This window comes from Gymnogyps californianus, chromosome 4, assembly GCF_018139145.2.
Source record: "Gymnogyps californianus isolate 813 chromosome 4, ASM1813914v2, whole genome shotgun sequence".
Classification (NCBI taxonomy): Eukaryota; Metazoa; Chordata; class Aves; order Accipitriformes; family Cathartidae; genus Gymnogyps; species Gymnogyps californianus.
In genome coordinates, this window is record NC_059474.1 from 59,322,546 (window position 1) to 59,464,172 (window position 141,627).

General features: G+C 40.8%; 7 protein-coding genes across 9 annotated transcripts; 4 read left to right on the forward strand and 3 right to left on the reverse strand.

Moving 5' to 3' along the window:
* Nucleotides 1-1,139: 1,139 nt before the first annotated feature.
* On the forward strand, nucleotides 1,140-56,713 carry MCUB (mitochondrial calcium uniporter dominant negative subunit beta). 2 transcript variants are annotated; one of them, XM_050895798.1, is made up of 9 exons: nucleotides 34,600-34,670; nucleotides 35,525-35,603; nucleotides 47,410-47,485; nucleotides 47,760-47,930; nucleotides 52,502-52,606; nucleotides 52,815-52,975; nucleotides 53,834-54,037; nucleotides 55,432-55,548; nucleotides 56,511-56,713. In XM_050895798.1, exons 2-9 carry the CDS (start codon nucleotides 35,580-35,582, stop codon nucleotides 56,586-56,588), a joined length of 936 nt encoding a protein of 311 aa, XP_050751755.1. In that variant the 5' UTR covers nucleotides 34,600-34,670; nucleotides 35,525-35,579; the 3' UTR covers nucleotides 56,589-56,713. The 2 variants fall into 2 exon arrangements, with proteins under 2 accessions (XP_050751754.1, XP_050751755.1); XM_050895797.1 differs by lacking the exons at nucleotides 34,600-34,670; nucleotides 35,525-35,603 and adding an exon at nucleotides 1,140-1,526.
* Nucleotides 56,714-57,105: 392 nt separating this feature from the next.
* On the reverse strand, nucleotides 57,106-67,738 carry CASP6 (caspase 6). 2 transcript variants are annotated; one of them, XM_050895799.1, is made up of 8 exons: nucleotides 67,693-67,738; nucleotides 65,726-65,767; nucleotides 64,945-64,987; nucleotides 62,733-62,879; nucleotides 62,216-62,292; nucleotides 61,602-61,777; nucleotides 59,210-59,366; nucleotides 57,106-58,585 (listed from the first exon to the last, which is right to left on the reverse strand). In XM_050895799.1, exons 1-8 carry the CDS (start codon nucleotides 67,721-67,723, stop codon nucleotides 58,347-58,349), a joined length of 912 nt encoding a protein of 303 aa, XP_050751756.1. In that variant the 5' UTR covers nucleotides 67,724-67,738; the 3' UTR covers nucleotides 57,106-58,346. The 2 variants fall into 2 exon arrangements, with proteins under 2 accessions (XP_050751756.1, XP_050751758.1); XM_050895801.1 differs by lacking the exon at nucleotides 62,733-62,879.
* A 3,270-nt stretch (nucleotides 67,739-71,008) lies between these two features.
* PLA2G12A (phospholipase A2 group XIIA) lies at nucleotides 71,009-76,432 on the reverse strand. Its single transcript, XM_050895649.1, has 4 exons — nucleotides 76,225-76,432; nucleotides 74,940-75,016; nucleotides 73,610-73,775; nucleotides 71,009-72,558 (listed from the first exon to the last, which is right to left on the reverse strand). Exons 1-4 carry the CDS (start codon nucleotides 76,430-76,432, stop codon nucleotides 72,440-72,442), a joined length of 570 nt encoding a protein of 189 aa, XP_050751606.1. The 3' UTR covers nucleotides 71,009-72,439.
* A 3,520-nt stretch (nucleotides 76,433-79,952) lies between these two features.
* Nucleotides 79,953-94,825, reverse strand: CFI (complement factor I). Its single transcript, XM_050896246.1, has 12 exons — nucleotides 94,715-94,825; nucleotides 92,792-93,110; nucleotides 91,347-91,491; nucleotides 89,821-89,999; nucleotides 88,694-88,804; nucleotides 86,995-87,111; nucleotides 85,780-85,818; nucleotides 85,180-85,283; nucleotides 84,433-84,548; nucleotides 83,402-83,676; nucleotides 82,164-82,265; nucleotides 79,953-80,170 (listed from the first exon to the last, which is right to left on the reverse strand). Exons 1-12 carry the CDS (start codon nucleotides 94,772-94,774, stop codon nucleotides 79,953-79,955), a joined length of 1,785 nt encoding a protein of 594 aa, XP_050752203.1. The 5' UTR covers nucleotides 94,775-94,825.
* Nucleotides 94,826-96,465: 1,640 nt separating this feature from the next.
* Nucleotides 96,466-101,975, forward strand: GAR1 (GAR1 ribonucleoprotein). Its single transcript, XM_050895953.1, has 7 exons — nucleotides 96,466-96,590; nucleotides 96,778-96,950; nucleotides 97,031-97,185; nucleotides 98,663-98,722; nucleotides 99,130-99,262; nucleotides 100,211-100,321; nucleotides 100,672-101,975. Exons 2-7 carry the CDS (start codon nucleotides 96,791-96,793, stop codon nucleotides 100,683-100,685), a joined length of 633 nt encoding a protein of 210 aa, XP_050751910.1. The 5' UTR covers nucleotides 96,466-96,590; nucleotides 96,778-96,790; the 3' UTR covers nucleotides 100,686-101,975.
* A 5,990-nt stretch (nucleotides 101,976-107,965) lies between these two features.
* On the forward strand, nucleotides 107,966-121,117 carry RRH (retinal pigment epithelium-derived rhodopsin homolog). The gene is made up of 7 exons (XM_050896587.1): nucleotides 107,966-108,071; nucleotides 114,061-114,251; nucleotides 115,882-115,981; nucleotides 116,703-116,856; nucleotides 117,220-117,388; nucleotides 119,914-120,092; nucleotides 121,012-121,117. The coding sequence occupies exons 1-7, from the start codon at nucleotides 107,966-107,968 to the stop codon at nucleotides 121,115-121,117; spliced, it is 1,005 nt and encodes a 334-aa protein (XP_050752544.1).
* Nucleotides 121,118-122,611: 1,494 nt separating this feature from the next.
* LRIT3 (leucine rich repeat, Ig-like and transmembrane domains 3) lies at nucleotides 122,612-135,709 on the forward strand. Its single transcript, XM_050896612.1, has 4 exons — nucleotides 122,612-122,727; nucleotides 123,965-124,443; nucleotides 133,255-133,560; nucleotides 134,646-135,709. Exons 1-4 carry the CDS (start codon nucleotides 122,612-122,614, stop codon nucleotides 135,707-135,709), a joined length of 1,965 nt encoding a protein of 654 aa, XP_050752569.1.
* The last annotated feature ends 5,918 nt before the right edge of the window (nucleotides 135,710-141,627 follow it).

The window sequence follows — 141,627 nt, forward strand, 5'->3', positions numbered from 1 at the left end:
TTTATTTCACCTTCAGCAACTTCATAGATCTTAGTATAATTTACTTAATAAGGTACATAAGTCCAGAAATTAACTCTTACTTTGGCTAAAGGAAAATTACTCCAATAAAATTTGGGGAATTTTTGCTATGATAAATATTAATTGTGATTGTCACAAGTTACCACCTTTGGGAGTCTCTGCCTGTTAACAGTGCAGCTTCTCTTCTGCTGCTGTTGCCTGGGACCATACTTGCTTTAATAGATTGCAGTGACCCTGAAAGGGGAATGAATGGCTCCATGATCTTAGCTGCATAAGGTTTCCCTTCCAGAGCTTGGAAGATGGACACAGGTGGGGTCTTATTTAGTCGCCCAGAGCCATCAAGCATGCAATCAGTTGTGGAGTTTTTCCATGATAGTGACACCCTTAGATTTGCAGCAGCCCAATTTCTATGATCCTTTTGTCATCATCGGGTTGGTTTTGTGCAGCATTGCTTTGGAGGAACATCATAAAGGGCAGAGAAAGCAGGGGAATATAACACTTTCCTGTAGGTTTCCCTGATGCAGTGCCATGGGTCTGATGCGCTTCAGTGGTTTGTACTGAACATGAAAACTTGTCTTTGTGGGCATAGAGATTCTGTGGGATAAGGTGATGTCAAACAAATGACTGACTAGAGAAGGGTTAAGCCTTGCTAATTGCTCTGCTGCTGTAAACAGAACTTTCTTGTAAAATAACGAACTCCAAGAGTGTTTTTCTTTTGTGCTTTGCTGTTCAATTCTGTGCTACGAGAATGTGTATTCCACTGAAACACTGGGGGTAGCGGTAGTCCAGTTCCTCAAAAAAGGCAATACTCAGCTACAGAAAAGGCAGGTGTTCAGGTAAGACGTTTATGATTACCTCAATCTCATTTATAAATATAGTTATTGAAATCCGTTTTCAATTGCAAGAAGAAGAAAGATGCAGAAGAGGGGGGACAGCACCTCTATACAAAGGGCGGTGGGTTGCGCCCAGCTGAGCCAGGGCGAGGGCCAGGCGGAGCCGCCGCCTCGCCTGCAGCTCACCGTTGCTGCCACGGTAACGGCTCCCAGCCGGGCTGCGGGGCGCCTGGCCCGGCACCGGCCGGCCGGCCGGCCGGACACCCGCGCATCCGCTGCTCGGCCCCGCCTGGGCCGGGCATCGCCCCGTCAAGCGGGACGGAGGGAGCTGCGCAGCCCAACCCAACCCAGCCCCTCCTCGGCGGCTGACGGGAAGGAGAAGAGGAAGAACATACAAAACCATCCCGACCGCCGGAGGAGACGCTCTGCGCTTCGGCTCGCCCACGCCCGGCGTGGCAGCCAGCGCCGCCTGCCCCGAGCCGGGCCGCGGCGGAGCGCGACCGGAGGCAGCCCGGTCCCCGCCGGAGGAGGAGGAGGTCCAGGACGATGCTGGCGGGGCTGGGGCGGGCGGTGCGGAGCGGCTGGCCGCCGGGCAAGCGGCAGCCCCCGGTGCTGCTGGGCGGCCGGGCAGCACGGGGCAGGCGGGATGGCTGCCCGCCACCCTCAGCGCCTCAGGTAAGACGGGGAGCGGGGAAGCGGGCGAGGTTCACCACGGGACGGCGGCGGGCAGAGGCGGAACTCCCCCTCGCGGCTGCTGGCGCCTCGCCTGCCTTCCCCCCGGCGGCGAGGCGCCCCGGCCGCCGGCGGGGCCGCCCTGAGGCGTGTCGGGGCTCGGCACGGCGGAGGGGGCGCAGAAGGACAAAACTTGGGGGAAGTTCGGCACGGGCGCGGTGTTACCCTGGCCGGGCTGGAGCCGGAGGGGCTCCGGGGATCCGCCGCGGGGCTGTCCCGCTGCTGCCTCGCTTCCCCGGGGCCTGGGGAGGGGGGAGGCTGCGGGACGGGCCCCCGGGGCGCCGCTGCCTGGCGAGAGGCGCGGTGACTCACGGGCGGGGCGGCCGTCGGCGGGGAGGAGCCGATGTAACGGCCGCGGGTGGCGGTTTGGGGACAGCCGTAGCGTGCAGCGTAGCCGCCCGGCGGGCCGGGCCGGGCTGCGGGGGCTAGGGGCTCGCTGCCGGGGGCCTCTGTACGCCTCCGTCCTCACAACTTCGTGAGTAATTTTTCAGGCGTTGTGTTGATTTTCCGACTCCGAGCTGGTTGGAGCGTAATAGGTGAATCGCGGGCTGCTGGTGTAAAGTGCGAGAAATAAAATGGCAGCGCAAAAAAAAGTTTTCTTTACAGGCTTTTGTGGAACTGCCTTGTACATATAAACATAATGAACTCCATCTGCTTCTGAGCTTCTCTTGGCTTTAAGAAGTCTCAGAGATCCTATGAGTAGGAAGGATGAAGGAAAACATAAAAGCACAATGACTTTAAAAATCTAAACATTTAAAAGATCTGCTGGGACGTGGGACAGTGCGGTTATAGAGACCTGAGCGACTGCCTGCTGGGAGAGGAGACAGTGTAGTCCTTGATTGTTGTTTTTAAAATAGAGATGCTATGTATGCTTGCGAACATTGCTGTGATGAAACACGACAAAACCCCGTCCCTGCGTCCGGGGCCCATCATAGCAAGGAAGTCACTGGGGTGTGTGGTGACATCCACAGAAGGAAGCCCAGGGCGCTCTGGGCTTCTTAGTGAGCAGCTTCCACAACTGGGGTCTTGAAACCTGTGGTAGCAGTTGGAATTGAGGAGTTGTGCAGAATGAACTCTGTACTTTTCGCTAAGAATTTTTGCACAAACTATTCAAAAACCCTTTTACAAATTCCATGATATTAGTTTGCACCATCTCTGTTAATGTGAATGTCCCTTCTTTGCTATGTCATGCGTGTATATGAGGATATTTAAGAAGGGAATTTAAAAAAATAGACTTAGCCTCCTTAATCTTTTAAGGTTCAAACGCAGTGTGCTAAAAACATCTTGCACCTCACTGAGAGCATTTACACTGTCATTCAGTACACACTGATATTACATATTCAGTTTGCCACCTCTTAACTTCTCCAGGGTGCTGCTTTGCAGACGAGCTTCGTGCTTTTCTGAGGCTCTAAAATGAGACTGAAAGCTGATAAAGCTTCAAGAAGAGACACCAAAAAGGAGAGGAGGAGGAGGAGGAAAAGCTCTTGCTTTGGCAGTGGTGCCATTATAAGAAAGAGCAGAAAAATGATCAGCCCTGTCACTTCGTGGGATGGAACATGATAGTGACGTGACTCAGGAATTAAATTCTACACTGAATAGGTTGAGGAGATGGATGTTGTAATGTTGAGGAAAATTCTAATTGGGAAAAGTGTTTAATGCAAGATTTTGTTTAAGTGGAAATTTTTGGAATAATATACTTTTTATATATGCAATCCATAGTTCTAGTTTTTCTACAGAGTTGCTAGCATGATAGGTAATGAAGCATGTTTACTGATTTTCCCCTTCCTGTTTTCATCTTTGGTGAAAATAAAAAATGTCACAATTGTTATTGCCGTTGTTTGGCTCTTTAGATTTTGATGTAATGCAGAAGGTCAGATTATGTACATCTTGCCCAGTGCAAATGCTGTTGTGATTGATTTTTTTTTTTTCCACCGGTATTTTCTGTTCTGTCCTTTTTTCGTTATCATTGCTATTGTGTGTTGCTAGCTCTGCTGTTTGCCATTGCTATTTGGGTGAACAAATATTTTGCCTCTAGCTCTGGGAGGAAAGGTTGGAGTGCTTGTGCAGGGCCGAGGAAAGCAGGGCTTGGTCGCTTGTTGCCTTTGCGCTTAGTGCGCGGTGTGGTGCCATCGCGGGCCACGTTCTCCAGCTTGTTTCATGCTGTGTTTGGTGAAGGGAATCAGTTTGCCCAAATACCGTTTGGGGCATTGACTGTAGGTTTCCGTTTGTAAAGCTGGAGGTGATACTTCAGTGGCCGCGCAGGGTTGTAGTACATGTACTTAGTCATCACATACTGCGCGATATTAAAGTATTATTGTGTTGACGGGCAGGTGTGTAAGTACACAGTGTATTTGTGTGCTGTGTTTTCAGCTAACAAATACACTGCTGTGCCGACAAACGAGCCATTATTGCAATGGCTAATTTGCTGTCATTTTTGTGTAAAAGCAGGGATTACTCTCCTAAAGAGCTGTATCCTTAATTGTTAGCTTCTCAGCTCTGCTTTTAGACAAAATCCACAACTCTTCTGATGGCTGTGATTAGCTGCTTTGCCTTCCGAGTGATGCTTACACAAATTCCTCTTCGTTTTGTAAAGTTGAGTTTTTTGTTATATGTGTTTTTTTGTATTAATTTTTTTTTTTTAAGTGGTTAGTGCTTAGGCAGACACTTAGTTTGAAAAACTAAGTGAAGCATGTTATATTGTGTTCTTTGGACAGGCTTTCTTATTATACATAATTTTGTTCCTGAAAGGGTGCAGTTCGTTTAGCTAGAGTCCCAGATTTGTAATGCTGCAGTTATTTTGCATGTGGTGAAACGTAAAGGTTGCCAGCTCTTTTGCTTCCTCTTCACTTGCACGTTTTAACTCCCACAGCTCTTACTGAGGGAAATGCCCTGCTTGCACTGCTCTCCAGGAGAAAAAGCTCCCCTCACCATATCACAGTGGAAAACAGATGTGTTAACACAGAATCAAAGCTTAAAATTGCTGGGGTTTTTTGTGTACTCATAAACCTTCTAAGCCAGGAAACATTGAAAGGACTGGATTTAATATTTTTTTTTTCTTTTTAGATGATCCTAGTTAGTTTCTCTATAGTGCTGAATTTGACTGGTCTAAAATTGTGTTGCTTTTTGTGGCCGTTTGTATATGTGAGATTCCCAGTTTGGTCCATACTATGGAGATCTGTACCAGCATGCCTACATCACTTGGGATGGGCAGCAACTGTGGAAAATGAAGCCTGGGTTATGCAGTTTCTCTTAGCTTAAAACCAGGTTTCTTTGCAGTTGCAGAGCCCCGTGCTAGCTAAAACTGTTTCTATCCTGTATGAAGATGCTGGAATGGTGACATTTCTCCTGCAAAAGGCAGGGCTTGCTTTGAAAAAGTATGAGTGAGGGAACTGAAAGGGGAAAACTTTAGTTTTTTCAAAATGTGAGTTTATTTAACATCATTAATTCAGAATGCATTCAACTTTTTTGTGCAAAGTTCTCTTAAAATTGTGCCTCTGGAATACATTGACGAGGGGAAAGATTGTGCGTAAGCTGGCAAGATCAAATTGCAAAGGCTTCTGTGAAAAACATTACAGATTTGTTTTCTTCCTTGGTTAGGATATTACATACGGTTGTTGCTGAGGGAATTTTCTTCCTAGTTGCAAATTGCAGCCAGTAGGAGAGGCATTGGTTTTGTTTATCTGCAGAAAGCAGAGTAGGGAAGGTTTTATTTTTGTTTGTTTGGGTTTTTTTGTCAGTTCGCGGTGTCATCCGTATCTGTCAAAAATGTTTCTTTTAATGCTTTCAGCTAATAAGTTGTTGAATGCCCAGTTCCTCAGACTGGCTTGAACTTTTTTCCTGTCCTTCCTGTTAGTTTTTATAATTATTCTTCTTACTCCCAAATTACCATTATGCTCCCAGCGTTACACCTATCCAGTTTTATACAGTCTTATAAGCAAGGATCTAAATATGTCCTAGTAGCCATAGGATAACTGGAAAAGTGTTTTTTTCATTTGAGTTTTTTATTTTGCCCCTTTCTCTTTTGCACATACCGTGCTGTCAGGATTTCTAAGGTACTCTGTCAAAGCAGCAACCCCAGGACATCCCAGGCAGCTACAGAGAAGTGAATTATAATTGAGTGTCATGTGCAGCTGAATATTTCACATAAATGTGGTTTAAGTCCCTGCTTTGTATTTTCAGCCTACTCAGGTCCTTTGGAAATTGAGATCTAATTGAAGCCAAGAACTGGGAGTAATTTGTGGCCGCTGGGCCTGTTTTTCCCTGTCTTTCGTTCCCTTTCAAAGCCTTGCACAACAAAAGTTAGCTTGTTGATCCAAGTCTTGTTTTCTAAACAGAAACCTTGTGCTTATACTGGTGTATGTCAATAGAAACATACAGCCCACTAAACTGTTTATGGAAGTACTGTTCACTCTTACAAATACTAATTTCTAAATGCCTTAAAAAAGCCATTTAGAAGATCTCTGGCGCTTGCTGTAGGAAATGTGCCTGTCTCAGCAAGTTCGTTTATTTGCCTTTGATACTGTGTCTGTGCCAGAATGACAGGATGGCATTGGGAATGGCTGCTAGCCATTTGCTGTTGTCTCTTCTCATCTGGCAGCTGGCTACGTTTTCTCTGATAAATACGCTTTTGGGGAGAGATGTAATATATAGCACAGAAATTCATCATCCTTTGTACTTTTACACATGTTCTCATATACTGCTCTTCTGTGTCTTCTCTATTTGGTAACTCAGATTCTGTAGTAACTCAGTGGGGTGTGAGATACGCTTGTATGTGCATGTATAATTACCTGCAAAACACTCATTTTCTTAGAGGTTTAGGAAATTTCTGATAACCAGCCTCACTCAGTGTTTGAAACTGGCATTAACAGTGTGACTTACCAAAATTGTTGGTGGTTTTTTCCAACAGGGCAGATGACAGAAAAGCAGCAAATTGGGATATGTAGATCAAATCAGCTCTCCTTGCATAGACTATTAGGATGCTTTTTTGCATACTCTGAGTAAGTGTCAGTAGATGCGTGTCTTTGGTGTTTGTGTGAATATGGTGATTGCTAAGAAAGGAAATGAAAATCAGCTCCTGCAAGGCTGGAAAGAGTGCAGTCGTGCTCTTCAGGATCACAGGCTTAAAGAAGTTGGAGCTTTTGTGTGCTAAGTAGAGGCTGTGTGGTACTGCAGAAAATGTAAAGAAACCCTAAAAGTGAAATGCTGGTCTAACATTACTGTCTGTAGCAGAACCTATATAATATTTTAGTAAACTTCCCGAATAGCTTTCTCGTATGTGATATAGGAGTAATAGGCTGTGCTTCCTGAAGGTTGGGAAGTACATTACTCCAAATATATGCAACAGGCTTATCATAAAGGAAAATAAAAAATTACATGACTTCCTGTCGATAACTGTAGCAACATTGTTTATTTATTTTATATATTTTTTAAATTTAAAATGGGGATAGGAATAGTCATACCATGAATTGATGCCTGTATTGGATGCTCTATGGTTAATAAAGTAGATGACAGAAAATGATGCTGTGATTTCATTTGAAGTAGATGCTGTGGTCATACAAACAGTGCTGTAAGTGTGAGTAATTTTTTTGTTGCTCTGCTCATGAGATGAAGAACATCTAAGTCTGGCACTGTTCCTTCTAGCACACTGGGCAAGGCCTTTACTCTCAGGTTTTGTGTACCTGTAAAAAGACTAATACTAAACCTCTAGAGGATGTCTGAGAAAATTGCTTTGCAAGCGTCCTAAATACTCTGAAGATTTACCACAAATCACTGAAGTGCTGAGTACTTAATGCTGTTTACAAACCTAGTGCATGTTTTAAGAATATGAGTCTCTTCTGATGATGTGGGGTTTTTTTTTTTCTTTTTACATTTTTGTGTTTTAAAATCATGTTTTAAAGCTTACAGGGCAAAAATGTAGACCCTATTCTAGAGCTTATAATATCTTAATTTCTGAAGGGGTGGGAGAGGAAGGAAAGGGCAATACAGATTTTTTTTGTTGGTTGGTTTTTGGTTTTTTGTTTTCTTGTGGTGAGGACTTCACCTTCTGAAGTCCTTACACAGTAAGATTTTTGGCATCGGAGAGGAAGCAAACAGTACACCTGTTCTCAACATCTAGTTAAACATTAAATTCTTGATTTTTCCCCCCTTCCCCTTGAGGGGAAATGAGCTGCAGGAAGATGAATGGAATAGCTGGGCTTGAGCTAGGCTTGCTTTCTCTAGGATCATCTTCACCCTGACGGCATACTTGCAAGTCAGCAGCAAAGGTGAATTTCTCATTGGATTGCTCATTGGCGGGGGGATTCCTACAGCCAGGTGAGAAGGCAGTAAGTTCTTCTGAGCCCAGAGGTGTTTCACAGTCAATTCTGGCCCTTGTTATAATATGATGTTAATTAAGTGTCTGTTAACTGATGTTAACATCAGCTCTTGCTCTGGATTGGTTTCTGTTCTCTGTTGCTGTTTTCCAGAAAGATGAAAGGGAGAGACAGGTTCTTTGTGTTGCTGCCTTGTCCTCTGTCTTGCTGTCAAGATATTGAGTAATAACTTGGTGATTAGGTTTGCGTGGGGAAGAGGTGGCTTTTTATAAGGTCACTTCTGCCACTCTTATGACTGCTCACTGTGTCGTTTCTGGTATCCCAAGCTAATCTGAGGAGCCCAATGAATGATTAAATTAAGCTGTTTGTTCTGTGAACTTGTGTAGGGAGGCTAGGAGGAGGACAGTTTTCAGGCCTGCAAGTTATTTGCTGCGACTTTTTCCATCCTCAGCTGACGCATGAGTCCTGGATCATCCTGAAATTACATCCAATGCAGGTATTCTTACGTGCTGTCCCCAGTGTACTTTGTGTTTGCCAGTCAGGCTGCTCTTTAATTCCTGTGATATGTGGAGAGTGGCTTGGTCTATAAAAGTACTGCTGTACACCCATTTGTAACTGATACAACGTATGAGGAATCCATGGCGTGATCATGGTGAGGATAGATGGCTTATGGGGAATGCTTGACCCAAAGTCTGTGGCCCCCAAGTCTTGGGAAAGTGCGGATCTAGATTCTGAAGGTCAGGTCCATCACTAGTAAAATAAATCTCTCATGTTAGAATGACTCTATTTACTGTAACACAACAGCTGAAGAAGGGAATAGAAGTTAAAAATGAACATTGGTCGGCTGCCTGCCTACTGAACATGGTGACTTCTGTAGTCCATAAACTAATTTTCCTTCATCCAAGGGGAGCTGGCTGGGGTAAGCAGCCTACTACTCTGTGCGGAACTGTCAGATGTCAGCAGTCGGTGCGTGGATGAACAAAAACCTTTGTGCTTGTGTGATGATGACTAGCAAGCACAACCTTCCCTTACTGGTGAGGAAACATTCAGTAGTCCCTCAGACTGAAATGGAAAAAAGATGTTTACTGTAAAAATGGGATATTTATACCTTTTAAAAGCTGCATTTATCATGATGAGCACAGGCAGTGCATCTTCAAAAGGACAGAAAAGTTGAGGACATGATACACAGGCAAGATATAATTTACTTTTTTTTTTTTACTTCAGATAAACAATTTTGAAGCAATTATCTTCACATTTACCGTCTGGTCATTTTAGATCAAAATTACTTCAGTCTTCACATTCTAGTCAGATGGAGAGAAATGAATTGTCGTCTTTTAAGAAATGTTTTGTTTATCTGCAAAGTAGGCAGCAATTTCGTCTTCCCAGTATCTCCCCATTGGTACTTAAAAGTATAGTAAGACACCATGAAGTTGATTTAGAGCTCACAAAAGCATCTTTAAATGTCTTGTATGTTTGCCAGAGTGGAGGAAAAATTACATTGCTCTTCTTCCTGGCAAATCAAACTTCGTGTATCACGAGGACATCACTTTGGTCGGAGTGCCATGATGGGGAAAAGATGAGTGCTCTCCATGTGCAGTGCAGTCGCCTGTTTTACCTGAGCTGTTCACAGAACAACATTCCTATGGTTTTGTTTGAGGTTTCTTTTTTCTAGGGCCTGACCTGACCTTCTCTGTGCCTTCTCATGCAAACTATTCGTTATTTATATTCTGTACTTGCTTTTTGAACCAGCCTCTCTCTGCCTGTGACAGCACAGCTGTGAACATATTCCATCGTGCTATCTGTGGAAGAAAGACTTTTTTTATAAAACATATCCCTCACCTTTACGTGTTTGTTCTAAATAGAAGTATAAAGGTGCCAGGCCCTTGAGATGCAGCAGCACCTACACTGCTAGGGACCTCTGTGGCCCCAGCTGCTCTTCATCCGGCCCCTCTAGGCTGGAGTCCCTCATATGAGACATGGTCGCAACAGGGTTCCTGATCCAAGGAGCAAACCTAACACAAACGTGGGTTTGCAGTTGGGGTTTTGCCTCTGAGGGTTGCAGTGGCAGGGGCGGAGGGAGGGTTGGTGTGGCGGTGGGCTAATTGCCAGGCTGAGCTAGATAGAAGCTGGGTGCTGAAGTGATGATTCAGCTGGGAGTGTGGCAGAGATTTTTGGCTAGCCTGGGGTATTTGGTTGAATCGGTGTGTTAGCAAATCATCAAGTTTGAAGTTAATTGCAATAAATTAAGATGGATTAAACTGTCTAAAAGTGTTTGAGAAGATGGGAAACCGACTGCATAACCACAAGCTTCCCAGCTCCTTTTCTGCAGGTACTGTCTGTCCCTGCCTTCTCTTAGACAAGGAAAGAAGCTGAAAGAACTGTTTGCAAACAGTAAAATGGAAAAAATTACAAAAATATAAGCCCAGTGGAAGAAATACATCTGTAATAAAATAAATACTATGTGAGAAGTTGAAGTTAATGGTCTTGCTGTCCTGAATGCTGTACTCAAGGCTAGCAATTCTGAATCAGCTGAGTGTTAGAAGTCAAGGATCTTGATCAGTGGCTCAGGTAAACACTTGATGCTGTTAACGTAGATAAAATAGTTGAAACTTAAAGGCAGTCATCTTTCACAACTATATCATAAGAGCTGTGTATCTGATTTGTATATCTTACGTGTTTTAAGTAAAACGGATACCTGTGAAATAGCAAGGTTAGGAGTTTATCTTAGCTTCTCAGTGGATCAGCTTCAATTTACCAGCCCTTTCCCCCCCGCCCCCTTTCCTGCAGCTTTTCAGAATTTTAAAATTCTGGATAAAACTACCAGGAAGTTGGTTGTTAACAACTCACCAGCTTCTTAAAAGACGACAACAGTTTTTAAAGTTTACACTGAGCTCATGAATTGACAGAACTGAGGGAGATTAATTCCCCAGCTCTGTAAATAACACTGTTTTTTCAGAGCACTACTTATGCTAATATTTTTAACTAAAGGCAGGAAGTCTCTTAAATTTGTGGAGGGAGGGAATGGAGACACAGCAATCGGTGATCTTGAGCAATCTGTTTTCTTCTGCTGCCAGAGGCGAGAGGGTGAGCGTGTCTCTTCTGCCTTCCTCTGTTTTGATTTGACTGCTGGATGGCCCCGAACTATGTTTAAACAGGAAAACTGAATCAAGTCCTTGGAGCTCTTTTGTGAGGAGCCCTACACTGTATCTATGTTAGATGGGACTTTGCTTTTAGTTTACACCTTCCCTTTTAATCTTACATGCTGCTAGTGATATCCTGGATTCTTATTAGCGCCTTCTCAAAGGCTGCTTTTAAATGAGTCCTGAACTATTCAGGCATCATGTTACCTGTGTTTGTGGCACACCTTTTGGCAGTTTGCTTGTTGGCTTGGAAAAGTTTTTGAAGCCATAATGTGTTCCCTATAATATCCCAAAGGGTAAGCCTTGCTGAAGGTGCAACACAAGGAGACAGCGAAGGTTCAGAATGGGGAGGTTCCTGGGGATTTTGGCCTTGGTTGACTTGGGAGGTGACCTGCTGCAGGATGAGTTGCAACTCATTTAAACCAAGAAAAGTCTGACAAAAATCTTGAGACAAGATTCCTGCCAGAATGTATTCCTAGGCATTGGCACCACAGCGGTATCTTTTATCTTGCAGTCAGTTCTGACTGGTACAGCTTCTCAGCTAGCTGCAATAGCTTTCAGTCAAAAGCAGTTTCTTGTAAGGCAGGTAACACTATTTTTTGCAGAGCTGGAGCTAGTCCCAATTTAATGTGCAGGCACTGAAATTTCTGCACTTGAGTTTTCTTCCACTTTTTTCTCATTTTAATCTGATGGTTGTGAGAGCATTCTCCAGTATTCTGTATTGTAATAATTTTAAATAACATTATTTATCTGAAGCCATAAAGTTTGACATCCTATAGGATATGAAACTATAGTTCATATTTAGGTCTTTGTGCTTTAGTCAGAAGCCAAAGGTGTGTACTCAGTGTTTGTAGCCTTTCTGGTGTAATAAAATCAGGCATGCTTAGAAGATTGCAGTTTGAAGGTTGAAGTTTCAGGCTTAGTCTTGCAGTGCCCTGTGACTGTAAGCACACTGGAAACGTGACTGAGCTGGAGTAATTTAAAGAGACATCAAATAGCCCAGGCCCTAAAACTGAATTATAGCTGTTAAACCATGCGTGTTCCTTGGACTACCGACGCCAAGCTGTTCCTCATGGCAGTGGAAGTGTAACATGAGTATATTTTGCCATAGATCAGACCCTGATATGATTTCAGTCTCAGCAAACCATCATAGTGGTGCCATTCTTCAGCATTTCATAATGCTGTACATACTGTAGCTTGTTTCTTTGTGAGTTGGTTACCTTTCCTTCTCCAATGGCTGTGTTACTTTTCTCATGAACAGGGATGTAACTGTCTTTGGAGATTCCCCTGAGCCAGCAGATGAAAGCTGTAATCTCATTGGCGTTCAAATATAAATACAGTTTTGGGGTGTTGGGAAGTAAGATCTTATAACCATGCACTCTACCACTAACAATTATAGCACATCTTGTCTTATTTGGCATTAACTATCAGTAGTTAATAGTTTTCTTGACATATTACAAAAGCTTTTTGCAAGTTACGAATGCAATAACTAATGCAAGAAGTAACTGCATAAAGTTACATGATAAGGTAGATGCTATCAAAAGTTATTAACACGCTTAAACAAAAATGCTGATGTTGATTGTTCATATGCTGCTAAAAATTTTTAATGTTGTATAATATTTAGAATTCAAACCTTTAGATACTGCTATTGGCCTTTGTGGTGTTCCTAATAGTTTCTAGATTTTGGATGAGGCTCTGCAATGGTGGGTCAGCCTGTTGTGTAATCCCATGACTCAAGGACTTGAGCTTCAAGAAAAATACACAACACCTCGTGGCAGCAGTCAGACCAGCGAGATCCACTAGAAAAAGTCAGCAGCAATGTGCTGGTTCACAGGTCAGTGCATGCTCCTATGGCATAGGCTAATCTTATCTGCAAGAGAAAAATAATGTAGCTCCATGACACAAATTTGAAATACTCCATATGCACAAGCAATACAAAGTTCTGGGAGTGGCAGTCATAAAAAATAGTCAGCCAGCAGCTATTCCTAGGCTTGGAGCTGACTGGGGAATCATCTTCTCTGCTGCTTTTTTATTTCATTTGTAGCCAAACTCAAAACTGGGATGGCAGGTCACACATTATATTTAAATCAGGTGGTTGCTGGTGTCAGAGGGGCTCCCTTGCTGCTGTTAGAAATTCACTGGTGTGCGTCATTTAAAATGGAAAAAAACCCTCAGTTTATATCTCTTAGGGTTGCTGACACCACACGGAGCCCAGCCCAATGCAGTTGGCCCTCCGTCTGTCTCTAGCTGCTGCTCCAGGTGCCTCACTACTCTTTCACTCGAGAGGTCACGGTACAGTGCAGCCCAAAGCCCTGCAGAGTGGTGGGGGTCACGCTGCTGTAGTGCTGCTTTCTCAGCCAGTATTGGGTTGTGGTGTGGTTTTCAGCGTTCTTGGGGGATCCACCTCAGGGGGAAGCTGTAGTTGGAGGAACTTGTTTTGTTTTGTTCCCTGCTTTCATGCTCTGTCCCTGTCCCCCCTACTGATGAAAGCAGAAAAATCCGATGTCTGAGTTCAGGAAAATACAGTTGAACCCCAACAGCACATATTCAGAGGGAGGGAAATGTTGAACAACAACGTTTATTTAAAGGCAATGGTGAAAGCACAGAATTGTTGGACTCTTGTGTTTAGCCCAAATTATCAATATTTAGTGGGTAGTTTGTCTACATTGTTAGTGGTTCATTGTAGCATGCACTGCCTGGTGTAACATGCACTCTGTGGTATTTATATACCCTCATTGGTGCAGAACTATTCAGGCTATCCCTTTTCGTTTAATAGTGTTAATTAATACCTCTGTTTAAATTTGCGTAGTTTGCGTGTTGCTTCAGAGACTTCAGCTGCAACAGGTAGATATGGCAGATGGTAGGTTTTTAACTGAACTTCAATCATGTTATTCTGAGAGTGAAAGAAAATAAAGATATGGGAGAAACAACCTACAGAGACTGATCAGTCTATATACTCTGTGTAGCCACAAAACAAGTGAGGAAGGAGGTTTTTCAGTACGTTTATTAAGCCATATCAAATCCTCACTCTTGGAACTGGCACACTGAAAAAGCATATTGCAGCAAAATATGGTGGTGTCGAAGAGATTGTGACTGTATTTTCCCTTGTGCTTTCTTCAGGATGAAGCGTTGCAAACATGATTGAGTCTCTATTGCGCACTTGTTAATTGGGTATTTTTTCTCATTTGCTAGACTTTTAGTAAGCCATCACTGAAAAAATTCAGACACTATTTTGCACTCCAGGAAAACTCTTATTGAGTCCTGAAGGTGTTTGTTATAAGCTACTGCAGCTTCTCCAAACTGCAGTTTTCTCAAGAAGATGCAAGTTTTATAATGTGAGAAAGATTTACAAGAATTCTTTTACTGTGTGTTTGTCGGGAACTCAGCTCAACTCCCACTGTCTTTCTTCCTCACAACAAAGCAACAGACAGTCTGAGAGCATGGCCGATCCCATTTTCTCCATTTCAGTAAGGAGGATGGTGAGTTGATAGTCCTGGGTATCTGCATTTCATATTGCAGATGGTCTTGGATGCAGATTGGGCTCTGTGGGCATGATTATGCTTGTCACTGCGGCTCATTCTGAGTGGGCTGCTATATCCAGAAAACACTGTCCATATGGAGAGACTAGCTGGGATCCTGGAAGCAGCACGTAGCTGCTCAGTGTGTTGGTGCACCTGGACCAGAAAGCCCTTCTATATTTTGTGGTGTGCATCTAGTGTGCACCTTCTCACCAGGTCGGGAAGAGAGCAGTGGTGCCAGAGCTTGTTTCAGGCTCTTGCTTCAGGATGCAGCTTTTTATCTGTGTTAAATTCACAAGGTAACACAAAACAAAAAAATTCCTTAACCAAAGTACATTATAGGGTACAGAAGACTTTTTCCCTCTGTGTTTTTAGCAATTAATGTCCTCTGTGTCCACTTCAGTCACTTGACAGCAAGCAGTCCTTGAATATTTTGTGTGTGTGTGTGTATTTTTTTTTTTATATCATAAATTCTCAGAAATGTTAGGCACTTATTTTCTAAACAAAATATTATGGTTCTGTGTGCTTGCCTTGCACTGGGATTTGAGCCTTTGAGATGGATTTGAATAGTGGTTTTTTTTCAAGCTCTTTCATAGTCAAGAGGATAATACATTCTTTTATAAAAACTGAGATTCCTATCCTGTAGACAAGCAATTATAGAAGATCTGAAAAAAAAATAGCACAAGGATTTGGAGCGTGTGCACATCTGCAAGTAGCTGATGGATATGTTTTGCTGTCTGGGATTGGACTTTTTTAATTTGTTGTTTTAACTTGGTCAGCAATATTGACCTAAGTTAAAGATTGACTTGACTGAATGTAAAGGGTGTTGTTTCAGAAGGGAATGGGTTTCAGCATCAAATTGATTTTTCCAAACAAAGGAAGTCTGATTATTGCCTTGATAATGTTTCAGGTATTTTCTGTCAAAGTATTTTTTGATCTCATTCAAAATGATTCAAAGGAACCGACTCACAGACGGACTGTAAGCCAAAGCACCTTTATTTTCGCTAGTGGGGAGAGCATAGGGTCCATCCTACAAAATTGCATCTCTGCTGAGGTAAAATTTCAGTCAGCTTATATAGCAATTTTATCAAACATTCCCTAGATAACAAGGTTTATCTCCAGTTATCTAATTAGTAACAATTAGTAAAAACCCGCCTAAGTTTATACTCATTGGCTAGTGATGAACATTTCATTCATTACTGGTCAGTTGTATTTAAATTAACTCCACTTGCGATGTAGATTAGCACGCATGCTCCTTACGGGGGGGGGGGGGGGGGGGGGCGGCAAGTTTGTTGGGTCTTGAATTGAGTCAGTGGTCGTGCTTCCCTCTGCCGCTTTTACCTTTCCTCTAGTTACGAAGGACTTCTCCAGGTTTGGCTCATTTTGTAATTCAGTCAGCAGAGCCAGGGGGTACAATACCGATACTGAGGAACATCTTGCCCTTTTAGCACGTATTGTTTCAGTATGCAGATTTGCTAATCTTTGGTATGTAGGCCTCCTTGTCCTTGGTATGCAGTTTGTCACAGCTTTTGCCTTTCTTTGTCTGTTCTCACCAGTTTCTGATATTCTTCAAGGATGCAGGTGTAGAAATGGCATAACTTCTGCATACTTGGTTAATCTATATCTAAATTCTTTTGCAACTCTGGTCTGGTATCGCTATCCCTCCTTTTCTTTTAAGGATAAGAATTCACACTATTTGCTAACTCATACTTATGCTTAAGAGCGGCCTAGTTATGTCAAGCAAACCTTCAAGCCATACTAAACTCCATTCCTTAATTCAAAAAACTAAAAATACTTTCAATTTTAGTGTTCAGCCTCTCCTACATAACGAAAGAATCAGTTAATCTGTACTAGCATGATTTAACACAAAATAGCTTGAGCAGACATTGTTTTGCTAGTAGAATTTACAAACTCTGCTCGAATTAAGAAAGATGTACCAGTCAAAGCACTGCTTTTGCTGGTGTAGCTCCATCTGCAGTAGGAATTCTGCCTTTTGAAACCTGTAACAGACGGATTTTTCCAGCCAAAGTCCTAGAGTTGGTGAAAGCCAAGGAACTGGTGTTAATCCTAGTTTAAGATCTTTGAAGGAAAAAGAATCAGTGTAATTATTTACCTGTTTTGAGTATATGAGATGTTTCTATACTGAGAGGTCCTGTTGGTATAACTGTACTACAGATCTTTTTTGTGGACACTTTGACAAACAGGAGACATAATACTTATAACACAGTTTTTGAGTTTAACTTACAGCAGTTACTAGTCAGCTGTTTTCTGTTTACTTTGAAAGTTCTAAGCTTAAAATACTTAGAATAGCATGCTATCATAATATTAATATACTTACACATTTAATTTAGGATAGGTTATTTTAAATAATAAGAAATATGAAAGAATATGAGGGGTGATGCTCTGATAAACATACAGGGAAGTCTCAATATCTAGCTATGTAATTGCCACTAGATTTTGCTATTGATTGATCATTTTCTATATTGCGGCCAATAGCTTTGATAATTAATGGGGAAGAAAAGTTGAGTGGATTTTTTTTTTTTTTATTAGATACTTCAGAGCCAGTAGTAGTAGCTAAAGGACTCCCACAGATACTTATCCTGTGTCTCTGTCGAGATGTTTCCTGATGATAGCTATATCAATAAGCTCTTTCTAATGTTGACAATGCCTTAGCAGAGCTAATGTGAAAACATTTTAAAAATATATAACTCCATCTTTAAGATCTTAATTATAGTGAGGCAAGAGCTAAATCCAGTGTTGAGCCAGCTGGACACTAATCACATCTATCCAGTGATGCTGTGAATCAAGGTGAGCAGCTTGTCAAGAATAACATGTCAAATTGTCTTTTTCTTTGCTAAAGCAGAGGTTAAGCATGCTGATAGGTACTCAGTGGAAGCCAGAGGTGCTGTCTCTCAAAGAAGCGAGATGCTGTCAGCCGGTTAATTGGTGATATCTTGCCTCTAAGGGAGGCAGCGACTCTCAGTTTCTGTTCAGTGTAGAGCTCTGTGGGAGTCAGGAGCTGGGAGCTTATGACTCTCAACACATTGGGATGCCGGCCCTGTGCCAGCCTGCCAGCATGGTCTTCAGCATTAGCCATAGTGCATCTTTTTGCACCAGCACCATGGGATGCTGATCTCTCCTTTGTAGAAAGGACAGAGGCCAAACTGGAAGCTGTTTTTTCTCGCCCACTGCCAAATACAACATAATCATCTGTTTTGTTGCTACTAATGCTGAAGGAAATTTAACTTATGCTAATAAAATGGCTGCAGAGTGAGTCCTGCATTCTTAGTGGAATACAGAAGTGAAACAGCTGGTGTAATAATGAAATCTGCTGCTTGCTATGAATCTGAAGGTATATTTGGGAGTGCAGTCCTGGCATTACTCTTCTAATGATGCTGGTGACAGTTGAGCTGGAGTTAGGGAAATAAGTGATGTTTTAAATTCTCATTAAAAAACATTTCTTCTGCTGAAAATGGTCTAACCTAGAGGGTTTTGCTGCAAATCAGAGATATGAAGGAAAGCTGCTTTGTCCTATCTTTGCAGTGGCACCTAAAAGACATAAAAAGAAATTGCAATGTTGCTTAGGCCCACAGGTGTGTCCAGAACTGCACTTCAGATTGGCCCTTTGGATTTGATGCCTTTGTAGCATTTTAATGAATATGAATGTACTTGGTTTTCTTAGCAAATAGATTTACAGAATGGGACCCTGTAACTCCAGCTCTTGGGATTTTTAGGTAGTGCCTGTTCTTTTCTGCGGTCTGCTCCAGTGATCCCCTTTCAGTTTTGAATGCTGACAGGAGCAGGGCTTTCGTGGATTCAGTTGACCCTTTTTCCTAGGGAGATCCGAACATGCTGGATACTGTAAGTATAATTTTAACAGGCTCAAGACATAAGGAAAGAGGAAAAGAAGAGGGAGAAGGGATAGTTGTAACTCCAGCCACTCCCTCCTTCAAAGTCCCCAGGGAAGGAGATGCCTAGGTGCTGTAGTCCTTGTTGTGTGGAGCTGTGGGCACTCACTCTGTCTGGAACAGACAGTGGCCAGGACTCATGTTGCATCCTCAGAGGTGTGCAATAAATTGGGGCTGCTCTATGCTTGCTACTGACCTTTCGCTGTAGCTGCTGGGGCCTGGAATTGGCTGATGACTTTTTCCATATCTGCCTTTGCCTGCCCTGGTCTATACCCAGCTGGAGAACAGTTGATCCATAGCTGTGAAATGCCACCCCTCTGTCTCCTCCAAATAATTTTAGAGACTAAGAATCGTTCTCCCCCTCTGCTAATAGTTGGGAAAAGAGCAAGTTTTTCTAATTTGTGAAGCTGAAGCTCATAAAGCAACAAGTGTAGAACAAACATTCCGACGATTCCTTATCTGAATGGGTAAGAGCAGTGACTGAAGTTCATTTCAGGTTAAATGCTGTCGTAATCTATTAGTAGGATCCATTCACATCCCGGAGAAGGAGTACACTTTTGTTGCTAAATATGATACGCTATCAGCTTCAGACCATAGGGGAGGTTGAAAGCATGATGCTGAAATCAAGTTAAGGAGAATCAAGCTGAGAAGTATGTTGGCATGATTCTAGTAGTTAAATATTTACCAGAAGCAGACTGCTCTTAGAGTCTCATTTTTCTTCAGCCATCGGTATAATAAGGTAATAAACCATGCATAGATCATAGTTCTCTGGGGAAATGGCTTCAAAGGGTCCTGCTTCTTGAGCAAGGACAATTAATGTCTGGTTCCTTTGAAAAAGGAAACTAGAATATATTGAGTATTTGTTGAGAGTTACTGGAAAACAACGTTTCTGCTTGAGCTGTAGAGTTACTGTAGCACAGCGTGAGGGAGTATTCTGCCTCTGAGTTCACTTCTGCGAGTATCAGGACAGGTGCTGGCTGTAATACGGTGGCTGTTAAAGTGGACATGAATTTAGTGGTTTGATGGGGTTGGATTTTGCTATTTATCAGCTGCAAGTTCAGTAGCAATCTTATCTCTCTTTAGCCTGCTGTTTGTAAAGGAAGGAGTTTTCAAGCCCCTGCAGTCCCGATGGTCATTTGTGTTAGTGTTGTATCAATGGGTGCAGCGATTATGCAAGGCCTCTCTCCTTATCGTAAATCACTTTTGCAGACATGGTCATGAGTTTGCTGGCTTGATTTGGTGTTGTCCTCCTTCACAGCCCCCTTCATGCTCACCCTGTTTTCTCCCTCTGGACTGAAATACCCAATGTTCCTGCAGAGGTCCAGAATCTGTGTTACATGGAAGGGGAAGAGCAGTGGCAGTATGGCAATGCCTGCTGTGTCTTAACACAGCTGCTAACATCACCCTGCAGCTGCTGCTACTGAATAGAGAGATCGTGCTGACATGTACCTTATGTTTTGCACGTGCAGAATGCAAGATGAAGTTCTGAAGTGGCTGGTGTATTTTTTTCCAGGCCTTGCTGTCTCACTGGTGCTGAAAAAATAGAGCCATTTGATAAAAGAGATGAATAACTATAAATTCCTCCTGTGTCCCAATGAAATCCAATGGCATAGATGTTGAGAGAGAATCTGAAAGGCATCTGAAGGGCAACGCAAAAGTGACAGGCTTTAGACGGATGGACATAGTACTTATTTTGTAATTTTTGTTGTAATAAAGTAAACTTGAAGTCGCTTGATATTCCATTTTACTAGGCACTATCTCAGTGCTAGACAAAAAATTGCTAGACAAAAGGAAAAGAGCAAATGTAATACCTTTGTCGTGCTCCTCCCCATCTCCCTGGGAGGAAACCCACTGAATTTTGGCACTCCTGAAAAAAGGTTGTAATGATGAAGAAACCATGTGAATATGCTAGGGTGGTAGGAAAGACCAGTGTAATTTTGTGTTGCGTGTGTGGGAAGAATGGTTTCAGGGGATGAGAATAAGAGTGCTAGTACGACAGTACCTGAAATATTATATTAGACTTCAGTGTTCCTATTGCTGTAAAGATATTGATCATTGGAGGGAACTCAAAAGCAGTGTAAATGGGTAGAAGCTGTAGAAATTCATTTATGAGGAAAAAGTTAAGAATTAAATATGCTTAACTTGCCTAAGCAGTGACTACAGGGGTTCATAAATCTAATAAGCATGAGAGGTTCAAGCACAGAAAAAAACCTGAACTATGTGTATAGTCGGGGATAAGGTTGAGATGGAAACTTTGAGTATTCTATGTGTGAAACGGTCTGAGCTATTAAATACCCTCCTTCAGGAGAGGACAGGAATTCATTACTTGACATACACAGAGCTACACTAGACAGAAATCTAATAAATATGTAGTAAGAAAATTCCTGTCCTTTTAGGGTGATTAGATGTATGTATTGAGTCTGGTTTCATCCTGTGACATTAGTCATGTTAGCTGCCAGCGTTGTTTGAATCTAGTGTGAAGGACATGCAACACAACAAGAGTTAACTATGCTGTCTTGAGTCCTACAGACAAATGTCGATTTATAAACCTGACAAACTCCTCACTCTCTTTTCAGCCTTGAACACCAGGTTGAGGGGAGGAGAGTGTCACAGTCCTTTTGGATCTCTCAAATTTGCAGGACAATGTACTCTGTAAATTAAACTTTATTTAATGAGCTCATTAGGAAAGAAAACAAACATGTCAAACAAGCTCAATCCCCTTTGTACAGACTAGTCTAACATGTGAATTCACTAATTCATCACTTCATTCATGAGGGTTCTGACTCCCAAGTTCTCTGATTCGTAACTTGTGCACTTGCGAGCAAAGCAGTTACCTCGCTGATGGTGAGAGTGCTCATCCTTCCTCCTCCCACATGGTGCGGGTGTCCCTGTGTCACACTGGGAAGCACGAAAGCCTCAGCAATCTGGCTGCTGCTGGATCTGCTTCAAAAGCTTTTTGGGTAAGCTGAGGAAGTTGCGTCTATACCATTTCCATAGGGTAGTGGATTCTGAAAAAAATGCCAGACAATCGAAATGCAAGGATGATGGCTGCAGGAGACAGTAAGCTGCAGGTGATAACAGCTGACTAATGACCTTTAGCCCTTCGTGCCCATTGTGTCCTGGCGATGCATTGCTCTCGCTTTGAACTAATGGTGTTGCTCCCAGCATACATCAGGCCTTGGGATGGGCTGCGTGTTAGCCAAAATCTGAGCAGGAGCTGAGTGAACAGGCACAGAGAGACTTTCTCAGACCTGCCTCGCCATCTGATGGTCAGGCTGAAGCTAAGTGGTAACAACTCCTCCTCCTTTGCCAGGGACTTGTTCTTAGACCTTTGCTGCTCATCCTTGGGATTCTCCTTTGAGAATGTAGCGGTTGCATTTTCCGCTACTCACGGTCACTGAAGTATGCAGGCATGACCGAAGTCTACCTGAAGTGGGCCAGAGTCTGAAGTAGAGTTGGCTGCTGTACAGCCGCTGTGTGCTGCACTTATTGCTTCCACTTGTTGAAGCTATTTTCTATGTTTAGCAAAATAGCTGAAGGCTATGAAATTGGATCTCCTAAAACCAAGTTGCTGAGTGTCTTTAATACATGTGATCTTTGCAGTGATAGTTGTGAGACAAAGCAGAATAAGACCGTGACAAGGATGTCAAGCTGCCGTACTTTGTGAAACCCACGTTAAATGCAGTTGTATTTTGCTCTTTCAAAGAGGAGACATGTAAAATGTGCTGTGGAAGGGAATGAAAACATTCTTGCCCTGTTCTCATTCCTCCCTGGGCATGCCTAAAGGATCTGCCCGCCCACATCTGGGTGGGGGGACGTTGAGCTAGCTGGGCTCTTGTCTAGACCATGAAGGCCTTTCGTAGGGCCTGAGGTCAGTTTCAGTGTGGTTCTTTCTTCTTGGCACCTGATCTGCTATGCCCCCAAAATACAGGCAGCAGATGGGACAGCACCCCAAAAAAACCAAGGTCCTTTGATCAAAAAATAGTTAAATCAACAAAAATATGCACTTGTAAAAAAGTAGGATTTAGACATTATAGATTTAAAATTAAAAAGTTGTAGGTGGACAGTTTAAAATGTAATGTTTATCTTGGTAGGGTTTTTTTCTGCTGAGTCCTAGAAGAGGGAAGCACACAGTACTCTTTCATATGTGATGCAGAGACAATACTTTGATACACAGTTTTTGTTCTTTGCTCCACCATAAGCTTTGTGTGTTGCCTTTGGCAAGTCACTTAAACTGTGGTGTTTTTTCAGTGTGGATAAAGAAGTAATTGTACTTCCCTGCCTGCAGCAGTTGTCTGAGGATCAGAGACAGAGGTGCTCATTTATAGTGTGAAGAAGAGATTTACGATCAAATTAGCTGTAAGTGCTCTAAAAGATAAGAACATGTTTCCTGCCTCCAACCTTCCCCTCTTTTCCAAAGCAATTTTTTCAAAAAAATCCTTTGGCAGGCTCATTGCTTTGTTGTTGAGCAGCAAATACTGACAGCTGTTACGTTCTGGGTTGAGGTGCTCTTTACTATCTGTGCCTGAACACCAAGCAGTTGAAAATAAAACACTGGAAAGGATTAAGATGCCAAGCGTTCATTCTGTTTCGTATTTAGGATGCCAACTGTGATTACCACGTAGTGGTAGTTGAAGTGGAGGCATCCTTCAGAGAACGTGAAGTGAGGAGCTGCAAAGGGCTGTCTCGGGGCACCCTGTTCTCCTTTCTTGGCAGGTGTTAGTCAGCTCCTGACTGTCACAGGCTGAAAGTGCAGGACTTATCAGAGCAGCTTCTTCTCAGGCATTGGCTGTAGTGAGACAGGAGTATGACTTTCTTTCCGCAATAGGGGCTAAACAGAAATGTGGACTAAAGCTAACAGTTTGGTGTAAAGAAGCAGCACCCCACGGAGACCTAGGAATCTTGCAGCCCTATAAAAATTTTTGCTGTTGTTGCCAGTTTAAATTTCAGAAAGCTCTTGTTCTTTCCTAGATTTGCGCTGTTTTGTTATTGTTTAAATGCAGCTGTACCGTGAAGGGTACTCATGAAGCACATTTTTAATTTAGTCAGATAGTTAACAACTACTTTATAAAATCCCAATGAATTACACAGTGCAAAGTAAATACAGGTTTTCAGCACTTTGATTCATATATAGGTATGTTATTGGCTACTGCAGCCTGGCTAAATCTTCACGCTCCAAGCCGATGGATATTGTCAGTAGTTGTGCCAGTTCAATCATCTGTGAAATATTCACAGATTTACAGTCAGCTTTGAAGTGAAGCTGTCAAAACAACCCGCCTGATAATATAAAGAAATAGCAAAAGAAGCAGGCAGCTTCTGGGCCGAAGTGTTTCACTTCAGAAATTTCAGCACCGTTTGCGTTTTGTATCATTTCTGAGAAACGCATAAATAAAAATTCTTGCTCATTTGTGGTGGGTTTTTTTAAGGATTTTGAAATGTCCAAACTTGTCATCTGGCTATTGTTTTTAGTGGGTTTTGACTATTTTTCCTTGCAAAGGAAGAAAGAAAGAGGAAATAGATGAATGACTTACTACATGTGTTGTAAAAAAATACACAGTAAGAGGAAATAGATGAATGACTTACTGCACGTGTTGTAAAAAAATTCACAGTGATGGATGGATTTATACAGCTTAACTGCCTGACCACATTGTCTGCAGGCAAATGGTTGAATCTTATTGTTTTAAAGTTTTCAAAAAGAGACTGTCATATTAATAGTAGTGTTGGTTAAGTACCAGCAAGTAGAAATGCAGCAGTTGAGGTCAGCTATTTCCCGTCTGATTTCTTAAACATAGGTCTACTTTTCAGATGAAGGAAATGAAAGGAAATGGTGCTATTGTACTCTGCCTGGCTCCATGTGGAAGGTCTTCCTTTCATGCTCTAAGGATAATAGGAATGGCATGTGGAAATGGTCTCATCTGGGATCCAAGTGAGGGTATATTATGAAAGCAAGTGCAGACTGAAAAAGAGGGCAACTTAGAGAAATACGCCAAAGCTGCAAACAGAACATCACCCTTCTGTGCAGGAGGGACAAAGATATTGTGTCTTTGTCTGCCACTATGCAGTATCCGCCTCAAAAATAGCTGCTGACTGCTTTTCTTGTTCCATTGCAGTAGTTTTAATTTCCTTTGTCTGCTCTTTCCATGCTGTTCTTTTTTTCCATAGCTTCAAATGAAAACCATAAAGATGAGATAAGTGTCCTGGTTTTGGCTGGGATAGAATTAATTTTCTTCCTAGGAGCTGGTACAGTGCTGTGTTTTGAATTTAGTGTGAGAATACTGTTGATAACTCACTGATGTTTTAGTTGTTGCTAAGTAGCGCTTATCTTAAGCCAGGGATTTTTCAGTTTCCCATGCTCTGCCAGCAGGCAGGTGTGCAAGAAGCTGGGAGGGAGCATAGCCGGGGCAGCTGACCCGAACTAGCCAAAGGGGTATTCCATACCATGGAACGTTATGCTCAGCATATAACCTGGGGGGAGTTGGCCAGGAGGGGCGGCTCGCTGCTCTGGCATCGGTCAGCAGGTGGTGAGCAACTGCATTGTGCATCACTTGTCTTTTCTTGGGTGTTATTTCTCTTTTTTTTTGTTATATTCCTTTTCATTACTATTATTATTATATTTTTATTATTATTGTTACTATTATATTTTATTTTACTTTAGTTATTAAACTGTTCATATCTCAACCCACGAGTTTTACTTTTTTTTTCCTCCTCCTCCCCACCCCACTAGGAGGGGGGAGGGGGAAGTGGCTGCGTGGTGCTTAGCTGCTGGCTGGGGTTAAACCACAACAAGAAGCAAGGGGCAGATACGCTGGGAAGAAAGCCCAGCTCCTGAGGAAGCAGATGTGTCAGGTGAGAAAGCAACACATAGTTGGCATTCCCTGCAGCATGCAGATTGTGGTCGGCTCTGCTGCTCTGGGATATTGCTGAAGTTTCTGTATTTGTGCATGTCCCAGCCCTCTGAATCCATGTCTGCAAACCTTCATTTGGGCTGGTTTGATATTTGGCCTGAGTGTTCGGGGAACTGGTAGCTGTTCAGCTGGTGACCTACCCAAAGTCACCAGGCAGGGTTATTGTCATTGAGAACATCTTTTACAGGGTACATGCAATTCCAGTGGCAGAGGAAGATTTCAGGCAGAGAAGGGTGAAGCAGAGCTCGGAGCACAAACTCCGTACCTTGCCATTCCCTGGCTTTCTTGCACTGTCTGCATGAGCTGTGTGGCCATCTCAGTCCCTCATTAGGTGAGCTCCTGTTCCACAGCTTTGCTGTTACACTGCTAGTTACCACTAAATTGCTCTATGCATCAGTGCTTCAGATAAAAGTCAATGCTTTCAATATAATATATTTAGAATACAGCATAGTTACCACTACAGCAAAATTCAGCTGTTCTTGTGACTCTCCTTTTAGGAGACAGATTGGGGTTTTTTGGGTGGTTTTTTTTGTTCAGAGGACAACGGACTTCCTCCTTGGTTTTTTTTGTTTGTTTATTTTGGTATTTTTCTGATCCAGTTGAAGATACCCAGGTTCCTGTAGGCAACTTCTTCAAGATTAATTTAGGCTAAGACACTCCTTCCTTGGTTATTTTTTTCCTGCCTGTTCTTTTGTGCTCAGATTACAGGCTGAGTCTACTTGAAATCTCTCCTGCCTCTCCTCGCCCTACTCTATCCTTTCACTCTCTCTTTCTGAGTCTCTCTCTCGGTCTGTCTGCTGGTTTTCAGTTGGCTGAGTTTCCTGTTCTGGTTGATCAGCTGGTTGTAGTGATGAAGCTGGGACAAGCCATTTTGCTGTGACGTGCACTCCGTATCTCCTTAAGATGATCGTGAAATTGTCCTGATGTTTCTGAATGCTCAGCCAAGGAAATATGTTTGTGAGCATCTCCAGGCTAGCTGAGGCAGTTGCAGGAGTATTGGAGATTGAGAGCAGTGCTCCCAACAGATTCCTTGAAGCCTGCCTTTTCCTCCTCCTTCCTGCCCTGCAGAGCTTCAGCAGAAAGGTTGTTTATCCTTATTATGGAGGGTCTGCCCACCCTGGATTGCTCTTAATAGTTGAACGTTAAGTCTAGAAACAAAGAAACTAAACCCTTAATTTGCAGTTTATTTTTGTTGTCATCTCAGGCACTCTTAGAGAAAACGCAGACTGTACCTAATACCTGTAAAATTGAGGTGGTAATAGCAAAATATAGGTGAGATCTTAGGGATTATTAAAATACAAATTGAGAGTCAGAGGGAAGTGTCATCACAGGAATGGTGGCACTGGCACAGGATGCAAGATTAAGGTACGTAAGGAGTTGTAGAGAGAAAAGCAGCAAGTCTGTGGTGTTATAGCTTGGTGGTGTGATGTCGATCATGCCTGCCCTGCTGAGGTCCCCTCTGATAGAATTAAACAGTACAGAAAATACAAACGTCATTGCTGTTAAACAGCTTTACAGCTAACGTACATTGATTTTGTACCTTGAGGCCTGCAACATGCTGTGAAAGCTTGAGCCTTTTTATAGCCCCAGCAACCCCCTTCCCTCCTCTGTCTACTAGGTTTTGCAGAATGTTTTGTTAAACCTACAAGTGTTTTGGATTCACTCTTTGGAATATGAGGAAGTGGGATCTTTCTTATTAAAATTAGTATGGGAGAGGTTGTTGATTATCACACTTTCTCTGAAGTATCTGCTTTGTTTTGGGTTGAATTGCTCTGGAACACCAGGAAATTGTTGCCTTGTGGGAACTCTCTATTCTGTGTAAGTTTGAGGTATGTGCAAAACTGATGCCGAGTTAAAGATCCCCTAACAGCCTTTCTTGATGTTTATATTTAGGTAGCCTGTAGTGATGTGATTATAGGTTGCATAGGACAAGCTGTCATAGTTAGACAGCTCATAGACCTAATGAGCCTGTTTTTCAGCAGATGTCTGACAAATATTTCCCTGGTCATCCTTGTCCTTGCTCACAGGACTTGCCATGTTGGGCTGGGAATGGGAAGTGTCGGTGGGTCCCTGGCTGGTAATGCAAGGGCTGTCTGCATGCCTGCCTCTGGGAGTGGGTAAGCCATTGCCTTTTCCTCCCTGGGGGTGTTAATTTGCATCTCTCTCTTCCATCCAGCCTCCAGTTTTTCCATGCAACATGCAAGAACATCATAACCTTGAGACCTCTACCATCTCTCAAGACTGAATTGAAATTAGCTAGCAGGTTCAGGAGCTCTAAGAGTAAGGACAACTCTCTTACAGAAGCGTTGCTTCCTTATGACCCTGCGCAATGAGTGGAAAAAGTGAATAATTCATCTTAAGAAATACTACTGGAGGGGGTTCAAAATTCTGTGGTCTCAGGTGGTGGGTGGCTGGGACAGGAGGAAGAGCAATGTCTCAGCATGTGTGCATGCTTCAAAGGCTCTTTTCTGGCTAGGCACAGGCAGTTCTGTGCCCTTAAAACCATGGGTTCGAGCCTATCTTCCAGTGTCTCTTTACATGGAGGTACAATTGTGTTGTTGATTTTATGAAATGAAGAAAACTTCATTAGCCAGAGGTTTTTTTGTTTGTTTTTAATCTCATAAACAGCGAGGAGGACAATCTTTTGCTCAGTGCAGCAGCGTGCTGGAGAAACAGAACAGATGGCAAATGGAAATCTTTGTAATTCTATGTTTAGATTATTTTCTTCCTTTTGTCAATTTACTTGTTACTATTTTGACGACTTTGGTCAGGTGGATTTGGGTGAGTGCTGGGGTACGTGATGGATCTCTCCCCATATGCAGCTGTTCAGCATGCTGGTAAGAGTGTAAGAGACTTCCTTTGAAGAAAAAAAATTATCTTTAGACTACTAAAGCCCTTTGGGAGCTCCATGAAAGTGGTCTCAATGCCTGTGTTTGTATTCCTGGTTGGTATGAATAAATACTGTGCTAGTTTTTGAGAACTGGGTGCCATGTGTCCAGGAGTTACAGAAAGTGTAATGAAAATACGGTGTAATGTGCAATTTATCAACACCAAAGAAAAAGCTATATGGTTCAATACGTTGTGGAGGTAACACGAACGATAGAAAAGTGAGGATCTTCTGCAGGTGTGGCAGGCGCTGGAAGACCACCTTGGAAACCTGGGAGGCTGAGTGGGGGGAGAGCTGCTTACCATCACTACCAAAATAGATGTTCAGCTGGATAAAAACACATCCCCAGACTCCTAAGCTCTTAGCTTGCTTACAAGTCCTCTCTTGATAGTGCTCAATTTTATTCTCATCTAAAAAACTCCCACACAAAGCTACTGGAAATTCAGGAAGTCTTGCTTGGGAGTCAGCTGCTCTTTCTGGCTGGCGAGGATCGGCAGCCCTGTGCAGCCGGCTCTGCCCTGGTTGCCTCATTCTTAGTGGGCCTGAAACAACACACAGGATTGTCTCCTTGCTGTGGGCTTCAGGATGTGATTCCAGATAGTGAGGATGGAATGCAAACTTCAAGGTTCTGCAAATAATGAGCACTGGCAGCAAAATAGAAATAGATCAAGTTGGATCAACCCAAAAAAATATTGCTGTTCCTTACCAGAAGAGAATTTTGAAATGAACTGGGGAGTTCGCTGACCACAATCCACCTGGTTTTCAGGCTTTTCTAATTTAGGCCAAGGACAGGAAGGATATATATATATGACATAGCTAGTTGAAGGTCATGATGGTACCTCTGATGTCACTTTCCCATAGCTCAGGGCTTGGGGTGCTTATCTTGGCTGTAGGCAGAATAGGAGTATGAGTCTCTACAGAGTGACCTGTCATTTACCTTTGCCAGTTAACATGAAAGTCTGGATAATAAGTATTCCTTGATTTGTTGCTTTAATCTTCTAGAGATAACACTTAGCTTTTGACATTGCCTCCCTTTCCTTGGGAAAAAAAATTGAGTCCCTAAGCTCTTAAAGACAGTAGATGATTTTCTTAGAAACTTCTGACTCCATTTCACCTACATGTGAATGCTCTGCTCTTACTTGTAGGACATTAATTATGAAACAAAAGTGAGGATTTTTTTAAAAATGATGATGCTAGAGACTTTTTACTGATTGCCTTGGAAATTGCCTGTGGTTGACAGCTTGGGATTTCAAAACAGAAAGGAAAGGAATTCAGCTACTCACCATTTGACAAAGGCTGGGTTCTGACTGGTATGCAATTTTGTAAGGAAATAGGTAGTCACGCGTAATGTAACGGAGGTACGAGATGCCAGGCTAGCCTGACCATAAGAAGAAAAAAAATAAGCAGTTTCTTCTGATTGCAGGGAATCCTTAAGCACTCATTATGCTTGTGCTGTATGAAACTTTTTGCTGTTGTCTCTATTGCAGTTCATCTTTAATTTATATTCTTGAATTCACTTGAAAACTGTCTTTCTCCTTTTTGTACAAGGAGCCTCTCTGGCACTGTGAAAGGTACAGTAATCCATTTTAAATCGTAAAGTTTGACAAACCAGAGGTAGGAACAAGTAAGACCTACCTGAGCTACCAACATACCGATTAGTAATACCTACTAAAATGTACTTGTCTTTAATTCATATATAAGGTGTCAATAAAGTGAGAGCACAAAATTAACTGTGAATGCAGTGATGCCACATGTTTGGGGTGGCTATTTAAGAGCTCTTACTTGCTGATGTTTGAATATCCTAAGCATCTAGAGCAAAATACAATTATTGGTAGAATGTACAGATTACCTAAACAATATGGTTTACCAGTTGCTTTGCTGATTAGTGAAGAGGTCAGCGGTGGGTAACTCTGAGTGCTTGCTGAAGTTGATTCCTTTTCATCCCTTATAACACGTAAAGGCTGGTAGAAGTTAAGGTAAGCGTCATTATTTCTATCTTAAGATACCTCTATTTCCAGATATGAGGAATTGAGGTGCAGTAACAAGTGCAAGGTTTTCCAGTAAGCTGGAAGGCATTGGAAACTTTCTTCTGTATCTTGCTTTCACCCAGTGATGTCATTTGAATATGTTTAAAAAAAAAAAAAATACAGGACAGAAAAAATAAGGTCCTCCATCTGGAAACAAAGAGTGTAAATGACAGAGTACGTTCTGTAAAGCAGCTGTTCTGAAAGGGGCATGGAGGTTATGATGGCTGGATTTGAATCCCATCGTGAGGTTGTAGTCAAAAGATTTTTGGGCAGATGAGTATGGGGAGGGAACCGTGAGGTAGGAGTATTATTCTCCCGTATAATGTTAGTGTGTCTGGAATTCTGAATGCTGGAAAATGGAAAGTTTGAGTTTTCTTTAAAGAAGCTACAAGAATTGTTTCCAGAGTGGAAAAAATATTCTACAACAAAAAACTGAAGACTTTCAATCTAAGTAGCTTCTTGTAGTTTACAGCTACCTACAAAGGAGAGACATTTCTGAGGCTAGACAGCTGTTAATCTAAGCAGGTTAAACTCTACGGAGATTATGGGGCTCAACCCATTAAAGAGAAACATAGCGCCTGGGTTTTTTTGACTATGCTAGTTTATAATTGTCATCTCTGATTTATGGAGAATCTACAACATCCCTCTATTAAAATCTCTTGAATTGAGGCAAAGATGCTTGGGGGGGGGGCGGGGAGGAAGGGGAGGGGAAGGTGTTTCAGCTTAGGCTGAGCTTTGTGGAGAAATTGCCATGCAGTGTTGTGCAGCACATCAGATAGGATCAACCTCACTGGTCCATTCCATCCTTAATATCTCGGGGCATGTTTTCTGATCTGTACTGTAGCTGTTTTGATTGCCTAGCTATATTTAATAACTGACCAGGATAGCAAAAAAAACCCAAACCAAAAACAAACAAAAAACCTAAGGTTCTTCCTCTTCTCCTTTGCGTATGATCCAATTACCAATATAAAGGTTCAGTAAACAGTGACGTATGGAAATACTCTGTGTCAAAATATATACAGGGCTAAACAAACAAAGAATTCAGAGAGTTTGTCTTGTTTGACAGCCAGCACTAACAAAACTTCTCCCTGGAATCTAGGCTTGTGTTTAGATGGCAGAGTTGTATTTTCTGGTGAGAACAGTAGGTTATTTACTTGTGCAGAAGACCTGGACCCTGCAACATAACATCCCAGTGCGTGCTGCAGAGACCAGGGAATTGAGCAGTAGTTCTGCTGCTTGGGTGCTGCTTGGCTCCTTTCTAATGTGCAGTGTTACTCACGCGTTTCTCTGTTCTGCCTCCCCCAAACTAGTACGTTTTTGTGGAAATAAGTGTCCCTGCCTTTCTGTGCTTTGTTTGGTTGCTTGTGAGATCCCTGAGCTGAAATGGTGTTGAGGCAGTTTAAATAAGGTTACAGTCTTGGCTGCATGTGTATTGGAAATATATAAACAGTACTAATGTATTGTGACACTTCTTATGCAATTCTTTTTCCAATAAAAATGTGGGAAGGTAAAAACTAACAACAATCAGAGTTCTTGCTATCCTCATGTGTTGTTTAGCTGATCAAATCAGATATTTGATTATATTCAGTTTTTATTACTGCAAAGACATGGTTTGATTTTTTTTTTTTTTTTTTGTGTGTGGTTGTTTACATGAACTTTAATTTACGTATATATAGGATGTCGTATTTGGGCACTACCTGAACAAATTAATTTGTGTACCCGTTGGCTGTTGAGCTTTCAACCTTAACTAAAAAAGTAAGTTTTATTCATGGCATTCTAAATGTGGGGAGGGAAAAAAAAAAATTAATTCAGATATTGTTAGTGGTGCTCTGTCACTCTCAGCCATGCTGAGGGGTACCAGTGGATCTGTATGCCATTTCTCCTCTGCTCTCTGGTTTCTCCTCTAAATTCACCAACATTTTGTTTGTGATAGGCATTTATGACTAGACCTTTCATTGTTTTGCATCCTGCAGTTCCCCCCAGCTAGCCGTTAGCTATGTATTGAGTACTTTATCTGCTTTATCCTTTTGAAAAAGTAAATCTTGAACATCAATATTTGTAGTTTGAGTAATATTATTACCAAAAACCTGAACGTGGCTGATTACTTCTCATAAAAACCCAGGAATGTTGTCATGTCTGTTTTCCATATGCTTTCTCACATACGCAGAAAACAATTAGACTTTCCTGCAAAGCTGAATATACGGAGTATTATCAGTGGAGGGTATCCATTAATGGAGATGTAAATCTGGACAACTGTAATGATCTGTAGTACAAAATCAGATTGATTTTGTTTTCTGGAGAAAGCTCTTAAAATATCTTAGAGGAACACTGAGGTTAGTATTTTTTCCATGTACACACATTTTGAGAGTAAAGAAAAGGTTTTAGAAGAGGACATCACTACAACTTTAAGGAGGATATTGCACTGTTATGTCTCACCAATATAAAAACATGATGCACAAATGTATGCTTTCAACTGAATCTCTTCATCCCATGAGCTCTACATGCTCTAATGAAACATAAACATTGTAGGTGATGAATGTATTACAAATACCTGTAAGTGACCATATGGAAATCTCCAGTTCTGACGGCTACAACTCACTCTGTGCTAGATCAACACCCACGAGACAGGTGTCCTTAAATCTCATCCTCACGTGGAAGTGGATGTGCATTATAGGTTATGGCAAGTTATGGTCTGCTGAAAGTCTTACAGCTATATTTCAACTGTAAAGCTGAAGTTTAGAGACTGAAAAACCCAACATTTTATGATGTGCACACAGATTTGGGGCGCTCAGTTGGAAGGCAGATGTGACTGAGGTTAAAGTCTGTGGTAACTTTTGGGTGCTTGATGCCAGGCTTAAACACGTCAAGTGTGAAACACTTTGAGGTTAGTCCCTGTCTGAAAATGTGGACGTGAATGACTTTGCCAAGTCTGCACGGTCAGTCAGAACCAGAATTACCACCTGGTCTAACTTCCAGCTCACCCGCTTACATTGCCAGCAGGAAGAAAATTGCTGCACTGTAAAATGGCAGAGAATACGTCAGCGTGGTTCTTTCGCTCTTATGGATGTTAAAATTGGTACCTTTACTGAGATAAGAAAGGTACACTCCTATAATAGACTCCTGGAACAGTCTGTGCTGTCCCTGGCTGAGGGCAGATTGGATTGGGAAGAGCTTGCAATAGGACTGCAGGAAAAACGACTGAAAAGTGCATCAAAGATGAAGAGGAGGTACCTGCGTATACATTAAGCAGTTTATAAAGCCATTTTCCTACAGAACAGTGGTTTCTCACTGTAGATTGCACATCTTTTCCAGGCTTCTGAAAACACCTTTGTTATAACTTGATTGTTCCAAGAAAGGCACTAAATAACATGTCTTTGAATATGGTGCCCACAGTGCTCTTACCTTGCCAGCATTCAGGCTTCGTGAGTGAGCACAGGCTCTGAACAGCAATATTTGCAATGCTCCAGTGCTTGCTCTGGAGGTAAAGCTACTGAAGACCTTTATGGAAGATGACAGTCTTTCCACATTGTTAGAGATAAACAGGCGGAAAGTATTTTTTTGTTTGGTTGGGGATGCTTTTGTCTGTATGCACAGAATAACATGTTAAAACTATTCTACATACAAATTAATTGTTGTTAGAAGGGTACTGGGTAAACACACTGAGGTGGAACAGCTCGCCCTTGCTCCTTAACAGCATTGCTCCTCCCCGTTGTTTTGGTGGTACGGAGTGGCAGGCTTGCTGCCAGGAATGAGCAGATGTTAGATGTCAGTTTTGAGTAACCTCTCTGTAATCATATTTAATTTAAAATTAACATCTCTAATGCACTAATGTTTTATGCATCCTAGTAGAGGGAATGTAGGCTATTGGATCTTTGAGCACTTGTTAACTGTTTCTGACTGTGAGTGGCTGGTAGCTGTGTAATTAAATAATCTTAAATCTTAGTGGAAACTGACTTCGGTATATAGACATGCAGCATGATTATGTGTCTTGTTGCTATAGGAAACCACACTACCGAAGCAAAACAAAAATCCAGATCATCCATAACTCTGCATGATAGTCCTAACCTGAAGTGGGATGTTGATGATGGGGGTTTTCCCCTCTTTTTCTGTTGGCAGAGTTAGTAAGGCTTTGAATTGCCTGTGATTAACTGAGAAAATTCACCTGGAAAATATTAGGTCACTTGGAAATTCAAAAGTGCTAATCAATGAGATATATAACATGGAGCTGCCTTGCTAATCAGTTTACAAAGATAGAAGTGCAGTGAAGACACTTTAGATTCCTTCAGAGCAAGGAGTTTTTGCAGCTGCTGATACAACATGTACTCTACATCTTCTTCAGATCAAAGTTGATAAAAGGGAGAAACAGGATCCATAATTTTTAAGGGCTAAGTGTAATTTTTAATTTAATTTTATATACTTTTTCACTTTACAATTAATAGCTTTCCAGTAAATTGTTTAGTTGGTGTCCCTCTGTGTTAGTGTTTTAAGGATGAATTTCTTTGCTGTTTCCAAGAGAAATTGGATGCAACATGTTAGAATACCTGTTGGCTTCCCCCCGACCTGTTTTTTTTTTCTGCACAAACTGCATATACATAATGCTTTAGAAAATAAGACAAACTTGATATTCTTTGATTCTTAATATCAAAACATAGTGGTAGAATATTTTCCTGGTAGGAAATCTCTTTGCATATGCACATTTACATAACAGAGGGAAGGAGTAACTTTAATTTGCCAGTGATGCTGTGTTAAAATTCCAAGATTAAGAACTAAACAGTTTTCAGGTCCTTTGAATGTGAGAAGTTTGTATGTTCCACTGCTTGCTCTGAGTAGTAAAGCATTAACAATGAGTATGTCAAACCCATAATAATTGTAGTAAGTTATTTGAAATTGGACTTTACATAGAATTCCTGTATGAATTTGGGTGCATGTTGGGGGTGGAGTGAATAGAGTGACCACAGACCATTCATTTTCTAGGTCAGTGTTGTGGCTTGTTCTGGAGTGCAGGCTATAAACACAGCAACCTGACATAGAGCACTCTGCAGGATTTATTTACCTTATTTTAGAGTTTTCTTTTAGTAATGCTTTCCCCAAATGATATGCTTCCATTCAATTAGGAGCAATTCTGGGGACAAAACTGGGCTTTAACTGCGAACTTCACTTGATTAATGAACAAGGTGAGAGGATTTATTGGAGATAGCTTAGAGAAAACTTGCCAGCATTAAACAGGCTTTTGTCGGTGTTGCAGGCTAGAGGTTCTGCTGTCCGCAGGAGTCTCGTTCATCAGTGGCAGCTTCATTTAAATGTATCCCAAAGTACGGACCTGGGTAAGAGGTTCTGCCTTATAATCATTGCATTATAGCAATCTGCTTGTGTTGGAAGACCAGATGACTACATCCAATATATATTGATGTTACTATGGGCCTGAGGAGAAAAAGAGCAGCAGCTTTTGACTATTCGTTGCTTGTTCTGCGTGGCATTAAATTCTTGTTTGCTTTAGCATTAAAAGGGGTTCCTAAAAATACTCGGTAACCCCTGCATTTAGAGAATGCAGGTTCTTGCCCTGTCTGTTGCATCAGTCTTTCGAATACATGTCCTGAGTGAATTAATAGAGGAAGAGGAAGTAGAACAACTCCTAATTGGCTGGAGTTCAAAGGCTTTGGGCTGAAAAGTGAGCAGCTAACATGCAGATTTACTAACCCTTCCGGGAGGCACAGCAGGTGCATCAGAACACAGGTGCTGGACCATCCGGGGCATACAGAGCCTTTCATCATCTTCTACTGATTTTAAATGCTTTTGTCATGATGATAAGCTTTAGAAAAAGCCACTGAAACCTCTACAGCAAATCTTTAGTTTTTCTGTTTGCTTTGCCTGCTCTATAGAAAGGTATACATGTACAGGCCTGTTGTACAGAGTAAAGACTGAAGGGCAGAGTGATAGCTCAGTGTATTGCAGCCAATATTGGTTGTTATTTTCCAAATATCATTGCTGTCTGTGTGCTTTGTACTTTTACTCCTACAGGAAGAAGGTGAAAATCAGACTATGCTGGATTCGGTAAGGAATGTTGCAAATGAGTTCACTGAGTCACTATTTCAGCTAAGGTGTGTTTTTAAAACACTAATGTCAACAGCTGAAACGTGGAAGTGGGCAGCATCAGCAAAGCCACAGCCATTTGATGTTTTTAGATTAAAATAGCTTCTCAAACAGCAATGGGAGAAAATAGACTTCCAAAAGAAAAATAGAAAATAAAGAAAAAATGTTTTTTTCTCGACATCTGACAACACTCTGGGGTGTCTCTGTGGGTGGTAGCAATGTTTGAGACCTCTGTCCACAAGTATTTGAGAGTGATAGATACATAGACAAAAGTCATAAAGTGCCAGGACATACATGCTCATCAGGACCTTTGCTGAACTCTTGGGTTAACGAGGCCTCTGCACGCTCAACAGCACGGCTGTGTTTCATGCCAGAACAGCGGTTGGATTTTCTAGGCGTCTCTGCTTATAGCTACCCTTTTAGCTGGAACACTGTTGAAGCTGCTTCTCCCAGCAAAGCTCTTTTCCAAGAAAAGAAATAGATGGTTGTAAGCTTGCCTACTTAGATGAATTTCATGGTTTTAATTTTATTTAAAAATATTTATGTAGACCTCTGATAACGGACTTTGAACAAAATTGTCTTCTCAAGTAAAGTGTTGCTGTTGCTACGACAGTGTTGCTAAACCCAGCTTGTTGCAACTGTTCTGTGAAGCGTGCATAAAGGCTGAAAGGTCTTAAATTTGTACCGATACGTTTGTAGTGGCCCCTTTGATCTTGTTGCTTAGAAATGTTTACTTTCTTTGCTTTTTGTAAAAATTTATTTTACATTTTCCTGCTGCCAGGATCTATTAAATGGCAGCTCTACAGTTTCTGACAAAACCTGTTGAAGTTTCTATTAAATTGTGATCTTAAGTTTGCTGTTTGTTACTGGCTATGGATGTTCTTATAGTATCTGCCCTAGAAATTTTTTTAATGTTATTCATCAGAAGCTATGGAAAGGGAAAGGATTAGCCTTCTCTGTCTACTTGGCTGTTTATGCCTTTGTTTTCTTTGGTTACTTTCTAACAAGGCTAAAAATGTATTTTGCAAGTAATTTGAGCATCCACAGGAATGCAACAGCATATAAAGCTGGAATATAAACTAAATACTAAGTTCCTTTGGGGAATTACTTTATAACTATCTGTTATAAGGGATCTAAATCATTGTATCTGCATACTAATACCAACCGCTAACAGAGAAAGGCTTTTGATTTGATCTAATCTGTCAGTTCTTCTGTTCCTTGTTTTTTCTTTTTTTTTTTTTTTTTTTTTAAGCAATCAAAAGAAATTTGTGTTTTCCCTTTGGAAAAGTACCTGTTTACAGCTGCCTGCACAAAACACTGGTTCCTAAGTGTTTGGGCTGGTCTAACTGCAGACCTTTTTAAAAAAAAAAAAAAAAACACACACAAAAAACCAATGAAGGAACAGAGATATGGAGATGTTTATAAAAACATCTTTTTATGGTCTGCTATGTTAAAATAATTATATAGACAAATCATTCCTAGAAATATCGTGGCAGGATGTCCTGGTTTCAGCTGGGATAGAGTTAATTTTCTTCCTAGGAGCTGGTACAGTGCTGTGTTTTGGATTTAGTGTGAGAATAATGTTGATAACTCACTGATGTTTTAGTTGTTGCTAAGTAGCGCTTATCTTAAGCCAGGGATTTTTCAGTTTCCCATGCTCTGCCAGCAAGCAGGTGTGCAAGAAGCTGGGAGGGAGCATAGCCAGGACAGCTGACCTGAACTAGCCAAAGGGATATTCCATACCGTAGAACATCATGCCCAGTATATAAACAGGGGGGAGTTGGCTGGGAGGGGCGGCTCGCTGCTCTGGCATCGGTCAGCAGGTGGTGAGCAATTGCATTGTGCATCACTTGTCTTTTCTTGGGTGTTATTTCTCTTTTTTTTGTTATATTCCTTTTCATTACAATTATTATATTAGTAGTAGTAGTAGTAGTATATTTTATTTTACTTTAGTTATTAAACTGTTCTTATCTCAACCCACAAGCTTTACCTTTTTTTTTTTTTTTTTTTTTCCCCCTCCTCCCCATCCCACTAGGAGGGGGGAGGGGGAAGTGGCTGCGTGGTGCTTAGTTGCTGGCTGGGGTTAAACCATGACACAGGAAAAAAAGGAGAAACCTCTCTAATAGTGCAACATTCAGATACTCACACCTTGATTTGCTCTAAATTATACTGGGACTAAGCCAGACATGGACATAAGACTAGGTGCCTACTCTCTATTACTGTCCTCTGTTGCCTTAGATTTGATCCCTAACATTTTCCTGCCCCTCCAAATAGTAATTAATTATTTAATTAAAAAGTCTGTTTGCTCAGTATGGGTGGGCAAATGGAATGAATCCTCCATGTCTGGCTGAAGTCAAGTGCAGTTTTTCTTGGTCTGCATTTTCTTGCTGGGACAGCGTCCTCTGTGCCAAGGTGACCGGGGGAGTGTTTGAGAGCAAACGAAAGGGGAAGGGCTCTGCCCACAGCTCTGCCAGTCTCAAAGGTGGGCCTACACAGCTGGCCGGAGGCTGGTGCAGGTGGCTCTGGATCTATAGCTAACAGTCTGCATTGCCAAGAAACATTCTGCTTTTGGGATGATGGTGTTTGGGTAGCAGAAATTCCTGGCTGTGGAGAAATGCTCTTTGAGAGCGAGCAAAATTTCACTACTACTACATAGGAATAGTGCAGTTAAGTTTTTAGGGACAGGAAAAAAAAAAAGGTGGGACAGTGGAACAGGGGCGATGGCTGCTTTGATTTTGCAGGGTATCGGGGTTCCTCATTGCTTGTGGTCAGACCCTAGGGAGGTCTGAGAGGGGACAAGGTGGGAAACGCACCTAGCGGGATAGAGATGGAAATGATTTGCTGGAGAGGTGGCTAAGTGGGGAATAGAAGGGATGCTGTGGAGAAGAGCCAGCTTTCGCTGCCCGGCACATTTCAGCAGCTGCACAGCTGGTTCCCTTTCCAAGGTCTGTTTGATGGAGTGGATCTGCAGTGTTGTTACCTGCTAAAAAACTTGCTGAAAAGCCAGGTGAGAGCCATCGCTGGGAATTTCTCCACTGCTGATAATTCTGACTGACCTTTTTGCACGCATCTGTCAGATACTAATTCTAAGCCCTGAGTCAATCAAATTTCACAAGCACTCTCTTCTTTATTAGCCAAGCTGTAAATGCCTTAAGGCATTTGAAATCTGCACAGCTGAGTAAAGAAAAGCCTGGGAAAATGATACTCATAAAAATTAACAGAAGTGCATCCTTGTAGGTGTATAAAAAACCTGCTTTTACTGTGTTGGGGGAGTAGGGTTATTTATATTGTAAATAGAAGTGTCCATTCTAAATGAAAATGTTGACAAGCCGTTCTGTTTTCTGAGTTACAACATCTTTTTCCTGTGTGCTACAACCTGCCCAGTGCTTTGAATCTGAAAAGGTCTGTAAGAGAAAAGCAAGAGTTGGCTCTAACTTTGGTAAACCTGTAAGTGCACTCATCTGACTTTGCATCCTTATCTCTCTTATCTCATTTTAGCTGAAATTTAAACAAGCTTTTTCTTGGCTGGCAATTTGAAGAATTAGTGTTATTCCTAGAGATGAGTTTGAGCGGGTTTTTTGAGAGAGATATGAAAGCAGCTGCGTGCATAAAGATAAGCTCTTTCTAAGACCTTTGTAGGAAAAGATGCAGCAAGCCCATTTTCTTATCTAATGAGATATACTATAAGTGTATTTTTGAATGCAAAGTGACTCTTGTTACCCTTAAAGTAAAATTTTGCAACATTTCCCAGGTCAGGATGCCTGTCCCAGAAGGCACAGCACAAGAGCAAAGATCCGTTCTGTGGGACAAGTTAAAAATCCTGTCTGTGTTGACAAATTAATCTTCTGACCAAGACTGTTGCTGGGTAACAGATGGCACAGCTCTCGAGTGTAGGCTTGCTTTTGCTTTTGCTAAAGCACAAATACATTTTCACGCTATAATCCCTCCCTCTCAAAGTCTTACCCCTCTTTGATTTGCAAACTTCTTTCAAGGTGTTGCATCCCATCTTCCGTTCTGAAAATAAAGTATGTTGGGAAGAACAGCAACTTTCAGACAACTAGACTTTATTGAAACCGGATGAAGATGCAAGATTTCCAATACTGTAAAACCTCAGACTCAGAGGAGATTTTAGATCTGCTTCCCTTTGTAGGAAGGGAAGGAGAAGAAGGTTTGATAAAATAATAAGACACAATTCTTGGTGTTCCACCTAACAATGCACTTGGCCTGCATAATTGTCTTGTTTTTAGGCCTGTCTATGCTTGCTTGGAAGTCTACTTGCTTTGAAAAGCAAGGATTATCTGTACTTTCAGAGTAGTCCCCAGAAGACACGGCAGGCAGAAGATGTCAGCTGGTGTTCATCCTTCTCGTCTCCTCAGCACTTGCTGGTGTTGCCTCTCTGCAGTGAGGGCTCACTGTTACTGAAATCATGCTTTTGGATAGAGGAGGGCGAGGCTTAATTTCACCCTATTTTAAATGTCAGTGTTTTCAGCATCTATTTTTATGGCTTGTAAAACTGATACGGATGCAAATCCAGGTGCTTCCCTAGATACCCGGAGCTCCGCATCCTCAGCTGCCCAGTGGAGAGTCAGATAACCTCGGTGACATACAATGTGAGAAGAGGGACTTTGCCCCCTGTGATCATCCATGACTTGCAGGGGCTGCATAACGGCTTCTCTCCCCTACCTGCACGTGCCGAGTCGGGGGGGGGGAGGAAGAGTTTGGGCAGAGAGTGGGTGAGAGAGCACAAAGGAATAGTGGGCAGAAGTCAAGCAGAGGATGCGCACTTGCTCAGTGGAGCCTGGGTGGAAGGTCTCCCTGGTGAAGCCCTGCTGCAGTGGTGGATTTGACCAGCTGGGCCTTCATAAAAGAGGTTCTTGGTGGCCAGTCGCCTCGATGAGCTTCTCATCACAGCTGTCACTTTGGGCATTGGTAGTGTTTGTCTGGCTGCTTAAATTTAGTGGCAACTGTTCTTGGAACCTGAGCAGAGGCAGGAAATGAAAGATCATCAGGGATGATAAAGGCACAAAGAACAACAGGCACATGAAACCAAACTTTTGATTGCTTGGGTTTTTTGTTTTTGTTTTTTTTTTTTTAAACAGTGCTATAAGGCAAGTGAGTTTTGAAGGAAAGCCACATGAATGCTGTATTGCTCCTGCTTCTTCAAGATCACCGGAACATGCATACTCATGTTGAAACTACTGCATTGCTGGAAGAGACCTCTTGGTTACTTTTTTAAACTTTGATTTGTACTGAGGAAGGGGTTAAAAATACTGTGGATTTTGAATAAGCTGCAGGGTTGAAATATAAATGTTGCAGTGCAGTTCTTGTAGTGCCCTATGGAGCAGCTGGGAGAAGGTATTCACTGCATGGTCCGTATTGAGACAGGAAGGCTATGTCTCAGGAAAATAAGAAAATCTGTCGTCTTTTTTTTTTTTTTTTTTTTTTCCTTTAGGAAAGAGAAATTATCCTGAATGCTCCCAAGTGTCAGAAGTATCTTCCCTGGCTGAAACTGTTACTAGGTATAGGGGTATTATAGCAGAATGAGTGATGTGTCTGTTGCAGGGGTTTTGTTTGTTTAAAGTTGGGCTCTAGAAGATGTTGCTAAATCTGAGCGATGTGCCTTGAAGCTGCTGTTTGTATTGAGGCTGTTGTTGCATGATCATCTAAATCGGTTCTAGGACTAGTGGAGAAACAATGAAAATCTTTTCAGTGTAAGCAAAGACAAATTACTGAAAAGTTACTGAGAGAGAATGTGTTTCTATAGCTCAAATGGGCACTTGTAAGATGATTGTAGGTGGTTGTTAGGGCTCCTGATGTCCTATTTTCCTACTCATGTGGGATTGCTTATAAAAACAGCACAGAAATTTAACAGCAGATATCTCCAAAATGGCCTTGGTGACTCATTTTAAAAAGGGAAATACCTTATGTGTAGTTATTGTAAACTTGGTCTGAATACTGATTCATTTTTGGTAATCTTGGTTGTGCAAGATCTGCAAACTCAGTAGACTGTGACAGCACCTGTTTTTTTTTCCTCCTTTCCCTTGGTTTTAAACCTTCTGAAATGTTTGTAGATAGTTTATTCTGACATTGCATATTGTTACTCCATAATTTATTAATTGCTTGGTTTGTTTCCCTTGGAGAATCAGCCAGGAGCTGACATCATTCATATGCAGAGAACTTCTAGGTGTGTTTATTAGAGCTAGAAAAACATATAAGTCAATATGGAAAATATTAATAGCTATTTATACGTAAGTACGTGCTGTCACTGAACAGTGGCTAACACATACCTGCCCTCATTTTCCTCCTGCTCCAGGCAAGCAAGCAGCATCTAGAGAGGTGACTTGTCTTGCCCTCTCCTTCACAGGCTGGGCAAGGTCAGTGCGTGGGGAGAACAATGCATATTGGGGATGTTGGCTCATCTAGTGACACTTAGAAAGAGAGGCCCTAAAATTCATTTTTAGGCATTGCAACTGCCAGTTTCCCCCATGATTTTTCTCCCTTCTGTTCCCTTCCCCCAGTCATTCTCCAGCAGCTGTGTGGAGGGAGCTGTACCAGGTGTTGGACAAGGACTCTGGGAGATAACTGAGCTCTCCTCTTCTGCCGAGGGAAAGACTGTAACACTATATTACTATTGAAAAGCACACTGCAAGATACGTTTTAATTAGAGTGTGTTTTGCTGCAGTGTAATTAAGAGTAAAAAGCTTACGCTTAGTGGAGTAGTGCTTTTTATTATTGTGCTTTTCTATTTCAGATTCTTACCATTGCCTTAGAGAGAAGGAAATGAGAATATGGGAGACCACAGCATTCATAGTAATAGTCTGCAGTAATAATTCTTTGTGAAGGCTGCTTATGAGTTTGACTTGAGGCATTCTCGACAGCATCTCATGCTAGAGGAATATAATACTTCAGTTGTAGTGTTGCATGGCACTTCAAGAAGAGGGCAGATGGAGTTGAGCTGACTATGTTTTTTGGTTGAGATGAATAGCTTTCTACTAATAAATGCAAATTAATGGCGACTTGAATGTTCAAGGAGCATTATTTTTGCTGTTGAAATAACAAACCAAAACTACCAAATCTTCTGAGATGTATATAAGCAAATACAAACAGTTTCAAATATGTGATTGTTGGCTAGCTGCATTTTGATTCAGATTTTTTACAACATTTTGGTATGGCAAGTCAAAATGAAATAAATCAACTAAGTGTCAAAGACAGTAGTTCCGTGCTCTCAGAAAGTCTCCTAATGACATCTTTTTGTCGAATTGCTTTTTCAAGGTCACTTTTTCCTGAGAAAAATAGTTTTATTTCTTGCTCTCTCCCTTCCCACCCACATTACAATTTTCCACACAACAGAAGTTATGGTTCCTGATCAGGTTTCTATTTGCATATGCAGTGCTGAGGAAGATCAGAGCCTTTGATGTCACCTCATATACTGATGATGATACCATTTTCTTACACATAACTGGTCACACATAAATTTGAGCTTAAGTTTGCGGGAACAGTCACTCAACATCATAAGAGATTGCTTATTTGGAACAGCTAACTGCTGTCCAGAAACTGCAATGTAGGTAGGTTCGGTCATTTGCCACTCTCAAAAGTGAGAAATGCAGTATTGCTATTCCTAACTCTCCCACTCCTCATGTCTGGCTGCTTAGTTTTCCAGCTCAGTTATGCTGCTGCATTAGCCCCTAAAGCTGTGCTGTAAACGAGATCATTGAAATTTCCACTCTGACTTCAACAGCGGCAACTTCTCTGCTGTTAGAGACCTGAGGTACCTTTAACAGAGGAAGTACTTCTTTAAACTGGATATATATTTTCTGTTTTACATGAACTGGTATTTTTTAACAGAATATATTGGATTATTTTTATCACAATTAACACTGTACCTTAAATTCTCCTGAGTTTTCACTCCCAGAGTCCATGCCTTGAACTGAGTCAAGAGATGTAGTGCACTGTGGCTGACTGCTGCTCCCAGGTGTTCTGCGTGAGGAAGCAAATATAGCTGAGGGAAATAGGGTGTTTCACAGCTCAGTGCTGTTCACAAGCCTTTGGCCTGATTCCTGAACATAGTTGTGATTGCATTAGAGGTGTTTTAGCCAGATGCGTGTCGTGCCATATGTGTGTTCGAGTTGCAGAAAGATGTAGAATAGCTTTCTTTAGCCTTTGTGTGGTTAGATGAATTAGCCGAGGTGCGTGTACTGGCACATAAAAGAGTTAGTAGTATGCTGTGTTCCTTACAGTATCTCAAAGTTAAAGTTGTGATGCAGTTAATTCAGGTTACATTCCTCCTATTCCAGCTCTCACTGATGTTACTGTGAGGGCAGTCTTGTTGGTTTGGTCCCGTAGTTCAAGTTTTCCTTTTAGCTGCGGTGGTTGCTGACTTAATTTCTTTTCCAGTGGTAGGGTAGGGGTCATTCCAAGCACCTCAAAAGGAGCACAGTGATTTGGCTGTAGGGCACGAGCTAATGGTTTAATAACTTCATTGAAACTGGAGATTTAAATCTGGAAACACAGGGAGAAAGGGAGAAAGTTAACTCAGCCCTTCATGCTTCCCAATTAATCAACCTAGAGCTTGTATAGAAAGAGTTCATTGTTTGGAACTAGGTTCAGCTCCATGGCTCAGTGGCTTTTGCTTTTCTTATACTTCACATATTCTTTGCAGGTGATTTTAATGGGTAGGCTGCATTAACAGACAATCTAAAAAAAGAAAAAAGCTTCAGTATATAGAGATTCTTTCAATGGATCATGAATGGTAATGTCAAAGTCCTAAAGAATAATAGAATGAAATACCTTAAAGATCTTATTTCAATAAATGTAATTTAATATAATAAATATTTTTAACTTAATATATCTAAATATTTTAATATGTATTAATTGTTGAATGCATTGTTTCCTCCATAAGTAAAGTAGATACCCAAATTCACAACAAAAGAAATAAAGTAACCTTCAAATACAGGCTGGGTGCAGTTCAGTGCCTGGGGTGTGTTGGATGATAGATATCTAGATATTGATTGCAAAGTTACATACCAAGTGTCTGTAAAAAATTACTTCCTTAAATATATCCCTCTGAAGAAACAATACAGTTGTTATATTCAAGGCTATTGAGTATTACCATGTACTGTTCTAATCGATGTGTTTCAGGGTCTTTTGTGGAAAAACAGATCACGTGTTGAATGTTGTCTCCCTTCTGCTAGGCTGTATGTTACTGAAAGTTTTGCGGATGTAGGTGCCCCCTGTAGATGGGGTGAGAAGTGGTGAGCTGGGCTGTCTGTCCTGCTCTGCTCCAGGGAAAGTCTCTTGCTTTGCTGGAGAAACAGACAAGTTACCGCATGTGTCCTAGCTCTGGGTGGCTGTTCAGCATTCCTGCACTCCTAGCATCTACCTTTTTTTAAACAATACTCTTGTGTTTAAGGTGTTTTGTCATTTAGTCTAGGTTTCTGACTGCCTTTGATGCCTGAAGATTACAATACACAAATTTCTTAGTGTTGGAAACTCCCAGAATTATTTATTTTATTTTCTTTGAATCCTGAAAAGTGCTTGTTCCAGATAGAAAGCTAGGGCAAGGTCAGCATCTTTGAAACACACAGATTCATTTTACAGATGAATTCTTTATTTAACCTAATAGCATATTCCTATCCAAACGGTCAGGCTTGTGATTCTTTAAAAACAAGTAAATCACATGAACGTGGTGAGCAGTGCTTGGCATATTGAATGGGCAGAGGCCTCTTGCATTTGTAGCTTTCCTTTCCTGCCTTGTCGAAGATTAGCTTGCAGACTCTGAAATGTTTTAGCCATCAGAAAGATGAGCTATAAAGCTCACCAGAGGGAGAATAGGTCCTTGTCATCTCTCCCCACATCGTTTTCCACTTCCCCCAACTATCATATTTCAAACCCCAGGCCTTGGTCCAGCCCACGCACAATTTTTGTAAGCAGCTTAGTCAGGAATGTGATTTCCCTTCCTACTTCTGTCTGTTACCCTTAGTTTATAGCAGTAATGCCTGTTTTTTGGGAGTCACTGCAATAAAATTGTTCCTCTCCTTGTGCAGGGGGACTAGCTGTAGAAGCAGAGGAGTTTTGTGTCGGAGTAGTTGCATCTTCCACAGTGTGGCTGGACGGCTTTAAGTACACGGGTCTAATCAGAGCAGTTTGTCTTCTGTTTTGACATGGCCCTGTTGAAGTGTCTTGATGGTTCTCACCAATGTCTCTGGAAGGGACGGGCTTGGGAGCGCAACCATGCAGGTTCAAAAACCTGCTGTCATCCCTGTCCCAGGGTGTAGGGGAGACTTACTGCATCTGGGTGTGCCTCCTTCGATGTGGTACCAGAGGCTGGTGGTGCTGTTAGTTGCAGCAGCATCTCAGCTGGAGTTGAAACAGCCATTCATATTTAAAAAATAAAAAATCTTCCATACTTTGGCAAGCTGCATTGTTGTTGTCTTTTAACACTATGAATGTCAACAGTTAACTTCTGGTATATGGTATATAATTATGAAGCAAAGGGGAGTGACCTCAAGTCACTTATATTTTATTTGAGATTATTAAGAGTGCCATTCTGTTTATGATTCAGCAGTAAAAGACTTCACTGAAACTATGCCCACTGTTTTAAGTTACACTGTGGACTCTGAACTGCTGCAGAACACTTTTGCCTTCAGGCACTACAATGTAGACATTTTTCAAGCAGCTGTTTTTTGGGGGAGAGGAGAGGGCTTATTGTAAGAGTTGCATGAAGCACTTCAGAAACACTGCAATTTTTTTTCCTTTCTTTCCTTCCCCTTCCCCTTTTTCCTTGAGTTATTTAAACCACGCTAGACAAAAAGTTTAGCTATGGGCAATACCTTAACACCTTTGGCAACGTTTGTGCTTTCTGTAAGGATGGTTCTGTATTTTACATAGAAATTGCTAAGCGAGGGGTTTTTCTTCAGACAGACACTTCTGCTGTCAGATCACACAGAAGCAGATCATAGTGACAGGCTGGGTACTGCCTTTGACCAGGTAAATTTTGCATCCTAACCTTTCTAAAGCAAGCTCCCTGTGTCCGTGCTGCAGGTGCGGCTGTGGAGGCACACCGGAGCTTGGAGGGGCTGGGAAGGAGCACCTTACAGCACGCTGGTGCCACCTGATGGTAAGCTTTCCCAGCAGGTTTCCCCGTGTCCCATCAATGTCAACAAGCTTTTAATTTATTTTGTGGGAGTAGGGTGAGATGACGTTAGCTGCATGTTTTCTCTCTCTCTCTCTCCCTCCCCCCCCCCGCCCCGAAATAGAAGTACTATATTCATTAAGGAAATCTAGAATGTTTTGTGTGGTTTTCTTTATTCATCCTGTGTTTTAAAAACAGCTTTTAAATTAAACTACAAATTACGATATGACTTTTTCACTTAGTTTTCTTTCCCCCCCAGAAGTAACTATTAATTACAGACATGGTCTTCCCGTGATAACTCTTACACTGCCCACAAGAAGCGAACGCTGTCAGTTCACTATTAAGCCAACGGTGACCACCGTAGGGGCATTCCTGCAGGATGTGCAGAGAGAAGACAAAGGAATTGAGAGGGCGGAAGTCTTTGCAACAGGTATCTTACATTTCTGTCATTCCTCAAAATGAATACATTCCTTTTCAAATGGACTGTACTTCTTTCCTGAAGCACGAGTTCAGTCCTCCATCAGGTTTAGCATTGTTGCTGTTGGGGTAGCTCTTGAATGCTTTTGGGGTTTATTGGTGTTTCAAATTTAATATCTGAGTCCTCTTGGAAAGGCTGATTAAAAATGCAGAATTGGACATATTACTGTAACCTTCCTTATACCCTAGTAGTGTCCTCTATTATCTTTTTCAGGTAGCTTTTCTTTGTGATGCTGTCTTTAAATAAATGTCTCTCTTCTGGTTTCCTTGATTTCTTTTTCTTTCCTTGTCCTCCATGATCATTCTTAAAAACAACCAGTCAGGCTCTTGAATGTGATGTCTGCCAGTTGTTCAGTGTTACCCGGAGCTGGAAGAATCTGTCTGCCTTATTACAAACTTGAACTCATATGGAAAACTTACTAAGAGCTAAGCAACCAGATAATGTGTGCAATGATAAAGGGCAGCTTTTTGCGACTTTGGGGAGGTTTCATTCATTGGCTGGAGTACAGTACTTCGGGGCCCCTGGATTGAAAGGAAAAAGCTATACTGATATGTTAGCATTGATGTGGTCTTTCATCCTTGTAGCATACTGTTTATTCCATTGTCCCAAGTCTTCAGGTAATTTTCTCAAGCTCTGCTCACCATTTTCATGTGTTTTATCTCTTTGGTCTGCCTGTTGATAAAAGCTAACATCCAGTTAGTTAAACTGGTTTTCAATTTTATTTGCAAGACAACTTGATTTGTATTTTGGCAGTGCTTTGTAGTTTTTCCACAGCAATTCTGAAGAGTCTTGCAACCCCTGTCCTTGTCCTAGAGAAGGACTCAATCTCAAAGTAGAACTGAGATGTAGCTTTCTTGTCTGAGTCTGGTAGAATAGGTACTTGAATTTGGCTAACTAAAAGCATCTATTTCTTCCCTTCCCCTCTCACCTCCCTAAAAAGAAAGAAATAAGGAAAAGAAAAAAAAGGATAGCTACATCCCTATAGAAAGATTTATTTTCCATCAGGTAACACATAAACAGAAGAAAGGATGGGGTCAAGGAAAGTTGGTCCAAAGTTTCATAGCTGGGTGCATTCATAACATTCCCTTTCTTCCTGGTTGATATTGAAGAGGGCTGCAGGGACTTTTAAAGGAACTGAAAATAGATTGATGCTCATAGAAGATCAGGAAGCCACAGATCTAGGAGAAGCTGCTTTAGTGGCCTTTGAGAGCACATTTAGTAAAACAGGAAAATACCCCATAGAGCAATATATTTATATCCTCTAGAGCAATGGAGATGTGATCTGTGTGGATCTCAGTGTGTGCATGAGTTTCGTGTACAGAGGAACTTTGGCATTGGTTTGGGGTTTTTTTTAATGCTGTGGCTGCTAGGCAGCAAAGGTACAAAATTATCTTTTTCAAGAGAATTTTCTAAGAGACTCTTGTATCTTCAGAAGCTACTGTAACAAATGGTCATTGTTAGCAGCTGACCTTCCCCGTAACATGGAAGTTTTCACTAAAAAGGATTTCTTACTGGGGTGAGGCAGGGCTTGCCAAGAACGTGCGCCAGCAAATAGTTAACCTCTGAGTTACTCACGGTAACCTCAGAGGTTACTCTGCTATCCTGCAGAGACGTCCATGACAGAAGTACTTGTGATTCACTGCTGAATCACATTCTTCTGTGGTGTGTCAGCAAAAGCTAACTACTCATTCTGCTTCAGTGCAAACATCGGTCACTTGTGAAGCATAAGGTAACTTCTAAGAAACCTACAGTTCTGGCATTTTTGGCATGGACGGGCAGCAGGTTCCAAAGTGGAAAGGAATTTGGGCCGTTTTCACTTCCTCTCATTTGTTTAACCCCCCCGCCACCCCCGACCCGACTTTGGGATAGCAACATTGTCCACTTTAATAAAAACAATGACTGTTAAAACAGTTCTCTGCGCTGTATTTTTCCAGTGCTGGGCAACTGTAGTATTAGAGAACAGCTTAGATGTTTAATTTATTAGGAAACTGATACGGTAAAGAAAAACTATTGGTCAAGTACTGAGAGTTGAATTTAAACATTTATTATTAAAGAAAAATTATGAAGCCTTGATTTAGTGCAGATACTTCTTTTGTGTCATTTAGCCATTAAATGAAACTGAAGCTTAATTGAAAGTATTAGTGCTGTGTATGATGACTCACTTTCATTTTCTGTGGATTCAGTTTTGGTCCTGCAAAACTTCTGTAGACAAAAAATGGCCCTTTGTCCACATTTGAACACTTGTGCTTAGGTACAGGAAGGAAAGTAGCCTTTTGCTGAAAGTCTGTGGGGAATTTTCTAAAATAAAACACCTCCCTTCTCCCCAAACTTTTCTGCTTTTCAGTTAATAAAAGGTTGGACAGGTTAATAAATCGGTGTTGTATCACATCCAGAACAAAGAGCCTGTCTGGCACTTCTTTTGAAAAGCATTTTTTGCTTAAATGTCACCTTAATAATTTACATGCAAATGAGCTTTGATGTTCTATTACACTGTAAAAAAAAAGAAAAAAAGAAATGAGTGGATGGGCACATTAAAATTTCAGATTTTGGATTGAAAGTGATAGCCTTCCAGGTTTGCTTTGCTACCCACACAGAGTGGATCGGGGAGCCAGCTGGTGCGTTAGCTCGCAGAGTTCAGTAGTTTCAGCCTCAGCAGATGGGGCCCGAGGACAGAGTTCCAGTAAATAAATAATTGCAGGTGTGGGGTTGTCTACAGTGCCTTTCTGTAGTGGCCATATGGGGACAGATGGAGGAGCTGGGGCAGTAGCACTGTGACAAATATTTACATACAAAAATCTTCATATTTTGTAGCCTGATCATTATTCATCTCCAGAGTAAAGCTGCTGTTTTCTGCCACTGCCCACCCCTTGGCAGGGGCAGGGGCAGGGGAAGATGCTCTTTTTATGTATAGGAAATGAAGACCAGGTCAAACAGGTACCGTGGAGCAGCCGCTCTGTGGCTGTTGAACCCCTCATGCCACAGCCATGTGTCCAGCAGCAATGGTGTTTGGCTCCGGGGGTTTTTGGGCCATCTGAACCCCCTGCGGGGGCTGTTTTTACGGGGTGGCTCTGGGATCTGCTGGACTTGGGCCAGTGAGAGCTCCGGGGATCCACTGTTATATATTATTGCTAATGACTCCAGGAGCTCCTTTTTGGTGTCTTCAGCTCCCTGCGAGATGTGATGTGTTCCTTTGCCTCCTAGCTGCAGTGAGGTACGGTGGACGGTGAAATGAGGAGGAGATATGAAAGCTGGCAGGCAGGAAGAGTAGTAATATACTAAAGAAAAGAGGTTATTTACAAACTTCAGGCCCCTTCAAACAGGGGAAACAAAAAGCAGAGATGGGACAAAACAGATCTTTTACATTTCAGCAGAGGTTTTAGATTACGTCTGCCCTTGTGTATTGAATGTAAAATAGGAAAGGATCCATTTCTTATTTGGATGCAGCTATTTTTCCTGTTATCAAGAAATCAGAAATGTTGCCAGAGTACTAATCTTGCAAGGTCTGCTGTGTTGAGAATGCCCTGGGAAGGGCTGCAGTGTGTCCGTGCTGTTGGATGAGGGCCTTTTCATATATTGAAGTTGTGGTCCATCTACCAGTGGCAAATCTCTTCTAAGCGCTAGGCAGACACAAATACTGCCTTTTGGGTGAAAGGGCCTTTGGCAAAGAAAAATGGTAGAGGGGGAATGAAAAGAAGGAACAAATGTAAAAGCAGGATAAAATCTTCAACCAGCTTTCCTGATGTGTCACAGTTGCCCCCTTGTCTCTGATTTTAAGTCATTGAAAATAGGTATGACTTTTTTTTTTTTTTTCCTCAGCTTGTTCTCTGCGTTGCTGATGGGGTAGCATTCGTGTAAATTTTTGCATAAAAAAGAAAAGTAGAAAAGGGTTCTCCAGAGCTTTTTAGACTAATGCCTCTGTGACTCCTGGTCTGCCTTGTACGGGACAGCGTAGCTATCTACTTCTTAACTCCCAGCCACAACTAATAGTGAAACAGAGCAATTTCAAGTACCATTAATAAAAATCTGAACACAGCTACTGACAAGAATTGCTCCTTTTGACTAGAAGAGCCTGTTTAAGGAAAGACATAAAGCTATAACTGAAGATGAGGTCTTTTAATTTCCCAAAACCTTTTGTCCTAGTGAAGATGCAAACTTGTGTGTGGATGGAGAAACAAAAATGCAGATCTTTATGTTGCAATTTGTTGCTGTTTTGTGCAAGACTTCTTTTTCTTCTGCCCTCCCCTTCCCAATGGGTCGATTCTAGTCATAATCATAACACAAGAAAATGCAGGTCTGCTCATAGTAATGACAAGTCCAAATGACACTGCTAGAGAAGGCATTCAGGCACACACTCTGTGTTGATGTGTTCCTCCTTACTGTTTAGTATCAGTTACTAGATTTACTAAAAGTACAGTTCCCTTCCAAACATTATTAAGAACTCTAGCACTTTTCCAAAGGGATATTGGCTAATGTTTAAGATTCCTTATGATAAATGATTTAGAACTTAAATCTTTCTTCTGCAGATGGTAGCAAGGTCTCTGATGCAACCTTAATGGAGGTCTTATTGATGAATGACTTTAAACTTGTTATCAACAACACAGCATACAGTGTGTCACCTCCTGTAAAAGGTAAGAGCAATGCTTAATAACTGATTATCTCACTCCACCTAGTGAAAGGCATGGGAAATCTCAGAAAACTGGCACCTGTCTGGAGAAAGGAATTTATCTTTGTTTTTTTTACCATTGTATGGTCCTGCTTTTTGGGGTTGGAGGTGGGGAGAGAATGAAGAAGGATGGGTTCTTGAAATGTTTTATATGACAAACATTTTCTTTTCAGATAAGCTGAGTAGTGAGCATGCTACTGAAATGGAAGATATCAAATCCTTGGTTCACAGACTGTTTGTGGCTCTACATTTAGAAGATCACCAGATCAGGAAAGAGAGAGAATTGCTACAGAAACTGGATCATCTGAAAGAAGAGCTGCTGCCTCTTGAACAGGTTGGAAAGTGGGGTTCCTCTTTTTTTTTTTTTTTTTTTTTTTTTTTTAAACTCAAAAACATTTCCTTTCATCAAGAGTAAGTCCTGTGATAGAAGAAAATCGGCATGAATGGCTAGGGTGTGTCTGTTTTGTTTGCTATGTAAACAAGGGTCAATTCAAATATAATTCAAATTATTTTCAGTTCAGTTCTTTTCCCTCCTGCTATGCACATTCCCTGGGTAGAAACCACAACACCTGGAGAAAGCTGTCATGAGCAAGCCTCAGCATGGCTAGTATTGGGATTGAAAGTCCACTTAGTCACTTGTTGCTGTATGAGTTGTGAATACCCATTACAGAAAAAACAATAGTGAGGTAGAAGTCATCTGTGGCTTAGGCTAGGGTTTTCTGTATCATCAAGGCAGCAAGGCAAATTGTTTGGATTAACGGTTGCTAGAATCCAAGAAGGGAAGGTATGAATGTTGATCTAGGGTAGGCTAAGCTAACCCAGCATGAGGGGAGGAAGCCAGAAAGAGCCTGACAAAGTGGACAGACTTTTCCTTGGCTTCAGACATGCTTTGTGAGGACCAGCCTCAGCGTTAACCAGAGCTGCCTTGAATGATAAATGGAAATCCAGTAGACATAAATCCCTAGTAGTGGGAAGGGGAGATTAAAAGCAGGATTTCTTGGTGCACAACAGCCAGGAGATCTGGTTGCCCTTGGATTTCAGTCCTTTTCTTTCTCAGCAAAGTCGGTAAGAGGAGTCAGTAAAACATCCTGAAAAAGTATCTAGCCCAGCAGGAGAAAACATAGTTGAGGAGCTGCTCATCAGAGGAGCACTCCTGTTTGCTTGAACAGGTTTCTATATTTCTCTTCCTTAGATGAAGGCCAGAATCACGGACAGTGTAGATGCAAAGACCTCCAGGCTTCTATGGGTTGGCTTAGCTCTGATGTCAACACAAGGGGGAGCATTGGCGTGGCTCACGTGGTGGGTCTATTCATGGGACATCATGGAGCCGGTCACATATTTCATCACTTACGGGAGTGCCATGGCTTTCTATGCCTACTTTGTTCTTACTAAACAGGTAAGTCCTCGTTTTGTAAATGTCTGGAGTATTGTAAAGGAGGAAAACTGTCTCTGAAATCACAATGTTTGGACTCTGATGAAAATATCATTCAGTAAGTAGCCTTGCCATCAGACAGGGACTTGCTTGATCCCTGATGGGGCTGGATACGAATGTTACATTATGCAAAATCAAGCCAGGTACTGTTACACATGAACTGCAGACCAGCTACTGAGCATAACTACTATCTGTAAGATTTCATAACCTAGGAAATGAAAAGTGATGAAAGAAGTCTCTTCTTTTATTTTAAATTTTTGTAGATCACTTTGAGTAGTAAATGGCACCTTACTCATTGCTGTAAAGGGAGAGCAACTAGTAGTGGTGTGCCAGTTTGTGAATGCTGCCTTACGGAAGCAAGCTTTTATTTGCTGGAGTTTATGTATGAACAGTGCAGGGTACCAAAGTGTTTGGAACTCTGGCAATTGCGTTATTGAAATATACTTAATTTAGTGCCTGAAAAAATGTTACTGCTTTGTTCTTCATAATCTGACTGCTTTTCCTTGACTTTGAATGAATGGAGGTAAATCTAGGACAGCTGAAATGGAGCAGGAGACAGGCATTGTTTAGAAGAAAAAAAGCTTGCTGAGCAACAAAAAAACAGATCTTAGCTGAGCTGCACAATACAGACTTGTCCTGAAATCCTGTAAGACTTTGAGAAATGTTTCGTTTTCCTGTTTTAGCTCTGTACTTTACTCCCAAAGTGGACATCTTGATGTTGAACTTTCTGTGATGCAAAAGTCTTTTTGTTATGGAGGAATGTGGAAGAGTAACCAACGCTTACTTCCATAATACCAATGGACCTATAGACCTCGTGAGACATCGGGTTCCTTTAGTGAAAAGGGGAGACGTGCCTGTTTTTATGAAGAGCTGGCTCTGAATGCGAGTTTTACTCCTCCTCACTGATTTTTAAGAAGGGCTAAGGCATTCCTACTTTTTGTATAGCAGTAGATAAAGAGATTACTACTTGGCTTTTTTGAACAGCTGCGGTGCCATTGCCTGAAACTTTCAAATAACTCTTTAGGAAATAGTACCTGAACTTTCTCTGACTCCTTGGAAGTAGTGTCCATTGACTCAGGTGGCTCCAGTCATGAAGATCACACTATGTCTTGATTATAATTGAAAATTCCTTTAGATGCGATAGAAATTATTCCTACCGTGTCTAAAAGGCACTTACGACCTATAAGGGCATTAACATCATATGTAGCCTCTTAACAGAACATATGTGTGTGTTGAACTAGATAAATCTCCCTGAAACAGGCTGAATTTCTATTGAAAACTCATTTGTACAGATAATCTTCTGACCTCTACCCAGTTTTCTTGCTAACCCCAAATATGTGCCCTGCTTTCTTCACCAGGACTACATTTACCCTGATGCTAAAGACAGGCAGTTCCTCCACTACTTCTATCGGAAATCCAAAAAACAGCATTTTAATGTGGAACGATATAACAAGCTCAAAGAAGACCTAGCAGAGGTATTTAAATACAGTCCTTAAATAATGATGTAGCCTCTGGCTTAAGACTTTTTAGTAAACTCTCAGCTAACAGAAAACTGACGTCAAGGTTGCTACTTACATTCAAAAGAGTGTATTGCTTATCAGCCAGTTTCAGCTGTTGAAATAACCATACAATGTTTGCCATTGACGTATAAACTACTTCAGTAAGTCATCAGAAAGGAAGACCTTCATGAATTTAATTTAAAACAAATAAGTCACTTTATCAGCCCTACACATCCATTTTTTGCATACTCTAATCATTTTTGGCCATTTTAATAGAATACCTGCATTGTTTTTGGAGACAGTATGTTTGCTGCACTGCTGTGGTAACACAATCTCCTCCCTTCCTTGGAAGGAGACTGTCTTGCAGAGTTCAGAATTTGACATCTTAATTCTATTCCTTAGGTAAAAGGCTTAGATTTACAGAATATGAGCGACGGGATGGAAAAAGTGGTGTGTGGACCTAGGAGAAACTTTGTGGTCTTCATGAAAAAGTGTAGCAGATCTCTCACTCCTCGATTCTTACTCCCCCATCCCATCTCGCCAGCCCTGTGTTCAATGTCTCATAAAAGAAAATTGAAACTATGCCTAATTTTAGTTCAAGACCCATGGTTCAGGGTATCATTTCATGAGCCACATTTGACATAAGACTAGAGTTTGATGCTTTTTCAGTAGCCTGTGAATATGAATTTTGTAATTGTAATTTCAGGAGAATAATACCTGGGGGGAGTGGGTGGATGGGCAGGGCACATGCTTCTCTCTAGAGAGAAGCTGGCTGAATGACCTGAGCAGGTCTGTAAATGTTCAGCGTCCTCCATTTGCTTAGTTTGGTTTCTTGCGTAAGACCAATGCCTTCTGAGAAAGGAAGGATGATGGATGTGTAAAAGAGGAGAAAGCGGAGGGCTGCAGAAGGATGAACTCTCTCTTTCTTGCACTGGCAGGCAGAAGAATCCCTGAGGCGTCTGCGCCAACCTCTGCACCTGAGGCTCCCAATCCAGGAAATCAATGACAAGGACTGACTTTGGTTTTGTATATATTAGAATTGCCCTTTCAAAGCTGATACGAACATTTAGTTACTCTATAGAAACTGGATATTTTTGACCGCTATAGTTTTGAAAGTTGCAATAAATATCTATAAAAATGATTTGGTCACTTGACGGTTTGGGTTTGGTTTTTTTTTTTTTTTTTTAAACCCTATGAAGAAGCTGCTGATATATTTGTCAAATCTTATTAGTTAAATTGGAGGCATTCTGCCTGCTGGTAAAATGACAGGGATGTTTTATAGAACAAGGGCTGTCTTTTTAGTACCATTTACTATAGCACAGCAGTAGCTCATAGAATAATTAACTTCTGCATTGAGTATTAAGGATTTTTTTCCTGAAATTACTGTTTCATTTTCCCTAGCTCTGTGCATTGACTCTTTTGGTGTAACACCATTGGTGGAGGTTAGACTTGCATCACAAGTAAGCTTTTTTTTAGTAAATATTGCTGGAAAAGTAATATATCAAACTCATTTACTGTAAAATCATTTATGTTTCACTGTTGCATTTTATTGAAAGAATTTATCAAAACATTCAAACATACATGATTTATACAAACCTTAAAAGTAGCCATAGTAAGATTTAACATCTGTGACTCGGAACATAGTATATGGAAAGATTTAACTAAAGCACAGCCAGTAAATCAATTATTTTCTACCCAGGAAAGTGGATTAAGACACTTCTCTCAGCTTGAGTTCTCCATTGTCCCCCAGAGTTACGCATATGTACCAATAATGTAAAAAATAATAAAAGAAATACTCGCTTTTAGTCAGTATCATGGAAATTACTGACGCTGCAGTAGTAACAATCCTATGGTGAAACGTCCTACAGTGATAAATGCACTATCACTTTTATGTACACAATGACAGAGTATGGCTGATCTCTGAGGCCAAGGGGAGGAAGAGTCTGATCCAATGCCAAGGCCTGAAGTATGAAGGTTTGCATATGTTGTATTTTGCAGAGCTGCCTAGACATGTCCAGCAGTTGTAAGTGAGCCTGGAACCTTGATATGATTTGCTTTAGCTTTAGAGATGTGTACAAGGCGAGCTTACCCAAAGTCACGCTAAGCAAGCTGTACACGGTCTCTTTTCACTACTGCTTTTCTCCTGAGGATGCAAAGCACCAGCAAGCTGTAATTGTGCCCCAAATGTAAATGATGTGCAAGCAAAAAGAAGCCCTTTGTCTATATTAATACTACAATTGTACTCAAGGAATCAAGTTCCTTTCTAGTGTTGAGAGAAGATAAAAAAATGTCTAAAAAGCTCAATAAATCCACAAAAATTGTAAGGTGGATACTGCTGTCCACAGATTTTAAAAGATGCTCTACAAACATATTCCCTGTAAACTGCGCTCTTGGAGCAAGACAAGCTAATCAAATGCAACATTTGAAATGTTTTGGAAATAGTAAAATGTGGCATAGTTAGACAGAAATCAAGAAAAAAAACTTTCAAGGAAAAAAGTAACCTAGAGTACCAATTTCAATAAAATCTGAGCACCTCTTAATAGTTCTGCACCAGTCAACTTTTCCCAAATTCCCTGAGATGAACAGAGCTGTAACACTAGCTTTAAAATTGCTTTAAGATTTTAGAAGCTAGTATGTATACAAACTATAACGTTTGATGCCAGTGTTTTTTGCAAACAATCTTGCAGAGTATTAGTCTTCTGAACTAAGATGGTGTGTTTTTCACTTCTGCAGTGAGTACTAGTTAATGATTGCCATTGTTAAATAACAATCATCTACTTTGATTTTGGATGAAAATACAATTTTTTAGTTAACATTGAGGCAAAACAAGGAATCTGTTTTTTTCCTATAGCATTAATGTCTCTGCACATATCCACTCTGCGATGAGATACTTTCCTGTTAACGACAGTAAGAAGTTCTGTGAACTCCAAGGAAGAGCCGTGCTTCCTAAGTGCCTCACACAAATCTTGAATGTACCAGGAGCCATTTACAGTTTCACGATGAGAAAAGTAACCTATTGTAGAACAGGAACATAAAATTATATCCAAATGTAAGTAGTGATGCCACTTGGAAAACAGTCATGAGAGTTACTGCTCGCTAGCTGCATCCGTAAGGGATTACTAATAGGTGTAAATCTTACTTCGCCAATTATGTAATTTCACTGGAAATTGTAGATGGAAAATGGCTTTGAGATCACTTATAGTGCTCAGCCAAGAGGAGCATGGTTCAGGGACTGGTAGCTTACAGGATTGTATCTGTCTGCACATTACAAGAGAGCAGATGGGACTGAGGACAAGATACATGGAGGACTGGAGAAGACAGCCACGTAGTGCAGGGAAATTTATAAGCCACCAGAATCCTACAGTCCTGGAAAAGAGGGGAATGCTTGCTGTCAGCAGATAGCTCAGCAGCAAGATTGATGGGAATGTTTCTGCTTGGCAAATTAACTGCAACCTTGATAGTTTATTTTTGCCTTTTCCTTAACATGTGAGGCTCTTTCCCAGATGAGATGTCACTTATCAGACACGTAAAGCAGATGACCTGGAACTGTACTCATTATTTTGACTGCAAAATGAAGAAGTGTTCAAGCTTGTTACAGTGACATACCAGACATCAGATGTAAAATATTAGAACTTACCTTGCGCCACAGAGTAGCACATGATAAAGTCTGCACCGGCAGGCAGGGAATATACACCAGCTGCATCCACTTCAGTGTCATTGACAATGGATTCATCGCTACCATCTGTTGAATCCTGAGCAATAACTGGATCATCATGTTTATCACCTCGACATGCCTGTTGGTAGGAAGTGTTGTTATGCTTTCACCTCTGCCAAGCTTGCCTATGTTAATATGATACTTCTGACACGAACCAGAGGGGACTGCTGTGGAACATCCATCCATGAGTCTGGATTCATAAAGACCCATTTACTTCTCTGTCAGTTAAAATATTGGTGAAAAAGTCCAGTGAAAGCTCCAAGATGATCTCAGAATCGCTGAGATTGGAAGGGACCTCTTGAGATCACCTAGTCCAACCCCTCTAGCTCATGCGGGGTTAGCTAGAGCAGGTTGTCCAGGACTATGTCCAGTCAACTTTCGAGTATCTTCACAGATGGAGACTCCACAATCTCTCTGGGTGACCTCTTCCAGTGTTTGACCACCCTCACAGTAAAAAAGTGTTTTCCTGTGTTGAGATGGAATTTCATGTGTTTTAATTTGTGCCAGTTGCCTCTTGTCCTGTCACTGGGCACCACTGAAAAGAGCCTATCTCCCTCTTCTTTATTCCCTCCCACCAGGTGTTTGTAACATTGGTAAGATTCCCCTGAGCAATCTCCTCCAAGCTGAACAGTCCCAGCTCTCTCAGCCTCTCCTCATGAGAGAGATGCTTCAGTCCCTTAATCATCTTTGTGGCCCTTTGCAGGACTCACTCCAGTAAGTCCGTATTTTTCTTGTGTTGGGGAACCCAGAACTGGACACAGTACTTCAGATGCAGCCTCACCACTGCTGAGTAGAGAGGAAGAATCACCTCCCTTGGACCTGTTGGCAAGGCAGCGTTGAATACATGCTCTGAAGCACAGCCATCATTATATGCTGTCACACTTCTGCTCTTAGTTCAGTCTCAAATGTACTAGTTGAGGGAGGGGCTTTTTGTGAGAAGCCAGTAAGTGAGCCCAGTATTGTCAGTGTTGCAGAAAGGCTATACATGGAGGATAAGAAGGTAAGAACACACTCAAAAGATACAAAGTAGGTAAGGAGCATTACTTAAGAACTATCACTAAAGAGAGAAACATGAAAATCTTCTTTCATTTACAGTGATGGAAGTTCCATCCCTGCTGTTTCCTCTGATTTCCAAAGGTAAATGCTATGCCAATTGTGCTGTAAAAGAACTCAGTTGATGAACTGAACTAAGTTACTTTGCTTTTTGATGAGTATATATTATAAATGTTTCTAAGTATTACTTATAACTTAAAATTGAAATATGTAAATATTTTTCCATCTTTGGCACCTGGTTAAAAAAAAAAATCAAAGCTGAATGAGTCCTAATGAAAGATGAATTAACAATGTGTTGATTCTTGCAGTGGCCTTGTGCCTAAGGAAGCTTTCATTTGGAAAAAAAGGTAATTCTTACAATTACTCTATAAACTACTACAATTACAGTCTGCTGAAGGCCAGGTTCGCATGTGAGTTTGCTAATTGTAATCTGGATAAAGATGGGATAAAGCCCCGTATAACCTGTTTTGACCCCATAACTGACTCTGCTTTGAACAGCAGGCTGGATCAGAGACCTCCTGAGGTCCCTTCCAACTTGCATTATCCTGTGAACCAAGGAGTGAAACAGGAGGTTACATATGGGCTTTATTTGACTGCTTAGCGCAAACAGTATTTCTCAGACAATAAAGCCTTAAATTGATTCTTTACATTCTACAGTGATGCCAAGTATTGGTCATGGACAGAAAAGAAACAAAAAAAAAAATAAAAACAAAAAACACATCATCACCACCACCACCAAAACCAACCAACCAAAAAAACCCCAAAAAACAACTTCTGTAAGGATCAAGTAAAGGGACTTGCCTGGAAGGAAACAGTGAGGGTAAGGAGGTTTGATAGCCTTCTACAGCTTAGCCTAGGGCTGTGAGGTGTGAACAGTAGGAACTGAGCTGAGGCTGTACACAACTTTCTCAAAAAAATGATACTGTCTTCTCTGCCATTAAATATACACTGACAGTCAATCTGACATGGCCTTAATTTGGGTGGCTCTTCATAAAGTTACTTCTTATTAAATACAGTAAATTATACTTCTTATTAATATATGATATAAAATCATAATATTAACACTTGTGTACATAAAGGTTTTTTAAAAAAGAGAAGAATCCTTGTCTTAAATGCCTTTAAGGAACAGTTTTCCATACCTTCTTTCCTAAAGATGCAAAAACTTTCCCTTGTGGAAAGACTGTACCAGGAAAACTGACTTCTGTATTACAAGAGGACAGGTCAGTGTTAACTCCACTGAATTCAGAAACGGACATCTTACCTGAATGATAAATATCTTCGGTTTTCCTACCAGACTCTGGCACTTGTCTCCTCTGAACATGTCTGTGATTGTCTCAATTTTGATTTGGGCATCATATGCATAAACATGATCATTCTCACCATGACTCAGGAACACACAAACAAAGCAGTCAGCATTACTGTGGTCATCCTTAGAGGCTGAAATAGTCAAGTGGTGTTTAGATGACTAAACAGTGATCTTCAGGTTTAAAAAAATATTGTACATTTGTATCATATATTTAATCTCTGATCAGTCCTTTTTCAAATGAACCCTATTTTCAGATAGTGTAATACTGCAGAGATTTGAAGGTGCAATGATTCAACATAGCTGAAGGTAAGGGCCACTAAAAGTAAAAAGGAGAATGTTACTAACTTCTCCCAGGTGCAGGTACTTTCTTTCAGCTCTTAGCGACTTCATTAGTTCTCTCCACAGAAGCTTCACTTACAGTGCAATAAAATAATCTGAAGTCTAACCCTTAAGTCCTTCTAATGTTAACTTCTTTGTGCACAAAAATTATTTTAAGTTAGATGGACAGAGAGAATGGAAGAAAAATATCTGGAAATTCTGCTACAAATAGACATAATATAGTCTCCTACCTTCATAAATTTTCTGCAGCACATCTTCTGCTTTCAGATCATCAAAATGTCTGACTTCAAATCCAAGGTCTGTCAAACTATTGTTAAAACACATCAGTATTAGTAAAAATCTTGCTCAAATTATACGTCAGTTGCTACCAACTCAGTTGTTTTCCCTGTGAGAGAATGAATATTCATGTTTATGCATTATTTATGAAAAAAAACCTACTGAAGTTGATTTTGAACTCAAACTGGTGTCAAGTGCAGGTGTGATACCTGAAGTTACTTCAAGGAGTTTGTCCTAAGAGAGCTCTGGACTCGCTGAAATCATAGGACTTGTGCCAGCAGTTTCTGTGACTTAAAGGAACATGCCTTCAAGCTTTTGTATTATGGCTTTCTTTGCTAAGGTTGCATAGGTGCTTATGTCTGCAAAATCTTTTGTTCTATACTTAAATGCAAGATTTAGGTAACTGCTTATTTGACCATGATTTCTGAAGTTTAGCTTTTTAAGCTTTAGTAGAGAAACCAGGTTTCTTACCTGCATTTCAGATTGTTTCTGTCTGCAAGAGTCCCACGTCTGTCTGGCAGCCTTAAATGCCAAAAAAAGTGCTCGTGATTGAAGATTAACGCAATTCCTCTTCTTTGATGGTTCATTTTGTATTGCACTGCAGGATCAAGTGTTTGCCTGTTGCCAGAGATGGAAAACATTCTTGATAAATGAGTTAATGGCTAATTGAATTCCCTTCCTGTATTCCTGCTAGCTGAGATTTCTTAATTGACTAGAGACTTGGAGGATCCAATTTCAGAAGACAAGACCTCAAAACATCCAGTATTTTAGGAAGAGCCTAAATTGCTAGGTCTTTTTGAAAAGCTTGGGCATGTTAAGCAATTCAGTAAAAACAAGTGTTGGGTGTGTACTAGGCTGTATCAGGTAGGTTGAACAGTTTCTCTACAATGTATTTGTATTTTCTCTTGTCAGGAGACTGTCTCATTAGTAACACAGTAAGGCATATAACAGTGCACTTTAGAATTGGCTCCAATTCTCCATGTTATGTGTTTAACTAAATATTATTCTAACATAATTGGATAGTGCATATGTACTTATTTGGAATTGTAGCTCTTTGAGATTGGCTTCAAGTTCTTCTAACTAAATTGAGTGCTGCATCATAAGCAATAGACTATAAACTGGTGATGAGGTGGTATTCATAGTGTATCTTGCAAAAGGAGAACAAATTTGTATTATTTACCCTAACAAAATGACAAGCTATGACAATACAACTGTTCATCTAAGTTTTTAGCAACCAGCCAACAAAATCCTAAAGCTCAAGGACAGTGTTGTTCTGAAGGACAGAACAAATGACCAACCTAGCTTCTCAGTAGAGGACTTTAAACTATCATGGCAACAAACGTACGGAGCACCTGTGTGTCTGAAGTAGCATTGAGCAATTTTATTGTTTTATGAGCAAAACACAACGTAGAAGTCTGTGATAGCATGTTATGGACTGTACACTTGAACCCAAAAGGTCATTTCCAAGTGTTGACATGGCTGTATTTTGAGAGACAAAGCAGACAATCTTACTGCTTTTATGGACAAAGGTATCTGTGCAGAAAACAGAAACTAAAATGCTTCTGGCAGTAGCCCTGGCAATAGACAAGGCCAGTGTTACAGGTGCACAGAATGACAGTCCAGGTCATGCTGTCCTAAGACTGGCTGTAGTCAGAGCTGTCATTTTTGGCATGTTACTGTTTTTGTTGTGCTATGGAAAGTTCAGGTTTGGTGCAATTGGTGGGAGAAGTTGCTTAGAATATTTGCCTGCAGACGTTACTTAAAGATTGCAGTTTCATCAGCAAAATGCTTTTGTTTCACTACAAAGTGGCCAAAGTTATCCATAAACTATTTCTGCTTCTCCACTTTATTATGAGCAGCGCCTTAATAAAACATCTTATTGTAACGTCTGCATAAGAATTCATACAGGGAACAAGAATTCTGGATGACTGTTCAAAGTCTGGGGGTTTCTACAATGTTGGCTGGATAACTAATAAGAAAAGTTAAGCGGGGTGCTTTGTCACGCTCTCCTCAATTTGAGTACTTATCATGATAAAATGCAAAGATGATAAACTTTAGCCCTGTAATTATGAATGATATTTCACCTGTACCAGTACCAGAGTTTATGTGGATTTTGGCAATTTATCTTCCTTAGGATTCGGCTAGATGTAGGGCTAGTAGGGATTTTGGACAGTTAGGTCCCTGGATCCTGTGAATGACCGTTAAAGGATGGTTCCCTAAATAGTGCTTCCTCAGCTGTATTCACTGAGTGGGTGAGGCGGAGGAAGTTATCAGGCAGGTAGTGTACCTTTTCCAGGGCTAGATGATGTTGTAAGGTAGAGTATGAAAAATTCCTGGAATCACTATCCCATGGTCGCTTTACCCTCCTTCTAGAGGTATATGTTCCTGTGCTACACTCTGTCACTTAGTCTGCTCAACTGTTCCTTAGATTGTGGTGGTATTTTTGCCACAGTCTCTGCACGTTGCCTAACATAAAAGGAGTCCACTCCTAAGAGTCCCTTCTGCGTGCCTTCCTGATAAGAAGGGTGGTTCTACATCTGGTGTAGCTAAAACTAGAAACGTGTTCTGTAAGTGGGTGAAGTTGAGCTGAATAATCCAGTCACATTCTTAACAAAAATCAGAAAACCCTGCACTGACCTCAGTGCCATGGGCCATCTCTCTGTCATTGTCATCAGAACTTTACCTTATATCCAGTGCATCTACTTCTGTGATGTTCTGATTTCCATCTGTTAGAGAGATCAAAAAGTGATTTAGCCACTAAATCATTCATTAAAAAGAAACAATCTGAGCTTGTGCATCCAGCCTTAAAGTTCAGCTGTTAACGTGAACCAAAAGCTCATTCACACATCGGGTAAGTAGGCATGCAGTTAAACAGCTTCATTTAGCGCTTGTCTGCACCCACAGCTTTTGGAGGCTGTTCTTAAAGTTCTGACTCCAAGTCTGAATTTTAGGTGGTCAAGACATGCATATTTTGTATCTGTCTGTGTATCTGTATCTATATAGACATATTCAGAGATCATGATTTTATATAACTAGCTGGATGTATTTATTTAAAGAGTCTCTAACTCAATAGTTATGATTTTACATAATCTAAAAATACACTTACGTTTCTTTTATTTCAGTAATGCTGCTAATGCAAAGCTGAGCATTCTCTTAGAGGTTGGATGCAGCATGTAAGTCATAGTAGGTAGTGTAACAGTATGTATAGCTAATGACAACTGAGAAGATGCAAGATTTATATATTTTCTTCTGCTAAACTATATAGACATAAGTATCTCCAGTAACAGAATGCACATAAAGGTAACATTGTGGGAACAACAGGAAACATGCACATCTTGGGAGCATGCAGAACTAAAGACTTACTCCTTTCACTTAAACGTCTCAATGGGCTATAAAATCACAGCTCCTACTACTACTACTGGAGACTAACTACCACATTATGAAAACTATATACTATACTGTACCTGTGGTGATTGATGTAGGTCTGCTATCCAACTGGACATGGCCTGCAATTATAAGGGAAGGCATGTCATGTATACATATATTTTACAAACTACTTTGTATATATGATACTACCTTTTCACATCTGTTTTTCACATCTGATTAAAGCCTTTTGCAAAACAAACTAACATAGTTATGTATTGATAGAGGAGAAAAGTTCATAAAGACATTAGAATAAACTTGCAGAAATCTAGACTTGGCTACAGAAGCTTTTATGTTGAACACCATAGCACAGGTGAGTAGGGGGGTGGCTCAAAGAAGTCACATGGTTCTAAGTGTTACTATTTACATGTAAACTTCCCACTGACAAATATCAATCATGCTTTCAGGTGTAGAGTCTTACAATTATCACTAGTAAACTGAACACACCAAAAACTATTTCAGTTTGCTTGAAACATAACATGTAGGTCAGACTAATGACAGAAGTGCTGAAAAATGAGTGTAGATAGAACATAGCAACACCGCCTGTGACTCTGTTGATCATAGGAAGCCAGATACCTTTAAGAGTGCATCTGTATGTTTACATTCACACTGTATTTTTGCTTCTGTACCTGAGATCTGGCTGATGCTTTTGCCTCAACTGAAGGGGAGATGGGGGGGGTAATCCACCCCCCCAAAAACCAACAGATCATAAAAATTTTATAGTCATCAAACTTCTAGCCAGAAAAATGCTGTCTTGTAGACACAGGAAGAACAGAATTCCTGGGCTAAAGGAAACTAGGGAAAGATCGTTTTCCTGTTCTTTTAATCCTGTCTAGTTGGTTCCCAGTCTTTAGCTTTTCATTGCCATTGTCATATTGCAGCTTCCTTCAAGTAAACACTGCTTAAATTATGACTAATGAAAAGCCTTCTGCTTGTCTTACACAGGCTTGTTCTAAAAACTGATTGCTCTCAATGGGACTACTTACTTGTCTTAAATGTCGTGAAGATGGATTGTTTCAAAGGAATCAGAAATCAGGTGTGCACTGGATTACACTGGGATCTGATAGCATCTTTCCCTGGATACGTTTTAATGTCAGTAAGTCTACCATTTGGGCCAAAGGACATGGCATTTAGAAAATACCAGTAACCAAATGGTACAAAAAAATGTGTATGTAAGCCTAACAGCATCTTCGGGAACCAAACCCACAGTTTTGCTGCTCCTCTCTTCTCTTGTCTTCCTGTTCCGCATCACCGTTCTTCCTGGGCACCTGAACCCCAGCTATTCACGGTGTTTTCCCCTCTTTTTATGATGCCAGCTGTTTTTCTTCTGTGTTGACAAAGCAACCCCGTTTTCCCGCTCTCACCCCTCCGCAGCCGCCGCCCTGCCGGGCTGTCCTGGGGCGGCGGGGGCCAGGCCGTCGGGCTCGCCGTCGTTAAACCCCCGCTTTCGTTTCCTGCAGCTGTGGCGGGGGAGGGGGGCCCGGACTTTCCCCTCAGTGCGGTGCGCTGGGTTTTACCCGCAAATCTACTTCCGCGATGGCTGTCTCCGCCGTCGTGCCGTCCTTCTCCCCGCCTGCCACCTTTCCCCGCTCCCCTTCCCTCTCTGAAAGGAAGCAAAGGCCACGCTCCCCACGAACGTCGGCAGCGACCTCGGGGCAGCGCTCCCCCAGGCACGGCCCCCGCTCTGTCGCTTCGGGTCAGCCGGCGGGGGAGGCCCCTCTCCCCACAACCCCTCGCAAAGACGCCCCCTCCCGCTCTGCCGCCGCGGGGGGCGCTCGGCACCGTGTCTGCCCGGGCGCCACAAGCCGCGTCGAGACCCCTGTCGCCAGGGCGTGGGGGCGGCCTGCGGACCGCCGAGACCGTTAACGGCCCCGCACGTTAACGGCGGGCGCGGGCGCCGCGCCGTTGGCTCCGGCAGGCGCCGACCAACCAACGCCCCCACCCACTGCGCAGGCAGCCGCCATTACCCGCCGCCCCCCGCGGTTCCCCCCGCCGCCCACCTACTCACCTGCCGGCCGCCGCCGCTCCAAGCCTGACATGACCGCGAACAAAGGCACCCCGACGCCGCGCCGTGCGTGCGCGCCTTGCCTTCCCTTCCCGGAGCCGGCCCGCCTCCACGGCCCGGCCCAGGCACCCTCTTGGGGGCAGGGCGTTTATCGTCCTTTCCTTCGGCGGCGGCTGCCGGTTCTGTAAGAAACGGGGAGGGAGATCGGGGGAAGTGCTGCGTGGCCGTGAGGGCCGCGGGGGTCCCGGTGGTCGGGGCGGGAGGCAGCGGCAGCAGCACCAGGCGGAGAGGCGGCCGCCTCCGGCCGGGGGGACAGCCTCCCTGCGGGGGCTTCAGGCCTTCCCGGGGCTGCGGGGAGACCGCCGCACCCTGAAGGTAAATCCGTAATGCCAGTGGCTTGGTGTAGTCTCTCCTGCTCGGGAGATTGCAAGGGCCGGCTGCCTAGGTCGAAACTCAGCCGGGAAAATTGAAGCGTGATGTATTAAAGTGTCTTAAGTTTGTCATGCGTTATCTGTATTCCTGTGATGCGTACTTTAGTCACCATGTTGCATTAACTGCACTGTTATATACAAAGGCATCATCCTGAAATACGGTGAGAAACTACTATGTTTACTAAACTGAGATTTTTCGAAACTGTACTAGAAGTCCCTTTAAAGGCACGTACTGTTTCCTTTGCTGTAAGACTATGGTTACTCAAAATGCATTTTCATTTGGGCGCCCACATATAAACCCTTGAGAGGTTTGGATGTAGTTTTGCGGCTTTGCTCTATTCTTGCATCAGTTCTCTCTGATGATCTTAGAACTGTGAGGAGAGCACCAATGTATTGAAGACAGTGCCAAGGTATCTTAACAAATGCTGATATTCTCAACCTTTTCATTATATGGCACTTACTTACTGCTGTCTGATTGACTGCATAAGAGTTTCTAAACCAAAGCCAATGACAAAAAACATCCTTCTGTGTAAGAGCTTTGCAGATCTGTACCGTGAATGGATCTGAATTTCCTATCCAGCCTATTTCTAGGTAGGCTCTAGAATAAACTCAGGTGTGAATATGCTCTTGGAGATTGCTGCTACAAGCACAAAAGGAGGTAGAGTGGGATTTTAGGTATTTTTACCCAGTCTGTCTGGCCTGTTTTTACACAGGCTTCTTGCATGACTAAATCTTTTAGATGTCTCCCTTTTAGTTCAAGGAGCTATGGGTATTTCCAATTACCTTTGCTTGTTTTCCCCTTGTTTGGACTTGTTACCCTCAGACTGCCAGTAGGCAGCTAGATCAAGATAAAACCATTGTTTAAATTGTCTTTGTGTATCCTTTAGTTAGAACATGATACTATTATAAGAGTTTAGCATTTGCCACAGTGAAACATTTAAACTTTTACCAAGCAGATTCATTTTTTTGCAAACTGCAAATCCCAGATCTCTCAGCTCACACTAGAGCTGCCCCTAAACCCACTGGCAGCAAGAATCCTGTGTGAAGTAGCAGCTGTAGAACCTGAATCTGGGACTCTTAACAGCTTTCTGTTTTGCAGCTTGAACTCATATCAGCCATGTTCCTCAGTCCAACAGTTCGCTTAGATCCTAGTAAGACCACCAAACATCTTTCCACTTTGTTTTGCTGGAGGCTAAGAGCATACTCAGTCAGCCACTGTGTTCAGATGAGTCACCAGTAACTTGATCACAATGTATGAACCCTAAAGTAGCATTTGACTGGTTTGCACTTCCAGCTGATTTTAATATATTAAAGTTTTTGTTGTACATGCATGTACATGTTTTGAAACACTTTCAGATTGTTGCAGTAGCTCCACCATAAGTGGGTAATTTTGGAAAAAGCATTATGGATGTATCAGAACTGCAGTTCGAAGAAGGAAGTTTGGTTGTGGACACACTGCTGTTATTCATATCATCCAGAAAAGCAAAATAGCCTGAGGAAGGCAACTGTATTAACTTTAATTGTATTAACTTTAACCTGTAAAAAAAAAAAAATCACTGCAATATTTAAATAGTATTACTGATTACATAAAAGCATGCAGTATTGAGTCAAATGCCAAGAGCTGCTCTGTATAGTATTGTTGTGGTTTAACCTGCCAGGCAGCTAAACACCACACAGCCATTCACTCACTTCCCCCCCGGTGGGATGGGGAGAGAATCAGAAAAAAGGTAAAACTCATGGGTTGAGGTAAAGACAGTTTAATAGGACAGAAGAGGAAGGGAAAATAGTAATAATGATAAAAGAATACAGAAAACAAGTGATGCACAATGCAGTTGCTCACCACACGCTGACCGATGCCCAGCCAGTCCCCGAGCAGTGGGCCACCATCCCCTGGCCAACTCCCCCCAGTTTTATTGTTCAGCATGACGCTCTATGCTATGGAATATCCCTTTGGCCAGTTTGGGTCAGCTGTCCTGGCTGTGTCCCCTCCCAGCTCCTTGTGCACCCCCAGCCTACTCGCTGGCAGGGCAGCATGAGAAGCTGAAAAGTTCTTGACTTACTGTAAGCACTGCTCAGCAACAACTAAAACATCAGCGTGTTATCAACATCACTCTCACACTAAATCCAAAACACAGCACTGTACCAGGTACTAGGAAGAAAATTAACTCTATCCTAGCCAAAACCAGGACAAGTATTATATTTTTTACATATATATATATAAAAAATATGTAAGTTGTTAAATGGTATGATTAATCCTGGGGGCGATAGCTAGCCTTCATTTTGGGGCTGTGGCCTGTAAAATGCATTTTGTATAGTTTGCAGGTAACTATAATCAAGGATTTCTGCTACAGGAAAAGCTTATGCAAAGTAAAGACTCCCTGGAAGAAGTCAAATGCTTCCTCTGGTTTGCAAGCAGAACTATCAAAGTGCTACCCAGCACTGTTAAAGCTCTTTTTGAAGGAAACTCTGGAAGGCTTTCATGGTATAATTACAGGTCAATACAGAAGGGAACAAAAAGCAGCTCTTTCGAACAGTGAAAATTTTCTGTGTTCATTTAAGCATCTAGTTTAAGCTCGTTTCTACCCAACTCAACAGCCATCTAGCTGAATTATAGTGTTTTGGACTCATTGTGGTACTTTTTTTATTTTAAACGAGCAATGCCATTACCATTCCCTGATTTGGTGCTAAAAGACTTAGAGGGTTCCAACCATGGAATTCCAGGGTAATTCAGAGTTGTTTCAATTCTATGGCAGAAAACAAACTTCACCAAATTTAGAGGAACTACAAGTTCTTCAAGCACGGTTTTGTAAAACTCTATAGTAATACTTTTCTTGCAGTGCTACTTCATATCCACAAATACAAAAAGAAACCATGAAGCATGGCCAAAGAACTTTAGCAGGAACTTTATTCTATGAGGCACTTAAATTCACTGTCATGTACAGTAAGCTCTAGTGAAAAACAAACAAAAATAAGACAAACAACTGGTAAAGAAAAAACATATAAAAGTACTTCCAGAGGAGAAATTACATTATAGTCCATGAATCTCGTAAATTTTAGGCTTTTAGCATGGTTTCCACTCCCTGTTCACAGATGCAGTATTTTAATTTTCAGTCCTCTCCTCCTGTGGATTTCTAAGGCAGAATCAGGGCAGCAGGAGAGCAAATCAAAATCTTTATGACAGAGGACCTAATGCAAAAATAAACTAAGGACTGACAACTGGAGATGAGCAATGAAAGATCAGTACAGAGAACAAACCCCAAATAATTCAGACATCAGGTGATTTCAGCTAGAGAAGTCAGAGAGGGAACAGATGACAGAAGTACAGGTTCAAACATCTGCCAGCCTCACAGAGGGCATTTTAAATAAAAAGGTTTGTTTGACATACTGACCCTAACTGTGGAACTTTCTTTTAGTTTTCATCAGAATGGACTAAATGAAAGCAAAGATGAATACAGTAACCAAGTTGTGCCACAAGACAAATATAAATCAACTTCTTTGAACAATATATCCTTTCTATGCATATAATACACAACACAAAATGTTTTATTTGAAAAATAAACATTTGATTCATTTTTAAAATAACATAGCAACTACATTCCACCATATTGTCAAATCAAAAGTATATCCCTAGGTTGCAAACTGTTCATTTTAGTGGTCAAGCCTTGAAAGGATCAACATATTTGATCTGAAACGTGCTGCAGAAGTAAGGTTGATACACAGTCAGGTAGAAATATGTAGTGCAGATGTATACCCTTGCTAAGGGCTTGGGGTTTTTTGTTTGGTTTTGTTTTTTTTAAAAAACAAACGCATGGGACAGCAAAAATCAGAGAGAACTGAAGGCAGTTGTACCACAAGCATGAAAGTACAGGCTATTTAAGATACCATATTAACACACACAAAATGCTCCTTCCTGTTGGTCTATCAGATGCATCAACTACTAGTAAACGTAAAATTTGACCTACATTAAAAATCATCTGATAATTCAATACAACTCTTCTGTGCCTCTGATTTCCCCATTATGGGGTTTTCTTAAAAACTTTAAAATGGCAGTAGTGTTTTACGATAGCATACCCTGAGTGGACATACACCAAAGGAAACTAATTTCAGTTTCCAGGCTTCTGGCTTCAAGGGGAAGAGAAGGAAGACTTGTTTCTTTTTTACATTAGGAAGAATATCATAGTGACTTTCAAACCAGTATATTCATGTCAGTGTTTAATATATTACTGTCTGAAAAGCATAAAGCTTTGTAACCAAACACTTGCTTCATTCCAGCTGAGTCTTTGACTTTATTCTACACCATGAGATCTCAGTATCTTCTTTCAGAGATCTGTCTTATCCTCATAACGACACATACATGCAGCTCTCTGGCTATCCAGGTATGGTTTACATCCTAAATGTATAACCGCATCAAACAACAGCTGAACAGTTGATTCACAAGCTGCAAGCAAAAAGGAGTTCAGTTAAAAGTACTCTTTGAATGGAATATGAAACTAACAGAAATTACTCTGGCAAACTGAGAATGATTCTAAGAAAGCACCAATCTTCTCTGGGCGTAGCAAATAGATTGTCAAATGAAGACTGAACCAATACAGAATCATTTAAGTTGTGAATAAAGATTTTTCATATGCCAGACAAAACAAACAAAAAAATTCATTGCATATGGAATGTTATCAGTGTTAGAAACATCACTTAGTCTTGGAAAGATGAAAAAGCTGTTTTACCCCCTCACTTTTTGCATCCCAATTTATGCAGAGGTTGCTATCCTTAACAGCAGCTCAACAGAATTGAACAAATATTCACCAGTTCTGACACGAAACACTAACATGATGACTTATTTGCAGTTAAATGAATTTGAGAAGTTCAAACACAGGCTTGTTCTAAAAACTTACCGCTCTCGGTGGGACTACTTACTGTAAAAGTGACATTGTTCAAGTTAAAAAGTGTTGTTATGTCACGTATTCATCCGATGCAGGCCAACAGCCAGGAGGAGTATCGTATGGTGTGTTACTAAAAACCCTAAAATTTATTCACTAAGGGATAGCATTAACTACTTCCACTATGACAATATATTATTCTAAAATCTTATTTCATAAACGGAAACAATTCAGTATTTTCCTATAGTTTACTAGCAATCACACGTAGTACACATTTAGAAATCATTCAGCAGAACAGTGAATATTCAGCTATGCTACAGTAAATGCAAGAATTATACATCCATTTCGATCAAGTTGTATTCCCATATTCATACTTCTAAATGGGAAGCATTATTTTTTTCCCCTCAAAGTTAGTTTTAACCCTGATCATTTTCCCATGCTGTGTCATTGCTCTGCTGTACAAGTATCTGGGCTGCATGACAGAGGGACAGAAGAAGGCACCTTTCAGCAATAGCATCAGCTTATGAAAGCGTGGCACTACTGCGCTGCACAAAGATTCTTTCCCAAATAAGCTTGGTTAAACTTGAAAAAAAAGAAAGGCTTTTTCACACTTACCCTGGACACTCTCTGAGATTCCAAGCGTTTTCTGCACATCTCTGCAAATTTTGGAGAGGCAGGACTGAAACTGCTCATCACAATCATTTTTTGTATTGCCACAAGTATCGTAGCATCTGTCGTGGTGATTGCAGCACTTTGTCATCGAAGGGATACCGATGTCAAACTGTGAAGAAAATCCCCCCCACACACTCCATTGGTATTCTAGTTAAGAAAGATATAGCCTATGAATAGACTGTAACCATTAGAAATTAAAAACTAATGCAGTCAATCCAGCTGTCATTCACTTATCTCTGTATTTTGCTGTTCACCTCTAGTAAGCTGTGGTGGTTTGGCCCTGGCCAGTAGCCAAGCAGTGACACAGTTGCTTGCTCAGCCCCTGCCCCCCTCCATGGAATGGAGGAGAGAATAGAAAGAGCAAAAGCAAGAAAACTTGTGGGTTGAGATAAAGACAGTTTAATAGATGAATGAAAGAGGAAAAAAATGCCCCAAAATAAGCAGCGCAAAAGCAATCATTCACCACATCCCACAAGCAGATGGATGCCTAGCCAGTCTCTCAGCAGCAGCCACCTTGGAAGCCAAACACACACACTACCACCTCCCCCCCCCTGCCCTTCTTCCACTACTCCAGTTTTTATGGCTGAGCATGACTCTGTATCATACAGAATATCCCTCTGGCCAATTTGGGTCCGCTGCCCCGGCTCTGTCCCCTCCCAACCTCTTGCCCAGCCCCAGCCTACGCTCTGGGGTGGTAGATGGGCAGAGTGGGGAAAAAAGAGAAAGTCCCAAAGCTGTGCAGTCACTGTTCAGCAACAGCCAAAACCATCAACACGGTTTTAGCCCAAAATCCCAAACACAGCACCATGCAGCCTGCTATGAAGAAAGTTAACTCCATCCCAGCCAGACCCAGTACATAAGCTAACCCATATTTTCTTTCTAGCACTAAAGAAAATGGACTAGCATCAGTAAGGACAGCAAGAGTCAGAGCCAAACCTTCCACTCTCACAGGGCTACAGTTGGGGTTATTCAACACTTTCAAGATCGTGAGAACAAAACACTAAGCCAAACATTAACAAATTAGAAATGAATCATCAACATTCCATTTTATCCCTATTTTAGGTCAATGATGAAAATGTTTATGCTGTGTTCATTTATAATGCTAACATTTTCCATACATTGTTACCAAAGCATGTGTTGGAGCTGATAAAAGCAGGAACATTGTATGTGGATGCTGTCTCATCCTTAGAATGGGAGAGGGAAAAAACACCCACGTTCAGGAAAGCTCATGTATGAAAGACACACAAAGAAGCTCCAAAATGGAAATATTTACCTGAACTCCAAATAGAGGGGATCCACAACCATTTGGTGGTGCCGGTTTATATCCATAGCGAGGAAAGGGCTTTGATCCTGAAAAAGGTAATTTATCATGCCTCAAATAGATTTTTTGCACAGAATTTTAGTACTATTAAAACACACCAGAGGCATTTGTTGGGCTTGAGACAGTATCAGTTATATTTTTAACTTAAACATATATTCAGGCACCTGAATATCAACAATTCTTACCAAATTACAACTTAGGGGTACCAAGCATTTTTTTAAAAAAGGGGGACAAGACACCTGAGCAAGTGTTAATGTTAGCTTCCCAAGTTAAAAAAAAAAACAACCATCTTGAGTTACTAAAATTGATGTGTCAGTTAAGTGTGCAATATGTAGGATTACCTTAAAGAACAGAGTACTTTAGAGTAAGTTCATTAATACTTCTATGCTTTATATGCAACCAACAGTAGTGCTCTGGTTTTTTTAGCTTAACATTTAATGAACTGGAATGAAGCACCTTTTTTTAATTTACAACTGTAACATTAATAAAATTTAAATTAGTAGAGACTGCTAAAGTCATGTCTCCCTGAACACTTACTAGTGCAGCAAGACAGGGAATTCTGCATCCCAAGTTAAGGAAGATTGTGGAGTTAATTTGAAAAATGACCCTCCATCTTGTTTCGGTATTGGAAACAAACTGAGGCCACAATTGAAAATAACGGAGAAGAAAAAACATATTTGAAAAGTGCATATTCTAGTACAGAGAGGAAATGTCACAGTGTCCTCACCACTCTTGTGGAGCCAGTCAGGGTGCCACCACCAAACTCATTTCCTGACTTAACAAATAATCCAGCCCAGTAAGCTGAGGGTAAATCGATTCAGCCGAGAGAGACCGAGAGGGTCTACATGAACCTCCCGTTTTGGGGCGCTCCTGAAGCGCCGGTGAAAAGCCTGGCAAGAAACCCCCTTTCTGGAGCATCGCCTGCCTGGCACCCCTCTGCGGCAGCCGGCGACGACAGGGGAGCCGCCTCCAGGCAGGTTATATATATACATATATATGTACACGTGTAAGAATTTGTTACTGAGGTTTCCTCTGCGGCTGCGCCCCGCTTCCTTGGGAGCGGCGGCCGGGACCGGCGGGAGCGCTACCGCCGGCCGGCCGCCCGCCCTCACAGCCCCGGCCGGCCTGACCGGGCCGAGCCGCCTGAAGCGAGCCGGCCGGCGGGAGGGCAAGGGTCGCCGCGGACCGGCGGGGTCTCGGCCGCGCCGCCAGCCCCTCGCCCCGCCGCCCGCCTCACCGTCGCTGCACTTGTACTGGCAGAGGCCGTCCTCGCCGCCCAGGAGGTCGAGGGCCGCGTTGAGGTACACGTCGATCTTGTGCACCCCGTTGCGGATGGTCTTCAGCGTCATCCGCCAGTCGGGGGTCTGCGGCGCCTCCTGGCACCGCGCCGGCCGCGGGCCCAGCCAGGGGCAGGCCAGCAGCAGCAGCAGCAGGGCGCGGGCCATGCCGAGCGGCGCCCCGGCGGGCGCCCGCTAAGCCTCCGCCGCCGGCCCGGCCCGGCCCGCCGCCGCCATCGTCGCCACGGGCGCCGCCCCTGCCCGCCCGGCGGGGAGGGGCCTTCTGCCGCCGGGCCTGAGGCAGCGAGGGGCCCCGCCTCCGCGCCCCCCCCCTCCGCCGCGCGGCGCTGAGGGAGCGGGGGTCCTGCCCGCCTTCTGCGGCCTTCGCCGGGGCCGGGCAGTCTTGTGGGAAAGTACGGCCGTAGCCGGGCTGCGAGTCACTCACGGCCAAAACGCCTTTTCCTGGGCTACTGCCGGCAGAGAGAGGGACTGGGGTGGGGCAGAGGGAGAAAAATCGGTGATGGCTCTGAGGGGGGGAAAGGGGGAAAGTCGGGCAGGGCCTTTCACCCCCACCTACAGGTGGCAAGGGGAGGCATTGCAAAACGCGGCCTAGCACCCACCCCGTTACAACACGGGCTGTTCCAACAGGAGAAACGCCGCCATCTGCAGCAGGTCACGGTGCCCCGTGTCCCGTGGGGGGACCTTTTCCAAACCTGTCCAGATACAAACCGGGAGAGCTGCTGGCTGCCCGTTTGTATGGCACGGTCGCGCTGGCTGAGCCACCCTCCTACCCTGGGGGGTACCGGTGCTATCAGATACTATGAAACCCCAGGACTTTTTTATTTGGAAAACCTTTATTTGATGACTGTGTTAGAAGTGATGAACTTGGCGTTGCTAAATGTGAAAGAGACAGCAATAGCGTTTTGGAGGGAAGACAGAAAGGCTGATTTTCTAGCCAGCCATTGAGATACTGCAGCCGTGGGGCTGAATGGGAGAAAGGGCAGGTTTAGTGCCAGCCGCGTCGGGCTTCGGTTAGCGTGGTGGCTCAGAGCAAATGCTGCCTATGGGAGGAGCGTGCCCAAAACCACGTACTCCTCTCTTCAGTGCAGTCTGAGGGAGAACTTGTATTAATACAGCCAGAAGAACACGAGCTGTTGGAAAGCACGCTTGTTTAGAAGCCAAAAAAATGCAGTAGGGAATACATACTTGAAGTGTTAAAATTTTAACCTAATTTTATGATGATGTTCAATGTGAAGGAAACTGATCCAGTGCCCTTTACACATGTCAGTGATTCAGTTTCAGGTAACATCATCAAATGTGGAAGACGGGGTTGTGAAAGAGGGCAAAATGAAAGTATATCTATTAAACGTTAAAAGCAAATCAAAGTCTTGATTTGCTGAAAAGAAAAATTAGACCAAAATGAACTCACTTGCTAAACGTCCTGTTTGGTTTTGTGGGGGTTTTTTATAAAATTTTTATTAATTTTATGTTTAAATTCTAGATGCTTCACAGATGAGGTAAAGTAGAACCATGTGGAAATTGTTTTACTTTTTGTAATGAAAGCTCTGTTTTAAGACGTGTGGAATCCCTCAGAACATAGTAATATGTTCAGGACAAAGTTAACTTTAAAGAAGAAGAGGAAATGGAAAGAAAACCGAGAGACTTCCAGATCAACAGGCAGAGCATGGTAAATATTCTACTGGGTTTTTTTTCTTTTCAGCCTCAGCATTTAATATTATTTGTAGTTAACTGAAGAAATAGGTGGAAAAAGTTCTTTACAGAAGTTAAGTCAAACAAAAGAGGGAGCTCTTCCTACACCTGTCCAGCTTTTCCCTATGATTACTTTACAAAGACCTTGATTCAGCAAAATAATGCCTGTGTAGGAATATACTTAAATGCTTTCCTAAATGGCAAGCCTTGTTGGGGGGGCAGTTCATACCCTTACTTTAGTTATTGGTGATTGACAGTGTCTTTACATAACAAATTCATGCTGATGTGGGTTTTTTACAAGACCGGAAGATGAAGGAAAGTCAACGAAAATGTAAAAATGTTGTCTGAAGCAGATGCTGGTCAATTATAGAAAAAACACCACCACAACAACTGTGTTGTGTGAAGATATGCCATTTATTCAACAGGATAATTAATTGAGAGAAATAAAGTAAAATAGATATGAAAAACATTTGTAAATTAGAATACAGGGAAGTATGTTCTAAAACTATTGAGCAGTTTGATAGAACTGACCGAGATGGTCCTGAAGCTGTCTGACAGTTTTGTGTCGAGGGCACCAATCCACAAACCAAATTCTAGTAGTTTTAAAAAATTCTGTGCACGCTTTCTGTGCATAACCCTTGCCGAATGTGAGACTATGATGTATAGACTGACATTTTCTAATAGCAGGCACCATTACTGCTGTCTAAAAATGTGTAGCTTACGCAGTGGTCCTTTGGGCTGTGCTTCCTGATTATCATGTGGGCAGAACTTCCTCACAAGGACTGGTGAAAGCAGAAGGATTTTCTGCTTAATCGTTCCAGTTTTGTTGATGGCCCCTTGTCTTTGTCCAGTTGTGGGTCAGTTAAGGCAGTAGCAAAACTCCCCCTGACTGCACATTGCAGGCTCAGGCCCTGGATGTTCCTTCTTGGCATTATTGTTTCCCGCTTCTGTATGTTGGTGTAGGAAGCTTGTGCTAATTTGAGAATCTGGTGGGGGGGGTTACAACTGAGAGTATTAATTTTTAACTTTAGATCTGTAACTTGGTTTTGTAGAATTAACTCTATATGTATAATACATAGCCTTTTTATTTTCATATATTTATATTGTTATATAAATTGTGTGTATATGTGTGTATATATACACGGTAAAACACTACATGATGTTAAGAGTTTGTTGGATACCAGAAATATATATATACATACAGAAAGAACTTAAGATAGCAAAGATGCTTTTTATTTAAGTTGAAGATTCAAGTTTTAAAATTCCTTCGTTGTTTGTGACCAGCTGCAGTTAAATTAATAAAACTTAGAGCTACAAAAATCGCCCCAAGCTAGATGATCAGATGAGGTATATTAACTAGATAAAAATTGTCTGAGTTTGTAGCTGAAAAAATAACCAGAGTTATTATTTGGGTAATTGTTGCATTACAACAAATCTCATGATCATAGTCAATCCGTCAGTTAATAGATGGCCTGAAGTCTACTGTCGCAGTAAGCCTAAAGAATCAACTGCCAAGCAGGGCAGCATCCTGAGGGTTGCTAGTGACCTAGACCTTGAGATGACAGAAGTTCTTTAAAGTACTCTGGTTGCTGTCCTTTCTGTGAAGTTCACATATTGCCAGTGCAGTCATTTTCCAACCACTGCTTTCAGTATGGTTGTCCATTTTAAATAAATAAACAACCGCAATTGAAATGCGATGTGAAATGTGGAAAAAACCCAAAGTAACAACAAGAAAAAGATATTTTAATTTCCCTGCTTTTATTAGAGACTTTTGCTGCGGACTCATGTGACTGTAAAATTCTCTTCCTACAGGCTTCTGGAAAACTGTGGTATTCATAGAGTGTTAAGAATTTTCAAAATACATTCTTTAAAGATTTGTACTAATCGTTGCTAAGTTACATGGCTGCTGATTGTAAAAAAAGGACTAGTGTTCATTTTTGCATGGCTGATAAGAAGGAAGTATTTAATTTTCCGAGCTTCAGATGTTATACCGTGAAATGAGACTCCTTGTCACATGATGGCTAATCCAATCATAATAGCTGGCGACTTTTGTATACACGCCAGGGTGACCAGCGTCCCCGCAGTTCTCACCCCAACTCACAATACCCCAGACATACGCCACATTTTCTGCATCAAAACAGACCAAGGGTCCTCCTGAATCACCTTTGCAACTGTCTATGGAGCCATCATAAGTACCTGAAGCAAAAGAGGAAATAAAGAGGAAGAATAAGTTCATATACAAGCTAGCACACAAAACAGAGCTCAGGAGGTTTTTCAGGTCCATGTCGCTTCCTGACAGATGTTTGCCTAACGGTCACCAGTAAAGGAGGTTCCTAACCTCTTCAGTCTATTACTTCTCATTTCTTTTTAAGTGCAGGGTCTCTCTTTACATTTGTGGCTGGCCCAAATTCTCCTTATTTGCTTTGATGTCAGTGATGTGAGTCTCGTTTTACCCTGTGCAACAGAGAAGAATTCAGCCATATTGCCTATTATATCATTAGAAGTAGCTCGTAAAAAGTGAACAAAAGCAAGAGGAAAAAGGTAAAAAGATTTGTAGGCTGATTCCTTTGGAAATGAAGCTGTTGTAATATGTGTATGCCAACGTGTCTGCCTTTGGTGTCCTCTCTACCTGATAATTCGTTGGCCAGTTTCATCTATACAGAGCTGTACAGAGAGGCAGAGGCCTCAAAATTATTTGCTCTACCAGCTTTATGAAAATAGGTGGGCAGGTACAAGAAGGAGAGCACGTGAATGCTAGGATGGGAAGGAGAGCAACTGTCTGTAAGTGCCCTCACTGCAAGGTTTCGGTCACAGTGTGGACCTTTTGCAACACTAGATAGCGGCCCTGAGGCACAAGTGTGTAGGATCCAATGCTCTTTATAAGTTTCAGTGCTCACGGAACTACTTGTTTGCAATTCAGCAAGTATAGGGCTCGTGAAAAAATGAATTAAGTGAAGGATGTGATATAAACCGACACACTGCTACAGAGCTAGAATATGATTTATGCTTTGTCCTGTATACTCAGTAAAAGTTTATTAATTTCTGACACCCTTACTATACATTTCTGCTTGGTCGATTGACCTAGTATGAAGGAACCCATACTAAGCATGAGTCTCCAAGTTTTAAAAAATGTAACCTCTTTCTTTAATCTCTACATTACTGAGAAAGAGTTCTGTGAACTTTTCAGAGTTGGAATTACTAATCCTATAAAACAAGATTCTATTGCCTTTACTCAGTTTAATTAATATTTGCTTGTATAACTAACTCCTGTGGATACTAGCCCTTAATTCCAAAGTTTGTATTTGCATCAGGGAGGGGAACCTAACCCCAGATACCCCTTTTCTGATGTTGTCCCATGTGATACTGTCTTTGTTCCTTCCTGGTAAAGTATGATCACTTGAAATACATTGAAGACCAAGGAGATAAGTTACAGAACTTGCACAGTAGACAAACCCAGTATCTTATAGATGTCATGCTGAATTTATCACAAATGATTTGGCTTTTATGTCTGGTTTTTACTTTTCTCATTAAGTAGTTTGTTTAAATATTGCCTTTACTTTTTGATTTAAAGAACAGTTGAAACTATCTGCTCTGTAAGTTGAATACTCATTGCTCTTTTAGTCACGTATTTGGCAATACCTTTTGTTACTTGAGAAGCAAAAAATGTGTATTCAGAATCCTTATTTTAGTACTAGGAGTTACAACCAGTTTCCTGGCCAGACTAACCTTAGTTTGAAAAGTTAATCATATTTTTCCTGGGGTGCAGCATGGTAGTAGCAAATGCCTAAGCAGATGAATAGTCACATTCTAGTCAACGGGACTACTAATGTGCTCTAAGACAGGCATTTGCTTAAATATGTTGCTGAATCAGGATCAAATATAGTAAAGGTAGGAAGTTCAGTGGGCTGTAAAGTACTTGTGTATTTAGAAAACATAACTCAAATTGCATGCCGAAATTTGCCCACATAATCATGGACACTTGGCATACTGTCATCTTAACTCTGTTTATAAATAGATATATAATTGTGGATGCATCTAGGCTCCAATGGCTAGCATTTTGCTAATATTGATACTGTGGCAATCGGTTTATTGTCTTTCCCAAGTCTAAAAGATTCCCAGCCAGTATGTCTGACTTTATAAACAGTGGGTTTGATGGTAGAGAAATTATAGTAAGAAAATTGATGCTTGCCTGCACATTCCATTTGTTTAAAAAATCGTCCTGGATACAATTTAGAACAATTCTGAAATAAATTAACATTGCCCCACTTGAGGATATGTTGTTTGGTATAACCTAGAAAAGAAAAGAATAAACTTTTCTGAATTAAAAATGGTAAGTACATATTAGACACTTTTAATATCATAAATTGAAAGTTATATATTTGCTTATCTACAGAATATGATCTTCAATATTATAAACCAGATACCTTAAGCTGCCACTAAGACCCCATATGAATTCCAGTACATTGGCTATATATTTCAAAATAAAAGCAGAGTGGTTTAATTGCACTGTTAAATACAGTGCTTTCATTTTGTGACATTTTCATCCTTTCCCTTTCTTTGTCTTCCTCATTTTTTTTCTGTGTTTTCCATATCAAGGTTTTCAGACATGGGGAAACTGGTATATTGTTTTCTATGAAATGGAGATGTGGCTCTGATCATCCTTGTTACCTTTTTTCCAATTCTACTCTTGTCTTTTTGGGATGAGTGGACCAGATATTGAAGATACAGGTGAACTATGTATTCATAAGGTTAAGGAGATTCTCTGTTTTGTTCTCTGTCCATTTGCTAGTAATTCCCAACTTAGCGTTTGCTTTATGGACTGCTGCTGAGTATGGACAGGAGAAGGCTCACAACCAGTATGCAGTAGCTCCAATGCCAGGCTGTAATCACTGTGATACAAAACAAATGCTTCCCAGATCTTTGAAAGTGTGATTACATTTGGCTTATCTGTCTCTGCGCAACCTTCTCTGGGCTAAACTCAAACACAGCTGAGACAAGATGTGCCGAGTTTCATAACTGTTGGCTGCAGCTCACATCCTCTTGGGTAGGGGACAGAGGATGGGCTGCGACAGTGGGCCACTGTGAGCTACTAACCGCCACTTGTTAAATATCGTTACCAGGTCTCCACAGCTAATATAAATCTTAGATTGGCAAAGGGAACACTTCTTATTGTCAGGGTAGTTTTCAACCAGGGGTGTCTTCCAGATCAATTTACTAAGCGGCTGAAACAGCAGAGGAAGCAGTACAGAAAAGAGAACCAACAGTGATAGCCGAATGCCGAGCCACAGCCTACGTTTTCTGTACTCAGCCTCTTCCGAGTGCTTTGTGCACAACTACTCTTCAGCCTTTTCAAAATGAAAGCTCACCACAAATAGAAAATGAGTGATACAAGTAATACATTCTTGTAGTAAGCACTAAAGCAAATACCTTTCTCTAGTCCCCATCCAGAAACCTTGCATCTGTCACCAGCCTTGAACATATACTCTGACCAAGGGATACAGGCAGGTGTGCTGTACTGCAGGGAGCATTCTCCTTTCCCAAAACCTCTCAGCTCCAGCAGAGCAATGTCATTTTCGTAAGTTGACACATTATAATTTTCATGGATTATCAGTTGTTTTAGACCGAAAGTATCTGTCTCTTTGTCGTACAGTATTGTATCCAACAGTCCAATCCAGACACGGTACAGATGAACTCGATTTGCCCTGGAAAAAAACAGTGAAATAAAACATGTTTTGGTACTTAACACAAGCACTGTACGTTTCAACTAGTTGTAAACTTTTGCATTTTATCAAAGTTCCTCTAGAATAAAAATTAATATTATATACATATAGTATTTATAGTTTCTTTCTGGACTTGATGTCCAGGTTTTTCTGAAGTGTGGCAAATGCAAGGCAGATGACACTTACTGCTGAGTACTGCAACTAATACAGAAAAAAATATTAAAGGCCAGCCTCTGTGTTTAGTGCTGTGACAAAGAGAAAGCAGGCGTTTATGCCTCTCTGATTTCAAGTGAGTGAGCAGATGTGGATGGGATGCTGAGACTGGCAAATCTTCCCTGTCTGCTCTTGCATGTTCTGTGGAATACATGACCCCGGGACATTCTCACGGAACAGATCCTGGACTTCCCCAAGCTAGAGATGGGGAAGAGAGGAGATCCCTTCTATCTCCCTTTCAGGCAAAGTGGTTACAGTGAACCTTACCTGCCTGCCTGGATCTGACTGAAGAATGCCGTGTCTCTTCAAACTCATCATTACTTTTTCATCTTTCTATTCACTGCCAAAATACTCTACTTGCTCTGAATCTTCCCCATTGTTAATGTGGGTGAGTCAGTGTTTTAAATTGTTTTATTCAGTAGGCAAATAGGAATTAGCAAACAGGTAGCTAAGAAAGGCAATAATATCCAAATCAATCTTGCTGCCTTTCAAGAAGAAAATAATTTCCCAGTTTGTTGTTTTTACCTGACACAGTGTGCAGCAGTCAGAATCCAACAGCCACCAATGTAAACCCCTCCACAGTACACTGTTGCACCTTCATTGCCAGTTTCTTTAATTGCCACTTGCCAAGGGAATTCACCCTATTCAAACAACAAACACCCAAATAATGTGAAATCATAATTTGTACTATTTTTAGTGCATAAAGGGAAACGCACTTCTTGGTATCACCTCATCTCCTTGACTATATCTGATTGTAAATAAAAAATCTGCTATGCAGAAATTGTGAATTGGGCTCCATCTGCTGTAAAGGATATATATTCTAAAATGCAGTAATTTTGTTCCATCTTCTGACTTTGTGCGGTTCCTCTTTCCCTCCAGCTTTTTGTCATGAAACCCCTTGTAGCCAGAGAAACAGATGTAGAATCTGACCTGGTATGATTGAGTATAGCATTTTTGACTGTATTCTGTTTCAAAGGCACAAATTTAAATTTCATTTTGTCAGAATTGTTATTTCTAGCTATAGTACTAAGTATTTTGCTGAATCATTTTCAATGTGTACTTGTACTGTAATGCTTAATTTTGCAACTCCATATTTTACTTTATAAATCGTGCTTCTCTTTACTTCCATTCAGTGCAATGCCACTACTACTGCAAAACATGAAATTAGTGTTGTAGCTGATTTTGTTATTTCCGTACATTTTAACAGAAGGACAATAACGCCCATTTAAATTGATGCTGAATGAAGTCATATCTGGTAACGTTTTTTTTTACCTTTCTTGCCGTCTCTCCACCGACGATTCTTTTCCGTCGAGTTAATGTGTGATTTGTAAGACCACAGTGTACTTGGGGAAGAAGTGTCTTTATCATTTTTCTTTCTTTAACAAAAAGGAAAAATGCGTCTCAGAATTCAGGTATCCATTCTCTCTATTGGGAGACAGGTTTATCTTTATCTTGAAAATTTGAGTGCTGTGAATATGCCAGTAGCTGAAGTAGCAGGAAAGCAAAGACCAAAAATTTTGGCATCTGTTTTTGCTTTGAAAATTGCTTGTGTCTTAGCCTCACATTACTTCTGTTCGTTTTCCACTGCTGCATGCATTCAGGCAAATAATCTTAAAGCAGTTCCCCTAGATTTGCTGAGAGTTTACCTCCACCAGTGCCAAAACATGCAGATGTGGGTCCTCAGCCAGGACGAGTTATTACGGCATTCTTGGAATTAGTGGAAAGTGAGACAAATAGTAAGCCCCAGAGTGTACATTACTAAATCACAAAGTCCAAATATCTGAGTGTTCTGGATCTGGCCAGCTGGCTGGTAGTTAGAAAGCCACTAATAAGTGGGTATGCTGCTGTTTTTGGAGGGCTAGTTAGACTTACCTTGATCCATACTGTGATTTTCAGCACCTTTGTCTCTTCCTGTAGTAGAATAACAAAATACTAAAAATATTGGCAACCATTTAAATTTGTTCTATTACTTGAATATATGTTTGTGTGCCAAAATCATGGTACACATTTTAAATGCATAAGGGTAACGCTCTCTCAGCCTGGTGCCTGCTGTTTCCTTTCCTACTAGACACTCTTTCGCTGCCTCAGCCTACAAATGACCTACATCCAGCAGATACTCATTTGTAACTACATGACATCTACTCGGCTTTCCATGCCTAGGGAGCCCTTCTGCAGAGAAACCCTGAGAAATGGCCTTTTTTTGTTTTTTGATCTCTAAAGTGACATTGCATTCTCCTCCACCAGGAAACAAGGAAACAACAGAAATTCCTCCTCCTGCCCCATCAACCTTTTGGAGCTTTCTAAAGCCCAAAGGAGCATTAGGTAATGGGATTTTTTTTTTTTTTTTTTTTTCCCAATTTAGATGATGGTGTTGTGTACTGTGTGCCTCCTTTAACAGGGTAAGGGAGGGTATTCAACATGAGAGGTAAATTAAATGCTTCCTGAATCTGGTTTGTCAGCTTTTATTCAAACAAAATGCCCATTGAATTCAGTTCCTAAATGGAGGGTGAGGGTTGGGTCTGTTCTCATGTTACTGACAGTAATGTTTACATTTGGAGTTCAGTTTACCTTTACCAATTACCATTTACCAATAGTGTTTACTTTTTGGCTGTAGACTTTGTCTCTTATCAGAGCAAAGAAAAACATTCTAATTTCAAAACAAAACAAAATCTTTTCAACAGTGAGGGGAACAGCACAGAAGAATTATTATATTGACAAACTAGTTGAATTCCTCATCTGTGAGGAAAATATTCCTGCCCGCCCTGTCTACACGTGCTTCACAAATAGGGGATACCAGTTTGATAGATGGCCACGTAAGCAAAAGACATAATCTGCCTTAAGCCTCCTAAAACATAATGTTTCTTCCTTCCTTTAGTTTTCTTGCTATTCTTTTTTAGAATGAAAGGGAGGAAAATTATGTAACCTTTTCTTCCTACTATGCATAACGTAACATTGGGAAGACTAATTCTTGCATGCATTTGGGTTTTGCTAATCTGTTAAATAATTTAATAATATGCATTGTGTAGTCTCTAGTTATAATTGAGAAGAATGAAAGGAAAGAAACAAAAACATCTTTCAGAAGGAAACCTGCACAGAGAACTCGAGCTTCATCCTCTCCTGTGAGGCAGTCAATTTCTTTGTTACAGACATTCTTATTGGGAATACAGATATTTGACCGACAGTGGAAACTGTTGTCTCTGCACTCTGTAACACAGGAGAATTACAAATGTAAATCACAGGATCATATGATTCAGCAACCTCGCATAGTTAGAGAGCTTTTTAAAATATAAACACAATATAATATCCATGTTCTGGGGGACTTGGCTGTTCATAAATAGATCACAAAAGCAGGCTCTGTAAGTGTAAAATGAAATGAATACTTGGCTCTCCTCATTTTACAATCTTGAAGTTTTAAGAATTAAAAAATGTGGATCTCTGGTAACAGTTCAGTACTGTACTTCTAGACTTGGTATCACTCCTTACCAGTTTCATCCACAACACATGCCCACACTCAACCTCAAGCAAAGGACCTCCAGTTTTGCCAGCATTACTAATCATCTCAAATGAGGAATTTATGATGCTTGGGTCAAATTCCTCCCCCCCCCCCAAAATCAGAGTTCAAGCTGGCTTTTGGTTGAATGAGCTAAATGCCTAAATGCAGGGTTAGGAATCAAGAGTCCTATTTTGAAGATACTGGATTTAATAACTTACTACTTCTAAAATTCTTGATTATATGAAGTGTTATTATAAACCTGAGAACCCCCTTCCTTTTAATTCTTGTGACCACTTTGTATGTTATCAAAAGCAAAGCAGTGCTTGAATTGATGGCAGGGGTTTTTGAGCTACTTTATAATCTTATGTCAATCTACTATTTAAGGATATATGTCTTTAATAGAAAATAAGATAGTTCTCTAGAAGTATCCAGATATCCCACTATGATCCAAAGACCACTGAACTCAGTTGAAATGCTTCTTTTGATTCCAGGAAGCATTGTTTTCAGCCCATACAGCTGAAACAGCACTATTTTGGTCAAGTGGAATCTCAATAAATGTCCTCTAAATATATGAAGCCACAGGTATTTATTATTTTTTTCTAAAATGCCTGTGACTGTGTTTCCACGATTATCAGATTAAATTTACTGACAATTGTAGAACTACAAAATTAAGGTTATTTAGGGATAGTGATGGGATTTGTAACCCACATTACCGTTTGGCACCTGAAACCCAACTTCAGAAAGTATTCTCCTGCATTCAGGTCATGCTAGATGCATTCCTTGTTTCTAATCAAGATTGTTACAGCTGCAATTGCAGATGCTGAAAGAATGACTGCTCATGAACAAGCAATGTGACAGGAACTGTTCACAGATATTCTATGGATAATCTTGCATTGGTAATAAAGAGAGATCTTACTTTGATTTAAAGATAGATCATTGGAAAAACAGTGTCTTTGTTTAATAACTATTGATTTTTGCCAACTAAAAATACATTTTCATTCTAACATGGCTCATTTTTTTGTATCAATGTTTAACAGCCTCCTAAATAATCCTACTGTATTTCCTCATCCTCTGAGGAAATCCAGATTCTCAGAGATCACTTGCCTGCTTCAAAAAATTGTAATATGCCTAGGTTTTTTGCACTTGCATATACATAAACTATGGTTTGATTGCTTTAATCTAGTGACTTATTGAAAAAGAGACTTTGGCTGTTACATCACTGTAAAAATTCTTTGGGGGTGGTTTTCTGCTGAAATGATTTTGAAACAGCTGAGAAAGAAAGGAAATTATTACCTCTACAGCACAGTTCATCACTTAGGTCTCCACAGTCATTGATTCCATCACAGGTTTTACTCAGAGGAATGCATTTCTTGTTGACACAATGAAACTCATCATCTGAACAAGCTGTGCAAGCATGATGAAAATGAAGTTAGTGTGGAAATGTCTGTAGGTTCACAGCTGCCCACAGAAATACTCTGCTTGCGCATTTTATTCTATCAGCAGTTTGGCCTATTGACAGTAGGCATTCTGGAGCCCAGTAATGTAAATAGGAATCTTTTTTATTGTTTTCATCGCCTTCTCATCAGGCTTTCAATGTGACCACTTATTTTCGTCCTCCAACTTGCAGTAGCCTGGCAAAAAGGAACTTCATTTCTTCTAGACAAGGACTAAACCAGAAATGATCAGTTCAAACCCACTGTAAATGATTCAAGTGATTAAGATGATGGATGTTCCCCCTCTAGAAGGAGGTCATCAAAAGTCTGTGAATTCCTACTTTTGTGGCATAAGAAAAACCTGAGACGATTCATAGCTCTCCTAACCAGCAGCATCTCAGGCTGCTGCTTATCAGTGCCAAAGAAAGCCCACTACAGAGAATAGAAAGCTGTTAGAAGTCAAAACAAGGACTTGATTCCCCTTACATCAGTGAGAAACTGAGGAGTCCCAAAACTCCCCAGAAGACACAAGCAGTTCCGCTATAGTCATGCTTGTCTGGCTACAGTGCTACTGAGTGTCCTAATTGATCTCCCTCATTGACAAAGCAGTGAGTAGGAGGTTGTCACCTGTCTCCTCACCAGTTAACCCGGGAGAGACAAGACTTGTGGGATACAATACAGCTTGGTACCCTTGGAAGGGATGGGCGAACAAACAGAACCATGGGTGAAACATATTTACTTTTGGGAAATATCTGTAAAAATACTTGAGAAGCAACAGTGATTTTCCAAACTCATAAACTCAAGACTGTCTTGACTCAAGACTGCCTCAATTGTCTTAAAGTCTGCAAAAGGATTATTTAAAAAAACCAAAAGGTTTCAGTGGAGGTTTGCTGTGGCTGAGAGTTCAGCAAACTAGGTCCTAATTATTTAAAATAAACTTAAAATGTAAGAACCCCAAATAGATATAAAACTAAAAAACCTACTAACCTCTGAGATTTTCATGGCACTGGAGGCTAACAAATCCCTCATTACTATCTCTTGATTTCATCTCTATGTGACATTCAGCAAGACTTGTCTCTAGGCCCCTGCAAGTTATTTGCAGACAATGCAATGAATTTGAGGCAGATTTTGTGATGCTGGAACTGGCTTGGTAATATTCAGCACCTCTGTGAAGATACAAATAATAATAACAAATTATATCATTTCACAATGGATTGTCCACTGCTTTTATTGTTTAGAATTTATATGATTTTCCTGAGTGCTAAAGCGTTTCGGTCATGGCTAAGAAAAAGAGCAGACTTCCCATAGAATCGTCTAGGGATAAGTAAGAGATGTTTACTTTCGAAGAAAAAGTAAAACAAAGTGCTAATTTTTGCACGTTGCTGCATAAAACTGTTCGTAAATCCATATGTAGCTCTATGACAGTCACTGTGTATCATGATGGATAGAAAAGTCTCCTTACATAGCAAAACTTGTAAGCTCGGATCTCCATCTCCGTGTGGTCGCAGGTGAGCCATAATTTGGAAACCATCCTGCATGGGGTCAGGTATCCTTGATGTCATCAAAACCAATGCATATTGAGGAGGCTCAGGCCACTGCAAGGCTGGGATTAATAAATTTTATCTCCCTTGGTTTTACCTGAGCGGTATCCTCCTAACAGTGGATGTGTCCCCTACCTTAAAGAAATATGGATCGAGTAAATAAGTAACTAGAGAGGCTTACAATGGGACTCCAGGGCTGAATGCTCTGTCCCAGGACAAACTCTTCTCTGCTATCTAAAGAGATACTGATCAGGACTAGGAAATACTTGCTTCTCACCCAGAGGGGACAATCTAGGGCACTGCAATAGCATTTTTAGTCTTCAGGTAGCGTTGGGGAGGCAGCTGTACCTGACTAAGTTAAATTAGTTGTATATGTATAAAATTATTATGTACAGGATATAGAGTTGACTCTTTATGAGGAGCTGAATGTCCAACTCAGGTCATCAGTGGGGTTGCAGGAAAAAGAACAAGCTCTGTGTGGCTTCAGCCATCCCTGGGGCGAAAGCAAGCAATGGCAGCGGAGGCAGGGGGTGAAGAAAAAAAACATGTTCTGGTTCTTGTTAGTCTGGCTGGTGCGAGTGGCAAAACAGAGCTGTACCCTGTTGTCGGCTATCGTAAGAAACTTTTCTCTGCATGCAGGTTATTGCTCAGAGCTACTTGGGGATGGTCCATCTATGCACTTCCCCTTACACAGACCTGAGAGAAAAACTCTGCATTGGTCTTCAGCTTTATTTTAAAAGTAAAACAATTATGGTTTGTATAGTTGTAATCTGTAATAGAACACAGAGATCTATGTTTTGGCTTTCACTCTCAGGTGTCAGAGTTAAGAAGCTTTATCAGAATATCGTAGCCAATACATTGTTCATGAGTTTTCTGTCTTAACTGTTGGCTGACTGAGACTGACACTTACGTAAGCATCACTACTTTTTCAGATCTCTTGCAGTTATCCAGAGATAAATCCCCCAAACTTACGATTCAAAGCCAAGGTGCTTGCAAGCCACGTTTGCTTCATTCATAGTCCACTCACGATCACATACAAAAATGTCGTTCTGTTGATTCACAGGTTTTACTCGAAGCAAACTTGAATCTCCATGGCCCACAGAGATTGAAAATGTTACTTAAAAAAAAAAGAGAAACAAAAAAATTTCCCCAAATAAAATCATATTATATAGATGTATCTAGTGGAAAGACAGCACAGAAACAAATCAGGACTAATTTTGTATTGACAGCCAAAGTTCATATGGAAAGAACAGTAGATTGGGAATCAGAAGCTTCAGGTATTATTCCTGATTTTTCTGAGGATTGTCTTTGTGGCTTTGAGCCTGCCACTTTTTCAAAATATACCAGTTTCAGGACAAATGAGGGTAGCTCCTACCACGTAAGAGTACTTGGAGGTCTACCGAGGAAAGGTTGCATCTTAGTTTAATGACTTTCATTAGAGGACTTTTGATAACCAACCAGTTACACTTCAAGTGAGATGGCCAGATCCTGCTTCTACTACCTGTGTAGCAAAACTTCCGCTGTTTACAGTGGAGTTAAAGCCCTCAGCTCCACTTAGTGAAGCCGTATAGAGAGCGCACCAGGAATACACGGAGGCTCTCTGAATAGTGGAATAGGCAGAACTGAACTTTGCCACCCTGAGGGCGATGGGCTGAGCTGCTGCTTCTGGTACTGGGACAGAGACTGGGCAGGAGAGCCCTGGGCCCTGCTTGCTGCTCCTGCTGCGTTCGGTGGAGGTGGGCCTGGAGCACAGGTAGGAACAGCAGCTGCTACTGCTAAAAGAGGCCACCCGCCTAGTTGGCAGGAGGCATTTCTCCCGGCACTCAGGCGGAGGTTGAGCTGACAAAGCAGCTTGGCGCAGCCTAAAAAGCAGGTGAGAACACACAGCTGCTTGTCAGTGCACAAACCGTCACTGGTTTGCAGGGCAATAGCTTTCTGTTTTGATGAAATCCACAGCGTGAAGATGATTGAGGTGAACATGGCTTACCTTCTCTCCATGCACTCCCACACACACCTCAGCAGCTTGACTCCATTCCTTGGGCTCTCGCTCCTGTGAGCTCTGTCCCTCTCCAAAAGATACCCTCTCTGCTAATGTTCTCAGCAGGCCCTCTCCCGCTGTGCCTCCCACCATAGTCAACACCCTGCTTGGAAACCTTTGAGCTCTTTCCTATGTCTATTTCTTCCCTTTCTACGTGATGATTTGAGCAACCTAGTAGCAGCAGGGTGACCTGGGCCTGTCAATCACTTTATTTTTATGAAAATCAACAGATACTGCCCGTTTTCAATGACTTCTCATTTTATGTTTCATGTTCTTACTAGTGCAAGGAAATGAACAGACTTTCTGAGCTGTGAATGGTAAGCATCTCCTTGGCCACAAATGACTGACTGATACATTTTGGAAAAAGAGGTGTTAATACCTTCAGACATGCATTTTCCCTTGTGCAGAAACTTTGCTTCGGGACGTTGACACTCATAGCTCTTTAGGTGACAGTAAGTATGGAAGTACTTTCCATTGGTAGAACAAACTGAAGAGCCATTCTTTGGGCACTGGTAGGGAAGCTTACAAAGGCATTTTCCCTCCACGCATCGTTCCCATGGGTGACAAAAAACTTTCTGACAGGACTTGTGTGTGTGTTGTTTGCTTAAGCATTCTCTTATGAGGTATGTGTCTTGCTCAGCTGGCTGGGCAGGCTTAACCTGCTGAAACTGGTTTTCTTCAGCATTAGATGCTGCATTCTGCAAGGCACAAAATAAAAAAAAAAAAAGGGAGTAAGACTAGGAACTGCACCAAGAGTTCTGCAGATCCCTTTACTGATCTCAACAAAGTGTTCATTCATAAGCCTTTTCCTATCTTGCGAGCACCAATGTGCTAAATATCATTTATAGTGTTTATTTCCTTGTCTTTGGCCACCTCATCTTTCTCAGTTTTTCTGAACTTTTTTTTTCTTTTTGGATCATTCACCTGGTGTGATCTTCACTCTTACTGGTCTCCCACAAACTTTATACTCTTTACTCTTCAAACATCAGCTGAAGTGCACAGCAGATTATAAACATTTTTAAGCCAATGGTTTATAACACACCACAGCAGTGGGATTGTAAGCAAATCAAAACGTAAGGAGACTTAAACACCAGAAAAATAAAAATAGCAACTTGGTTTTTTCTGAGACTTTTATTGGCTTGGTTGGCTTTGAGTTTAAATATCACCTGTAAATATTTATGAATTACTTAGAAGCAAATAAAGAAATCTAAAATTATTTGTTTCACCGTGTGACTGCTAAAGTAACAAGTATTTTAAAGAAATTTGAAAATTAAGTGCCCTTCCTTATGAGCTCTTTTCCTGTATCTTGCACAGCAGTGGATTTGCAGTGTGGTTGCTGGTCATGACTGGACTGCAAGTACAGATTCTGACCCTCCGTCCGACTGCCTCCAGGTGAGTGACTCTGCACCTGCGTTTGTGCAGCTCTCTGGTGACTTCGTTGCTGGCCGAGTGGTTTTGCTTACTAACATCTATGGGTAGGAAGAATGTCGAAACACGAAAAATATATATGGATGGCCTTTGCATAAAAATGGGAGAGAAAAGTTGGTCCTCAAACGTGATTTATCAGCTTTGACTGTGTCAACTGAATCAACAGAGCTGAAGTTTAAAGTTCTCATGAAGAAATCCTGGCCATAGTACAGTCAGTGGCGATGTTGTTGGGGCAGAATTTAATCCAACAAACCACCTTTTAACGGTTGTATAATCTTATTAAATTCCTCCTGCTGTTCTCAGGTCAGTAGAATCCAAACTGAGCCAGATCCGGCTTGGCATAACTCCCATACAGTACTAGGCGTTTCTCCTGAATAGGAACAAAAGGTGCTGATTTTTATCTAAGGGTTTCTCTAAAAGACTCGGGGGCATGCTGAACGCTCAGCCCAGATGGGCTTTCTGGCACACTTCTGCCAGAAGAGATTCCGCAGCAAGCCTTCAGGCAGTACGATATACTGTGTTGCCACGTTAGAAGACTGTAATCTCATTTCTCAAAAAAAAAGGGGGGAGGGGGGGGCAGGGAAAATTGCAGCACCTTTCTGTGGTCAACCACGCTTGCAAATTGGGTTTAGGATAGGATCACGATTAAAATCTTTTCCAGAAGCCTGTTAGCATAAACTCCAGATAGAATCAATACATGAAAGAGAAATAGCAAGCTTCAAACATTCAAGCTGGGCTAAAACAAATGTATGAAACACAAATACTATGAAAGGAAACTTTAAAAAGTTAACTTTTTGCTTTTACAACAATAAACTGCTTTTTAACTGTTTTTTTTTAAATAAATTACTGCTACCACAATAAAATAAATTCTTACCTTTGATCCACAAAAACAAAAAAGAGACAAGAAAACCAAGAAAACTGGGACCACTGGCATGATGAGATTTTATCTGTCTTTGTAGACAAATTCCTCTGGCTGGGATTCTTTTGAATGTCTGTTGTTAGATTTGTGTTTAATTTTTAACCATTAGTAAAATATTTTAAAGTGTTTAGAAATAAAGTACAGGAGCCTCAACTATTAACTGATAAATTTGATCTCTCCAAAAGGATCCCGCCTCAACTTGACTGGTTTTACGCTAAGTACAAGATGAGATAACAAAAGCAAAGCCCTTAAAGTAAATGATTAAAAGGAAGTACTTATTAAGGATAGGCATTTCCTTTCTTTTGCCAGAGGAGACTGATCGAATCATCACGCTGGTTCTCCTGATTGTAGGCATTCATCTTTGCCAGATTATTGTAAAAGATAAATGAGGTTTTATCTAAGAGATATGTATGTCTTCATATATATGGAGAGAGAGAAACACTCACATCCATGTAACGTCCCTTATATACTCAGCTGGATTACCAGCTCATGTTACACGATTCGTATAGAGAAGCTTCAAGTATTTGACAAATGCCTGAAGGACTCTTCTGAGAGTCGGTTTCCAGGAACACGCTAACGAAAGCCAGCAGAACCAAACCCCGCACCACGGCGCGGTCCGAGGGGCGGCAGCAGAACTGCTCTCCCGCACTCGGGCAGGGGGGTCGCAGGGAGAGGCACTCGCCCTCCCCGGGCCGGGGAGCCAGTCAGCGCGCAGTCACGCCGGCTGCGGGAGCTCAGAGCACCGCACCCCTGCGCTCGGACCGAAACCAAGGCTCTGGTCACGGGCGCAGACGCGTGTCCATCGGGAGCCGACCGGAGCGTGGGACGAGAACAGCCGAAGCGGTGGCCGACAGCTACAACGACGCTGTCACCTCAGCTGCTACAACCTGCGCGCCCGCAGGTGCGGGGCCCAAGGGCCTCCGGGCCGGCAGGGTACACGCTACCGGTGCGGGGTACACGCTACCGGCGCAGAGGCGGCAGCGGGGCGCGCCGCCAGCTGAGACGCACGCCGTGCCGGGGGGCGGGGAAGCCCGCCCAGCTGGGAGGCGGCTCTCAGCGCCGCGGCTCCCTCCGGCAGCCCGCTGTTTTACACGGGGAACCCGTACTTGCGAGCGGCGCGGGTTGCCGGGCGGGCCAGCCGTCTGCCCCGGCGACAGCGGCGGCTGCCGCCGCTCGCTTAGGACGCCAAGGAGCTGCGGCGTCCCGGGACGATGACTTGCTTTGGGCTCCTTTTGCGACGGTGCCGGTCGGAGGTGCCGTTTCATTTACGGCAGGCAGCCTCGTTTCCGGCGGCGTGGGCGGTTTCCCGGTGGCGGTGCGCGCTGCTGACGCAAGCGGCCGGCGGCGGCAGCAGAGGGGACCGCGCGCACGTGGAGGTACGCCATGTGCGGGGAGGTCGGGCTCGAGACGCGCGTGCGGGGGCACGCGGGAAGGGGGACAGAGCCGTTAGCGGCCGTTGGCCATTCCTCAGCGCCCGGGCGCGGGCTGCGGGCGGGGCCGCCGCCGCTCTTCCTGCCCCGCAGCCCTACGGGCCGGTGGCAGCCCTGAGGGAGGGCCGCGCCGGCTGCGGGCGGGGGCCCGGGGGCGCGGGGGTGGGCGCCCTTCGCGGGGATGCCCGTGCCCAGACTGCAGGCGGTGCCCCGTGGGCCCTGTGAGGTGCCTGGGAAAGGCGCTGTGGATGTGCGCCGAGTGTGTTCTCGCTTTGTGCCGCTCCTTCGCAGGGCTGGGGCTGGAGAGTTGCACAGTCTTCTCCTGGGGCTGGAGAGTGTCACGTCCAACCCTCATACATAGGAGTGAAAAACATGCCGTCACTGCTAGTCGCTTTTTACAGGTAGGCGTTGCAGTGGATGACGTCTTAGGTGTAAACTTGATTTTTCGTGTGCCTACATGTTTTTAGCGAGGACTGAAACGGATAACCATTAAATTAACAGACAAGGCTGTCGGGAGACTTTAATTTGTATAGCAAATCAAATGTGAAATATCTTTTACATCTTAACTGATTTCTGTCTACAATTTAGGAGGCAGTAGAGAATGTCTTTTCGTGGAAGAGGAGGTGGCTTCAGTCGTGGAGGAGGTGGCGGTGACAGAGGTGGCTTTAATCGTGGTGGGCGAGGTGGCTTTGGACGGGGAGGTGGACGAGGAGGCTTCAACAGAGGCGGATATGACCAGGGGCCTCCAGAAAGGGTAGTTTGTAAGTTACATGAAGAGATTATATTTATTTAATTTAGAACAACTGCTCCAGATCTTTAGCTTGTTTGTTCTTTATTTCAGTATTGGGAGAGTTCATGCATCCATGTGAAGATGACATTGTTTGTAAATGTAAAACAGAAGAAAACAAGGTGCCTTATTTCAATGCCCCAGTGTATTTGGATAATAAGGAACAGATTGGCAAAGTGGATGAAATCTTCGGACAGCTGAGAGATTTTGTATCCTTCAGAAAAATGTGTGACGTACCATATTTGTTTTTTAAAGACTGATTGATTATTAAATGGAATTTCTCTAGGATTTTAGAATGGTTCAAGGCTTGGCTACCAGTTAGACGTGAACAGTCACAAGTCTAGCTGCAACTGTTGGTGTCAGTAGGTGCTTCATTCACATTAAGTGCTTATCTTAAAGCTTTTCCAGTATGACAGAGTACCTTATGTCAGGCAGAGGTGTTCAGTCAGTACCAGTACTGGCAGATGTCTTTTGGATCCATGGTGGTTTGAGATGTTACTTTTTCTAGCTATCTGAGCAAATTTTCTGCTATAGGTTACTCACCTGTAACAGAGTTGGATCAAGGGAGCGGGGGTTTTTTTTGTGCATTAGGGGACGTTGCTCATGCTCCAGCTTATTACTTAATTACAAAGGTGAGTTTGTGCTAGGATGTCCTATTGCTCGTTGTCCAGGTTATTACTTAAACTGCCAATAAAAGTGGGCTTGTGCTAGGACGTCCTCTTGCAAAGCAAGCTCGTTGAGACAGAGGCACTGGGTCCATTCTGTTGTCACTGCCAGATTGACAGAATCCATGACAAAAGTGGGACAACGGGGGGAGTAATCCTGTAACATGGCAGAAAGACTTAGCCTGTGTTGGTTGGTTGAGCATCGGTAGCTAGCTGCATGCATTTTCCTCTCCCACATTAAATGTAAAGTAAAATGTGCAGGTTTAAATCACTCTCACGATCTGAATGTATTAACTTGCAGATTTACTTTTTGTATCAGAATTATTTGAATTTCAGAAACTTATTTTCTTCCTACAATAACATAGTAAGAAAAGATGTTAGTGGATTTTGCAGCTCCTTGCTTCCCCATTTAATCATGAGTTTTAATTAAGCAGAGTTGGCCAGCAGCTCTTTTTGATCTTGCCTACTGGAGAGCCAAAGGATTCGTGCAAGACTGCATGTGGGGTTACGGAGAGTGTCTGCCACCTCACTGTAGGATGAGGCTGGGCACGTGGTTGGTCCAGCAGTCCCTGCTGGCTCTTATCTTTCCACAGCCAGGCAGTTGTACCACCCAGAAGCAGCAGCACTAGCAGAGCCCCTGCAGCACGTAAATTGTTCTAGATAAGCCTTGAGGTCACCCTGGGGCTAAAGGGGTCGTCACTTGCCATACAAATTTGTTTCTTTACAGTTATGTTTTTATGTACTCTTTCCACTGGTATGTTCTTCCTTATGCCTTAATACATGGAAGGAAAAAATGATTTTACCACAAAATACCATATTTGTAACTATGAAAAAACCCTGAGAAAAATTGGAAATAGTTTCTCCTGATCTCTTAATTGTAATTTTTCATTTGTGGTGATGATGTTTAGCTTCATTTATAAAATACTAATTTAGAAAATGTCTGAATGTGCTTTTCATATAATAGTCAAAATCGCAATTTCTAATGTTTTATTCCTGCTATGTTCCTTAAAGAAACTAACAGTATTTTTCAGTGAAACTGTCTGAGAACATGAAAGCCTCTTCATTTAAAAAATTGCAAAAGGTTAGCCAATCTCTATAACAGAATTTTGCTGTATGTCATCAGTTAATCTACTCTGTCATCAGATAATAATTGCTTTATTAAGGTTTTAATCAGTTTACAAGCTAGTTGTCCTTTGTAAACATAAGTGTTCATTTCCTCTTCCTTTCCACTTTTCTATCTGCCACATTCTTCCTTCTCCCTGCCCCGCAAAAAAAGATGTAACAAATGAAACTCATGCAAACATCATCTATATTTTAATAACTTTATAACCGTGATTTATTTCTTGCATGCTTTCTTTATTTGGCTATTTGCAGAGGACAATTTGACATAAAGGGTTAAGACCAAATTGTGGATATTTGTAAAGGGAGATATTAATGTGCTCTTTAGCCTTGGTATTTTCAAAGCCTAATGGAACTCTCTTCCTACAGTTTTACATTGATCCAGCAAAGCTGCTACCCCTTCAGAGATTTTTGCCAAGGCCACCTGGAGAAAAAGGTGCTCCCAGAGGAGGTGGTAGAGGAGGACGTGGTGGTGGACGTGGAGGAGGACGAGGCGGTAGAGGTAAGATCCCAAGAATGGAAGCTGCAGAATGTTGGGGTTTTTTGGTGTGGGGTGGGTTGTTTGGTTTTTTTTGGTTTGGGGGTTTTTTTTGGTTGGCTGTTTGGGATTTTTTTTTTTTTGTAAAGCTGCAGTTGAGTACTTGAATATCAACAGTTGTATTGCAAAGAAAAATGTTATGCATATTTCTGTTTGATGACTCAATGGAAGAGACAGTGATATCTTTCCAATGGCAAGACCTAGGCTTCTGTAGCTAGCTAAATAACAGCTTCAAAGCATAGGGAGGAGAGTGTGCTGATTTATAACAAAGACAGAAAGCGTGACTACTAAGCAAGCTTGTGGTAAAAGGTTGTAGATAATACACACTCAAAACTGGCAGTGAAAGCTGTATTTTTAGTATGTTCTAAGAGTCTAGTTTGGAGAAAATACTTGAAATGCAGTGTTTGAGAGAGGGGTGAATGACCTGGTAGAACTCATCCTTCTTTGCTTTTTGAACATCATCTGTGATGTACTACTCAATTAAAGTTGAAGTTAATTTTTTCTTACATCCCAGTTTCTTTCCTCTTCTCCCTACCCTGCCGCTTTGCAGCGAGGCACAAGTGTTTCAAAGTTTTTTGTTTTGTTTGTTTTAATGTTCTGTTGAGTTGTGATTAATTAATTAATTAATAGTTGTAATTATTTTTTTGCTCTCATGAAAGAAGTGTATCGTGGAGTTTTGTTAGTGTCTTTAGTATTTTGAACATTGTATACCAGATATTAAACAATACCTCAAATGCTGCAGATGGTCCCTAGAAGAGACAAGCTACTAGTAATTGACCTAGTAGCTGTCCAGCAATTGACAGTTTCTGGTTTGTTGTTCTTTTTCTTTCAGAAGCTGTCAATGAAATAAGTTGTTACGCATAACAAAGACTTTATATGCTCTTCAGAGTGTAATTTCTTTCCTATGTTTAGGAGGATTCAGAGGAGGAAGAGGTGGAGGAGGAGGAGGAGGATTCAGAGGAGGAAGAGGTGGAGGAGGAGGAGGATTCAGAGGAGGAAGAGGTGGTGGAGGAGGCTTTCGGGGTGAGTGTGCAGTTTTTACATTTCAGTAATAAGAATGGCTCCTGGTTTCTAAAGCTTTTTAAAAAATACAACACTTTAATATTAATATCTTATAGTTGTTTATAGTTTTATGCAAAAAGTTTCTGTGCATCACAGTAGCTAGCTTAAACTGAAGCACAGTATTCTGCATTTTTTGGTGCTTGTGTAAGACCATGCTGGTTTTTTGCATTCAGAAAGGACTGTGAGAACAGATAACGATGATAAATTATTTTATTCTGTCAACTCATTTATTGTTATGCATATAATTTATTTGCTTTAAATGCATCTAAGATGTGAATTGTTTGGTGTATTTTTCTTCCCTCTTAAAATAGGAAGAGGATATTAAAAATGGAGCCACGAGTATCTCCCCACTGTCTTACCATATCACCTGCAGAAGTGAAGAACAAGGAAAAATTTTTGTAAAGGACCCTGAAAAAGTTCTTTTTATAAAGAACTTGAAGCTGTAAAATGACAATTATTTTTACACTTAATGACTGTTGATCAACACATGAGGAGAGCATAGCCCCAAGCGAAGAACTGAAGACTGCTCAGAATATACTTGAACTGTTTTAACTAAGGCAGGATTCAATGTTATTCTTAAACTGTTTGTTTCTGACAAGTGACGTAGTCAATGCTTGACTTCATGTTGGAGTTTGGAGTAAACAATCAATTGAACTGTTTTTTCAAAAAACCCTACGGTTCGCTACATGCACATTCGTCAGTATGAACCTGTTACCTATGTGTGACTGATCCCTAGTTTTCGTCCTTTTTTTATATTGAATCTTGTGGGTTGCTCTAAAGTGGATTGCTCTAAAGTGGACATGCTGTTTAAACAACCTTTGTGAACCTTTTTATACAAACTAAACTTCAAAATTTTGTGTTGATAGAATTTTTTTATACATAATAATGTATAAAAGGAAAGGAAGATAGCAAAGGGTATTTTGTGGATTTTTCTGTATCAATCTCAGTGAAAGCCAAAGGCATTAAGACATGTTCTTCTTAGAAGCTGCTATCTAATGAATAAGACAAGGTTAATACTATTCTTAAGTCACCTAATTGTATCTAATTACACTGATACTAAAATTGCTAAGTGTTTTTAACTGCCCCCACCTCCCCCTTAGCCTGTTTCTCTTGAGGTTTTGATGTCCTGGCACCACGCCTCTGGTGCTCTGAGCTTGCGTTGGGCTAAGATTAGATAGCCCATCACAGGGCTCCTCTGCACACAGTGCTTTCAGTTAAGTATTGCTTAAAAAAGGCATGAAAAAATCTGCACGAGTCTTTGGTCTCTTTAATTGGATGCATTATGAGGATTGTTGAAAAGCTAGTAAATGTCTCTTCTTAAGGACAGAGGAGAACAGGGTGCCTCTCTACTCTTTAACTTTGGGAATAGAATAGAAAAGTAGAATCTCCCTGGATTTCATCTGGAGACAGGAGTCTGTTCACAGACTCTCATACCAAGCCCTTTTGAAGAGGGATCTGTAGAGTAATCTACATGAAAGTATTTTGAACATCCTGTTCAATGTGGAAAGAAGTACATATCAGAATTGGTTGTACTGTTATACTTTCTAATTAATGAATGCAGTAACAGGCAAATGAGTTATATTAGCCTTCTGATTAATAAAAAGAAACAGGTAATTTGTCAGCACCAGGATTGGACAGTTACTGGTCATTTTAACAAACATGATTGTTAGTTTGAATAATCTCTGGAACAAAACTTGAAACAAGGTAGCAAAACAAATGTTCAAGAATTAAGTCTGAACAGATGCTGCATAGGATAATAGATAAAAGTGTTCTTCAGCTTAAAAAAACCAACCACAGAACATTGGAATTTCTCCTAGATCTGCTTTTCTAAGAAACTGAGTCTATTGTTCAACCGCAGCACAATCAGATATTGAGGGATGCTGATTATTTTCCTGCTATTGCTACAGACTTAACTTTAACCAAGTCGGTTAAATCCAGACCTCTGAAAATGTTTGGACTTTTGTTGCTGTGTATTGCTAGGCCTAAGTGACTTAGGGCTCTGACTTGAGGCATTGTAGAGTTGCCCTTTATCTAGACAAAATCCTATGCAAGTCGTCACATCTCCGGCATACCGCATTGCAGTTGAACGATACTAACCTGCAGTGAAACTGGAATTGTCATTGCTTTTGTCATATTTGTAATTGCATCCTCTGCTGTGCTGTATTTCTTCACTGATGCTTCAGTAGCTAGTTGTGGGTAGCTGACTTAGATCTTTCCTTGTTCTTCTGGCTTTGGAAGACTAACATAACACAGTCCTCACTCTTATACCCAAATTCATGCTCTGCTTTGCTATTCTCACTGCATGCTGTAGGGACATACTTTTCCCCAGGATATCAGAAGACTGTACTGCCATCACCTTTAAGTTGCATGGTGTGACGGCTGATGTTTCAATTGCATGAAGTACCATCTTGCAGCCCAGGACAAGAAGCGTATGCTTTGCATCTCACAGCAGATGGAGCAGTGAGTCAGCCTGAAGCTGTTGCAAGGCCAAAGCAAAGACTTTTACATCTGTGTGTGGAGGGGTTAAAGAACAATATCCACTGCAACTCTAGAGGGAAGACTGGCCTCTTGAGTATAGGGAACTGGATTGCAGTTACAGCTGAGAAATGCACAAGGAGCATTATGGCATGCCCTACAGATAAAAAAAATCTTGGATGGGATTAACACAAATATCCAGAGAAAACTTACAATCTTAGATCTTCGTGGAGGTTGTAGGATGTTCAGATGCTGATGGAAGAATGTCCTTAGTGATTGGGTGTGAAATGAGCTGCCATATGAGGAAGCAGTGTCTGGACCTGTCTGCCATGTGGTTGTTGAGGTTTAACCCCAGCTGCAACTAAGCCCCACACAGCTGCTCACTCACTCCCCCCCAGTGGGATGGGGGAGAGAATCAGAAGGGTAAAAGTGAGAAAACTCATGGGTTGAGATAAAGGCAGTTTAATAGGTAAAGCAAAAGCTGCGTACACAAGCAAAGCAAAATGAGGAATTCATTCACCGCTTCCCATCGGCAGGCAGGTGTTCAGCTGTCTCCAGGAAAGCAGGGCTCCATCATGCGTAACCGTTACTTGGGAAGACACACGCCATCACTCCAAATGTCCCCCCCTTCCTTCTTCTTCCCCCAGCTTTATATGCTGAGCATGACGTCTTATGGTATGGAATATCCCTTTGGTCAGTTGGGGTCAGCTGTCCCAGCTGTGTCCCCTCCCAGCTTCTTGTGCACCCCCAGCCTCCTTGCTGGTGGGGTGGTGTGAGAAGCAGAAAAGGCCTTGCCTCTGTGTAAGCACTGCTCAGCAGTAACTAAAACATCCCTGTGTTATCAGCACTGTTTTCAGCACAAATCCAAAACATAGTCCCATGCTGGCTAGTGTGAAGAAAATTAACTCTACTCCAGCCAAAACCAGTACAGTGGTGATGCCTATTTTTTTTCTTTTTTTCCTTCCCCATTCTGGGGAAGGATCGTGTTTGTGGCAAGGCCCATCCAGTCCTTGTTCTGCCTTGCCTTCTCTGTGCCATGGCATGACCCTACCCTCCTAATGCAAGTAGTTGGTAACTGTAATAGATGAAAATTCAGTGTCTTAAAAAAATTAAGATGACATGTCTCGTCTGCAGTGTAGTGCTGCAATGAACTAAAATACAGGTTCTCTAATTTTATATGACACCTTCCTCTCTGTCTTGAACTTCTTATTCAAATCCTAGCTGTGATTCTGTCACTGTGCTCCTGATCCTAGTAAGTGAATTGTTCGAGTTTTATATATGTGCTTACAGATATCCTAGGCTTTTTCTGCAGAGAATGGAAAGGTGGGCTCACCAGCACCCTGACAGAAATAGGTATGTTGGCAGAAATGGGAAGTTTCGAGTAGCTGTAGTGTCTGGGGAAGAAAAGTCACAGTGCAGTCTGAAGTGAGGGGGGTGGGGGGAAGGTGTTAGTAGCACCGTAGGCTCTCGATGACAGTTTGGTGTTCCCTGGATTTCCCCTCACTGGCAGCCTTTGGGGCAAATGGCTGGGCCACCTGAAGAATTTCTCACCTGCCACCTGCTCCAGCAGCCCAAAGGGGGTTGCTGTCCTGCGATGTTCCTCTGAAGCTCAGGAAGAAGGTAGGCTTCAGTGCATCCCACAGTGCTTGGCTTCCCACGCAGGACACAGCCGTAGTGGTGTCGCCTACCTGTCTCCTTGTCCATGTGTCAGTGTCTGCATGTGCTCACTGTTGGCAGAGGCAGAGCATTCAACGACCAAGTCCTGTTTTCAAAATGTGGTCACAAGTGAATGTGTTAGCCACTGCAATGTTTGACCCAGGCATAGGGTCTGACTTACAGCTGATTTTGAAAATGACAGCTGGTAAATCACTAGGATCAGATTGCTTAAAGGTATTTAGAATACCTTGAGCCTTTTGTCCTTGCCACACTAGAATTCTGGTTTTATATTTTTTCTGTGGGATCTAAATCCTTGCTAAACAGAGGGTAATACATGGAGATGTATTGTAAAGCTTAAGTTGTTACCCATTGAGAATGGCTTTAGTGCCGCTGCATTCCTTCTTGGAGGGATGTTTTTTCTCCTTGTGTTTTCTGTCGTTGCTGGGGTAGGATGGTTTAATATAGTTCATAGATTTGCTATGTTACTTTGACAGAGAAATTTGATGAAGTGCAGAAAGTAATTGGGGTATTTTAATGTATGTCTGCAGCACTGGCTGTTGTAGAACAGAAAGGATTCTCTCTAGCACTGACACAAAGTAATGGACGTTTGCCTGAAGCAATGCTGGATACTCATACATACTGGTGCAAAGTTATTTGCAGTTGTGCAAAGCATTGTCTGGGCAAGAAACTGTTCTGTTGTCTTTAAAAAAAGCATAGCTACTGCATGAAGTATGGCAAGTAAAAAGCTTTGTGGAGTCATAGATTTTTCAGGGCGTTTTCTTCAGTCAGCTGAAAATCTCTTTAGAGTCAAACTTTTCTAATCAATAGTTTAAATCTAGTAAAAGTCTCTGTGAGGGAAGAAAAAAAGTAACTTACTAATTTGTTTTCCATTGGGTTTGAACCATTTGCATCCGTGAAAATAAGACTAAAGGGAAGTTCTGCCTTATAGAGCCCTCTAGTGGTGATGTGCTTAATAAACGGGAGAGTTTAGGTTTTTTAGTGTGGTTACCACTGAAAATAGGAAAGAGATTTTGTTTTGGGTTTGGTTTTTAATTTTTTTTTTTCTCATGCAAACGTTAAGTTTCTCTACTGTCATCATTTGTGGATTGAAATACACTTTACACATAACTGAAAGCAACTTGCTAAACCCTGTAATGAGTTTTGCGTTGCCCCATATCTATACAGATACCTACAAATTGAAGAATCGACTTAAATAGAAATTGCATTTTGTTGCTACTGATTTGGGACAAGTGGGAAGGAAAAACATCACTTGAGGTTATAAAGTGCTTCTCTGACACTAGTAATACTATCTGTTATTGGAGGATAAAACCAGCCTGCGGTTTTGGATTTTTTTTTGTTTGTTTTCCTTTTCTTCTTAAGCCAGTATTAAAAAGCAATGTGGTAAGCCATATTTTATTGGGATTAGGAACTGTGGTTCCAACTTTCTGGATTATTTGTATACTTTAATATTTAATTCCTTGCTTTATCTTTTTGGCTTTGTTTTATGAACTGCAGTGTTCTAGAAAAAATTACTTTTAGGTTAATGATAAGTAATGTCTGCCTTTAATTTTGACTTTTTTCTCTCAATTCCTGTTGCTGTAAAATTAGCCAAATTTAAGAGAAGAGGAGACGGAAGCAATGTGATGGTACATAGGATGGACTGCACGTATTAGAAACTTGTGTTTTAACCAACAAGTACATATAAAATCTGTATGGTCTCATTAACTGCTACTCTAAATCTGGAATCCTATCTGAATAGAAATAGTAATGCTTTGCTTTTCTGAGACGTTCAGCGTTGCAAGCTCTGACTTCTGTGGAAGCTGCAAGATCTGAGATGCTTTTGAAAATCTTGCCAAAGTTTCAGGGGAGGAAAGCAAAGATACCAAATTATCACTATACTTTTATCTTTCGAGGCAGGACTGTGGGGCACTAGGGAAGTGGCTTCATTGCCAAACAGATCATCTGTTCTTTCACAACCATCCCACCCTGTTCCTGCCTAATCCTCTTCTGACTGGAAAAATACTGTAATAATACAAGTACCCTGAGAACTGTAAGAGTGAGTGTAGATCTTTGGCATTAAAGAAAATGTTTGCTGGAAGAACTGTGACACATGATCGTCTGTAGTAATGATGACTAAATGTTGTGACTGCACAAGTTTTATATCAAAATTTTCTTACCTTTAGATTTAAATGGGTGAAAGATGCAGGATGTCTGTTTTGGAAAGCTGAGGAGTGGTAGGGAATGCTCTATGAGTGTTTCATGCGTTAGAGAAGGGAGAGCTCTTCAGGTATAATTCCTTTCTGTGGGATGGCTATATTCCTCAATACTGCCTGTGTCACTACACCCTTATTGCTGCTCAGAAGACACAGCTCTAGCCTGGGAGCTTGCTTGAGCTGCCTGTGAACCACATACAACTGAAGAACCACTGGTTGCTCATCCTTGTCGCTTTTATACCCAGTATGAGTACAAAACTGGACGCAAAAACCGTGTGAAGGGGAACTGGTGGGAAACACCTTCTTTGATTGCGTATAGTGATACTGCATTTAAGCTCTTTGGGCAAGGGTTTATTGCAGCTAATATTTATGCAGGATTTTGTATAAGGTCTTTACTTTGGTGTGCTGCTACCTCATCACAGAAGAGAAGAAAACATGGGCTTCTGGGGCTCAAGGCTTTGGAAAATGCCTAATAATTTTCTGCCCAGTAACATGCTTTGGAAAATTTGCCCAAAGTAAGCTTACGTGTGTGTGTTTGGCAGAGGGAGGGTGTCAGACTTGTAAGGCATATTCAACCACCTTTTTCTGCAGACCAGGCTATTTTAGAAATGTAGCAATTGAGTTTTCTGAAAGTCATGCTTCACATTAGAAAATACTGGAGTGTGTTCTTTTGTCTGTGTCAGCCAGCTTGAGAGTTTAAATCAAACTAAGAATCTTGAAGAAGTAGGTCTTTAAGGATTTGAAGGGATGGACTTTAGAGTAAGCGTATCCTGCTTTTTAAAGAAATTGACATTTGTGTCTTTATGTTGTGCTGCAGTTTTGTGTGTTAGCTTTGATGATGAGAATTAATTCCAAGTCAGGCTGATGACCAACTGACCTGAGCCAACTTTTGTTGAGGTTTCCGAAGCATTGCACAAGAGGTTTGAAGGAAAAAGTTTGAGGGCATGTGACAGTTAATCTCTTTAGCAGTAAGAATGAAGTTTAAGCATACTGTTGGAAATGTACTCAGTTCTGTGCTGCTCTTTGTTTTAATTAACAATCTCCTGCATAGATTGGGAGTGTAAACTTCTTTGTACTTTAGTCCAATTAAATCATGCTTGGAGGCTGTCAGTGGTGGGGGGGAACTCCCTCCTACCCCCCTTTTTTAAATTGTTCAGTGAGTCTGTTGAATAATGAAAGAATTTGTCTGACAGGGGTTTGTAGTGTTTCGTCGTCTTGATGAATTATTGCAGAGGATAGACAACAGTCTCTTTTGTCCAAAATGCATTGGAATGATTCATCCAATTCCTCAGAAAGTGACAATGAAGCTCATTCAGCCTTTACACAGACTGAGCACAACATAGTTGCAGCTTACTTAATAACAGCAGGTATGGGCATTGGCAAATTGTTGCGTAACTTTTTAAAATAGAACTGTAGATCTGAATGCTCATTTTGTATAGTAACAGCGATGGTATTTCATTTTGTATTACACAAATGTCTGATGGCTTTTCTCCACAGTTTACTGACAAGTTGGCAATCAGCAGGCTGACTGAAATGCGCAGAAACATCTGAAGTGTGCAGAAACATCTAAGTTTTCTGCTCTATATTTGAAGGCAGTGTTATGTCTTGAAAAATATATTTTGTTGATATGTAATTATAGAAGAGAGTGAGAATTAATTTCTGCCAGCTTGCAAGAGAGATAAAAATAAGGCATAGCTGTCACATCTTGCATTTTTCTGTGATGTGCTCGAAGCTATCTTGAGATTTCTCCTGGACCACATGTTCGTAGTAATATATGTGTAGTCTGAGCATGTGAGCGGGTGTCTGTTAGGGGGATGTAAGGGGAAGGGTTGGAATGTGACTTTGGGGGAGGGAGCTGGTCATTAATCAGAGAAGAGCAGACTCCAGTTGCGGCTGTATTTTTCACTGATGACACGTTAGAAAAAGCACACTGGAAGGCTTGACATCGTGTTCATTCCCTGTGACTGCAATGGCAATGGCCTTTGGCTAAACTTGAATGATTATGGAATTATATTTTTTTTTTCCCTTGAAAACTTTCTCATTGTGGTAACCACAACTGCTTCAGTACTGTTTTTCTGAAGCATTGAGTGCTATAGCAATGAAATATCAACCTGACCAAAACCTGAAACCTACTGTGTTTAAAAATAGGCCTTCTATACCTTTATTATGGAAGATTAAATCAGTTTATAAATACTTTATTCATAGACTGTACCATACATTTTCTATGTTATAATTAGCTTTTAAAATACTTTAAAATATTAATGTACTTTAGGTTTATATGAAATAGTATTGCTGATGGTCACATTTTATGTAGCATATCTGTTTGAAGTGGTGAGTATCAAATTCCTGTTCTGGTAAAGAGAGCATTTTTGAATGCAAAGGCAATCATTTATTTCAGATTTTTAGAGAAATTGGTAGAACAGCTACACAGATCAGTAGACTGTTAAGAAGCTGCAGAGATGGATGATGGTCAAGTATTGGAAAGCTAGATACACTCTGCAGTACTACCACGCTGTTTGCAGGTAACTGGACCTATTAGGTGCTGCAAGTATGTATGATACTTGTTATATTTTAATTAAAATTGATTACATTGTATGTAACAAGGTGATCTTTTCAGATAGTTTGACCACCTGGTGTTAGGGATCAGAGCTATCATAGGTGATCAATGGGATTAGCCAGAATCAACCCAGCTCTTCTTTCTTAATCTTGCATGGAAATTAAATGTCTTTAAAAAAAAAAAAAGTTGGATTACTTTGTGGTTGGGATTTTTTTTTCTTTTTTTTTCCTTATTATAACTGGGGGAGTTTAGTAAATCTTTCACCTGTAGCTTGGACTTTGCTTTCTTAATGAGGAATGTTTTTGACAGTAAGGTCTATATAATCTTTGAAAGTATGATTGATTGCTTTGCAAATGCCTTACCACAGCAAATCTCACATCTGGAAAATTTAAGCTGTGTTAATAAGCAGATGTCTAAGAATAAGAATGAAGTACAGGTACAGTGTTCATCATTATGCTGCTTTTTAAAAGGTTTGAATGCTTCTCTCTGTTGCAAATAATTGCTTTGTTTTCTGAGAAGGAAGTAATTGTTACGTATTGCACTCTACAGTGGTCAGTGTATTAATTTTAGTGATGACAGCAGGGATACTCAGGCTGCAGGAAGCAATACTGTCTCATGGGTGTCCTTCAGCTTATAATGTTGAAATGCTCTGGTATCATTTTAAAATGCTAACTGGAAAAGTAAATTCTGTGTTATACACAGACCTAACCTTCATTGTTTTGATGCTGCTACCCAGGTGTCTTGCTTAACTCTGTTGGGGCTTGTATTTGCACTGGTCTGCCTTAGTTTTTGTTGCTTCCCTGGAAAGAAGGAAAAAAGAAATTCTTCTGCTCTTGATCAGGTCATGAGGTTTTTATCTTTGTCTTCACAAAACTGCAACGTTTAATTAAAGAAATATGGGAATAGTTGTCTAACCCTAAGATGTTTCACAGGCCAAGTGGCAGCATCCATATGCTTCTTCTGAATTGCATGAGTTCATCCCAGCTGATGATTTCAGGTTACTGCAAGTCTTGGGCTTGGTCTGCACTCCCTGCCCCCTAAGAAATCATAGAATCATTTAGGTTGGAAAAGACCTTTAAGATCAAGTCCAACTGTAAACCTAACACTGCCAAGTCCACCACTAAACCATGTCTCTAAGCACCACATCTATGCATCTTTTAAATTCCTCCGGGGATGGTGACTTAACCACTTCCCTGGGCAGCCTGTTCCAGTGCTTGACAACCCTTTCAGTGATGAAATTTTTCCTAATATCCAATCTAAACCTCCCCTGGTGCAACTTGAGGCCATTTCGTCTTGTCCTATCGCTTGTTACTTGGGAGAAGAGACCAACACCCACCTTGCTACAACCTCCTTTCAGGTAGTTGTAGAGAGCGATAAGGTCTCCCCTCAGCCTCCTTTTCTCCAGACTAAACAACCCCAGTTCCCTCAGCCGCTCCTCATAAGGCTTGTTCTCTAGATCCTTCACCAGCTTTGTTGCTCTTCTAATGGGCACTGCTTAACTGCTGCCTGGAGCAACTTTGTTCTTCTACTTGACCTGATTCTCAGAAACGGGCAAGAGAGCATTTCTTGAATCTACGTGGTTTTTCTTACTTTGTTTAAGATGGAATCCATCTTCTTTCTTACATTTTACTCCCTAGAACTTTTTTTTTGGCTCTATTATTAATTTGTTTTAGTGGTGCTAAAATTTTTAATGAATATAGGCTTAGCAATTTGCACTTTCTCTTCCCTGGTTTGGTTTGGTTCCCTCTACCCCCCCTTCATTTTAAGACTGGGCTCTGAAGCACTAAATTTAAGTGTGTCTAGCAGGATTCTTCCTTCACCCTGAGGATATGAGTTTACAGTCCTGTTGTATTTCTGATTTCATTCTTGGTAGCTGCAATATCTGTTAAAGCATGCCTCATAAGAAGCCTGTACTGTTTTATAAACTTGTAATTCTATTTTGCTTCCTCTCTCCCAAGAGATGACATACTACCTGTCAACAAGAGAGCTGACAGAACTGGCACTGTGAGTGCTTTCACTATGGTGTTGGTTTCAGATCAGATCCCCAGCTCCTTGCTTTTGTTCATTTTAGGGGCTCATAGCATCACAGTATCATTCCTGAAATGTGTGAATATATGAATATGATAGCTGATGGAAGCTATGTGGTTATGCACCTCCAACATCATCTGTAATGTAATATTTATGTACTAAGCAGGAGACTTGCACCTGAGAACAGACATGCTTGGTGGTTTTAAAAAGAGAATGGAAAGAGAGATAGCCAAGACTTAATTATAATTTTGCCTCATTTGATTTTAAAATTACTGAGTCTGTTAAGAGAGTTTCTGTAATGTAGGAGATTAGTACTGATTAATAAAATGTTGCAGTGAAACTCCTTATGTGAGTTTCAGGTATAATAAAAAAGGTACCAATTTACGTAATTGAAATGGAGAAACTCCATTTAAAGGCTGAAGAATTGGTGATGTCCCTAGTGTCTGTTATCCAAAGTATCATCTTTTATTATATTTTTATTATGATTGCACTGGCTTTCCTTCTGCCCTTTTTCATATCTGTCATAGTATTAACGTAGCTCTCGCTGAGCATAGTGGTTCAGATGGTACTTCTAATGTGTATTTGACTCTATGAATGTCTGCCTCAGTTTGATGCGCTGGGGTGTGTGCTGGTATTTATAAATCTATGGATTGTGTTCCTGTGCACTGCCAATGATCGAGTCCACAGGACTTTCCATGAAGGAATTTCCATATTGATACCAGTTGAAGTCTTCAAAATTCAACTGTAGAGCTGAAGTGCTTGAAACTGATTCTTGCCCTCAGGTTTTCTAACCCTGCTGATTTGAGGTTATTGTTTGAACTGCAGCGTGTTTGTAGTCTGACTATAAACTGATGTTAGAGATTTTTAACTCTGTGCTGCAGCATTGACCGTGACACAGATGGAAGAACATTGTATAATACTTAAAAACCTTATTGCCCTTTCCACAGGGGCATGTCAGCAAAAGCTAAGCTGTGTGTGTCAGGTTTTTGGTGGAGCCAACAGAGGAGCAGAAATCCCATCAGTGAAGGTGATGGATTGCCAGGGGACTGGAGCAGGATGGGCAGTGACTGTGAAAGAAGATGGGTCTGCTTTTGGAAGTCCACATTCAGTATGACAGCCATTAACTCAAGCTCCTTGCAGAATTATGCGTCAGATCTGTGATGATGAAAACTATAGTGTTTTGATTCATAGGTGAAACTTTTAAAATTAAAAAAAAAGAAAAATTCTGAGGGGTATTTCCATGGATAATGTGTTGTGAGACTTTTACCAAAATAACACTCCACTATGCACTTGTAACTTAAGATGCCCAGGCTATACAAATATTTATAAGTTTAGGATTTGGTTCAGTGATACTGTAACAGCTGTGCCAGACTAGGGAATCTATGAACAACTTACAAATTCTTGTTATTATTTACAAGTTATTTTTTTAATGGCTGTGTTTGCTTGAACATGTTGGAATTCTCCATTTTATTGATAAAGGCTGTGAGTCTTTCTCTGCTGAGGTGCAAGGGGGAGTTTTTAACCTTATTAGCTGTTTATTAATAGCTTGTATTAATAGTGGGTTAGCACAAGTTTAGAGGATGGGAGTTTGCTCTGGATATCTCTGCAACAGGCTAGAGTCTGAAGAGAATGAAATCACAACAAAAAAACCCCCTGTTTTGTGGGAGTGCCATGTAAACTCACTCCAAGAGCTATGCAGTAGGATTTGGCTAGGAAGGAGGAATAGCAGGAGAAAAGGAGGATCTAGAGGTTTTAATATAGGTTGCCAGGATCAGAAAAAGCTTGCTGATGCACAGGGTCCTGAAGAGTGTTCTGGGCACCTCAAAGAGCATCAAGTCCAAAGCAAATTTCAGAGGGATTGGACACAAAGAGAGGAGAACGTACATTTTAGCTTTAGTACTGTATTTCTTCATTACAACTCTGTCTACTGGCCATTTCTTGTGTTGCCTAGTAATAGACTTCAGACACAGTTGGAATCAAACCAGACTGAAGAGGTTTAAAAATACACAGGTTAGCGAGGCCGGAGCAAGTTCAGTGCAGAGCTGGACTTTTACCATGGCTATGACACAGCCCTAGAGCTTGTCAGGTGGAGGAAATAGCTCTGGTACGGGCCCAGCCATGCCACTGTGGCAGGCTGTGCGAATCATCCAGACTGCTTGACGAGGCTTAGAAAATACCATTTGCAGCAACCTCAGCCAACTCTGATGCTTGCGAAGAACTGGGACCTCATGAGCAGAGAGGGGAATTAGTCTGGCTAGGATAGCAGTAGCAAAGTCAAAAGCTTCTATATTCCTTTTGCCCAGGATTATTGTTTGAATGCACAGTGGAAACTCTCCACTGAGAAAGGAAGATCTCAGGTGGTGGCGGGGGCCTTCTGCTAGATCAGGTGCATCATAAGCCCCACTTTTTTTTTTTGCCAGTCACCAACCTGCATTCTTTTTTGCCATGGAAGACAGCACTGTACTTGGTGGCTGGAGTGTTTGAATTGCAATCCTAGATGCTTTTGAAGTTCTGCTATACTTGTCATTGCATCGGAAGTCTCAAGTTCGGCAAGACGCTCCACTTTTGGCCCTTACTGAATCCAAATGACAGTTACCTAATTGGAAAAGCTTTTCTCTCCTTTTCAGGTGTCTATCCTCTTTGCAAAATTGTGCTTGACTGAAAATAAAACTTGTTTAGGACTTAGATATTACAATGGGCTGCATTTTCTGCATGTATATTACTGGCTGGTGTGTATCTTTTGTAAAGTTTCCCTTTTTCTGTTTTTACAGGAGTGATAAGCATTTTCAGTAACATTGTTGTGTTAGGCATCTTTGTTAAGTACAAAGAGCTTCGAACAGCAACCAACGCAATTATTATCAACTTGGCTTTTACTGATATTGGTGTTAGCGGCATTGGTTACCCCATGTCTGCTGCCTCAGACCTGCATGGAAGCTGGAAATTTGGATATACTGGATGCCAGGTATTGCAATTCAGTCAGAGACGAAGTTTTGGGCACTTAAAAGCAAACTGAGAAATTGGTAGTAGCGCTACCTGATATTAGTTCTTTTAAGAGATAAGATGGAGATGCAAAATTTGGCTCTAGACCTAAAGCTGATGTTCTGTAATGTCAACAATTTCTGGATATAGGATTTCGTGTGAATTTCATTCCAAACTTATAATCTGAAAACATTAAAGTGTAGCCTTACATTTATCAACTAGAGATTTTAAAATAGCTTTAAGAAAGCTTAGGAAATAAAATCCCCAAATGAAGAAGGTTATAGTAGCACATGTACATTTGATGACTTATTTGATAGTTAAAAGACTTTGGCTGTGGCTACTGTTTTAATGATGAGCTCGACAGATCTTAATGAGTTCTGCTTGGCAAATACATGTTCTTTTGAATGGGACTATTAGAATATCCAAAATGAAGGCCTGCAAGGCTATTGGTCTCCGTTAAAGATTTAGCCTAGTCTTAATAGCTGTCTATTTTTAAAAAAAGATTGACTGAAAAATTATACTTCCATAGCAGAGAGATGGTGCCCTTTGCTCGCTGTGTACTGTGATTTAAAATCTACTTTTTTAAAAGACTGTTGCGCTTAAGTGCCCAGGAAAATGAGTAGTAATGTGAAGTCGTATGCTGAAAATATAACTCAAGGAAAATACTAGCAACACTATACATTTTGGACCTTTATATAATGGAGGTTTATAACAATCTGACATCACTTGCCTGAGTACACAGTTATTTCAAGCTCAAAATTCAGTCACTGTTTGACAGGAAGCCTCACTTTTAACATCTTTGGATCTAAACTGCCTTGTAATGGGTTGAAGTTGATGTGAAATCTCACTACCAATGCTTTGGGAGTTAAGATCACTTGAAGGACAACTCATGTCAGCCTAAACCAAATGAATCCTGTGAACTGAGATGGCTGAATGTCATGTGGTTCTCTTATAACCGCTGGTGGCATGTGGTCTGGCACAGGGCGCTCTATTTCTGGAGTGCCAGTGGTAACACAGCCCTCCCAGTCGTCCTTCCTGGTCAGGCTGCCCGTGGGATGACTGGGCAGATGCATTTGGAGCATGTTGGGATTGCAGCATATGTCACTCTGTGCAGTAGATCTGACACACGTAAAAATGGGGGCCGATGGGGAAAATCAGTGCACCATATCTGTGAAACAAGTGTAGTTATACAACAGAGGAAAGAGTGACAATTCAGGACCTCACATTTGCTAAAGCCATAACTTTTTTGATGAATCAAATGCTCTTCAGGTTTCTTTAACATATATCGAAAACATTAATTGAACCCCTGCAACCTCCAAACTCTTTATCTCAAAATTTACTTATTGAAGTATGATGTTTGTTTGCTTTTGAGACTACTGTCTTTAGGATTTCTGATGGGCACACAAGCAGGTTGCTTTTGAAATGTTTAATTTTAAGTGAGCCAGCTCCAAATTGCCTGCATTGAATTAGTTCCTTCAGTACCTTGCTCATGGAAGAGAACACTGGCTGAATGTAATGTATCATAGTGCCTTCGATTCAGTCCACAAATTTGTGCTTGCACCTTTGAAAGATTTCTCAGAAAGGGTTTTTTTGTTTGTTTGTTTTAATTTCAGATCTATGCTGCCTTAAATATCTTTTTTGGGATGGCGAGTATTGGTTTGCTCACTGTTGTTGCAGTTGACCGTTATCTGACAATCTGCAGGCCTGATATAGGTACTGTACTTGTGGTCAAAAATCGTTCACTGTTGGGCTTCTATGAAATGAGGCTAGTTGTATTGTTTTCTCACGAATAACTCTATAATTGCAGTGCTGGGCATGATTTGAATTTAGGGCATGATCCTACAGTACTTGGTTAAGTAAGTTACCTAGTTGGCATGGATGGTACTGCTTGGGAAAGTGAAAATTTCGCAGTTAGGCTGTTACTCTGTTTATAAGTTGTATTTTCATGGCTGTTTCCAGTCTTTAGAGGGCCACATCCATATACAGAAGCACATGAAAAGCCTCTAGCTGTGGGAGGTTTTGACCTCTGTCAAGCAGGTGTGTGCCTCTAGTGTTGTTTTAACACTGTACTGGATGTTTTTCTCTTTGTTACAGCTATATTGTAACAGTTAATTCCTCCCCCTGCAATCATGCAAAGATGTACTTGAATGCACTGTTGCATAATAAGCTTTTTGGCATGGGGTTAGGATCAGGTACTGCCTGTATGCTGGGAGTTGGAATGGGTGATGGTGTTTAAGTGGCATTAAAGACTGGAAAGCTTGAGATGTCTTCAGCAGTATGAAACAGGTATGCTACAGTGTTCAGGAACGTAGGCCTTTGAAAGGAACATTATTAACCTGGTATGTGCTTGCTGGAAGCCACTTGTCATTCAAGTTCAACACCAGAAAGAAGCAGATGACGACAGCGGTGTGTGATTGTATGTGCTTGGCCGCAGGAAGAAGAATGACTACCCGTAGCTATGCCACTCTAATCCTTGCTGCTTGGATAAATGCAGTCTTTTGGGCTTCCATGCCTACTGTAGGCTGGGCTAGCTACGCTCCGGATCCGACTGGAGCAACATGCACAGTAAATTGGAGGAAAAATGATGTGTAAGATTCCCCTTCACCCTTTCTTTTAGATTTGCTGTCTCATTGAAGGCTAAGATTATTTAATTCACCACTAGATGAGCATAACAACTTCTTTCTGAAGTATGAAGCCTAATTTATAAAAATAATTTTAAAACAATGGAAATAATATAGAGCAAGTCTAGAAAAAACATAGGAATTGAGCCATGCTTGAAAACTGCAAGACTTGTAGTTGCTAATAAAAAAATTAAAGCTAAAGAAAATTTTCCTAATTCTTTAAAAGCTTGTTTTAAAATTTCATAATCAAATCAAAATATCAAATTCTTTTGTAACTTTCCCTGGATGGCTATTTGTAAGTTACTGTGTTTTGTTTTTCTGTCTTATCAGGTCCTTTGTTTCCTACACAATGAGTGTAATTGCTGTTAATTTTGTTGTACCCTTAACAGTCATGTTTTACTGTTATTACAATGTTTCCCGGACAATGAAACAATATGCCAGCAGTAACTGCCTGGAGAGCATCAACGTAGATTGGTCTGACCAAGTAGATGTGACAAAGGTATGGTAAATGAGGGCATGTTTTGTTTTAAGCATGTTCTTTTGTGTTAAAGTCTTGAGGGCAAAGGAACAGTGCAGCCTTTTAAGCATTTCTGTTTCCTACATTCCCCCTTTTCCTTTAGTACTAAATATTAACTTTTCATGAAAACTCTTGGCTTGGCTTATAACACTAGATTCTTTACTTTTGGCTAATACTCTTTCCGGATGAATAGCTACTTTGAAGACTGGGAACAATGTGAATTTTCCTTGCCTCTACCCTCTGTCATTACGTTAGAAATGTACCTCAGAGGTGTTGTAGGAGGACTTTTACTCTTTATGTCTGCAGAGTCCTTAGGCTTTCTGCTGGTTCACAGGTGTATCTGATCTGAAATGGATTGGTCAACTCTAATTTGAACTCATGGCCTAGAAATGAAAGTGCACTTCCAAGCTCCCGAGCTGTGTGATTCTGATCCCTTGTTCTTTTCAGTCTGTTGAGCTTATCTCTTTCTTATGTAAACAGTAGCAAATGTGAGTAATGGCATAAAATGATATATTCGGCCTGGAAAGTTGACATTCTTTTAACGTATAAAAGTCCTTGAGAAAGCTTGAAGTTCACTAGCTCCTTTGATTTTGTGTGAAGATATGATTTATGGTTGGGCATGGTAAAAAAAGTGAGAGAGAATTGGACAGAAAAGTATGTACCTATGCTTTTGAATTACTTATCAATGCAAAGTTAACATTCCGTGGGAAACTTTCTCATTGCTAAACTCTGAAAAATGGTATTTTTACCTAAAAATAATAATTTAAGCATTTTGCTTTTCTGAAGAATTTTCAGAATGCTTGAAACTGAGGATTCAGTTATAAATTGAGACTCACATTTGTGACGAAAATGCATCTTTCCTGTTTTGCAGTTGAAGACACTGAGTTATATTTAAAAAAAAAAAGGAAAAAAAAAAAAGATTGAAGCTTTGGAGTTAAGCAGTATCCTTCTTTAGAATTGGACTGCTTGCTTTTTCACAAATTAGCATCTTGTTGTGGTTTAACCCCAGCCGGCAGCTAAGCACCACGCAGCCGCTCGCTCACTGCCCCCCCACCCCTGGGATGGGGGAGAGAATCAGGGAAAAAACCTCGTGAGTTGAGGTAAAGACAGTTTAATAGGACAGAAAGGAATGAAAAACAATGATAATGATAATAATAATATGCCAATAGTAATACTAAAAGAATTAAACTATACAAAGCAAGTGGTGCACAACGCAATTGCTCACCACTCATTGACCAATGCCCAGTTAGTTCCCGAGCCGCGACCCACCCCTCCCAGCCAGCTCCCCCAGTTTATATACTGGGCATGATGTCATATGGTATGGAATAGCTCTTTGGCCAGTTTGGGTCAGCTGTCCTGGCTGTGTCCCCTCCCAGCTTCTTGTGTCCCTCCAGCCTTCTTGCTGGCTGGGCACGAGAAGCTGAAAAATCCTTGACTTAGTATAAACACTACTTAGCAACAACTAAAAACATCAGTGAGTTATCAACATTATTCTCACACTAAATCCAAAACACAGCACTATACCAGCTACTAGGAAGAAAATTAACTCTGTCCTAGCTGAAACCAGGACAATCTTCTAAGCTTTCTACGCACCAAACAAACTCCTAAACAAAAGGGTTCTTTCTTTACTATCAATAGGTATTGCGTTTGTATTTAAATAGGAATCTTCTGTGGAGAGAATCACTGCTTGTTTATTGGTTATGCTCTAGAACAGCTCATACAAAGCACCTATTTACTACTTGTTTCTCATTTTGTTCATCACTGAAAGACCGATAAGCGTATAGGTAAACAACACTAGGGAATCCTGTACATACAAAGAGTCCTGCAGTTTTGTTTGGTTTTCTAGTGATTTGTTTTGTCCTCTTGATTAGTTTGAGATTTCCATTCCAGTTTCCATTACTGATTCATATCCCTGACAAAAGCCAGAAAAGTCTGTCCTGGTTGAGTCCTCTCCTATCCTCCCACTACCCTCAGTTTGTCGCTGTTCAGTTCTAGCTGTGGCGTGGTGTCTTCTAGGGTGGGAGCCCCAACATGCCCGATTGTTCTCTGACAGGCAGGCAGAGAAGACATGACTGCTCAGATATCTCCTCAGTATGATGCTTGAACATGGCTATCATGCTTCATTAAATTGTTATTTATTGTCACAGAGTGACCTGTTATGGTGGTCATAATTCATGTGTGAAGTCCTCTCTGGCCATTTAACCTTCTGATGGACAGATTTAACATAACCAGTAGTGCTGACTATGAAGGAAGATTGTACGTAATGAAATAACAGTATGCCAAAATAACAGTATGCCAAAATACATGGCAGTGTGATGTGCTATTAAATCCCCAAAGTAAGATTTCATTACAGCCTGTCAAAATTTGTCAGGTGTGCTTGTTTACATGTTGTTATTTCATTCTGGATAGCTCTATTTTCACACAGGTGCATGTGCTTTTGAGGTTACGTTGTGAGGTCTTCATCTTCAGGTAATACTGGTTATGTGTCTGTTCCTCTTGTTTTACAGATGTCTGTTGTGATGATTGTAATGTTCTTGGTGGCATGGTCTCCGTATTCTATTGTGTGTTTATGGTCTTCCTTTGGAGACCCAAAGAAAATTTCGCCTGCAATGGCCATCATAGCTCCTCTATTCGCAAAATCTTCCACATTCTATAATCCCTGCATTTATGTCGTTGCAAACAAAAAGTAAGTGTTCCTAACTTAGTACCAGTCTACTTCATGATTTTAGCATATCATCTAACTATAGAAGGATCATCTGTAAAATATGACAAACTGATTAGCGAAGAGATCAAAGGGTAAGCCACTGTTGATTTACCAAAGATGACCTTTAGGACAGGAAAGACTAAAAGAAATTGTTTTGATCATCAGCAGAGCATACTGAATTGGTAATGATTTTTGAGAACACATTAACGAAGCTTTTGTAAGACAGTTTTGAAAGTCCCTTTGTGGTTTCTCAGAACAGAATTGCGTTGCATCAGCAGTAGACTAGTTTTAATGACTGTGGCCAAAATGTGTGGCGGCTTAGTGACGTGTAACTTCTGTACGTTTCCTTGCTTGATTTGGCATGTGTCATATTCTGACTGATGAGGATGGATTGACACTTTTCTTTAAAATAAGCTAAGCCTATTCTTCTGTTTTGAGCAAGTATATCAAATGCTCTAACCAAGCCAGCGCCTCTGACTGAGAACTGACTTTTGCCAAGAGGCATCTTTCCTTTCTCTACTGCCAACCTAGAAGCAGAGCCTGTGATGCTCACCTCTGTCTAGGTGAACTTATCTGATCCTGCTGAGTCAATGAAAAACCGTCTCATTTTTTCCTCATTCTGTAAGTTCATCTTTGTTGTGGCTATACCCTGTCCTGGGATAAGCAAAAGCTGCTGTGACCCCTGTTGTAGAAGAAACACTGAACTTAACTGAGTTATTCCTGTACATGGAAGTGAAAAAGACTCAAGTCCTTTTGAATTCCAAATACACCATTTTTTATTAAGTAAGTTTTATTATAATTGAAAACTGTTGTAATACTTAAGGCCAGCTTACCCAGTTTTTCTTTGTATTTGGTTCTCCAATTAACGATTTTTCTGGTTTCCCTTTCTTGTCCTTTGCAGATTTCGGAGGGCAATCCTGGCAATGGTGCGATGTCAGACAAGACAAGAGATAACTATAAACAATGCCTTGCCCATGAGTGTATCTCAAAGTGCACTGACATCGTAGAACTCATGTCATTTGTCTTCATAAGTTACATGGAAAGGAGTGAAATCTGGGTTAAAGTCAATGAATCTTTTGGAAGATTAATCTTTTGGAATAATAATCTGCCCCAGCCAGCCAGCTGTTTTCTGTTAATCACAGTAATCTTTTTAGATAGGTTAAGAAGACAAAAAGACAAAAACCACTAAGACTTCAGTTTTTGAGAGTGAGGTTTATTGGCCCAATATGTCTGTCCCAAACAAAAAAGGCTAGTGAAGTGGTCACTGTGACTCTTACAGGGTTGGACAAGGTGACACAGGGGCAGGGAGAGACTGAAGCAGGAAGTGCTAACGTTCAGTAACATAGATTTTGCACCTGTAATTCCTTTCATGAATTACTTTCCCTCAACTTCCCTTGAAAGTTTTCCAGACTTGAAATATTCTGGATTCTCCCTGTGTGAATATATTTCTATATCAAGTGTCCATGTTGATATACTTTGCAAAGTTCTGTTTCTGTGAATATGTTAAGATACCAAAATATCTAGCCAAACCCTATCGAATCTGTTATCAGCTTTTGGGATTTTGAAGGAGTTTCAGGATATTTAATGTATTTTTAAAGTTTTGACTCACACAACCAGATGAATTTGTAAGAAAGACAGGTTTTGTTTCAGTAGTAGTACGTTTCTACTGCTTGTGACTGCACAGCAAATCCTGAAAATGAGACGAAATGCACCCTAAAGCTTGACACTTGGGAGGCACATAAAACTGAGTAAATATTTTTGGTCATTTCTCATAATTTCTAAGTCAATCTCATGGTTATATAGGTCTGTTGTATAATTTTCAAAAAATACCTTTGGTGATGTGAGCAATGGATTTATTCAGGATGGAAAAGATGACTGTGTATAGTTCTATTTATGAATGGTAGTATATGTACTCTTGATGATTCTCAGATTCTGAGAATAAATATCTTCTATTATTATGTATGCATGCATCTGAAGTTTGGCTTTGCAGTGTGTAACTTGTTTAAATTAAAATATACACTTTTTTTGGTAAAAACATATTTTTACAGGATTTTTTAAAAGCTCTGGAATCTAAGCTTCCTATTAATTTGTAATTTTTAATATTAAAGAAAATGCCATGCGATATCCTCATGCTGTACTAGATTTTCTTCAGGAACCTTAGAACATTTTATGGACAGTAACTAATGCACTGCCTCTTAGAAGGAGCAAAGACATATTTTATTACATACTAACCCTACAAGCTACATATTAAAGTAACCTTGAAACATGCTGGATATGATTTGAAACAGAGTGTGTTCTTCTGACAGAATAAAGAATGAGCTGGTTTAATTGATCCCTTTCAGGATACATTTGAAGGTTAAGCAACTACAGATCTCAGCTAATCTGATGTAATCTGCTGTTACTAACTGGATGTCTACATTCACATTCGTAGCACACTGCACATGAGTGCCTAGGAATAAAGTTTTCAAATTTTTTCATATTAATTCTGCTGGGAGGAAGCCATGTATCTGTTTGTTTACTTCTACCTCCTAATGACCTTTTTTGAAGAAGTGCGTGGTTTTTGTCCTTCACAATGCACTTGCGTTTACCATGGCAGAAGTGATGGCACTGGAACAAGGTATATATTTTATTATTTGTTATACAAGGCAATTTATAAGGAAAAGGGTTGAAGAAATTGGAAATAACATTCTCATACATTGCAAATTAGTTCTAGCATAGTTGAAATAAAGGCCTATTTTACACTGGTGTTATATGGCTAGCAGCGTTCCTGAATAGGAGCAGATGGTGATTATGGCTTTGTACTTAGCAAATAGGTACTCTAAATCTTCAGTTTTTGCAGAAGGCAATTTCTTTCTGCTCCCTGATTTTCCTACTATTATAATGTCCTTTCTATTTCTAAAACTAGTTGTCTACTGTAAGGTGATTCTGGTTTCATAAATACAGTAGTTTCTTCTTTTTTAATCTGCAGGAAAATCATACAATTTTTGGTAATAAAGAGGTTAATTTGAAATTTGATGATCTGGATATTGTCATGTCAATTTTGGGAGATACTGTTTGTCATTGCTACTTATTGTCACAACATATCTAGTATAAAGCTGCATGAGGAGAAGGTAAAATAGAGGAAGAATATAGAGAAAAGGGGGAGAAAATTAAAGATAAGCTTATTGGGGGGGGGGGGAATCTTCAAGCTAATATGTGCAAACAATGTACCCCAAAGAAATGGAAACATACTGATTCTTGAAAATGCTGAGAAATCCCATTTCACTGAAATCAATGGGAGCAGAAAGTTCTTAGCACCTCTAAAAAGCAGATCATTTCTACGTAGACACCAGAAAGAGGACTAGAAAGCTCTCCTTTAGAGAAATATAGGCTAACATTTTCAATTTGCAGTCTATTCTGAAAGGTAAATATAGACAAATACTTTGAATCTTTATCATGTGGAAAAACTAGAAATTGGTAGTCCAATATTCTGAATTTTAGTAAAACACATGGCATGCAGTTCCCACTTGAGATACATGCATGTATCATTCCTTATACAATGGCTTCTGTTTTTCAGTTGTCGAGAATGATGGACAGAAGACGGTGCTTACATGCTTTAGAATCAAGCAAATCTAGATTTCATGTGAAAGTATCATTGCTATTTCATATTCTTTTTAGAATCTCCATGTTTGTCTTTTCAATTGTTAAATGCAGAAGACTGTTCTTGATTTGACGTTCTTTATTCTGCTAGTAGTGTTGCAGAAAGTCATAGCATTTGCATTTAAATCTGAAATACAAATTTCTGATAAAGAAATGTTGGTATCTCTCTCTTTTGTTTGGTTTTTTTTTGGTTTTTGTTTTTTTTTTGATGCTAGGTCTGTGCTCTGTAATGATCCTGACATGTATGAGATCCCTGTGAATGTTCCTGTGGATACTGTAAAGCTTCGTATAGAGAAAACTGTCATACGAAGGATTCCAACTGAAGCCTTTTACTACCTAGTAGATCTCAAATACCTGTGGGTAACTTACAACTGTGTAGCCAACATTGATATCAGCAGTTTCTATAACTTGAAACAACTGCATGAGCTACGGCTGGATGGTAATCTGCTCTCGACTTTCCCTTGGGAATCGCTGGCAGAGATGCCCAACCTACGGACTCTTGATTTACACAACAATAAAGTGACCAGCATTCCCGCTGATGCTGGCCGGTACCTGAGAAACCTCACCTACCTGGACATATCCAGCAACAAGCTAACCACCTTGCCGTCAGACTTGATGGACATTTGGCCCCCCTTCTCAGAAGCTGTTCTGTCCAAGAACACAGACATTCTGGCGACCCAGAGAGTCATTTTGGGTACGTTAAACAGCCTGTCTCATTCCTTATTAAAATGTACCTAAATGTTAAGTTCCAAGTGAGAATGGGTAGGGGACCAGCCTGGGATTCAGGAGAGTGGGTTTTATCCAGGTCAGTCTTCTGGTTTGCTCTATGATTATTTATTTATTTATTTATTTATTTTCTGTTGGTGACAGAAAACTATAAAATGAACATAGTGACCTCCATGTATGTTGTTATCTCAAGGTTATAAAACTGAAGTAAAATCTATGAGATTCTGGTCTACAGGAATACAGGCCATATGGAGTATTCAGTGTCCATATAAATGCAGGACTTTCAAAAATTGTGTTTCTGATGACATTTCCCTCATCACTGTATGTGGTTGCAACTGCAAGCATGTCCATTTGCAACTGTTTTTTCCAGTGGCTCACAAGCCAAACAAGTAGCTAGAGTTGATGCTCATATGAAGCCTGTCCTGAGACACAGTGCTGCCGACAGTGTTGGTGGCTCAAAAGAGGGCAACTCTGCTCTCTCCATGACTACTGTTGACCTTGTGTTGCTCTAAAGCTGCCTGATTATCCTGAAGATTTTCCCAATTTACATGTTGAATATGAGAGAGAGAGAGAGTAGGAATCTGATCCCAACAACTTCACAGTACTTTTTATAGTATTTAAGGTAAGTATTTAAGAATAGTTTGGCCAGGCTCTGATTTTTTTCATAATTTTATTCCATCTTGCTAGTATACCATCACATCAGTTCTGTTTGTGACTTTGTGCTTTATCTTACACTTTCTCTCCACTTCCTAGTCTTGCAGGTAACCCCTTTCTCTTCTGTAGTTTCAGAAAGTGGCTGGAACACCTCTGTCAATAGTGTTCTCTTCTGTCGCTCTTTATGTATAAGTGCACGTTTTGATGTTTTTGTAGTGTAGTGTAGCAGGCAGAAGGGAGGAAAACCAGCTCGCTCTCTCCTGCAATAGTTCTATACCCACTAGTAAAGATCTGCCCTGCATTGTACTGCCCAGTATTTCCAATTTCTTGATCTAGACTCCCACTATTCAGTGTTCATTTGTTCAGCTGCTTTGTTTCACAGCAGAAGCTGCAATTTGAAACTCATTTAGATGAGATTGTATATAAGTAACTTAATAGATGCAAATAGGCTGAATGAGTTCCTCACATGTGTGGTAACTGTAGGTTTGCAGCATTAATAGGATCTTCATTTATTCAGGATTAAAAAAAAAAAGAAAAAGCTGTAAAAGTAAGTCCAGCTCAGTACCCCTTTCCCTGCCCCCACACAGAAGGCTACAGGAGGCAGTAAAGTAGGAGCTGACTGTGCTAGATCTAATCCTCCTGATGATCTCATGTGGGAGTCCCAGAGGTTATTTGGTTTCCTTGTCTTACATAGCCCTCACCACTTAAAAAACAAAACAAAAGAAACAAACAAAAAAACCAACCCAAAAACCAAACACCAAGAAAACCCAAACCCCCACACACTCTTCTCTCCTCCCCTTCCCCCTGGCAACCATCTGCAGGCTTTGTTGGTGCAGGCACTTTGCCAGCCTCCTCTAGTCCTGGCAAACCCTCTGGTGCCAGCATTGAGTTCTCTAGAGACTTGGGATGTGACTTTTGGATCATTTTCATTTATGAACTACAACTGGGTTTGAACACAGATCTCCAGAGGAGAACACACACTGGGTTCAAACAGCACCTTGCTTCTCTTTTTGTAATGTTACATGCTGAGGGAGGCTCTGTGCAGTCATTATAGATTTGGACCTGAGAATGCAAAACACCAGGTAGTACTTTCATTGTGTTGTGTTGAGTAAATCTACCTTAGGTAAGCTGTGAATAATTAGCTGAATTTTCTTTCATTGTACATCATAGCCTTCTGATGAGTATATCCCAATGCAGACAGGCAGTGCTTGCTATATAAGAAACTCTATAGTGAATAAGAAAACATCCCCTTCCTGTAGAGATTAGAAAGTTCTGTGCTCTTTATGTCATGGGTTATTTTGACAAGCTTACTTAATCTCCACTAAGTGTTAGGTTTATTATCTATATTACTGGAGCTTGCGAAGTTGTAGTTATGCCACTTACACTCACTGCCAGAGGCTCATCCTTAGGTTGCTGTTGATGGACTGTTACAAAGCAGTTGTTTTTCAGGAATGAATGGTTGATAGAAACTGTCAGGCTAGAAAGATGACCTAGGAGTTGAGATGTCTCTATAACGCTCCAGCCATAGGAGATGTCAGCTTAGAACGACAGGAGCAAGATGTGCTCTGTGGCATTGCTTCCTTTCTGACACCCCTCCTGTCTCTGCTGGGATTGCTGGAGCCTGAGGAAGGAGAAACATATCCCGTAGATACTCTCCTCCTCCTCCTCCTCTGAGGTGGAGATAAGGATCACAGAGGTATGTGATCAGGAAGGATTTCAAAAAGGCCTCTGGCCTGCTGGGATGCAGATCCAGATTAACTGAACCATTCTGGTTGAGTCAGTGCTGTTCTTAAAGCCTGCAGCCAGCCCATTCCAGAGCCTTCTCTGGTAACCTCTTCCAGTGCTTATCTATCAGGATAGTGAGAAAGTTTCTCTTAATATCTAACCTCAATCTCCCTTACTGCAAACTAAGCTGATTACCTCTTGTCCTACATGAGATGGACATGCAGAAAAACTAATTCTGATCTCTTATAGTAACCTTTCATACATTTTCCTTCCCTGTTTGCCGCCTTAACTAACCACACTATTTCTTTCACCAGTTTCTTATAGACTGTGAGGAGGGTTTTTTTTTTCATTTTCTACCATAGTTACTGGTTCCCTTTGGACTCCTTTGGGCTTTAAAAAAAAAGGTTTCTCTTAAAATGTGATGCCCACAATTGCACGCTTTGATGCTCAAGAGTGTCCTATGTGCTCCAGCTGTTCTCTGTGGGAGCATTCAGCCTGACCTATGTGCCTACATGGAATGGTAACTGCAGCCAGAGCTCTGCTAGAAGCTGGAACCCAGAGCAAATAAATGCTGGTTTTGTCTAGTCAGGAAAACAGCAGTCAGATTCTACTTAGTGTAAGCAATTATGGCTTGAGCTGGCTTCTCTCCTAGTTCTGGCAAAACAAGATTGTCACTTGCATTTAATTAACAAGACCAACAACAGCAAAGCCCCAAACTCAAATGTCTGTGCATATGTATTTTTTAACACCAGGAGGCAATTTTGTCTTCAGTGTCTTGACTGAGATTCAAGAAGGTTGCATGTAAGAGAAAGTTCAGGTTCCCCTGGTTTACTTCAAGGACTCTTGGAGGAGCCACGGACTACTTTTGCCAGGGGACTGGCAGGTTATCGTCTCCTTATTCCAATTCATAATCTCTGTACTTAGGGGGTTGGGTTTTTTTATTATCTCCCACTGTATGATGTTCCTCTGTGTGGACACTATGCTAAATGAAAGAGGGTCAGGGAATGATTCCTGGCCCTGTGGCCAAGTGGCTCACTCTGGCTCTTATCCACACAGTTTAGGGCCAGTTCTCTTTAAAGCTGACTGGCTGTTCCACACTTTCTAAGATTTAGCCGTTGGTTTTCTGTGGGCTCTACGGGATGCTGCAGTGATTCTAAAATGTAACTGTGTGGGTAGGGATGTTTTTAATTCAGTTCAAAGTGCCTGAAAGTAATGTGAGAATTGCATGCAACCCATAGAATTGTGCTTTTGTAGTATAAAATAGCAAGGGTATGTTGTATGCCTGATGGGCTGATAGGCATGCATGATAGTTTGGAGGTGCAAAGCCTGCTGAACTTACATTGGGGGCAAGAACAGGATAGAGTGAGCCGTCCTTGGTGTGGTCTCATCCATAAACCTTTCAGGGAGCAATCCCTGGAGTGTGAATTGTCCCTGGAGCCACGTCTGGCTTTGTCTTGGAGAGCGCCCTTTGGAACAGTTCAAAACAAAGCTGTGGAGTGAGCTGACAATTAAGCATTGGAAATGATCGAGGGACGAGTGTGTGAGTTCACCTGGCCCTCTTTTGGTTACCTCTGGAGCTATAGCCTAATACTTTGATCCAAATGACAGCTAAGTTTCAGCATTGGCTGCTGTACAGAGATTGACATTTCTAGTGTGAATGATGGCAGTAGCATTTTCCATATGGAAAGTTACATCTAGTGAGTCACTGAGAAGAACAGAGGAATCCAGGATTTGATAGAGTGGCAGTTGGATGAGATCTTGCCTCTGTTGCATGTAGAGGTGCCAAAAATTTGAAATGCTGCAAGTCCATCAGGGTCCCAGCTGTTATGCTGGGCCATTGGGTAGATGCTGTTTTTCCTGAAACTACTCCCTAGCAATTACTGTGTGTAGGAAACACTGGGACACAGTGAGGGAAGTGGGCTTCACTGTTTAGAACCATGGATCAAAAATTTTGTAGCTTCAGTTGGAAGAGAGCCTTGGGTAGGTTGGCCCAAGCTGTGGTGAATATTTCCATTGGCCCAAAACTTGAATATTTCACATACTGCCATTTTACAGCAACTGAAAAGCGGTATATTATACAAGTTATGGTGTGAGACTGGTTACTGATTTACAAAGGAAATTTCTCTAGTAGCTATTTCGAATGCTAAAGTCCTTATTGACACAGCATGGCAAAACCCTGCTTACTGAGAAGACTGCAAAAATGTGCATGCACAGACACACATATACATATATTTGCCATTGTACATGCAAGCATACATATAAATGTGTGAGAGTAAATTAAAATATGCTGAATGTAGAATAAAGCAAGGTTTTTAGAGCAATTTATATTCCATATTTAATGTTAAAATACACTGCATTGGTATATTGCAATGCTTAAGTATTTATCAACGTTTGTTTTGCCTTGGTTAGTATTTCTTTCTCAGGTCAATGAGCTGCCTTAATATTTCTACAAAAGAATCCAGGGTTTATAAAGACTCGGTGTTCCATCAGATACACATGCCATTGGAGACTTATAATTATTTTTATTTTCTTTTCTTAGGAAATTATTTTCCTGAGGGGATTCCATCTCATTCCTTTATTAAAGCTCCCCATTTTTTCCAGTTTCTTCATTTTTTTCCTTTTTTTAAACTTTATTCTTTCATGTGTTTGTTCTCACTTTTACCATCTTGTAAACACAAGCTGTTAAATTTCAGAATGCCCTTTGTAGTTTGGAAACTAGGATTACATTCCCATTTCTATTCTCTTCAATAGCTAACTGAAGTATAATCAAATTCAGTGTTTTATCCTTGCTTCCAACTCAATAGTGCTTTCATCTTTTCATTTTGGGAGTTCACATGACTTGATGACTTACAATGGCTGTGCAAGTTTACTAAAAATAATGTGAATACTGTCAGATATTGGCGAGACACAGATAAATAGAAGGGATGAGCCGTGGAGGCAAGGAAGGAACTCCTGTAGCTGTATATTTTATATGTATTTATATAAGTCCTGCTTCTTTAGCCAGTTCCACTGGGAAGCATGATGGATGGGGGAGATGAGGTGACTAACTGAAATAACTCTTTCTTTGTGCTAAAGCACAGAAGTACAGAGTCTTCTGGGACAAGTTTCTTCTGAAGCTGAAACCTGGCCTTCAGAATGAACTGAGATGGTCAAACCTGTGTCCCAGACTGGACTAAACAACCATCCAATCTAAGGACTATCCATCTTTGCTTCATCCTTCCTTCTATTTTGTCAATTTCTGATACTTATTATAACAACTTCGGGTCTTCTTTGGGACACTGGGAGAACATGAAAGCTATGTATTTATATATATATATTAGGAAAAATTTCTTCACCAAAAGGATTGTCAGGCACTGGAACAGGCTGCCCAGGGAAATGGTTGAGTCACCATCCCTGGAAGTATTTAAAAGAGGTGTAGATGTGGCACTTAGGAACATGGTTTAGTGGTGGACTTGGCAGTGTTAGGTTTTCGGTTGGACTTGATGATCTTAAAGGTCTTTTCCAACTGAAATGATTCTATGATTCTATTTGAAAGGCCTTTGAGTGCTGCTAGTAGTATTAGAAACAATAATAAACCCCCTCCTTTCCTGCAGTAAAGCTTGTAGGATGCAGCAAGGTCACAGAAGAAATATTTTCAGTAGCGTTCAACGTAAGGGAGAATCTGCTGCCTGGTATGTGGGATGGGAGCCCTACTGATGCTGCAAATCTGTCCTGATTAACGCTGTGGACCCAGAGTTCCTGCCCTGCTGCCTGCTTGTAGCACAGCTGCCCCGTGCTTCTGTCCTCTAGATAGCACAGAGGCCATGCTGGGAGTTCACGTGCGTTTTAGCAGCATTTGTTACAGAGGAACTCTGGCAGTTGAGGCCTTGTTTCAAGGGGATCCTGTCTTCCCTCTTACACCTTAGGGGAATTTAATTTTCAAATGTTCATATAGTCTCTGTCTTAACATAGTGAGGAAAATTGACCCCTTATAAGCGAGTGAGAATGGAAAAAAAAAAAATTACGGGAATCTTGTCTCTAACTCTCTCTAACTACAAACTAAAGCTTGCCTAATTTAAAAGATGAACACAAATAGTTACATACATATGCTTGATTGGGCAGAATTTTTATGAGCACAAACAGTTGATGTGCCTAGACATACAGAAAACATTCGGATGGTATCTCTTTTGCTTGTGAATATATGTGTGAAGTTCACAGGAAAAATTTTTATGTTTTGGAGATTATTTTTTTCTTTTTTTTAAAGAAAAGCAGTTGCTGATACAGTTTCCTTGATTTCTTCTTCTCTGTTCCAGTGGGTAATAAGTAGTGAATAGATGTAAAATCTCTTAGGTCTGGAAGGGGTGAAATTGGATTGTGATGTCAAAGTCATGGAATCTCTTCAGGTCAAGTCTTGTTTTAAAGAGTGGGGATTAATTGGGGTTTACGACAGTTTTAACCAATCACTGCCATTGTGCTTAAAATAACCTAATCTTGGTCAGGCGATAAAAGGAAGCAGTAGTTAATTATTCATGTATTCTTTCATCTGCAAGTTTCTTCCAGAACAAAAAGCAGAATTTTTCCATTAGCTGTTTTGATAATTCCTAAAAATGTACACTGAACAATATTAGCAGGTGTTTCAGGTTTTTTTTCTTTTAATTTTGGTTTAATTAATATGACTTGTCTGTTGCACTAATCAGTAAATTCAATAGCAAGGGGTTCTTGCATACCGTCCTTTGTTTCAGACTGTAAGTTCTGTTTATTGTTAATACTAAAAAAAGAAAAAAGAAAAAAGTATGCCCAGAAGTATAAGTCAAATAAGAAAATATTTGAACTCATGAGTGATATGCTGTGTGGTGTTTTACCTGGTGAAGCTGCTGTTGCTCTATGAAGGTCAACATAGCAGAGTAATCGATACCAGCTGAGGATTTAGACTTATATTCCTCAGAAATGGCTACTCTCTTTCACCATAATAAGTTCACCAAGAGGTAGAAGCCTCTCATTCAAAGACTTTGGAATCAACAAGCGAATCTTATAGCCTCTAACAGAAGAGGAGAGAGAGTGTTCTTGTGTGCCATCATAAAAATATTGTAGTCATCAGCTTTTTTTCAGGGTCCTTCCCATTTTTTACTCTTCTGCTATTATTTTTGAATGTATTTCAGAGATTGTCCTAAATTGAAGCCAGATTTCTGAGAATATTGGTATAGGTCAGAGCCAGATAAGAATTTTATTGGCCTAAAGCTTCTTCTCCTTAGCTTTTATCCTTTTTTCAAGGGGCAGAGATGTTGGTGTAAGCTCTAAACCCTTAAATCATCATGTTCTCTGCAAGCATTGAAAAAAGGGTCTGAGAAGACCCGCGTGGTGTCTGGTGTCGTGGTTTAACCCCAGCTGGCAACTAAGCACCACACAGCGCTCACTCACTCCCCCCACCCAGTAGGATGAGGGGGAGAATCGAAAAAAAAAACCCAAACTTGTGGGATGAGATAAAGACAGTTTAATAGAGCAGAAAGGAAGAAAATAATAATAATAATAATAATAATAATAATAATAATAATATGACAATAATATTAATACTAAAAGAATTAGACTATACAAAACAAGTGATGCACAATGCAATTGCTCACCACTTGCTGACCAATGCCCAGTTGGTTCCCAAGCAGCGATCTGTCCCTCCTGGCCAACTCCCCCAGTTTATATACTGGGCATGATGTCATATGGTATGGAATAGCTCTTTGGCCAGTTTGGGTCAGCTGTCCTGGCTGTGTCCCCTCCCAACTTCTTGTGCCCCTCCAGCCTTCCTGCTGGCTGGGCATGAGAAGCTGAAAAATCTGTAACTTAATATAAACACTACTTAGCAACAACTAAAAACATCAGTGTGTTATCAACATTATTCTCACACTAAATCCAAAACACAGCACTATACCAGCTACTAGGAAGAAAATTAACTCTATCCCAGCCAAAACCAGGACAGAAGATCAAACTATAAGAGCCCAAATAAGGACCAAGAGTAGAGGAGAGTGACAGGATGCAATAACCCTGAGAAGCTATCTTTCCAGAAGGCACAGGCAGGTGAAAATGTATCATCAGTCTTTAGACATCTTTTCAAAGTGTTTTTTCCTAGATAAACAGCAAAGTTAAGCAAAGGTAGTGCCAGTATATTACTATGCTCCTGTAAACTTCTGTGAAGAAAACATTTAGCTTAACAAACATTCATACTGTTCTTCCTGACCTCTGTAAAAACTCCCCCACCAATCAGCTGAACAAAAAAGACCAAATGAAAGAGAAAAAGAGTAACTCAGAATAGGTCCACGGTTCTCCTTGATTGTACTCGATGGTAGTCATGCGTCATACTGTAATCACAATATCTATATATTGCCTGACAACATTTTTTTTTTTTCTTTCTCCTCTTCCCTTCCTGCTTCAGGTTTGCAGGACAACCCATGGTTTTGTGACTGTCGCATTTCAAAGCTAATTGAATTTTCCAAAATTGTGGACAACTCAGTTGTACTTCTTGATCCATTGATTTCATGTAGCGGACCTGAGAGCCTGGCAGGAATCTTGTTCCAGAGAGCTGAGTTAGAGCAGTGTCTTAAACCATCCGTGATGACGTCAGCGACAAAAATCACTTCCCCGCTGGGAAGCAACGTTCTGCTACGCTGCGATGCGACTGGGTACCCAACACCGCAGCTTACTTGGACTAGGTCAGACAATATACCAGTGAACTATACAGGTATAATTGCTCTTTTATAGGAAATGGGAGAGCCTGAAATTGTTGGGTTGCTTGTGCTTTGAAATCATTATAAGGAGTAACAATGGACCAGGTATTGCACCAAACTGGAAATTGGATCCATGCAACAGCTGCTATGAAATTCTTTGTCTAGGTCTTGGTCTGAACAGGTCCAACAGACTGTTCGGATTCTGGATGTGGTCTGTAATGCGAACAACGTGTGTGGAGGGGGGAAATGGATGAAGCGGGGGAAGGATAAAGGAAAATGGAAGTTGAGGTAGTTGGGCCCTAACTCAGAAGCTGAAAAGCAGAAAGGAGAATTTGTTACTGGAATCTCCATTTTGGTTCAAAATGTTCATGTTAAAAAAGCTAGTGAGGCCATAACTGAGCCACTTAAAACTCAGCATTGTAAACATAGGATTATCCAAAATCATGTTTTCTATGTTGTTTGCAAATGTTTATTGTTTCTTTGCAACACCCATCTTGGATGCTAAAAAGGTTGTGATTGTCTGATATCATTCTAGCTGCTATGATAGATATTTATGCAGTAACTTAAATATAAAAAATGTTTCTCGCTGATGCCAAGTAGTTAGCAGTTATTTTAAATCGTAGATCTGAAGAAGGTAATAGTCCAAAGTACTGAAATATCTTAAGACAAAGGTAATTTCCAAAAATGTTTAAAATGGCTAGTGTGTTCAGTGTCACTTGAAGTCAGTGAGACTTGTATTTCCTAGTCACTTAGCAGCTTTAAGAAATTTGATTTCTCTTTATGTGGTTTTGTTTTACTTAGTGAAACTGCAAATTATATTGTAAATCCTCCAGATATTCAATTCCATTTGGACCCAACCTGAGCACTTTTCTGCAATAATATAATATGGCAGGGAGTTCCATAGTTTGTGTGTGGGGTTTGGTTTCGTTTTTTTGTTTGTTGGTTTTTTTTTTTTTTTTTTTTTTTTTTTTTTTTTTTTTACGTTTAATACATGTGATTCCTTCTGGCAGAAATAACTTCAGGGAAGAAGTAGTCTAATAATGTTTACTTTCTCTTTAGCTCCCTTTTATAATGTTTTACTCTTTGTGTTTTCCTGTAGTAATTCAAGAAACACCTGGAGAGGGTGTCAGATGGTCCATAATAAGCTTGACAGGGATTTCATACAAGGATGCAGGAGAATACAGATGTAAAGCCAAGAACTTAGCAGGAATGTCAGAAGCTGCTGTTACTGTCACAGTGGTTGGTGTAGTTACTACAACTGTGTCACCACAGAAGTATGGAAGGAAGCAAGAGGCAGAGAGACAGAATACCACTCAGGAGGAATCCAAGCAGGAACCTGAGAGGACAACCACACCTCTTCCCACCACACCAACCACCACAGCACTGGTTAGCGCTGAAAGATCAACAAGCATCAGGTATACTGACAAGAAGCAATCCAGGCCTGTGTTTGATGGAAAGAAAAATTTAAAGGCAGTGACAAATGGAAACAAAAAGCAGACTGGGGAGATAAGCAAGAAAGGTGAGGAGACTTCATTGAATACAGCAGGTATGGCTGAGCAAAATGTTACTGTAAAGAACCTAAGAGTGATCAGTGAAACTGATGAAAGAGTGACCTTAACTTGGAAAACTGTCAATGCCACAAGCAACTCTGCAGTGACTGTGTTATACTCAAAGTATGGTGAGAAAGATATGTTGCCTCTGAGCACTGATTCTAGCAAAAACAAAGTCACAATTGATGGTTTGCAACCTAGTACTCAATATATGGCATGTGTCTCACCCAAAGGAGTGCCACCGACAAAAGAGCAGTGCATTATTTTCTCCACTGATAGGTTAAATGATGAAAACAGCTCTCAGTTTTCTATTCTGATACTGGCCAGCAGTGCAGGATGTGTGGTTGTTTTACCTTTGATATTTTTCTTACTCTACAAAGTTTTAAAACTTCATGTGAAACCAAAAACTGCAAAGGAGGCTGACCTTGCAAAAGAGACCTATGTGAAATTTGAAACACTATCTCTGAAGCCTCGAACAGTGAATGCAGGAGAACAGCTCTGGGCACGAAGGTACACAGATGAGTCGGAAAGACTTCTCCTTTGTTCTAGGTCAAGCATGGATTCTCAAATGACCTTCAAAAGCGAGGGCTCTAGGTCTGAGTATCTGTGTTGAACATGGGTGAGGGTGGAGGAGATGAAATATACAGTAGGTAAAATTAGTGCAAAATGGTGATACTGTATCTGGAAGCAGGTTGGTGCTAAGCGGTGGTCGGAATATGTTATCTGATGTAATGCAGTCTACTGGATGGGTTGGGTGGTGGTAGGAGGGAGAATAAAAGAAAAATGTTGCCTGTTTATTTTCTTTTTTTATGTTTGTGACTTTGGATGTGAAGGAATGATGTTCTTCAAAAGATAAATACGGCATGAAATGGTTGCCTGGTTCTATTTTTTGTTTTCCTTAAAACATCATTCTGTTTTCTCTTCTCTTGTTTTACTGTATGATGTGCTAGTTGCATCTATCAAACATTAATCACAACCTTCATAAAAACTATGTACTTAAAAATAATAGGAAAACAGTTTAAACTACTTTTATTGAGGTCAAAACTTTATTTGAAAATACAAGTTTTCTTCTGACATCAGCTTGTGCTTTGAGATGTCGTACAGCTCTGTTTGTACAGTATCTTGGACTGGAAGTGATCTCAGGCCAATCAAGACTGAAGCTAGGTAGCCACAGCTTATGGACTCTTGAGAGATACAGTACACATAATATTGTCATTTTGCAGATGCTATGGCAAAGGAGCTTCTTTAGTATTCTGAAGCTCAGGTAAGATCATTATGAGTAACTCTGTGAGAGATACTAGATATTAATAATGTTAATTTACATCAAATGATCTTATTGCAAAATCTCAGCCTTAGAATTCACTTGGATGCATATGTCTATATACCTCAATTTCAGAAATCTCTGTACAGAAAATTTTGTGGTACTGTGTAATACAAAACACACTCTTATATACCTACATATTACATAGATATTGCACAATATTATGTTCTACACTGTAGTAATATAATATATTTTGAGATACAGTAAGAGAAGGTCTTGTCCTCAGGTCAAGTTGAATATGTAATGAAGTTCAATGAGCATTATGAAAGTTAATTGTGAGCATGCTTCCCAATGTTTAGAAAAATCAGGTATTAATATTAATAGTAATGACGAATGCAGAATTGCCTATTAATGATAGTAATGAATTGTCTATTCTGAGGCTGCTTTTTTATTGCCTGAAGTAAATAACAGAGCTTTTATTGTTTTAGCTTCAGATATTATGGTTAGGAGTATGTATGAATTGAGAACCACAGTTTTTCCTAAGAATTACAACTGCATTATTTTCTTGGACCTTTCTATGCCTAGAACAACTGTTTGTTTTGCTAGGAAACTGGGAATTGTTTCTTCCCAGAGGGAGAAGTATTACTCAGAGCTACAAATCAAAGCTTAGTTAACTTTAAAATAGTGGCATTTCTTGGTGTCACTAGTGCAGGATTAAATTTTGCCTGCTGGCATGCTGGAGAGCTTATCTTGTAAGGCATAGCTTGGTGAGAGGAAAACACTGTCAAAAAACCTCCAACATAAAATCATGGCAGAAAACGAACGCATTGAAAAATCTCCATAGCATCTACATGATGGTGCTCAATGGTCAGGAATAATAGAATGAGTATCTGAGTCCATGGGAGCTGTAGTAAGGAAGCAGGTGAGATGTGCAAAAGTGCAAAATTAGCTTACCTGCATATGCTTTTAGAATTAACCTTGGTGTTCCTTTCTGTGTTACTAGTATGTGTGGTTAAAAGTGATCTTTCTTCTTTTTCCATGGATAATTTTGATTGCAGTGAAAATGTTTTTAGTTTTCTGAGTGGAATATTTTTACTTTGGCAGTTTTATTGAAATTTGGGATTTTTTAGGGAAAGCGGATTCTTTTTGTATCAAAACCAAGGTTCATCTGACAAGCAGTTTATGATAAACTAAATTTTTAACAGGACCTGAAGTGTTACAATATTTGCCTTCTATTTTCCATATAGATAGTGTAGCCAGTAGTTGTTGCTGAAGGTGTTTCCAATTAAAAACACCATGTTTGTCATTAATGGGAGCAATTATTTTAACGTTTATTTTTTAATTCATGGAGAATATTTAATTTCAGGTTTCAAAGCTTTGCAAGAAACTTGAATCTAATTCTGGAGTTCAAAAGTGCTATCACCTGACTTGTAGATGATACATAAATATATCGGACTGACGTGGTGCAAAGCTCATCTGAGAGAGCTCCCTTGCAAATGTGAAACTTTTTGGTTTGACTAATCCTTGTGGAATTAGCATGTCCTAAAGTTAGAAATTAATCTCTAACCACGTGTGCTATCAGTATATCAAAGATGGAATGAATTATAAAGGGCATGTTCTTTCAAGAAAACATGAGATACATTATTTTTTCCACAGTTCTTGAGACAACAGAGTTATATAACCCGGACATGCTTCTGTACCTCGTCTCAAAACAGGAAATTTGCTGGGGAATTTCGATAGGAATTTGATACAAAGGCCAAATCATACAATAAAAACATGTGCCCTGCATCACCCAGGATTGGTTTAATTAAAGAGCTGAAGAAATACTTCTGGTAACAGATACAAATTTTTATACTGTAAATTGTTAATATTAATGATAGAAACATTATGAGATAGATTTTGTCACCTGTAATCAATTTGTATAATATCTTCTGAAATGCAATACTGAATCAATCATCACTATGAACAGTGATGACTATAATCTGTGCTTGCCTGGTAGGAGACTTTGGAGAGGATGTAACCAATGTTTATGCATCGCCTTTCATATATTTTGCACTTTGTTAGCTCAATTCATCCTGCATTTCACCAAAAAGGTTAGACCTCTTTTTATACATTACCTACAATGGGTGTGTCAAAATTGGATGGCTAATGAAGTAACTGAGTAATGTGAGCTGAATTCCAAATAGACCTCATTGTTACTTAAAACTTTAGTGGGCCTCAGCACTTGTCATAGTTAACCACAATCCTGGCTTCAGTGTGCACTTATGAAGCCAAACTTTAAGTATCCATGTATCTGTTTTAGTCCTTGCCATTGCTCACAGTGGACTTTGTATTCCTTGCACTATCATCAGATTCTCATACTTTTCTCAGGCGGGGGATTAAGAGAGAAAACTCTTTCGTGTGTACCATGAAAATGTCTGTAATAGCAAAAACATTCAGACTTGGGCTATATTTAAGAGGCTAAACAAAGGACATGTAAAACTCATTACCTTTTCAAAGCAGTAACTAAAATAGAAGTTGTTTTGATGTGAAAATAAAAGATTGTTTTTATACGTGACAGTGTGTTTGCCTGACCCTTTCATCTTTGTTTATAGCTTTAGACAACATGTGATGAGCGTAGCTGTGGGGACAAGAGGAAATATGAGAAGAAATGCGAGAAAATACAAAAAGAAGGCTGAGAAACAATGGAAGGGTAATATCGTAGAGAATGCTGGGACTGCGTGCTACAAAGTCTTTTGCTTGCAGTTCTGCTATGTGCATGGCAAGGGTGCTGGGGTGTCTGCAGACAGGTAGCTATAAAAGGATGGATGAAAATACTGCCAGCTTACTGCAATGAGTGGAGCTCTATACATGTCCAGTTTCGACAAGGTGGGGGCAGCTATAAAATTGGAGTGTGGAACAAAGGCACTAGGGGAATTTGAAGAATGTACTTGAAGCTGGTCTTAAAGCCTGCCTGTGTCCCAATGAAAGTTGTGAGAGCTTTTTGAAGAACATTGCCTATAAACTGAAAAGGGAAGAATGAGTAGTTTATGCATTTATTGCAAGAAAGAGGGGTATGCATCAGTAGCAATTCTGGCTAGGGTGTGACTCCTAGACATATTGTACTACAATAGTCCATCATGATCTATGGTTTTCTTTTAAAAACAACCGATTTGTTAGATTTGTGGCTGGGAGGTAGACCAACTTGAATTTCCTTCACGAGCAGAGATGAGATTTCAAAATGAACCTTTTTTTAATTATCTGACTGGGTGTAGACTGGAAACATACTGACCTGGATGCCTTCTCTCACAGAATTCATTGCGTTGTTCTAGGTGTTATAGTCAGCCACAGAAGCTCCAGGCTAGCACTGTCACTTTCCTTTGTTGAAAATGAGAAGTTTTCAATAGAATAGTTGCTTTATCTTTTCTTTTTATATCACTGAAAAAATTTTCCTCTGAATTTCAGAAGATCAAAATTCACATCAGACTGGAGGCACGATTAACGTGTCATTTTTATAAACTATTTTTTATAACCCTGAAAGGCTCCCTTGCTAAACAGTGGCAAAATCAAGTTGAAATATCAGTATGAAGCAGCCTATAGCAAGGAGAGAATTCTTTTTACAAAGCTGTGTACATTATTCATCAGTGTTCAGGATGGGAATCTTTTCAATCAATAAGGCAGAAAGCAACTATGAACAAAAGGATATTGTCTTTCCCACGACCTATGTAAAAAAGATGCACTTTTTTCCAAGTTTCTATTTTTTATGAAATAACATCCTAACCTTGTGTTTAGAAAAGAATGTGAAATTGCTCCAATTATTACAGCAAGTTCAGTAGCACCTGTCAGGTATGTATTTTAAATATATTTGGTCTAACTTAAGGTCTGGTATTTTTGAAAGACACTTGATTGGCTTAAGAGTGTTATGGAAGGAGTTGACTGTACAAACAACTATAACTTCAACCTCTCATAATAATGGAATACCAGTTTACCAACAATGTATGAATTACTACATTTTGGAGAAGATACTCTGACAAGAAAATACTTTATTCTGAAACGCGATGAGTAATCAAATATCTGGTACATCTTTTTAAGGAGGAGTCAAAAGAATTCGGTAGTGGTGTGGGGTGTTTGGTTGTTTGGGGTTTTTGGTTGGGGGTTTTTTTGTTTTTTTTTTTTTTTAATGGAATAAGGTGACTGAGAGAGGATTTGGTGAAATACTTCATGTCCAGAAAAGGGTAAAATGGAATGTGTTTTCTTCTTCTCTCTTAATACAGGAGAAAGGATCTTTATGTATGTGTGTATTGAGGGCAGGAATAGAGAGTATTCCAGTCTTGCCTCAGTCAGAGTTCAAGTAGTTTCTTCTGAGGCCTCTGGTATGGGCTGCTGGTACTTGAGACACGCTACTGGACTAGATGGATAGTAAGAACAGTCCAAAATGACAATTACTAGTAGATTCAGTGCAACTGTAATTTAAATTCAGTGGGTTGCTTGTTCAGTCAACTAAACAAGTGTTTTGTTGATACAATTTTAGTCTTTTCATTCATTTAGACATACAGTTGTAGGAAACCTTTAGAGTCCTCAAACAGCTGTTTCTCTAATCCTTCAAGAAGTAAATTCATAAACAAATCTCCAGATCATGTTCTTGCTTAAGCCTTTGTCACTTATTCTTTCCAGTTTAATATTGTTTTGGGAAACAGGAACAAAACAATATGTATAGTCTGCTTTGTAGTATTTTCCAGTCTCTAAAACAATTACACCTTTGTCGAAGAAAAAGGAAATTAAGTCCAATACCCATAAGTACCTTTTTTTGTAAGAACCTGATTTAATTGATGACGCTGAAGTCTAATGCCATGGGCTGATCGGATTGACTTCTGAGTCATGTGTCTTGAATTTTATGCTGCTAAGATTTGGCCAAACATTTGAGCCTCCAAAAATAACTCATACTAATTATATTTTTTGTTTCATGGCCCAGTCCCTTGTGTTTAAGATCATGTGGAAGTTAAATCACAGAGGGAGAAAGAGGACAATATAAGAGTATGGTAAGCAGCCAGCTATAGAGCATGGCAAATTAAATTCAGAATATTACTTTATCTTTTAATGTTATTTTTCTCTTTTCTCTGTCTTTTCAATTTTATCCTTACTTGACTTTGGATAGAGCCTTCTTCTATGTTAGAATAATCCTGCAGTGTACTGCTAGCTTCAGATTACACATGAATGACATTATCCATGGGTGTTTTTCCAGAGCATGCTCTCAGGTCTTGAGCGACCTGTTCTGGTTTCTCACTGATTGG

Excerpts from the sequence above, each read along its gene's own strand:
- LRIT3 (XM_050896612.1), top strand. The coding sequence starts at position 122,612 with ATGTATCTGTTTGTTTACTTCTACCTCCTAATGACCTTTTTTGAAGAA. Across the intron at positions 122,728-123,964 it reads AGTGATGGCACTGGAACAAG|GTCTGTGCTCTGTAATGATC; the intron begins GTATATATTTTA and ends TTTTGATGCTAG. Across the intron at positions 133,561-134,645 it reads TATACCAGTGAACTATACAG|TAATTCAAGAAACACCTGGA; the intron begins GTATAATTGCTC and ends GTTTTCCTGTAG.
- RRH (XM_050896587.1), top strand. The coding sequence starts at position 107,966 with ATGCATTGGAATGATTCATCCAATTCCTCAGAAAGTGACAATGAAGCT. Across the intron at positions 108,072-114,060 it reads AGCTTACTTAATAACAGCAG|GAGTGATAAGCATTTTCAGT; the intron begins GTATGGGCATTG and ends CTGTTTTTACAG. Across the intron at positions 117,389-119,913 it reads ACCAAGTAGATGTGACAAAG|ATGTCTGTTGTGATGATTGT; the intron begins GTATGGTAAATG and ends CTTGTTTTACAG.
- GAR1 (XM_050895953.1), top strand. The coding sequence starts at position 96,791 with ATGTCTTTTCGTGGAAGAGGAGGTGGCTTCAGTCGTGGAGGAGGTGGC. Across the intron at positions 97,186-98,662 it reads TCGGACAGCTGAGAGATTTT|TATTTTTCAGTGAAACTGTC; the intron begins GTATCCTTCAGA and ends AGAAACTAACAG. Across the intron at positions 98,723-99,129 it reads CATTTAAAAAATTGCAAAAG|TTTTACATTGATCCAGCAAA; the intron begins GTTAGCCAATCT and ends CTCTTCCTACAG.
- MCUB (XM_050895797.1), top strand. The coding sequence starts at position 1,398 with ATGCTGGCGGGGCTGGGGCGGGCGGTGCGGAGCGGCTGGCCGCCGGGC. Across the intron at positions 47,486-47,759 it reads CACGCTGGTGCCACCTGATG|AAGTAACTATTAATTACAGA; the intron begins GTAAGCTTTCCC and ends TTTCCCCCCCAG. Across the intron at positions 55,549-56,510 it reads TCAAAGAAGACCTAGCAGAG|GCAGAAGAATCCCTGAGGCG; the intron begins GTATTTAAATAC and ends TTGCACTGGCAG.
- CFI (XM_050896246.1), bottom strand. The coding sequence starts at position 94,774 with ATGCCAGTGGTCCCAGTTTTCTTGGTTTTCTTGTCTCTTTTTTGTTTT. Across the intron at positions 85,284-85,779 it reads AAATCACAGTATGGATCAAG|AAAGAAAAATGATAAAGACA; the intron begins GTAAGTCTAACT and ends TTTTTGTTAAAG. Across the intron at positions 84,549-85,179 it reads GTGGAGAGACGGCAAGAAAG|GGTGAATTCCCTTGGCAAGT; the intron begins GTAAAAAAAAAC and ends TTGTTTGAATAG.
- CASP6 (XM_050895799.1), bottom strand. The coding sequence starts at position 67,723 with ATGTCAGGCTTGGAGCGGCGGCGGCCGGCAG. Across the intron at positions 65,768-67,692 it reads GGAGCGGCGGCGGCCGGCAG|GCCATGTCCAGTTGGATAGC; the intron begins GTGAGTAGGTGG and ends TTATAATTGCAG. Across the intron at positions 62,880-64,944 it reads GTAGATGCACTGGATATAAG|GCAAACACTTGATCCTGCAG; the intron begins GTAAAGTTCTGA and ends CTCTGGCAACAG.
- PLA2G12A (XM_050895649.1), bottom strand. The coding sequence starts at position 76,432 with ATGGCCCGCGCCCTGCTGCTGCTGCTGCTGGCCTGCCCCTGGCTGGGC. Across the intron at positions 73,776-74,939 it reads CCCCTCTATTTGGAGTTCAG|TTTGACATCGGTATCCCTTC; the intron begins GTAAATATTTCC and ends TTTTCTTCACAG. Across the intron at positions 72,559-73,609 it reads AATCTCAGAGAGTGTCCAGG|CTTGTGAATCAACTGTTCAG; the intron begins GTAAGTGTGAAA and ends TTTTGCTTGCAG.